Here is a 144,179-nt window from a genome sequence, read left to right on the forward strand (position 1 = left end):
GAAAACCAGGATAAGAATTTTGAAATCAAGATATTGCTTTAACTGGGAGCTGTAGGTCAGTGAGCACAGGGGATGATAGGGAAATGGGAGTTGGTGTACGTTAAGACAGGAAAATGAAGGCTAGCTGCTGGGTGGCCATGCAGCAGCAAAGCTTTCTTTTATTCATTCACGGGATGTGGGTGTCGCTGGCTAGGCCAGCATTTATTGCCCATCCCTAATTGCCCTTGAGAAGGTGGTGGTGAGCTGCCTCCTTGAATCACTGCAGTCCATGTGGTGTAGGTACACCCACAGTGCTGTTAGGGAGGGAGTTCCAGGATTTTGACCCAGCAACAGTGAAGGAACTGCGATATATTTCCAAGTCAGGGTGGTGAGTGACTTGGAGGGGAACTTCCAGGTGGTGGTGTTCCCATCTATCTGCTGCCCTTGTCCTTTTAGATGGTAGTGGTGGTGGGTTTGGAAGGTGCTGTCGAACGAGCCTTGGAGAGATTTATGGTTGGCTGAATACAAATCGGTGAAACCGCCCACCCCTTTAATTAATCCCTTTAATCGCACTTGGCAGTGAGAATGATGCTGATTGGTGTAAAAGGGGTTGCGTCACTAACCTGGCAACCGGAGCGTCAAGGCAACGGGCGGATCAGGGCTCGGGACAGACAGACAGACACAGAGAACGAAAGACGCCCAGAGACCGGGGCCGGAATGTCGTTGCGGACGCTGCCGCTCCTCTTTATAAACCTGGGCGGGGAGATGCTCTACATCCTGGATCAGCGACTCCGGGCCCAGAACATCCCGAGCGATAAGGCCAAGAAAGGTACTGAGAGAGGGGACAGGGGAAGCTGGGGGCCTGAGGCATTGAGTGCACTCAAATGGAGCGAGTCCAACCCTCTCCCCTCCCCTTTCCCCTCGCTCCACCCCCTCCCCCCCTCCCCCGTACTCCCCTTGCTCCTCAGTTATACCTTCCTCAATTATCTCCATATCCCTTTCTTCCCTTAGTGTCAAAAAATCTGTCAGTCCCTGGCTTATATGTAATCGATGACTGAGCATCTGCAGTGCTTTGTGGTGGAGAATTCCAAAGGTTAAAAACAAAAAAACTGCGGTTTTTCCAGGTAATTCCAAAGGATCACAACTTTTTGAATGAAGAATTGTTTCCTCATCTCAGTCCTAAATGGCCAACTCCTTATTCCTATACTGTGACTCCTTAGTTCTATACTCTCCCAGCCAGGGAAGCATCCTCCAACCATCTGCTCTGTCAAATGCCTTAATGATTTTATGTTTCAATGAGATCACGTCTTATCCTTTTGAACTCGAGGAAAATAGACCTGGTCTACTCAGCCACAAAATCAAAAATACCTGGAAAAACTCAGCAGGTATGGCAGCATCTGCAGAGAGGAACACAGTTAACATTTCAAGTCCGTATGACTCTTCATCGGCACTAAGAAATATAGAAATGAGGTGGAATTTAAGCTGGTTGAAGGGGGTGGGACAGGTAGAGCTGGATTGGGCCATTGATAGATGGAGGCAAAGAAGAGATTACCAAAGATGTCATAGACAAAAGGACAAAGGGGTGTTGACGGTGGTGATATTAGCTGAGGAATGTGCTAATGGTGACATTAAGGGTAGAAAGCAGGACGAGCAAGTGACAGATAGCCCTAGTGGGGGTGGGCGGAAGGGATGGAAATAAGCTAAAAGGTAGAGATAAAACAATGGATGGAAATACATTTAAAAATAATGGAAATAGGTGGGAAAATAAAAATATATATTAAAAAAATATTAAAAATTATAAATTATTGGGAAAAAGGGGATCGGAAAGGGGGCGGGGATGGAGGAGAGAGTTCATGATCTAAAGTTGTTGAACTCAATATTAAATCTGGAAGGCTGTAAAGTGCCTAGTTGGAAGATGAGGTGCTATTCCTCCAGTTTGCATTGAGCTTCACTGGAACATTGCAGCAGGCCAAGGATGGACATGTGGGTATGAGAGCAGGGTGGTGTGTTGAAATGGCAAGTGACAGGGAGGTCTGGGTCATGTGGACAGACTGAAGGTGTTCTGCAAAGCGGTCACCCAGTCTGCGTTTGTTCTCTCCAATGTAGAGGAGACCGCATTGGGAGCAGCGAATGCAGTAGACTAAATTGAGGGAAATACAAGTGAAATGCTACTTCACTTGAAAGGAGTGTTTGGGCCTTTGGACGGTGAGAAGGGGGTAAGTAACGGGGCAGGTGTTGCACTTTCTGCAGTTGTATGGGAAGGTGCTGTAGGAGGGGGTTGAGGTGTAAGAAGTGATGGAGGAGTGGACCAGGGTGTCCCAGAGGGAACGATCCCTACTCAATGTCTGGTTGGCAATCCCCACATCCCAGCTATTCACAAAAGTGAACTTTTGTTGCACTTCTTCTAAGGTAAGTCTATCCTTCTTTAGATAAGGAGACCAAACCTGTACCCAGTACTCCAGGTGTGTTTCACCAAGGCGCTATACAGTTATAAGACTTTTCTTTTGTTATATTCTATTCCCTTTGTAGTAAGAGCTAACATGACATTTGCTTTCCTAATTGTTTGCTGTACCTGCATGTTAGCTTTCTGTATACATGGACACCCAGATCACTCTGAAACCAAACGTTATCCAGTCTCTCACCATTTAAAAAAAATCCAGCTTTTTTTATTTATCTTACCAAAATTGATAACTTTACATTTCTCCACATTACATTCCATCTGTCACATTCTTGTCCACTCACTTAACTGCCGATTATTGTGCCATCAGAATAGTTCAATGTGGCAAAGTTGTGAAATGGGCCAGCTGATTTCATGTCTAAAGCAGACCCTGAAACTGTTGGGCAGTTGTATTTATTTAGTTGGAATGTCCTCTGTCGGTTTTCTCCTCTTGCCCTTCTAAGCTTTTAACTTGTGGGAATAATTGTGCTAGTCATCAAGTCATCACATGTGGTTCATGAGGACATCACAGCTCTGTTTGCTTTCTGATCCGACTGGAAGTGTTATGGGTGTGAGGATGTTAAGGACAGGATGAGGCTGAGATGTGCCCTCCACTGTCTCCTGGTCAAATACCTGGCCACATCATGAAAGCTACTTAAGTGGGGCACAAATGAGCCACTGACTTGAGCGTATGAACTCCTGTCTTCAGGACAACAGGAGTAAACTACAGAAACAAGAGATAAATAAAAGCTTGACCCGGTACACTCTAAACCTCTCCACTTCTCCACCTTTCTCATTTCCATGTATCTGCTCCTTTAAGATGTTCGCTGCAGCTTCTCTTTGACCAAGCACCTGTTTTTTAACATCATCTTATGTGGCTCAGTGTCAAATTTATCAGCTGATGCATATAAGAATCCCCTGGGCTTCTTTACAATATCAAAGATGTTTTATAAATGCAAGTTATTCTTCTTCTTTACAGGGAATTAAATGGGATGAACAGCACAGGAATAGGCCATTTGGTCCAAATTGTTTGTGCTGGTGTTTATACTTACAAACATAGGTGCAAACATATGAATTACAAGTAGAAGTAGGTCATTCGGTCCCTTGAGTTTGCTCCGTCATTCAATATGATCCTGGCTGATCTGATTGTGACATCAACTACACATTTCTGCCTGCCCAGATAACTTTTGACTGCCTTGATAGTCAAGAATCTATCTATCCCTGCCTTAAAACTATTCATTGGCCCTTGCTCCACTGCTTTCTGGGGAAGAGAGTTCTAAAGACTCACGACACTGAAAGAAAAGACTTCTCCTCATCTATGTCTTAAATGAGAGGCCCTTTATTTTAAACTGGATCCCTTAGTTCTAGACTCTCCCACAAGGAGAAACATCCTTTCAGCATCCACCCTGTCAAGTTTCCTCAGGATCTCATATGTTCCAATAAGGTCACTCCTCATTCTTTTAAGTTCCATTGGATACAGGCCCAGCCTTTCCAACCCCTCCTCTTAAGATAACCTTCCCCCCCCACCATCCCAGGTATCAATCAAGTAAACCTTCCCTGAGCTGCTTCTAAGGCATTTATATCCTTTAAGTAAGGAGACTAAAACTGTACACAGATGTGGTGTCTCCAATACTCTGTACAATTGTAGCAAACCTTCCCTACTTATATATTCCATTCACCTTGCAAGAAACAAGAACAATCCATTTGCCTTCCTAATCACTTGCTGTACCTCCAAACTAACTTTTTGTCTTTCATGTATCAGGACATCCAGATCCCTCTGTAGCTCAGAGCTCTGCAATCTTTCTCCATTTAAATAATATGCTATTTTTCTATTTTTCCTGCCAAAATGTACAAGTTCACATTTTCCCACACTATACTCCATTTGCCAGTTTATCGCCCACTCACCTAACCTATCTATATCCCTTTGTAGACTCCTTATGTTCTCTTTACAACTACATATTTTTGTGTCATCAGCAGAAAGCATTTGATAAAGTATCACATCAAAGGTTATCATGGAAAATAAAACTCATGGTAAAAGGAATAACGTATTGGCATGGATAGAAGATTGGCTGGCTAACAGGAAGCAGAGTAGGTATAAATTGGTCTTTTTCAGGTTGGCAAGATGTAATGAGTAACGTGCACAGGGATCAATGCTGGGACCTCAACTGTTTACAATTTATATAAATGACTTTGATGATGGGATGGTTGACAAATTTGCTGATGACACAAAGATAGGTAGGAAAGTAGCTGTGAAGAGGACATAAGGAGGCAACAAAAAGATGTAGATAGCTTAAGTGAGCGGGGAAAGATCTGACAAGGTTAAGTGAGTGGGCAAAGATCTGATAAATGGAGTATAATGTGGGAAATGTGAAATTGTCCATTTTGGCAGGAAGAATAAAAGGGAAGCATATTATCTAAATGGTGAGAGATTGCAGAGCTCTGAGATGCAGAGGGATCTGGGTGTCTTAGTGCATGAATCACAAAAGGCTAGTATGCAGGTACAGCAAGTAATTAGGAAAGCTAATGGAATGTTATCATTTATTGCAAGGGGAATTGAATAAAAAAATAGGGAGGTTATGCTTCAGTTATACAGAGCACTAGTGAGACCACATCTGGAGTACTGTGTACAGTCTTGGTCCCCTTATTTAAGGAAGGGTGTAAATGCGTTGAAAGCAGTTCAGAGAAGGTTTACCAGACTAATACCTGGAATGGGCGGCTTGTCTTATGAGGAAAGGTTGGACAGGCTAGGCTTGTATCTGCTGGAGTTTAGAAGTGTAAGAGGTGACTTGATTGAAATATATACGATCCTGAGGAGTCTTGACAGGGTGGATGTGGAGAGGGTGTTTCCTCTTGTGGGAGAATCTAGAACTAGGGGTGGATGTTTAAAAATAAGGGGTCACCCATTTAAACTGAGATGAGATGAAATTTTTTCTGAGGGTCGTGAGTCTTTGGAACTCTCTTCCTGAAAAGGTGCAGAGTCTTTGAATATTTTTAAGGCAGAGATGGATAGATTCTTGATTAACAAGAGAGTGATAGGTTATCGGGGGTAGATTTGAGGTTACTATCAGATCAGCCATGATCTTATTAAATGATGGGGCAGGCTCAAGGGGCTGAATGGCCTACTCCTGCTCCAGCTCTTTGTTCATATGTAAATTTAGCAACCATATATTCGGTCTCTTCATCCATCTCATTGATACAAATTGTAAATAGTTGAGACTCCAGCACTGATCCATGTAGTACTCCACTCATCACATCTTGCCAAACCGAAAATGACCCATTTATGCCTACTCTGTCTCCTGTTAGCTAACCAATCTTCTATCCATGCTAATACATTAACCCCATACACCATGAGCTCTTATTTTGTGCAGTAACCTTTGATGTGGCACTTTATCGTATTCCTTCTGGAAATTTAAGTACAGTACATTCACAGATTCCCCTTTATCCACGCTGCTTGTTACTTCCTCAAAGAACTCCAATAAATTAGTCAAACATGATTCCCTTTCAAGCAGAGTCAACATAGTTTTGTGATTGCATTGAGATTTTTTAACATTTCCAGCATTTCCCTGTGGCAGAGGTTAAGCTAACAGGCCTATAGTTTTTTGCTTTCTGACTCCCTCGTTTCTTGAATAGAGCAGTTGCATTCACTATTTTCCAACTTGATGGAACCTTTCCAGGATGTAGCGAATTTTGGAAAATAAAAACTGATAAATACTATCTCAGCAGCCACTTCTTTTAAGATTCAAGGGTGAAGTCAAGCAGGACCTGGGGACTTGTCAGCTTTTAGTTCTAATAATCTTCTCAGTTTGTTGCCTTGATGATGGTAATTGTTTTAAGTTCCTCCCTCCCTTTCACCTCCTGATTTGCAATTATTTCTGGGATGTTATTTATATCCTCTACAGTGAAGGCAGATGTAAAATACTGTTCAATTTATCAGGCATTTCCTTATTTTCCATTGTCAATTCCCCAGACTCACTTTGGAGGACCAACGTTCACTTTACTTACTCTTTTTCTTTTTAAATACCTGCAGAAACTCTTAATTAATCTGTTTTTATATTTCTAGCTAGCTCTCGTACTCTACTTTCTCCTTGCGTATCAATCTCTTTATAGTCTGTCCAAACTCCTGATCTGCCTCTGACCTTTGTAGAATTGTACACTTTTTCTTTCAATTTGATACTATCTTTAACTTCCTTAGTTAGTCACTTCATGCAAGTCTCGTTCCATTCCACCTTCCTCATCTCAACCTTTCTGCATATCTTTCTACTCCTTTTTCTTTAGTTGTCCACCTTCTTGTTGAAAGCATCTAACCTATTGGCTTCAATCACTTTCTCTGATAGTGAATTGTGCTTTTGAACCACTCTCTGAATAAAGAAACATATCCTTGCTTCACTATTGGATTTATTAATAACTATCTTATATTAATGGCCCCTAGTTTTGGATTCTCCCCTGACCCATGATTCTATTTTTAATGGTTTGTTCACCTGTATTCTTCGATCCCTTTGCCCTTCTGCCCCATTCAATTTCTTATTTTCTAACGCGTAGATAATGTTTCTGTTTGTCCTACTAAAGTGCATCACTTCACAGTTTGCCTATTATTCTTGCTATCCATGTTAAATCAGTTGTGCACAGCTAAATCTAACATCAACCATTTGGTGTATTTTATTCCTTAAAGCACATTCACTTGACTCTAACACACTTTTTAAACATTGATTACCCAGAAACTACAAAACTGCTTTTGTTTTTCAAGTAATGGTTTCACTGAATGTAACTATACCACTATCTATGGAGTAAGATAGCGATAGTACAGTTTAATGTTGTGATAGTCTTTAACTCGTCACCTTAAATTGCTCCCAGTATTATACCACCATTACAGCACCTCTAACCAGTGCCACCAACAACTTGCATTTATTTAGTAGCTTTAAGAAATGAACATACCTAAGAAATTTGTACAGCATAAAGAAGTGCAGGGTGTTAGAAAAGGATCTAGGGGACATGGTTGAAGGCAAAGTTGAAGAGAAAGCCTTGGAAGGAAGCTTTGGAAAGTGGCAGCCAATAAAGTGAGAGTTTAGGGCCAAGATAGCTTTAGGCTCAACTACTGATTGTAGAATTGAGCATTGTCTAGAGAAGGTCAGAATTGGAAGATAGGAAGCAATATCAGACATGCAGTTGGAGGAGATTAAGTGGGGTGAAGACAGGGAAGGATTTGTAAACCAGGATGAAGATTTTTGAATTCAATGCAATGAGGATGGAAGTTTGGGGGTGCTGGGTAGTTGGTGATGATTAGAGTATTGGACAATTAGGATGTAGTGTGAGAGAGGATTTGAACACCAGTTCTTCACCATAATATTACACAGCTCAAATGGCTCTCTCTAGACTTTTCTTCTAACCTGAAAGGACAAAATCTTTAATTGTGTTGCTGGTATTTTTCACAGTTCAATTGATGTAAGTACTAATGTGTTATGAAAATGTTTCTTTGTACATAACTTCCTGCGTTAGTAATCTGTGAAATGTAAACCACCAGGCTACTGCATGTTGTAAATAATCATAATTACTTTTAGTAAAAAATCATTGTCACTTTTTTCTTATGCACCTTGTAGCTCTTTCGAGTACAAACCCGTTTCCATCTGTTTCAGATGAAGTTACATTGTTTCATAGTTTGCCATTGTGAGATTTGAACTCTTGATCTTGGGGTTACAAACCCAGTACCATAACCACTTGGCTGTTTAGGCCAAGCATGCACCTTGTAGATGATTGGCCAGAGGCAGACCGACAACGAGGTATTGTACTTTGTTCCATTTAGCTGCATAGTTGCATACTGTGCTGCTCCACCTCACCTCTCCTTCTAAATAGGCACATAGCATTGCATAAAAAGCATCACTCCCTCAGCCCTGGACTTTACCCTTTTTTTTCCCCCAGAGGAAGGGAACAGGGCTGATAGTCATGAGAAAACAAATCCTGTTTTCTGTTCGGCTTTGAAAGTAGAATAGAACTAATGCACTAATCATGCCAGCGAGCTACTGCACAAGGAAGTCCATGGCCATCTGCCTGTCCCTCAACAGTCATGCGATGGGTGTATTTATGCTTTGGTGAGGTCTCACTTGTCCTTGAGAGGCAATGCTGGGATCCACAGTGATTTCATGTCACAACACCACAGCTTTATCTAGAAATGGACTTGTGAAACAAAAGATCAGCTCCACCAATTAGAAGCAAAGCAGGCTTCCTGATGTATGAACATAGTGAAAACCAAAACGTGTTAAGTTATCCCAATGTATAATGTGTATTAGATTCTTTGGAGTTATTGATAAGGAGCAAGGCTTGAATGTGCAGGCCTGTATACTGAAACAATCGTTCTTAAAATAGTGAGAATGGATTATAAAGTGTTGGGACTTCTGATCCATCTAGTCTTGCTAGAGAATTGAAACAAAATATTACTTTTGATTTGAAACCTTTTCAAGCTTCTATACCTGCACCTATGCTTCAAGCCTAAATATACAGAGTGGAGTTTGCAGTTCTGAAATGCTACAGCTGGCTGCTCCTCATATGCTTAGTTACAAAGTATGTTTTGGAAGCTTGGGGTAATTTTGGTGCTTTCAGGTCATGCTCCTCTTTATTCTGTTCCCATATGATCCTGGTAGCCTCCTTCAAGGGGGATAGCAGATTATGGAATGGAAACTTTCATAATGGTTGTCTTTGTTCCAGGGGGACAGGAAGGAATCTTCCTTCCTTCTGCCTCGCCAAAAGTGTATTGTACAAATAATCTAAAACTGACAGGTATGTATAAATAGACAAGTAAATTTTCCCTCCTGCAGGTACGCATTGCAACCTTATGAAAATGTTGATAATTACGGACAGCCTATAAGACTCGGACTTTATGCAAGGAATTAGTAAGCTAATGAAATAGTTAATCTTAATCATGGCTTAATCATATTATAACAAATTCAGTGCTGTTCAAATGTTATGAGTTCACATCAAGATCATTTCATTTTCAGATATCATCATAACATTGCTGGGCCACAGTCCACATCCCTTCAAGAAATTCTGACCAGTTTGCAGAAAGTGGGGATTTGCTACCATGAACCATTGGCTAATATAAATGCTGTCAAAATGTAACTTGTTTCTCCATTAATTCTACTTGCATAACTTAAAATAAGAAATAGGAATAGGCCATATGGTCTCTTCCAGCCTGTTGTGCCATTCAGTAAGATCATGGCTGATTCACAATCTCAACTCCTCTGTCTGATCTCCATGTCCTGTGATTGCCTTAGAGTCCAAAAATCTCTCAACCATAATCTTGTATATACTCAATGAGCAACCACAGACCCCTAAGGTAGAGAATTCCAAAGATGCAAATTCCTCTGAGTGAAAAGAATTTCTCCTCAACTCGACCTGAAATGGCCAACCCCTTGTCCTGGAATTGTGATTCTAGTTCTCAACTTTCAACTCTCCAGCCAGGGGAAAGATCCTTTCAGCATCTGCATTGTTAATCTCTCTCATAATCTCATATGTTTCAATGAAATATACTTCTAAACTCCAGGGATGATATATCCTTTACATGCATATAAGGCAAACAGCGGTGTATTGATTTGACAGAAGATAGGAATTCCTTTTTGATGTGCCTCTATTTGTAAAAGAATAACAGCTGTTACAGTTTTCAGTGTCATCCATGGTTCAATTGTTGGTACACTCATTTCTGAGCCAGAAGAACACAAGAAATAGGAGTAGCAGTAGGCAGGAGTAGACCACATGGAGTAGGCTCATTGGACTGCCATTCAATATGATCATGTCTGATCTTAGGCCTCAACTCTATTTTTTCCCCACTCCCAATATCCCTCAATTCCCTGCAAGACCAAAATCTGTCTATCCCAACCTTTAATGGTAAGTTCTGGGTTCAAGTCAGTCCAGGATGTAAACACAAAGTGTCAAAGTTGATGCTTAGTGAACTGAGGGAACACTGCATTGTCAGGAATGCAATCTTTCAGATGAGATGTTAAAATGAGGTTCTGTCTGCCCTCTTGGTTGGATGTAAAAGCTTCCATAGCATTATTTCAAAGAAGTACAGGGGAGGTGTCCCTGGTGTCCTCACCAATATTTATTCCTCAACCAAAATCATTTAAAAGAAAACAGATTATCTGGTCTCACATTGCCATTTGTGGGAGCTTGCTGTGTGCAAATTGGCCATTGGGATTCCTATATTACAACAGTGAGTACACGTCAAAAGTACTTAATTGGCTGTAAAGTGCCTTGAGATGTCTGGTGGTTGTGAAATGTAATATTTATTTCTTAACTAGGAGCAAACTCCTTTTGGAAAGGAAGAACAATGGCATTTTCGCACTCTGTTAAAAGTATGTTATTCAAAATACGATTACAATCTTGTCACAATGGAGTTTCCTGCATTAGTGAAGTTGGTGCGCATAACTCCTTGTCTGTATTTGTGTTGAGTTAGTTGATCTTAGCCAAGATGTTTTGAGTGCTTTAGTTGACCTTAATATAATTGATATTGGAGGGGAACTATCAGGTTGAGTGCCTGACCCTGACTGCTCTATAGACCATGTGGAAGTGCATCCGTGTGTTGTCAGGAAAATATAATAATTTTCATTGTTATTGAAATTTATTATAAGGTCAGTATAGTGTGTGTCTGTGTGTGCGGAGTAGTTTAATTGAATTAAAGACAGCTGGTCTGAAGGCTTTGGTGTGTCAGAAGAGAAGCTAGGTTTGAAATGTTAAATAGATAAACATGGCTGAAGTTTTAGAATGTGAGGTGTAAAGGGAAAATTTGCATTTTTAGATAAACCAGAGTAATATGAATTTCAAAAGAGGTGGTGAAATGTTACACTTAGCTAGAAGAAGCCAAACAGTGTGTTTATTTTTCCCACAGCTTACTGATAAAGATGGGTACCATGAAAGAATTTTGTTATTAGAATAGTAGAGTTGAAAAGACATATTGGGACAATAGGATTTAGATTAAAAAGGGAGAAACCTATATAAAGGAGATGATTTTATGTGTAAGAGGAAAGCATTCAAAGATCCAACTAGTGTGAAAATCCTCTAAGCCTTAAGTTGCTGTCTATGCGAACTGAAGTGAAGAAAACTCGCTTTGAATTCGACTGTTCAAGGCATTGTGTTACTTTACCTGGGTCTTTTAAAATATCTGCGTTTTACTGCTGCCTTAACGGAGGTGTAACTAGGAGTTAGATTAATTAGGGGAACTAGGAGTTATCATAGTAGTAATTTGTAAACATATGTATGTGTTTAAAATATTTTTTTATTAATAAAGGTTTAATTTAGTTTTGTAAGAAACCTATAAGACTCAGTGATCCTATTACTGCTGAATTCAAGGCATGCATCTCTAAATAAACACAGATTTTAAAACAGTTGTGGCAGTTATTTCAAGTTTCCCTCTGGGATTTGAGCAGCTCCGCATTTACCATCCGCTGTGCCAGAACAAAATTGGGGGCTCTTTGCGAGATATATTTGAAATTCCTGGATTGGTTTGGAGTTGGTGAATCTTAAGGTTATGAGTACAAGAAGCACTTTGAATTCAGGAGTACATGTGAGGTTTTTTTAAGTAGTGAGACTGCAATATGGCTTTGGCAGTTGCTGAGACTTGCCTGGGAGTTGAAGTTATAACTTCAGTTGGCTTATAAAAGGCAGATAAAGCTAAATTAATGGAATTGACAGATAAATTACAATATGGATAAAAACAAAAAACTGCGGATGCTGGAAATCCAAAACCAAAACAAAATTAGCTGGAAAAACTCAGCAGGTCTGGCCAGGTCTGGCAGCATTGGCGGAGAAGAAAAGAGTTACAATGTAGGTTACCTGTAAGTATAAGGAAATCAGACATAATTGAAAGTATAGTGCAGCATTTGAAATTGGAAAGAATACCTGAGAGACTGAGTTCTTCAAGGGGTGGTTCATTGGAATGGGCTCAAATTCAGTTACAAATGAAAAAAACTTGAGCTAGAGGCAGCAGAAAAAGAAAAGGAAAGAGAAAGGGTATTTCAAAGGGACCAGGCAGAAAGGGAGGAAAGAGAAAAAGAGAGAGAGAGACATAGAATTCCAGCTTAAAATGTTGGCAGTTAAGAAAGAGACACCAAGAGGTGAGGAGGGACTTATTTCCAGAATAGAACCCAGCAGGGAGATGTTTAAACTTGTACAAAGTTCTTCCAATGTTTGAGGAAAGAGATGTTGAAGCATACTTTATTTAATTTGAGAAAATAGCTAAATAGATGAAATGGCTGCAAGAAACCTGGACATTGTTGTTACAATCCAAGCTGGTGGGTAGAACACATGAGATTTATGCTTCATTGTCAGAAGAAATGTCGGTGAACCATGATGTGGTAAAAAATGCTATTTTGAGTGCATACGAGTTGGTTCCTGAAGAATGCAGGCAGAAATTTTGGAATATGAGAAAACAGCCTGGGCAAACTTATATTGAGTTTGAAAGAGTAAAACGAAGTAATTTTGACTGGTGGATACGAGCATTAAAGATAGAGATGACATATACAACTCTTAGAGAAGTAATTCTTTTGGAAGAATTTAAAGATTCAATTCCTTTGGGAGTGAGAACTCACGTGGAGGAACAGAGGGTTGAAACAGTAAGACAAGCAGCAGAGATAGCTGATGACTATGAGTTAGTTCATAGAACTAAACCTTTTTTCCATCACCCTTTTAAATCAGAGAAGGATAGAAAGTGGGAAAGTGAAAGGAAGGTGGAAAGGGAAGGAGTAGTTGGAAATTTACAGGAAGTTTTTTTTCAGAATAAGAAGGAAGGTGCTGAGGGTTGAAGTGACATTCAAAGATTGAGGTGTTTTCATTGTAATAAAGTTGGACACACAATGTCTGTGTTGAAAATTACAGGGGAAATCTGTTGAGATTATTGGGGTGCAGAAAAGATTTGGAAGTAAAATTACTGTGGTTTCTGAGGTTCAGGCACAGGAAAAAAACTGACTTGTGTACTGGTAAAACAGGAAGAATCAGTGATAGGTAAAGAAGTGGGAGTGTGTTCACAATATACCCAAGAGAATTCTGAGGAGCAGGTGGTTGAAATATTTAAATATTTTGTATGTGAAGAGGAAGTCTTTCCATGTGTACAGGGTAGAGTAGGTAAAGATCTTAACATTTTAAGAGACACGGGCTAGTCAATTCTTTGATATTTTGGAATAGTGACATTTGTTGTTTAGAGGGAGTATTGCAGAACCGGGTGAAAGTAAGTGGGGTTCATGGAGATGCTAAACTTATTCCATTGTGGAAGGTAAATTTAAGAAGTAAGTGGAAAACAGGCAAAGTGGTTGTTGGAGTAGTGGAAAATTGCCCATTGCAGGGGTTCAGTTTATTCTGGGTAATGATATAGCTGGGTCACAGATGTGGGTGATGCCTATGGTAGTTGAGCAGCCTGTAGAGGTGTTTTCAACGGAAGTGTTGCAGGGAGAGCATCCTGGCTTGTTTCCAGATTGTGTGATAACAGGACTGCAGGCTCACAGGTTGAAACAAGAAGAACGGGAAGTTTAAAGGCAGGGAGAAGTGTGGAAGTCCAATTAGCTGAGAGGTTTAACTCCACTAACTGCCTTGAGTGACAGAAAAAGGATTCGTAAATAAAGCAGTTATATCGACAGCTTTCTCAGAAACAGAGACAGAATGTATTCCAGAATCTTATTACCTTAAGGGTAATGTTTTAATGAGAAAATGGAGGCCTCATCATGCTTCAGCAAATGGAAGTTGGGGGGAGATGCATCAGATTGTACTAACATTTGGATATAGAAATGAGATTCTGAGAATAACTCATGAAGCTCCAATGGGGGGACATTTAGGAATTAGAAAGATATAGGCAAAAGTACAAAAACATTTTTTTTGGCCTGGATTGCATAGGGATGTAGCCACATGCATGTCAGGTGATGGGGAAACCACAAGTAGTGATTAAGCCGGCACCTATAATTCCAATTCCAGCATTTGAAGAACCTTTTACTAGGGTCATGATTAATTGTATAGGACCCCTCCCTAAGACCAAAAATGGAAATCAGTACTTACTGACAATAATGGATGTATCTACAAGGTTTCCTAAAGCGATACCTTTGAGAAGTATTACAACAAAGAAAATTGTGGAAGAGTTAACTAAATTTTTTATAAGATATGGTTTACCAAAAGAAATACAATCAGATCAGGGTTCAAATTTCATGTCATAGCTGTTTAAGGAAGTAATGAACAGATTGGGGATAAAACAATTTAAGTCAACAGCTAATTATCACACCCTTGAGTCACAATGGGCTTTGGAAAGAAGGCATCAAACTCTCAAAACTATGATGAGGGTGTATAGGATTGTGATAGAGGAATTCCATTCTTGTTGTTTAGTATTAGGGTGCTCCTAATGCGTCGACTGTTTCAGTCCTTTTGAACTAGTTTATGGTCATGAGGTAAGGGGATCATGAGAAATTGGTGGGTCAAAATTCAGAAAATACTCCCCTGGATTATGTATCAAACTTCAGAGAGAGATTGGACAGAACATGTGAGTTGGCTAGGGAACATTTAAAGATATCACAGCAAGTGATGAAAGTGGGCCAGACAGGAAAGCTACAGCTCGCAGTTTTGTTGCTGGGGAGAAAGTGCTAGTTCTGTTACCAGTACTGGGTGACTCGTTAAAGGCAAGGTTTAGTGGGCCTTATAGGATTGAAAAAAAACTGAGCGAAGTAAATTATTTAATAAATATTCCAGAGAGAAGAAAGAAGCAGAGGGAGTGTTGTGTAAATATGCTTTAAAAGTACTTTGAAAGGGAAGAGGACCAAAAGAAGGTATTAGTGGTGGTAGATAATGAGAAAGAGGTAAAAATGTAGGATTCTGAAATTGATTTTCCTCTGATCAAATTGGATAATGAGGGATACATGAAAATTTAAATGTAATATTGAGTTACCTTCCAGATAAGCGTCAAAGTGATTTGGGGACGTTATTGCAGCCACACAAAGCTATTTGTGGGAATAAGCTGGGGAGGACAAATTTAGCTACACATGATGTATGTGTAGGAGTTTCATCTTCAATAAGGCAATATCCTTATAGATTAAATCGGCAAAGTTATCACAAGTACAGAAAGAAATTGAATTCATGCTTCAAAACGATATCATTGAGTCTAGTTGCAGTAACTGGAGTTTGGCTATTGTGATGGTACCGAAATCTGATGGATGACAAAGACTGTGTAGGCTATTGAAAGATGAATGCAGTGACAAAAGTAGATTCATATCCTATACCACGGTTGGAAGATTGCATTGAAAAAGTGGGACAATCAAAATTTATCACAAAGATTGACTTGCTAAGAGGATATTGGCAAGTACGTTATTGGAGAGAGCAAAGGAGGTATCGGCTTTCATCAGCCAGATGAACTATATCAGTTTAAAGTCATGCCATTTGGTACGAAAAATGCACCTGCAACATTTCAAAGATTGACAAACAAAATAAGGTCTGAGCAATTTGTGCTGTTTATATTGATGACTTGATAGTTTTCAGTCGGACATGGGAGGAGCATTTACAGCATCTGGAAGAATTGTTTTGTCGATCACAAGAAGCTAATTTGTTGATTAGCTTGGCCAAAGGTGAATTAGCAAAAGTGAAAGTTAACTATCTAGGCCATGCTATTGGACATGGTAAGGTGGCTCGAGAGATGTGGAAGTCAAGGCTATCATGGATTTCCTTGTGCCTACAGCAAAAGAGAAGTTTTGAGATTTCTGGGCATGAGTGGGTTTTACCAGAAATTTGTACCAAATTTTAACAATGTAGTTGCTCCATTGACTGAACTATTAGAAAAGAACAAGAAGTTTCAATGGACACAGGAGTGTCAGAAGGCATTTGACAGTTTGAAGACTGTATTAACTTGCCCAATTATGCCGAGCAATTTAAGTTGGTGATGATGAAAATGGAATTGAAAAACCGGTAGGGTGTTTTTCACGAAAGTTGAATGTACAGCAGAAGGTATTCAACAATCAAAAAGGAAACTTTGGGTCTGGTGTTAGCATTGAAACTGTCAGAGATTAATCACACCGAGGCATCATTAATACATAGAAACCCCATTCATTACTTGTGCACAAGGGAGAACAATACAACGAGAGCTATTGTGCTGTCTCCAAGCAGAATACACAAACACTTGCTTAAAAGCATTTTACAACCAATCAGTAAATTTTGCACATCTCAATCCACTTATTTGCATACGTTAACTGACCAATCCATGTTTTAGTTAATTTCCATTCCTACACAACAGATGCAGTACCTACACACTTGGTTATCACAACTTTGATTACATTCGGCCCGAGAGAGAGAAACATGGGATGTCTCAAGGCTCATCCTACAGTAGTCAGACAAGATGGTATTGTTCTTCAAGGTTGCAGTATTTTTCTCTTAGGCCTAAGCATTTAATTCAATTTCTCCATTAACCCTTTCAGTACTAAGTAGGTTCCCTATTGGTCTAGGCCACCACACTTCCCATGCCTTTTGTCCTAAAAGGACAATCCACCACCCTTAGCCAAGTTCTATGTATCCTAGTCGCCGAGCTTCTTCCTCAGTGGAATCCTGATTACAGAGGATAGGGAGGGAATAGATATCTGGCTTGAATCGGCAAGGTAGGCACAGGAACCCAATGGCAACTCACCCACCCGAGTACTACCCTTGGTATAATTTCTCCTGATGCATAGCCAGGCCTCCCCCTTAACAGCCACGACGGTGGGCTCCTGTCTCCAAGTGGGTGTTTGCTGAATGAGGGCCCCTGTATTACCTAGGGACCATGTGGAATCTGAGCGGAAAGCCAGAAAATGCACCTCTGAGGAGGAGGGGTTAACAGAAAAATGAGTACAAATCCATCATTTAGTCCGATTAACTTGCGAGGCTACGGCCTGCACATGTTGAACTGCAGAATTGGTATTCCATGCCCCCACAAGGACCACGCAGGACAGGATCCAAATCAGAGTTAGCACTCAGACGGTTCAGTTAAAGTTCTTGCACAAGCACTTCTGTCCGAGGTCAGTGTCCACTTGATGTGTGGATCCACAAGGGTCGTCCTTCAACCTTTATGGCCGTATGGGTGGTGAGCAGGACATGGAAAGGTCCTTCCCATTCGAGGTTCCAAACAGTTCTTTTCTCCTGAAGGTCTTTACCAAGACTAGGTCCCCAGGCTGGTATTGATGGCAATCTTCAATGGTGGGCTTTTTCTGAGCTTCTAATACCTGTATATGCAAGCTCTTGAGAGAATTAGTAAGCGCTATACAGTATGTACTCATTCCCTCATCCATAGCGTGGATGGCCATTTCCCTAGCAGACAAAGGTGGGGCTGCTGGGAGGCGCATAGGATGTCCCATTACAACTTCATAAGGAGAGACTGAGATGGTACAGTTAGAGTGAGAGCGCATAGTCATGAGTGCCAAGGGTAGAGCTTCAGGCCATTTGAAACCAGTTTCTTCACATAATATAGCTAGTTTGTTTTTCAGAATACCATTTTGTCTTTCCACCGCCCCAGTAGACTGGGGGTGGTATGGGCAGGAAAGGTGATGGTTGCATTGTAAGGCCTTCAAAGTTCCTTTATCACTTTAGGGGTAAAATGAGGCCCATTACCACTCGATAAAAACTCTGGTATCCCAAATCTGGGTATGTATTCACGCAACAACAATTTTACAACAACAACAGCATCATTTCGTTGGGTGGGATATGCCTCCACCCATCACGAGAACAAACATACGATAACTAAAACATAATTATATCCCAAACATTTAGGCATTTGTCTAAAGTCCATTTGTAGGTGTACAAACAGGCCCCATGGCTGGGGTCCCATACCAGCAGTTACTGTGAGCATCTTGCCTGGTTTATGTCATTGACATAGGTATGACAGGTATTACTAATACAATGCCTATTAGCATATTACTATTCACTACACATTCAACATTCATTCTATATATATGTGTGTGTATATATATATATATATACATATATGTGTTAAACCTCTGAGCTGGCAACCAGTGAAGTCATGATTCTTGTCCATAGGTGCTGCATACATAATTTCTGCTTGTTTCGTCTGAAATATTTTTTCCCTATTTCAATTAATTTAATGATAGTCCCCGTATGACTTTCGAGCACGGTAACCAAACTTTGGATTAACCAATGATGTCCCTAAATTGAATATTGTAGCAGCATCATTTACCAGGCTGCGCTTAACGCGGTTCCCTCCCAAGCCTGATCGCATCTCGCCATTGAACTGAACTGCTTCAGTCATCAATTGGCGCGTCAGAGCCGTATAGAGTGCTTGGGTATGGGTTGAGCACCACTGGGGCAGGACGATTCTGGATACATTTAAGACTACGGGTACCAGCTCATGGTGTACGTTATCATACAAAACATCTGATTAACCAGTACCAAACCATTTGCCTGTCCTGGATGCATAGTCAGACAAGATGGGTCAGTCGGTGTGGTTTGAGGATCTTCAATTATCTGTACTCGGACTGTGAAAGTAGAGCTGGGAGGTGGCTGGGTAGCGGTGGACCTCCCATGCCCGATCTGAAGCAAACCTTACTACAATTTGAAAGCACTTGTTCTCCTACTGTTACATTTATCATTCCCCATTGCATGTCACATTCAGCACTGTCTGTGCTGTACCAAAGTTCCTCCTGTGGTGCGGGATGAGCAGTGATGATCCCCGACCTTGTTGCCAGTACTGATACACCCTCAACCAGGATCTGTGTAGATCTGTGGAGACATTAACATCGACTCTCATTCTCAAATCTACAAGTGCGCGTGTATCACCTGTCATAATTACCTCGTATGGTCCATGCCTGTTCGCTTCAAGCTCACCCTGACCATCACCTTATTCCCCACTTTGGGGGGTCCATTGCTGCTCTTTGGATTTGCCTGTTTCTTAATCCTTAATCATCTGTCAGTCTCTAACTTCTTCTCTCAACTCATGTAATCGCCTACTTAGTTCCCTTACATTGTCCTGTATTTTTCCTTTCATACTATAATGCCTTCAGGTAATTGCATGGCCCTTCCTGTTATCATTTCAATGTGGTGAACCTGGTAGTCCTATTTGGTGTAGCCCTAAGGCGCATCAGAATGCTGGGCAATACTGTGGCCCAGTTGTTGCCTGTCTCCTGAATTGCTTAGGCTATAGATGTTTTTAAAGTTCAGTTCATCCTTTCCACCATCCCTGGACTCTGGGGGTGGTAAGGAATATGGAATTTCTGTTTAATCTCCATAAGATTACACACTTAATGACTCTCCCTGTTCTGAATCCATCTGGGTAGGCACTCCCACTCCTTCCAGTTTACTCTCTCCTGCTGCTGTCTCATGTCAGACCTCAATTCCTTAAACAACTCCACAATGCACTTTCTTACCCTATCTTTCAATGATTCAGTATCTTCACTTCCAGTGATGGTTCTCTCTGGGAACCGCTTAACTCTGCCTGTCATCAAGGTGTTAATCCTGTGGTTTTACTTTTTGTAGCTCACAGGCACAGTAATATAATCAGTAATACATCTATTTAGCCTTTTTCCAGCTTTCCCTTTACCTGTATCCATCTTGTGGTAAGTTGTTATTAAGTATTGTTTCTCCTTACATTTCAATTCCTGAACTACAGATTCCACATAGTTTTATCTCTAAGTTTTTTCCCTGACCATGATCATCTTGATTCTCTTGAACAAAAACAGAATTACCTGGAAAAACTCAGCAGGTCTGGCAGCATCGGCGGAGAAGAAAAGAGTTGACGTTTCGAGTCCTCATGACCCTTCGACAGTTCTGTCGAAGGGTCATGAGGACTCGAAACGTCAACTCTTTTCTTCTCCGCCGATGCTGCCAGACCTGCTGAGTTTTTCCAGGTAATTCTGTTTTTGTTTTGGATTTCCAGCATCCGCAGTTTTTTTGTTTTTATCTCTTTTGATTCTCTTGAAGTCAGTTTCTCTATTGTCTTGATTGTTTAAAATGTTTCCTTACTCTTTAGGCCATATTAACTATTCTGAACTATTCCCTAACTCATTCTCCTACTTGCCTCATACCATTTTACACATGCCACAGATACCATCTTATCTTGTTCAGGTTGCCTGGAGAGACTTTAAAATAACGAAAATATTCTCACAACAATTTTAAAACAGAAATCAAGCATTGACATGTTTTGCTTCCTTATCTTCTTCTCAAACAACATCTTATTGTCCCACTAAATTATGTCTGACCTTTTTTTGCATTATCCCAGATTCATTAACTCGGCCAAAAAATGGATTTCTGCCAAACTTTGTCAAGGTCTTGAGCTTAACTTCACGTTTTGGGAACAGACTTACAAGTACAAAAGCTTGCAGCATTTGAATTAGTGCCAATTGTTGTCAAACCTTTTAAAATGAAAATTCCCTTTTGAGAACTTTATCAAGAACCAAACCTCAAATTTTTAAACTTTGTAAGAACTGTAATTTGCACCAACAAAATTAAAACAACCTCTTTTTCATGTGTAACGATTTGTATCCAAGTTATAATTTCCGTATGTTTATCGACACATTCTCTATCTTTAGATAACATCCTCGTTATTCAAAGTAACCTGTTAAATTACACTGAACTTTACATCTCAAGATTGTCCCAAATTCAAATTCCAGTGCTTTTGGAAAGCAGATTTCCTTTAATATTTAATTCATCTCTTCATAAGAAACCCCTTTTTACCCATTGGAACCACCTAGACCTTATGTTTATGTCTGTTGGTTTTCCTAGAATCTTTCTGAAATTCAAGTAATTTTTTTTCCTCAGAATTTTAGAATACGAACTCGTGCGTATGATGAGGCTGATGATGACGGTTATTCCCTACTAGTCTGCAAGGGGGTGGTACAAGGGTTGGTTCATCTCAAACAAAGGCAAGCCCTGTTTTATTTTTACACTACTTTCAAATTGCGATTTTTGCCAGAAATCTCAATTCAAACTTTATACTCAAAACTTAGGAATATTTGAATAAACTTTTCCTTTAATCTAATATGGGGATTTCGACTCTAAAGTGCTCAACTACACACACACAAGACAATTCAGGGAAGAAAATACATTAAAGCTCACATACAAATGCTTCATTGCACACAAACAAACATATAGATAAAGGTATGTATTGATACTCCTATAATATTGAACTTAACTCTAAACAAAGCTTTAAGTAGCAGTGGGGGAATAAAGGGATCTTGAAGGCTCCACCTATAGGGACCTTCAAACTGACGAAAGCTCACATTTTCTCTGCTGCTGCTGCTTGTCAATTGCTCATTAACCTCAAAGGGGTACTCTCTCTCTCTCTCTTTCTTCAGCACTAACTGCTCTTATAACTTAGATCAATTCATTTTTTTTTAAGTTACAGAAAATTCAGTAGCGGACTATCTACCTCCCTTAAAACATATTATAAGCGCTCAATTCTGTCCCGATTAAAAGTTCCGGCTGGTGGGAAGCGCTCTCCTTTACTTTGAGTCCATTTAACCCAATCAGAAACATATTGGACAATTTCAGGACCGTAATGGACATACATATAAGCATAAAAACAAAAAACTGCGGATGCTGGAAATCCAAAACAAAAACAGAATTACCTGGAAAAACTCAGCAGGTCTGGCAGCGTTGGCGGAGAAGAAAAGAGTTGACGTTTCGAGTCCTCATGACCCTTCAACAGAACAGTTTTGTTGAAGGGTCATGAGGACTCGAAACATCAACTACATATAAGCATTTGGGGTTCCCTTCAAAGGGGGAACCTGGGGTTTCTTTAATGGCATATTTCCCATTTTTACTTAATAATATACACAAAGGAAAACACAGAAATTACTTACTTTTCATCTCCAGTGGACTCAAACCCCTAGGTATACTACTACTACTACTTTTTCACCTCCAGGGGACTCGAACCCCTGGGTATACTACTACTACTACTTTTTCACCTCCAAGGAACTCGAACCCCTGGGAATACTACTACTACTACTTTTTCACCTCCAGGGGACTCGAACACCTGGGTGTACTACCACTAACTTACACTAAACTACTGGCCAAATTAATCTCCCAAATATTTAAATAGATGACTTACCCTGAGAGTCAGCCACAGGCAGGCGAAGGCAGATCACAGGTCCATGAATCCCAGAAGCCCAAATGGGGCTGCCGCGGACTGAGGAGTCTTTGAACCGCGAGGTCCTAACGCTGGCACTCCGTGACTCAACCCCAGGAGTTAGTCATCTCGGTGGAACCTCCAGAAACTATCGGAGATTAATCACACCGAGGCACCATTAATACATTGAAAGCCCATTTATTACTTGTGCACAAGGGAGAACAATACAACGAGAGCTATTGTGCCGTCTCCAAGCAGAATACACAAACACTTGCTTAAAAGCATTTTACAACCCAATCAGTAAATTTTGCACATTTCAATCCACTTATTTGCATACGTTAACTGATCAATCCATGTTTTAGTTAATTTCCATTCCTAGACAACAGGTGCAGTGCCTACACACTTACTTATCACAACTTTGATTACATTCGGCCCGAGAGAGAGACACATGGGATGTCTCAAGGCTCATCCTACAGTAGTCAGACAAGATGGTATTGTTCTTCAAGGTTGCAGTATTTTTCTCTTAGGCCTAAGCATTTAATTCAATTTCTCCATTAACCCTTTCAGTACTAAGTGGGTTCCCTATTTGTCTAGGCCACCACAGCAGCATCTTGAAGTTTATGTTGTAATCAATTTGTCAGAAACAATTGTTTATGCAGACCACACTCCTTTAAAGTTCCTGGACAAATTTTGAGACAGAAGTTCAAGGCTATTCAGATGGAGTTTATTACTGCAACCATTTAATCTACAGATTATACATATGGCTGGATGAGAAAATCTGATGCCAGATGCATTGTCAAAAGTTTGAAGCTTGAAGGGAAAATTGGACATTTAAAACCTGGACACTGGACTGGAATGATTTTTTTTGATACCAAGGACTTGTATATATGTTGTTATGTTAATGCATGCACCTGGTATGTAATAGTGTAATCAGTAAAGGAGGTAATGTAAAATGGGTTAAGAAAATGAAGCTGTCTTTTTAAATCATGATGGTTCATTTTTAGTAATGATGGGGTGTCAGGAAAATATAATAATTCGCATTGTGCTATTGGAATGTATTCTAAGGTAGGAATAGTGTGTGCCTCTGTGTGTCTGTGACTTAACTGAATTAAAGACAGCTGGTCTGAAGGCTCTGATGTGTCAGAAGAGAAGCTGGGTTTGAATTGTTAAATAGATAAACATGGCTGAAGCTTTAAAAATTGTATTTTTAGATAAACCAGAGTAATTTGAGTTTCAAAAGAGGTGTTGAAATGTTACACATAGCCAGAAGAAGCCAAACAGTGTGTTTATTTTTCCCAAAGCTTAGTGATGGGTACTATGAAAGATTTTTATTATTAGAAAAGTAGAGTTGAAAAGACCTATTGGGACAATAGGATTTGCTTTAAAAAGGGAGACACCTGTATAAAGGAGGTGAGCTTATGTACAAGAAGAAAGCATTCTAAGACCCAACAAATGTGAAAAGCTTCCAGCCTCTAAGCCTCAAGTTGCTGTCTAAACGAACTGAAGTGAAGAAAACTCACTTTGAATTCAGCTGTTCAGGGTATAGTGTTATTTTGCCTGGGTCTTTTAAAATCCATGAGGAGAATTTTTCATCCCATCAGCAGGCATGCGCCCCACCCGAACAGGAATGAAATAATGTGCGATGACCTCGGGCGAGCGTCCTGATGTCATCGCACACGCTTGTAATATTTCATTTGGTGGATGCGCGAAAGAGGCGGCATCATGCCTGCTGACAATTAAAAGGCCTATTAAAGACCTTAATCAATTAATTAAATTGAATTTTTCGCTGCCCGTCTAACCATTTGGTTGGCGGGTGGACAAATAAGCCAGGCGGCTTTTGCCTTTTTAACGTAACCTCATCCACGGGTGGGTGAGGTTTCAGACAGTTAATTTTTAAAAATGGCCTGTAACTTCCATGCCCTCCAGCGTCGGATTTGGGGGGGGATACCCCAAAGATGTGCTGGGGAATCCCTCTGGCTTGTTCCCAGGCAAGAATTTGCACAGCAATTGTCCAGAAGTGCAAACTTCCTCAGGACAATTGTGCTGTGCTGGGAACCACCTGAAAATGCGATTTAAGTTGCAACAGGATTATACCAATAGTTACCCAAAAAATGTTAGAAGAATTAAAACCTCTTCTAACTTCTGGGTAACTATTGTAAGTACCCAGATCGACGCCATGGGGCACCTTGATTTCCCCCGAGCTCCGACAACAACCTACACCAACCTCTCCCTCCCCTTTGACATCGGACCCCCTCCCCCCAGCCCCTTCTCTTAAGAAGGGTCAATACAGACTCAAAACATTAACTCTGTTTCTCTCTCCACAAATGCTGCTAGACCTGCTGAGTTTTTTCCAGCATTTTCTGTTTTTGTTTCATGGGGTTGGACTGTTTGAGCACATTGACATGGTGGTGTCAGGAGTGGGTCAAATGGGAGGAGAGACTGTTTTGGTGCTTCAGGCAATGGAGAGATGATTCAGGAGAATGCCTCTTCAATAACTTCCTGCATTATAGCCCTCACAACTCCTTGTAGCACTGCTGAGTCATGCTCTTCATCTGCATCCTCCCATTCCTGATCCCCTTTTTCATCTTCCTGCTCTACATCTTCCTCTTCAGGCAGCTCGAAGATAACTTCCCTTTGAGTGTAGAGCATGCTGTAAGCGATTATGAATCTTGACATTCAGTCTGGGAGGAATTCTTCAATACAACCTAATATGTCCTCTAAGCAGAATCATTGTTTCAGGATATCAATGCAGTGCTCAGTCAGAATCCTAGATGCTGCATGGCATTTGTTCTATTGGCATACTCCCTTGTCCTTACTATATTAACCTTGTCGATTCTGTAAACAATCCAATTCAAAAGGTACAATCTATTTTTAAGCAATAACCAACAAGTTAACTTTTTTGTTTGGAACTCTGTACTTCTTTCATATTTAATGTAGAATAATATGATATTACTGATGATTTCCTTTCCAATACTTGCACAATGCTGTCAACTGTGAAGAAATTTAGAAAATAAATTCTTTTTCGTAGTACATGTTTCTGACACTAGGTGACTAAGATAAAAAGTTTAAAGGAGAAGAAAAGTCCTCACGAGTCATGAGGACTCGAAACGTCAACTCGTTTCTTCTCCGCCGATGCTGCCAGACCTCCTGAGTTTTTCCAGGTAATTCTGTTTTTGTTTTGGATTTCCAGCATCTGCAGTTTTTTGTTTTTATAAAAAGTTTAAAACCTGGCATAATGCCCCTCAACTTGATAAGCACGGAAAAATAAAATATAAGAAAACAAAAAAAAAGTAACTATACATGGAGATAATTATAAGAATAATAGCTCACATTTTGCCTCAATTGAAAGGACTAATACAATAATGCCTCACAGATATACTGTAAAGAGAAAATCTAACCATCTCCCCATGACATTAAATTACATTACTATCATTGAATCTCCCACCATTAACATCTCCTGAAGTCAGTGTTGTGAGTGTGAAGAAAATTCACCCTTGCCCGCTTGCGCAATCACAAAAAAAGTTGTTGGTCAGCAAAGTGTATAGAACTGGAACCCTGGTGCTTCACATTTTTAAAAAATCTTCTTTCTTTTATCTATTACTTACTCCTGTGTCACACACATTTCCTGAGCAAATAACCTACTCTCCACTCTCTGTTTGGCTTGCTTCAAAAGCTAGCTGTAAGACCCATGGATGTAGCACTTTACTGTTATTTTTATGTCTGCCTCACTCCCTGAATAGCCTGCAAGGATAGCTGCTCGGTACATTGACAGGTGAGGAATGATCGACATGAATCTGGGTTCTAGCTCACAGAGCTCCAAGACACATTGCCACTGTGCTGCACCTCTTCACCTTCTTCTTTTGGGTTCTTGTTCATCCAATTTATCCCTTTCCTTTGTTAAAGGTGATGACTCTCACGCAGATACATAGTTCCCCTCCGGTGACCATTCTTTACATTGAGACTTTGAGTCTTAGCAGGGCTTTTCATTATGTGCATATCATAGCTGCATTTGACCCTATCACATGCACACTTTCCATCAGGTCAAATACAGTAATCAGGCTAATTATAATTGATGCACCCTCAGCTGACACCCCAGCCTAGCTTAATTAACTTAGGTCTATGTGGTTGACGTCTAATAGCCAAGTGGTTATGGTACTGGGTTTGTAACCCCAAGATCGAGTTCAAATCTCACAATGGCAAACTATGAAACAATGTAACTTCATCTGAAACAGATGGAAACGGGTTTGTACTCGAAAGAGTTACCCTGGGCAGTGCCTGTATCTGCTAGGGATACTTCTGGATTATTTATTAAATTATATATAATTCTTTCTTCCTTTTTTTCAGTTATGAATGACATTATAAGTACTATGTTCAATAAGAAGTTCATGGAGGAATTATTCAAATCTCAGGAACTGTATTCCAAGAAAGCCCTGAGAACCGTGTTTGATCGACTGGCTCATGCCTCCATTATGAGACTTAATCAGGCTAGCATGGACAAGGTGAATGGATCACTCTAGTGTAATTGCCGTGTTTAATCCTCTCAGCAATATGGAAGTCTTTTGGGTATCTACAGGGTGTAGATTTATTCAAAAAAATACAAATACAAAAATGGCTTGCAGTCACCCCTAACAACCCTGACCTGAGTCAAGCTGTTGGAAGCAGGCATTCTTCACAGCTATGCTCTTTTGGATGCCTGAGTATTAAACAGTATGATGGAAAAAAAATTGCAGTGACTTGCAAAACTCTCAACTGTCCAATCAATGAAAATTCACACCCCTAGCTCAAGCACTGGCTTCACATAGTAAAACATGTGGGAGAAACCATTGCTAGCCAAAGCCAAAGGTCACAACTCAGGAGGGGTGGGAAGAGGAAGAAAGAATTCTAGGGTGATTTTTGGTTGCAGAAAAGAATGTTTGTTTATTTTAACTCCATATATATTTGGTATCTATGCATTGTTTCCCTATAATATCCAGCTCTATGACCTGATGACAATGGCATTCAAGTATCAAGTGCTGCTCTGTCCACGGCCTAAAGACATCTTATTGGTCACGTTCAATCATATGGATGCAGTTAAAGAATTTATACGTGACTCTCCAAGCATTCTCAACCAGGTAGATGAGACATTCCGACAGCTGATCGAGGTGAGTGTTTTTTCACTTGATATAAGTCAATGTAACTAAGGCAAATGTTGGACCAGGCATGTGAATAAGAATGTCTTGTAACGGTCTGCAGGCATCATTATGTGCACTATCTAGCAGATGTGATTGAGATTGATAACAAAAACAGAATTACCTGGAAAAACTCAGCAGGTCTGGCAGCATCGGTGGAGAAGAGAAGAGTTGACGTTTTGAGTCCTCATGACCCTTCAGCAGAACTGGTTGAATCCAAGGAGAGGGGTGAAATATAAGCTGTTTTAAGGTGGTGGTGGGGGGGGTTGTGTTGGGTGGGGGGAGAGAAGTGGAGGGGGTGGTGTGGTTGTAGGGACAAGCAAGCAGTGATAGGAGCAGATAATCAAAAGATGTCACAGACAAAAGAACAAAAGAACACAGAGGTGTTGAAGTTGGTGATATTATCTAAACGAATATGCTAATTAAGAATGGATGGTAGGGCACTCAAGGTATAGCTCTAGTGGGGGTTGGGGGGACATAAAAGATTTAAAAATAATGGAAATAGGTTGGAAAAGAAAAATCTATATAAATTATTGGAAAAAACAAAAGGAATGGGGAAGAAACAGAAAAGGGGTGGGGATGGAGGAGGGAGGTCAAGATCTAAAGTTGTTGAATTCAATATTCAGTCTGGAAGGCTGTAAAGTGCCTAGTCGGAAGATGAGATGCTGTTCCTCCAGTTTGCGCTGGGCTTCACTGGAACAATGCAGCAAGCCAAGGACAGACATGTGGGCAATAGAGCAGGGTGGAGTGTTAAAATGGCAAGCGACAGGGAGGTTTGGGTCATTCTTGCAGACAGACCGCAGGTGTTCTGCAAAGCGGTCGCCCAGTTTACGTTTGGTCTCTCCAATGTAGAGGAGACCGCATTGGGAGCAATGAATGCAGTAGACTAAGTTGGGGGAAATGCAAGTGAAATGATGCTTCACTTGAAAGGAGTGTTTGGGCCCTTGGACGGTGAGGAGACAGGAAGTGAAGGGGCAGGTGTTTCATCTTTTGCGTGGGCATTGGGAGGTGCCATAGGTGGGGGTTGAGGAGTAGGGGGTGATGGAGGAGTGGACCAGGGTGTCCTGGAGGGAACAATCCCTACGGAATGCCACCAGGGGGGGATGAAGGGAAGATGTGTTTGGTGGTGGCATCATGCTGGAGTAGGCGGAAATGGCGGAGGATGATCCTTTGAATGCGGAGGCTGGTGGGGTGATAAGTGAGGACAAGGGGGACCCTATCATATTTCTGGGAGGGAGGAGAAGGCGTGAGGGCGGATGCGCGGGAGATGGGCTGGACACGGTTGAGGGCCCTGTCAACGACCGTGGGTGGAAAACCTCAGTTAAGGAAGAAGGAAGACATGTCAGAGGAATTGCTTTTGAAGGTAGCATCATCAGAACAGATGCGACGGAGGCGAAGGAACTGAGAGAATGGGATGGAGCCCTTAAAGGAAGCGGGGTGTGAGGAGCTGTAGTCGAGGTAGCTGTGGGAGTCGGTAGGCTTGTAATGGATATTGGTGGACAGTCTATCAACGGAGACTGAGACATCCTCCGCCATTTCTGCCAACTCCAGCATGATGCCACCACCAAACACATCTTCCCTTCACCCCACGTGGCGGCATTCCGTAGGGATCGTTCCCTCCGGGACACCCTGGTCCACTCCTCCATCACCCCCTACTCCTCAACCCCCTCCTTGGCACCACCCCATGCCCATGCAAAAGATGCAACACCTGCCCCTTCACTTCCTGTCTCCTCACCGTCCAAGGGCCCAAACACTCCTTTCAAGTGAAGCAGCATTTCACTTGCATTTCCCCCAACTTAGTCTACTGCATTCGTTGCTCCCAATGCGGTCTCCTCTACATTGGAGAGACCAAACGTAAACTGGGTGACCGCTTTGCAGAACACCTGCGGTCTGTCCGCAAGAATGATCCAAACCTCCCTGTCGCTTGCCATTTTAACACTCCACCCTGCTCTCTTGCCCACATGTCTGTCCTTGGCTTGCTGCATTGTTCCAGTGAAGCCCAACGCAAACTGGAGGAACAGCACCTCATCTAACGACTAGGCACTTTACAGCCTTCCAGACTGAATATTGAATTCAACAACTTTAGATCTTGACCTCCCTCCTCCATCCCCACCCCCTTTCTGTTTCTTCCCCATTCCTTTTGTTTTTTCCAATAATTTATATAGATTTTTCTTTTCCCACCTATTTCCATTATTTTTAAATCTTTTATGCCCCCCCCACCCCCACTAGAGCTATACCTTGAGTGCCCTACCATCCATTCTTAATTAGCATATTTGTTTAGATAATATCACCAACTTCAACACCTCTATGTTCTTTTGTTCTTTTGTCTGTGACATCTTTTGATTATCTGCTCCTATCACTGCTTGCTTGTCCCTACAACCACACCACCCCCCTCCACTTCTCTCCCCCCCCCGCCCCCCGTACCTTAAACCAGCTTATATTTCAATCCTCTCCTTACAACCAGTTCTGCTGAAGGATCATGAGGACTCAAAACGTCAACTCTTCTCTTCTCCGCCGATGCTGCCAGACCTGCTGAGTTTTTCCAGGTAATTCTGTTTTTGTTTTGGATTTCCAGCATCCGCAGTTTTTTGTTTTTATCTAATTGAGATTGATGGTGGGAAAGACTGTTTTTGGGACAGGTTCCTTTGACAACATGAGAGAGCTTGGGAAGAGTGGTCAAGGATAGGAATTTTGAGGAGGTGGGGTTATGATGGCACAAAATAAAGGGGATAGTACCTGAGACAGGGGAATGGTTTACATTATCAGCTAGAAGGGGACCCGGAAGGCAAGTTGGGTGATCAACAGTTTGGTGGGAATAGGTTCAAGATGAGATCATGACACCATACAGAACATTTGGAGAGAAATTAGAGAAAGATGCAAGTTTGCAATTAGAGCAAGAAGGGAACCTTAGGGGAAGTTTGGCTTGGTAGGCACGGCAAAGAGAGGTGTGTGATGGAGTGGTGAGAGAACCAACAAGAAGAAAAAGCCTACTTGATCGCACTCTGACTAATCTACCAGCCGCAGATGCATTTGTCCATGACAGTATCGGTTGAAGACAAAGTCCTGTCTTCACATTGAGGACATCCAACATCTTGTGTGGCACTACCACCGTGCAATATGTATAGGTTTCAAACAGATATAGCAGCTCAAAACCGGTGCTGTGATCTGTCAGCAGCAGCAGAATTGTACTTGACTACAATCTGTACCTCATGGCCTGGCATGTCCCTCACTCTACTTTACCATCAAGACAGAGGATTAACCCTGGTTCGCTGAAGGGTGTGCAACACCTTGGCTTAACTAAAAATCTGATGCCAAATGAGTGAATCTACAGCACATGATTACATGTGTGCTTAACAGCAGAAGCAGCATGCTATAGAACTAAGTGATCCCACAACATCGGATCAAATCAAAGTTCTGCAGTGTGCAGAAGAGGCCCTTTTGGCCCATCGAGTCTGCACCGACACGTGAGAACACCTGACCTACCTAACCCCATTTACCAGCACTTGGCCTTGAATGTTATGACGTGCCAAGTGCTTATCCAGGTACTTTTTAAAGGATGCAAGGCAACCCACCTCCGCCATCCTGCCAGGCAGTGCATTCCAGACCGTCACCACCCTCTGCGTACAAAGATTTTCCTCACATCCCGCCCCAAACCTCCTGCTCCTCACCTTGAACTTGTGTCCCCTCGTGACTGACCCTTCAACTAAGGGGAACAGATGCTCCCTATCCACCCTGTCCATGCCCCTCATAATCTTGTACACCGTGATCAGGTCACCCCTCAGTCTTCTCTGATCCAAGGAAAACAACCCAAGTCTATCCAATCTCTCTTCATAACTTAAATGTTTCATCCCAGGCAACATCCTGGCGAATCTCCTCTGCACCCACTCCAGCGCAATCACATCCTTCCTATAATGTGGTGACCAGAACTGCACACAGTACTCCAGCTGTGGCCTCATCAAGGTTCTATACAACTCCAACATGACCTCCCTACTTTTGTAATCTATGCCTCAATTGATAAAGGCAATTGTCCCATATGCCTTTTTCACCACCCTACTAACATGTCCCTCTGCCTTCAGAGATCTATGGACACACACACGCCAAGGTCCCTTTGTTCCTCAGAACTTCCTAGTGTCATGCCATTCATTGAATACTTCCTTGTCAAATTACCTCTTCCAAAGTGTATCACCTCATACTTTTCAGGGTTAAATTCCATCTGCCACTTATCTGCCCATTTGACCATCCCGTCTATATCTTCTTGTAGCCCAAGACACTCAACCTCACTGTTAACCACCCGGCCAATCTTTGTGTCATCCGCAAACTTACTAATCCTACCCCGACATAGTCATCTCTGTCGTTTATATAAATGACAAATAATAGGGGACCGAGCACAGATCCCTATGGTACGCCACTGGACACTGGCTTCCAGTCACTAAAGCATCCTTCTGTCAATACCCTCTGTCTCGTACAACTAAGCCAATTTTGAATCCACCTTATCAAATTACCCTGTATCCCATGTGCATTTGCCTTCTTTATAAGTCTCCCATGCGGGACCTTGTCAAAAGCTTTGCTGAAATCCATATAAACTATAACAACTGCACTACCCTCATCTACACACCAGGTCACCTCCTCAAAAAATTCAGTCAAATTTGTTAGGCATGACCTCCCTCTGACAAAGCCATGCTGACTCCCTGATCAAACTTTGCCTCTCCAAGTGGAGATAGATTCTGTCCTTCAGAATTTTCTCCAATAGTTTCCCTACCACTGACGTGAGACTCACTGGCCTGTAGTTCTCTGGCTTATCTCTACAACACTTCTTACATAGCGGAACCACATTAGCTGTTCTCCAGTCCTCTGGCACCTCCCCTGTGGCCAGAGAGGAATTAAAAATTTGGGTCAGAGCCCCTGTGATCTCCTCCCTTGCCTCCTGCAGCAATCTGGGACACAAATCATCTGGACCTGGAGATTTGTCCACTTATATCAATTTGTTCAAGAACCTCGCAGTCTCTCTCCCCGAGTTCGATACCTTCATCCTCATTCTCTTGGGTGAAGACAGATGTGAAGTATTCATTCAACACTCCAGCGATGTCCTCTGGCTCCACCCATAGATTGCCCCCTTGGTCCCTTATGGGCCCTGCTCTTTCCCTGGTGATCCTCTTCCCATTGATATACTTATAGAATATCTTGAGATTTTCCCTACTTTTACCAGCCAGAGCTTTCTCATATCCCTTTTGCTCTCCTAATTGCTTTCTTAAACTCTACCCTGCACTTTCTGTACTCCACTAATGCCTCTGCTGATTTGCTTCCCTTGTACCTGCTAAAAGCCTCTCTTTTCCTTCTCATCATAACCTGAATACATATGGTCATCCATGGTTCTCTGGTTTGTTACTCCTTCCTATCACTTTAGGGGGAACATGTTGAGCCTGTACCCTCCCCATTTCCTTTTTGAATGCCCCCCCACTGCTTCTCTGCAGATTTCCCCAGAAGCAGCTGTTCCCAGTCTACCTTGGCCAGATACTGCTTTATTTTACTAAAATCCATTCTCTCCCAATCCAAAACGTTTTTTTGCAACTTGTCTATTTCTTTGTCCATAATAACTTAAACTGTACCATGTTGTGGCCATAATCCCTAAAATGCTCTCCCACCACCACCTCAGCCACCTGTCTGGCTTCATTCCCCAGAATTAGGTCCTACACTGCGCCGTCCCTTGTTGGATCCTCTCATATTGACCTAAAAAGTTCTCCTGTACACATTTCAAGAAATCCACTCCATCCAAGCCCTTAACACTATGTCTATCCCAATTAACGTTGGGAAAGTTGAAATCTTGAAATCACCTAATACAATTATCCTATTCTTATTGCTCTTACACACCCCTACAAATTATGCACATATTTGCTCCTCAATTTCCCGCTGACTATCTGGGGGTCTATAATAAACACCTAACAATGTGGCTGCTCCTTTTTTATTCCTAAGCTCTATCCACAAAGCTTCATTCGATGCCCCATCCAAGATATCATCTCTCCTTACTGCAGTAACTGACTCCTTAACTAATAAAGCAATGCCTCCTCCTCTTTTACCCCCTCCCCGTCTCACCTGAATATTCTACATCCCGGTATATTGAGCTGCCAATTCTGCCCCCCCCCCCCCACCCCGGACTCAACCACGTCTCAGTGATGGCTGCTATATCACAAATCCACGTGTCAATCCTCACCCTTAACTCATCTGTTTTACCTATAATACTCCTGGCATTAAAGCAGAGGCCATCCAGCCTTGCCTTACTCCCTAATTGCCGAATTAGTTTAAACTCCTCCCAACAGCACTAGCAAACCAGCCGGCAAAGATGTCAGTCCCGCTGTGGTTCAGATGTAGACCATCCCCACTTGTACAGGTCCTACCTTCCCCAGAAACGGTCCCAGGAATCTAAAACCTTCCCTCCTGCACCAACTCTTAAGCCACGTATTCATCTGCGCTATTTTCCTATTCCTAAGCTCCTGCCACATCAAGTTGTGAATGGTGGTGAACAATTAAATAACCAACTGGAGGAGGAGGTTCCACAATTGTTCCCATCCTCAATGATGGGGGAACCCAGCACGTCAGTGCAAAAGACCAGGTTGAAGCATTTGTAATCATCTTCAGCCAGAACTACCACATATGTGACACTTGGCCTCTTCCTGGGGTCTGCAGCATCACAAATGCCAGTCTTGCACCTTGGTCTAGCTGGGACATATAGTCAACTGTGTTTAGTACTGCGAAACAGATTACATGTTTCTGATTTGCTAGTTTGGAATATAATGCATGACTTTTTGCCTTTTTCTGATTGACAGACGTACAGCTGCCTACCAGCAGGAGAGTTTCAGCTCATCAGACAAACCCTGCTGGTTTTCTTTCAGGACCTTCATATCCGAGTAAGTGCACTGAGTCCCTGCTTGGTCTGTGATCCACCACGTACGCAACTGGGTGGAACTTACTGAGTCTGCAACTTCACAGATGTATTGCAGAAGCGTTTATTGTCTAGTCAAGGAGTAGATGAGAACTTTATGCCTGTTTCTTTGGGCCCTCACACCTATGGAAGCATAGTGTCCATATAGAGAAATGGGGGTAATTTTAACCTTGGCCATTGTAAAATGGGCAATATTGGATGGACCGCCCTTTATACACGTGGCCTGATTTTTCCTTTTGATTGATGTTGAAAAGATTCATGAAAGGATGCAGGAAAGATTAAGGAGAATGGTTCCAGGGAAGAGGAAATTCAGATATGAAGATAGATTGGAGAAATTGGGACTCTTTTTTCCTTGGAGCAGAGAAGGCTAAGAGGAGATTTGATAGAGGTATTCAAAATCTTGAGGGGTCTAGACAGAGCAGATAGGGAGAAACTGTTCCCACTAGTGAAAGGATTGAGAATGAGAGGGCACAGATTTAAACTAATTGACAAAAGAAGAAAAAGTGACATGAGGGAAAACTTTTTCACACAACGCGTGGTTAAAGAATGTACTGCCTGAGAGTCTGGTGGAGGCAGGTTCAGCTGAAGCATTCGAAAGGGAATTTGACTGCTATCTGAAAAGGAAATATGTACAGGGTTGTGGGGAGAAGATGGGAGAATGGCACGAAGGGAATTGCTCATTTGGAGAACTGACCATGATGAGCCAAATGGCGGCCTCCTGCGCTGTGACAATTCTATGATGCTGTGAAATTTGGCAGAGGCAAAAATACAGTAAATTATCAAAAATATAAACAGGAAGTGCCAGAAGAGTTCTGAAGAAGAGTCATGTTCAACTCAAAACTCTATTTCTCTCTCCACAGATGTTGCCAGACCTGCTGAGTAATTTCCAATGCTTTGTTTTTATTTCAGATTTCAAACACCACAGTATTTTGCTTTTATTTCAAGAAAATATTCTAACCAGCTTTAGGAAGCTCTGGGAAATTCCTCTCCCACTCTCCTCCTGCCCACCCCACCCAAGCCAATCAAGCAAACTCCAAGCAATTCTGGTAACTGATAATACCAAGCTCTGCTAGCTGCCCTGCCCCCCCACCATCGACAACTTAATACATCCCTTAAAACATCCTCATATCTCATTCAGCTCCATTCTGAAGTACTGCAGTGAACCAAGTAAGAACATGTTTTGGTGATCTATTCCAGAGATTGAGACCGTGCGAGGAAATAATCCTTGCCATCTAACATAACTTTTTCTGGATGCTTCGGTAGTTGAATATCCTTCTGACACTCACTTCCTTACTTCAGAATGAGTGAGAGCAGAATAGTTGAGGACAGTGATTACTGTGCAACAGCAAGAATCAGAAACCAAAGGATAGGAGGAATGAAGGAAAAAATAATAATGACGATGGTACCAGAAATGCATGGGTACACATGTCAGGAAAGGATGAACAGCCTTGGTCTCTTTTTTCCTCTTCAAAAAAGGCGGCTGAGAGATGACCTAATACAGAACTTCAAAATTTCAGAAAAGTTTTGATAGAGTGGATGTATTATGACCCATGCAGTTGATAAAGCAAAGCTATTTAAAAATCCCAGAGGGAAACTTTAAACAACTGTCATAATCTATAATTTTAAGTGCTTTGTTTGAGATGTGACTCTAAATTCAGGAATCAGACCACCAGTTCTCAAGCCTTTACGTTAACGAATTGAAAAATTTTATTAATTTACACAGCTTAAAATATATGTACACGTGGCTACAAATTACTACTATCATAACTTTGAACAAATTCCCAAAATAATCTCCATTAAGGCAACAGCAACCGACAGACTTAACCAAAACACCAGGCAAAGCATTTTCACTTTACAAATTCAAAATGAGTTATTTCGTTTTGGTTGCTGTGGAGCCAATTGGAGGCTTGCAGCTGTCTTTTGTTCTTACATTGCCTCTGCCTGCACACCCGAAAACTACTGAAGTTATACCTACCAGTCCCATTGAATGTTAATTCTCATTATATCAACAACCTCTTTTAACTTTACCTTTTAACAATGAAACTCCATTCATTGTACCAATTTTATTAGTAATATAAACATATTGCTTGGTAGCTGTTAGAAAGGCATCAAGTTTTCACCCCATTTCTTGGATGCTCTATTCAAAAAATGCATATGCACGCTATCCCTCTTAAATATAAAAACTAGTACATATCAAAGCACCCAAATGAGCTGGCTTTAATCCAATTAAGACATACCCGCAGATCAAGCCTCTATTTTAAAAGAAAAATATTTTCCAGAATATTATATACATTAATAACGCTTCATGACAACCCCTCCTTATCGAAAAATGAACCATCATAATTCTAAAAGCTTCATTTTAATAACTCATCTCACACCCATCTCCTATACTCATTACACTATTACATTACCAGATGCATGCATTAACATGTCCTTGGTATCAAATGAAATCACTCCAGTTCAGTGTCCAGGTTTTTTTTAAAATGTCCCAATTTCCTTTAAGTTTCAAACTCCTGATAATGGATCTGTGAACAGATTTTCTCTTCCAGCAATATGTATAATACGTAGAGTAAATGTTTGTAATAATAGACTCCATCTGAAAAGCCTTGCACTTTTGTCACAAAATTTGTCCAAAAACCTCAAAAGATTGTTTCTGATGAATTGTTTACAACATAAATTTCAAAATGCTGCAACGCTAACATCAAACTCAAGGTCTCTTTTTTGATTGTTGAATATCTTCTCTGTTGTAATTCAGTTTCTGTGAAAAATACCTTGCTTTTCAATTCCAGTATCATCTTATAACAGTACACCTCCAATGCCTATATCGCTTGTGTCAACGGCCAACTTGAATTGCTTGGCATAATTGGGTACTGCCAACACTGGTGTCGTATTTAATATAGTTTTCAAACTATCGAATGACTTCTGACACTCAAGTGTCCATTGAAACTTCTTGTCCTTTTTTAATGGTTCAGTCAGTGGAGCAATCACTTGGCTAAAGTTTGGTACAAATTTCCGGTAAAACCCACTCATGCCCAGAAATCTCAAAACTTCTCATTTTGTTGTAAGCACTGGGAAATGCAGGATAGCCTTGACTTTCGCATCTCTCAGAGCCACCTTACCATGTCCAATGGTATGGCCTAGTTATGTAACTTGTGCTTTTGCAAATTCACTTTTAGCCAAGTTCATCACCAAATTAGCTTCTTGTAGTCAAGTAAATAATTCTTCCAGATGTTGTAAATGTTCCTCCCACATCTGACGAGAAACAATTAGATCATCAATATAAACCGCATCATGTGGAGCGAAATGTGTCTTTCCCAACTTATTTCACAAATAGGTTTGTGCGACTGCAATAGCTTTTCCAAATCACTTTGACACTTGCTTGGAAGGTAACTTAATATTGCATTTAAATTTTCAAGCACCCCCTCGTTATCCAATTTGATTAGAGGAAAATCAATTTCAGAGTCCTGCACTTCTACTCCTTTCTCATCATTCACCATCACTAATACCTCATTGTTCCACTTCCCTGTCAAAGTACTTTTTAAAGCATATTTACATGACACACTCTCTGCTTCTTTCTTCTATCTGGAGTATTTATTAAATAATTTGCTTCACTCAATTTCTTTTCAATCCTGTAAGGTCCGGTAAATCGTGCACTTAATGAATCCCCAGGTACTAGTAATAAAACTAATACTTTCTCTCCAGAAACTAAACTGTGAATATTAGCCTTATCTGCTTTCAGTTCCATCACTTGCTGTGAGATGAAATTTGACCCCGATCTGATTTACAGAAAGAAGTACAATCATATCTTGTAAAAAAATTTAATTAACTCCTCCACAATCTTCTTAATTGTAATATTTCTTAAAGGTATCGCTTCAGGAAACCTAGTAGACACATCCATTATTGTCAAAAATACTGATTTCCACTTTTAGTCTTAGGGATGGGTCCTACACAATCAATCATGACCCTAGTAAAAGGTTCTTCAAATGCTGGTATTGGAATTAAAGGCGCAGGCTTAATCACTGCTTGTGCCTTTCCTGTTACTTGATATATATGACAGGTTTTACAGAATTTGACTACATCCCTATGCAATCCTGGTTTAAAAAAAAACCTCTGTATCTTTTCCTGTGTTTATCTAATTCCTAAATGTCTCCCCATTGGAATTCCATGAGCCACCCTCAAACTCTCATTTCTATAACATAATGGGATAACAACCTGTTGCATTTCCTTCCAGTTTTCATTTGCTGAGATGTCATCCGATCGCCATTTTCTCATTAATATGTTCCCTTGAAGATAATAAAACACTGGGATACGTTTTGCTTCGATCTCTGAATAAGCTTTCCGATATAACTGTTTTAATTGCAAGTCACTTTTCTGTAACTCCACTAACCTCTTTGAGTTAAACGCTTTAGCTGAACTGCTCTGCATTCCTTCCTCCTGAACAATGTTATCAAATACAGTGCCAGCTAATTGGATTTTGACACTTTCTTCTTGCCTTTGAACTGCCTGCTTATCTTGTTTATTTTGTTCTTCCCGATGGGCCTTTTATCTTGTTATAACACAATCAGGAAACAATCCAGGATAAAAGCAAAAAACTGCGGATGCTGGAAATCCAAAACAAAAATAAAAATACCTGGAAAAACTCAGTAGGTCTGGCAGCATCGGCGGAGAGGAACACAGTTAACGTTTCGAGTCCGAATGACTCTTCAACAGAACTAAGGAAAAATAGAAAAGAGGTGAAATATAAGCTGGTTTAAGGGGGGCTGGGACAATAGAGCTGGATAGAGGGCCAGTGATAAGTGGAGGTAGCCAAAAGATGTCATGGACAAAAGGACAAAGAGGTGTTGAAGGTGATGATATCTAAGGAATGTGCTAATTAAGGGTAGAAAGCAGGACAAGCAAGGTACAGATAGATAAAAACAAAAAAACTGCGGATGCTGGAAATCCAAAACAAAAACAGAATTACCTGGAAAAACTCAGCAGGTCTGGCAGCATCGGCAGAGAAGATAGGAGTTGACGTTTCGAGTCCTCATGACCCTTCGACAGAATTTGAGTTCGAGTCCAAGAAAGAGTTGAAATATAAGCTGGTTTAAGGTGTGTGGGGGGGGGGGGGGGGGGGGGGGGGGGGGGGGGGGGTGGAGAGAGAGAGAGAGAAGTGGAGGGGGGGGCGGTGGTTGTAGGGACAAACAAGCAGTGATAGAAGCAGATCATCAAAAGATGTCAACAACAATAGAACAAAAGAACACATAGGTGTTAAGGTTGGTGATATTATCTAAACGAATGTGCTAATTAAGAATGGATGGTAGGGCACTCAAGGTATAGCTCTAGTGGGGGTGGGGAGAGCATAAAAGATTTTAAAATATTTAAAAATAATGGAAATAGGTGGGAAAAGAAAAATCTATATAATTTATTGGAAAAAAAAAAGGAAGGGGGAAACAGAAAGGGGGTGGGGATGGGGGACGGAGCTCACGACCTAAAGTTGTTGAATTCAGTATTCAGTCCGGAAGGCTGTAAAGTGCCTAGTCGGAAGATGAGGTGTTGTTCCTCCAGTTTGCGTTGGGCTTCACTGGAACAATGCAGCAAGCCAAGGACAGACATGTGGGCAAGAGAGCAGGGTGAAGTGTTAAAATGGCAAGCGACAGGGAGGTTTGGGTTATTCTTGCGGACACACCGCAGGTGTTCTGCAAAGCGGTCGCCCAGTTTACGTTTGGTCTCTCCAATGTAGAGGAGACCACATTGGGAGCAACGAATGCAGTAGACTAAGTTGGGGGAAATGCAAGTGAAATGCTGCTTCACTTGGAAGGAGTGTTTGGGCCCTTGGACGGTGAGGAGAGAGGAAGTGAAGGGGCAGGTGTTGCATCTTTTGCGTGGGCATGGGGTGGTGCCATAGGAGGGGGTTGAGGAGTAAGGGGTGATGGAGGAGTGGACCAGGGTGTCCCGGAGGGAGCGATCCCTACGGAATGCCGACAGTGGGGGTGAAGGGAAGATGTGTTTGGTGGTGGCATCATACTGGAGTTGGCGGAAATGGCGGAGGATGATCCTTTGAATGCGGAGGCTGGTGGGGTGATAAGTGAGGACAAGGGGGACCCTATCATGTTTCTGGGAGGGAGGAGAAGGTGTGAGGGCGGATGCGCGGGAGATGAGCCGGACACGGTTGAGGGCCCTGTCAACGACCGTGGGTGGAAAACCTCGGTTAAGGAAGAAGGAGGACATGTCAGAGGAACTGTTTTTGAAGGTAGCATCATCGGAACAGATGCGACAGAGGCGAAGGAACTGAGAGAATGGGATGCAGTCATTACAGGAAGCGGGGTGTGAGGAGCTGTAGTCGAGGTCGCTGTGGGAGTCAGTGGGTTTGTAATGGATATTGGTGGACAGTCTATCACCAGAGATTGAGACAGAGAGGTCAAGGAAGGGAAGGGAAGTGTCAGAGATGGATCACGTGAAAATGATGGAGGGGTGGAGATTGGAAGTAAAATTAATAAATTTTTCCAAGTCCCGACAAGAGCATGAAGCGTTACATTGGAGAGACCAAACGTAAACTGGGCGACCGCTTTGCAGAACACCTGCGGTCTGTCCGCAAGAATGACCCAAACCTCCCTGTCGCTTGCCATTTTAACACTTCACCCTGCTCTCTTGCCCACATGTCTGTCCTTGGCTTGCTGCATTGTTCCAGTGAAGCCCAACGCAAACTGGAGGAAAAACACCTCATCTTCCGACTAGGCACTTTACAGCCTTCCAGACTGAATATTGAATTCAACAACTTTAGGTCGTGAGCTCCCTTCCCCATCCCCACCCCCTTTCTGTTTCCCCCTTCCTTTTTTTTCCAATAAATTATATAGATTTTTCTTTTCCTACCTATTTCCATTATTTTTAAATATTTTAAAATCTTTTATGCTCTCCCCATCCCCACTAGAGCTATACCTTGAGTGCCCTACCATCCATTCTTAATTAGCACATTCGTTTAGATAATATCACCAACCTTAACACCTATGTGTTCTTTTGTTCTATTGTTGTTGACATCTTTTGATGATCTGCTTCTATCACTGCTTGTTTGTCCCTACAACCACACCCCCCCCCCTCCACTTCTCTCTCTCTCTCTCTCCCCCCACCCCCACACACCTTAAACCAGCTTATATTTCAACTCTTTCTTGGACTCGAACTCAAATTCTGTCGAAGGGTCATGAGGACTCGAAACGTCAACTCTTTTCTTCTCCAAGGTACAGATAGCCCTAGTGGGGGTGGGGTGAAGGGAAGGGATCGAAATAGGCTAAAATATAGAGATAAAACAATGGATGGAAATACATTTAAAAATAATGGAAAAAGGTGGGAAAAGAAAAATCTATATAAATTATTGGAAAAGAAAGGGGGGATCGGAAAGGGGGTGGGGATGGAGGAGAGAGTTCATGATCTAAAATTGTTGAACTCAGTATTCAGTCAGGAAGGCTATAAAGTGCCTAGTCGGAAGATGAGGTGCTGTCCCTCCAGTTTGCGTTGAGCTTCACTGGAACAATCCAGGATGTTCCTTCTGCAGCACTTCTGTTGAAAACACTTCTATAGGCTGCTCAACTACCACAGGCATCACCCACATTTGTGATCCAGCTATATTATTACCCAGAATAAATTGAACTCCTGCAACGGGCAATTTTTCCACCACTCCGACTATAACTTCACCATTCTTCCAATTGCTCTTTAAATTTACGTTCCACAACTGAATAGCTTTAGCATCACCATGAACCCCACTTAATATTACCTCCTCCTGCAACACTTCCTCTGAACAATAAATATCACTATCCCACAACATTAAGGATTGACTCACCCCTGTGTCTCTTAATATTTTAATATCTTTACCTACTCCACCCTGTACACCTGGAAAGACTTTCCCTTCACACACAGTCTTTAAACATTCCTGCAATCTGCTCCTCAGGATTCTCTTGAATACACTGTGAACACATTCCCACTTCTTTACCTTTCACTGATTCTCCCTGTTTTTCCTGGCCACAAACCACTGGTTTCTCCTTTGCCTGAACCTCAGAACCCACAGTGCTTTTACTTCCAGAGTTTTTCTGTACCCCAATAATTCCTACAGACTTGTCCTGCAACGTCCAACACACTGACTTCGTGCGCCCCACTTTATTACAATGAAAACACCTCAATTTTTGAATGTCGCTTCTACCTTCAGCACCTTCCTTTTTGTTCTGAGCAAAAACTTCCTGGGAACTTCCAGCTACTCCGCTCTTTCCTAACTCCTTGCCTTCCTTTCACCTTCCCACTTTTTAATCCTTTTCCCATTTGAAAGGGTGACGGAATAAAGCTTTAGCTCTATGAACTAACTGATAATTATCAGCTATCTCTGCTGCTTGTCTTACAGAATCAACTCTATGTTCTTCCACATGAGTTCTCACTACCAAAGGGATTGAATCTTAAAATCCATCCAAAAAAAGGATTTCCCTAAGAGCTGCAAATGTTGTCTCTATACTTTTAACGCATGTTTCCACCGGTCAAAATTACTTTGTTTTACTCTTTCAAATTCCATATAAGTTTGCCCAGTCTGTTTTCACATATTCCTAAATTTCTGCCTGTTTGCTTCAGGAACCAACTCAAATGCACTCAAAATAGCTTTTTTCACCACATCATAATTCACCGACATTTCTTCTGGAAGTGAAGCATGTACTTCAAGCCCCCTACCTAATAACTTAGACTGTAATTAAAATGTCCAGTTTTCCTGTGGCCATTTCATCTGTTTTGCTGGATTTTCAAATTAAATAAAGAATACTTCAATATCTGTTTCCTCAAACTTTGGAAGAGCTTGTACAAATTTAAACAGTTCTATTGAAGGGTCATGAGGACTCGAAACGTCAACTCTTTCCTTCTCCGCATATGCTGCCAGACCTGCTGAGTTTTTCCAGGTAATTCTGTTTTTGTTTTGGATTTCTAGCATCCGCAGTTTTTTGTTTTTATATCCCTACTGGGTTCTACTCTAGAGATAAATCCTTCCTCACCTACTGACATCTCTTTTTTTAACTGCCAACATTTTCAATTAGAATTCTCTTTCTCTGTCTTTCTCTTTCTCCCCCCCCTCCATCTCAACAATTTCTAATTCCCTTTTAAAAGCCATTTCTCTGCCTTTTGCTTCTAATTCAAGCTTTTTCATTTGCAATTGAAGTCTCACTACCTCCAGCTGTGACTCATTAGTGTCACTTTTCACTTCCAACTGTAGATACTATGCTATACTTTTAACTATATCAGCTTTCCTAGCTCCTGTAGGTAACCCCAATTGTAATTTACTGCCAATTCTGTTAACTTTTGGTTATTTTCTCCAACCCATTGAGAGTTATCTCCTCTACTCCCAGACAAGCCTTAGCAATTGCCAAAGCCATCTTGCAGTCTCACCACCTCTAAAATACCTCACCAACTCCTGAATTCAAAGTGCACCTCATACTCGTAAGCTTTACGATCCACCAATTCCGAACCAATCGAGGAATTAGAAATATAATTTATCCCAGACGGGCCCCAATTGTTATGACCCATGCAGTTGGTAAAGCAGAGTTATTTTAAAAATCCCTGAGGGGAAACTTTAAACCAATCATTTTAAGTGTTGTGTTTGAGATGCAACTCTAAACTCAGGAATCAGATCACCAGTTCTCGAGCCTTTACATTAACTAATTGAAGCATTTTATTAATTTATACAGGTTAAAATATATGTACACATGGCTACAAATTACTACTGTCATAACTTTTAACAGATTCCCAAGCTAATCTCCATTAAGGCAACAGTAACCCATAGACTTAACCAAAACACCAGGCAAAGCATTTTCACCTTACAAATTCAAACCGAGGTTCTTTCCATTGTGAAGCCAGTTGGAGGCTTGCAGCTGCCTTTTGATCATTCATTGCCTCTGCTTGCACACCCAAAAACTACTGAAGTTATACCTACCAGCTCCATTAAATGTTAATTCTCATTGTATCAACAACATCTTTGAATGGGATTTCATTGTTAAAAGGTAAAGTTCATTGTACCAATTTTATTAGTAATATAAACATATTGCTTGGTAGCTGCTAGAAAGGCGTCAAGTTTTCACCCCACTTCTTGAATGCTCTATTCAAAAAAATGCTAATGCACGCTATCTTTCTTATATAGCAAAACTAGTACATATCAAAGCACCCAGTCTAGCTGGCTTTAACCTAATTAAGACATCCCCGCAGACCAAACCTCTGTTTTAAAAGAAAAATATTTTCCAAAATATTATATACATTAATTCTGATTCACGACAGATGAGAAAATGTATTTCCTTGTGGGGAAGTGCATAACTGGTGGGCACCCGTATAAGATAGCCAATAGGGAGTTCAAAAGAAACTTCTTTACCCAAATAGTGCTGAGAGTGGTTGAAGTGAATAGTATAGATCAGCGGTTCCCAAATTATGGGTTGCCACCACAATTGACGTTGCAGAAACAGAAATAAAATCGAGTTAATTTCCCACCCCCTCATGTTATTCCAGCAGTGGCAAGTAACCACAAACAAACATATGAATTAGGAGCAGGAGTAGGCCACTTGGCCCCACATGCCAGCTCTGCCATTCAGTAAGATCATGGCTGATCCGAATGTAACCTCAACCCACATTCCTGCCTACTCCTAATAACCTTTCACCCCTGTTAATCAAGAATCTATCTAATTCTGCCTTAAAAATATCCAAAGACTCTGCTTCCACTGCCATTTGAGGAAGAGAGTTCCAAAGACTTTCAACACTCTGAAATAAAAATTCCTTCTCATCTCTGTTTTAAATGGGCAACCCCTTATTTTTAAACAGTGACCCCCTAGTCCTATATTCTCCCACAAGAGGAAACATCCTCTCCACATCCACCCTGTCAAGACCCCTCAGAATCTTAAAGGTTTCAATTAAGTCGCCTCTTACTCTTCTAAATTCAAGTGGATACAAGCCTAGCCTGCCCAGCCTTTCCTCATAAAACAATCTGCCCATTCCTGGTATTCTCTGAACTGCTTCTAACGTATTTAAATAAGGAGACCAGTACTGTACACACTACTCCAGATGTGGTCTCACCAATGCCCTGTAGAACTGAAGCATAACCTCCCGGCTTTTGTAATCAATTCCCCTCACAATAAATTATAACATCCTATTAGCTTTCCTAATTACCTGCTGTACCTGCATAGTAACCTTTTGTGATTCATGCACTAGGACACCCAGATCGCTCTGAATCTCAGAGCTCTGCAATCTCTCACCGTTTAGGTAATAACCTTCTTTTATTCTTCCTGCCAAAATGAATGATTTCACATTTGCCCACATTATACTTCATTTGCCAAATCTTTGCCCACTCACTTAATCTATCTTTGTCACTTTGTAGCCTCCTTATTTCCTCTTCACAATTTACTTTCTTACCTATCTTTGTATCGTCAGCAAATTTAGCAACCATTCCTTCGGTTCCTTCATCCAAGTCATTTATATAAATTGTAAAATGTTGAGGCCCCAGCACTGATCCCTGTGGCACACCACTCGTCACATCCTGACAAGCAGAAAAAGACCCACTTATGCCAGCTTTCTGCTTCCTGTTAGCTAGTTAATCTTCTATCCAAACCAATATGTTACCTCCTATACCATGAGCTTTTAGTTTCTGCAATAACCTTTGATGTTGCACTTTATCAAATGCCTTCTGGAAATCTAAGTGCAATATATCCGCTGGTTCCCCTTAATCCACAGCACGTGTGACTCCTTCAAAGAACTCCAATAAATTAAATTAAATGGTTAAACATGATTTCCCGTTTGAAAAACCATGTTGACTTGATTTTTTCTAAGTGCCCTGTTATAACACCTTTCATAATAGTTTCTAACATTTTCCCTGTGACAGATGTTAGGCTAACTGGCCTTTAGTTTCCGGCTTTCTCCCTCCTTCCTTTTTTAAATAAAGGAGTTATATTTGCTATTGTCCAATCTAATGGAACCTTCCCCGAATCTAGGGAATTTTAGAAAATTAAAACCAGTGCATCAACTACCTCACTAGCCACTCCTTTCAAGACCTTAGGTGAAGTCCATCTGGACCTGGGGATTTGTTAGCTCTCAGCCCCAACAATTTGCTCAACACCACTTCCCTGGTGATTGTAATTTTCCCAAGTTCCTCCCTCTCTTCCGTTTCCTGATTTACAGCTCTTTCCGGGATGTTACTTGTGTCCTCTACAGTGAAAACCAAAGCAAAATACCTGTTCAATTCATCTGCTACCTCCCTACTTTTCATTATCAATTCCCCAGACACACACTCAGTAGGACCAATGCTCACTTTGTTAACTCTTATTTAAATATCTATAGAAACTTATACTATCTATCCTTATATTATCAGCTAGCTTTCTCTCATACTCTAATTTTTCCCTCCTTATTAATCTTTTTGTCATTCTTTGCTGTTCTTTATATTCTCTCAAATCTTCTGACCTGCCACCCGTCTTTGTGTAATCATATGCTTTTTCTTTAAATTAGATACTGTCTTTAACTTTTTTAGTTAACCACAGATGATGGGCCCTAACCTTGGAGTTTTTCTTTCTTATTGAAATGTATATATTCTGTGTATTCTGAAATATCCCTTTAAATGTCTGCCTCTGAACTTCTATTGACATATCCCTTAACCTCTTTTGCCAGTTCACTCTGCTTTCATGTCCTAATAATTGCCCTTATTTAAGTTTAAAATACGAGTCTTGGAAGCACTCGTTTTTTCCTCAAAATGGATGTAAAATTCAATCATATTATGATTGCCATTATCTCGGGGTACCTTCACTAGAAGATTATCAATTAATCCCATCTCGTTGCTCAATACCAGGTCTAGTTGGCTCCAGAACGTGCTGTTCTAAGAAACTACCCCAAAAACATTCCATGACCTCCCCTTCTATGCTACCTTTGCCCATCTGATTTTTCCAATCTTTTTGTAGATTAAAATTCCCCCATGATTATTGCTTACCTTTCTGGCAAGCTCACATTATCTCTTCTTTTATACTCTGTCCTACTGTGTAGTTACAATTAGGGGGCCTGTACACCATTCCCAAAAGTGACTTCTTGCCTTTAACATTCCTCATATCAACCCAAACCACTTCTACATCCTAGTTTCCTGAACTTAGGTCATCCCTCTCTTATGTGCTAATACCATCTTTAATTAATAGTGCCATCCCTCCACCTTTTCCTAACTTCCTTTCCTTCCTAAATGTCACATACCCTTCAATATTCAGGTCCCAGTTTATATCATCCTGTAGCCATGTCTCTGTAATGGCTATCCGATCGTACTTATTTATTTCTATTTGCTCTATTCAGTTCACATTCTGTTCAGTTCATCTGTTTTGCTGTGAATGCCACGTTCATTTAGAACCAGAGCCTTTAGTTTTGTCCTTTTATAATTTTTGTAGCATCTAGCCTTTTCTGCTGATTTACTCTTAGATTTGTACTCTGATCCTGTCACAATCTTTATCATTTCCGTTATTTGTTTTACCACATCTTCCCAAATTTGATCCGTTGCCCCCACTATTCAGTTTAAAACCCCCTCTACTTCCCTAGTTATGTGGCTCGCGAGAACATAACCCCAGCATGGAACAGGTGTAGACTGTCCCAACGTTACAGATCCCACTTTCTCCATTACTGGTGCCAGTGCCCCGCGAACCAGAATGGACTTCTGCCACACCAGTCTTTGAGCCATGCATTCATTTCTCTAATCTTATTTGACCTATGCCAATTTGCACGTGTCTCAGGTAATAATCCAGTAATTATTACCTTTGTGGTTCTGCTTCTTAATTTGGTGCCTAGCTCGTCATACTGACTATTGTAGAACCTCCTTCCTCATCCAGCCTATGTCGTTGCTACCTACATGGACCACGGCCACTAGATCCTCCCCCCACTCCCGCTGCAAGTTCCTTTCCAGCCCTGAGCAGATGTCCCAAGCCCTGGCACTGGGCAGGCAACAAAGCAGTCAGGACTCTCGCTCTTTGCTACAGAGAACAGTGTCAATCCCCCTATACTGTCCCCTACTGCCATTACATTCCTTTTTGCTCCCCCGACTTGGATGGCTTCATGTACCACGGTGCCATGGTCACTTTGCTCATCCACACTCCAGTCTGCAGTCTGATCCAAACAAGCTGAGAGAACCTCAAACCTGTTGGACAATTGCAGAAGCTCGCACTCCTGCACTCCTGCCCTCTGAGTCCCCTTACCTGCCTCACTCGCAGTCACACCCTCCTGTCCCTGGCCACTGACCAAATCAGAAGACCCTATCCTAAGTAGTATGACGGCCTCCTGGTATAAAGCATCCAGGTAACTTTCCCCCTCCCAGATGTGTCACAGAGTCTGCAGCTCAGCCTCCAACTCAATGACTCTGAGCCAAAGTACCTCAAGCTGCGAACACTTATTGCAGACATGTTTGCCCTGGATCACAATGTTATCCAGGAGTTCCCACATGCTGCAGCCTCGATGCATCACATGTTCTACCATCCTTAATGTGTTTTAAATAATTACTCAATTATATTAATCACTTATTTATGTTGCTTTCCTATATATTTTATTAACTTTATTAACACCATATGTGTACCATTTTAAACCTTAGGGATAGAATAGAACTTACCCACTTGCCAGACACTCACCAAACAGCTAGCTCCTTTCCCCGTAGCAGAGCAAGGACCAACTTCTATCAGGTGAGAATGATAGGAAAAGGAAACAAACAACTCCTTCTCCCCTTTCACAGAACTCTCCTTTCACCAAACTCCGAACCTTCACTCTGTTAGTCAGCTACACTGTGAACCAATCGTAAGACAAACCCACAGAGTTAGACACTTTTTATTAATTGAGGCTACTTTGATCAGGCATGCTTTAACATAACTATGCATCTATATCTATGTGTCGGAGATTCCCCAGAAAGGCAGTATGGAGGCAGACGCTGATTTAGCGACCGGCAATCTCATTTTTTTGTTCATGTGATGTTATATGTTGATCTATAATACATGAACTTTAATAATAATTTACTGAGTGTTACTATTCTGCTGTATTGCCGAGTTACCTCTGGCACCTGGGATCATATTACATTTCAAGTGTTACAATGAGTTGTATTGGAACATAGTTTGGGAAGCACTGGTACAGATACATTTAAGAGGAAGCTAGACAAGCAAATGAAGGTGAAAGGAATAGAGGATTACAGTGATAGATTTGGATGAGCAAAGGTGGGAGGAGTCTCAAGTGCAACTTAAACATGACATGAACTGGTAGGGCCGAATGTGCCATTTATCTTACGTTATCCTATGCAGTGTATGCTTGTAGATGTGATTTCATCGCTATTTAACATTTATCAATCATCATTACTTACCAGGCCATAATTTATCTCCACAGGTGTCCATCTTTCTGAAGGATAAAGTTCAGAATTCTAATGGACGATTTGTGCTGCCAATTTCTGGGCCTGTTCCTTGGGGAACAGAGATCCCTGGACTGATTAAGTAAGTTAGATAGTCTCAATCCCACAGCTGTCTGCTCACTATAACTTTTTGCATTCACGATTCCCTATACACACTCCCACCAGTTTGGCTTTGATCTTTATTGTGGAAGAAGGAAAACTGCTTCAATTGTTTATGATCTCTTATTCCTTGCTTCTCTCCAAATTCCACACATCTTTCCATGGCCATAGGTGGTGAGTAAGTGACCTGTTTAGTTTTATGGCAATTTTTCATGATAGGTGTTTGTTGAATGTTGCTTAGTCATCTTTCTATAGAGCAGACAGAACATCACAAGACAGATATAGATGAGAAACCATCTGGTCCATCCTTAGCTCACCCATCTATGAAAAGTAACTTGTATTTTCCCATTACATCATTGGAGTTGTCCTTTTAAATGAATCCAAGATTTTTGTCTTCACTACCCTACCCCAAAGACCATTCCAAATAGTTATCACTCTCTGTATGAAGAAATTCTTCTAACATCTGCATAAAATAATGCACTAAATTACCAAGAGCAAACTCAAGGGTTACCTGTACGATGATAGCTTGGAAACCGCAGCCAGCTTCAATTCAGAATGGGGAAGATCCTGCCTGACTAATTGCTTGGTCTTCCTTGGGAGGTAACATGCAAATAGGACTATTGCACATCCTATGATGTAGTTGTATCTAGACTTCCAGAAAACCTGTGACAAAAAGCCCCACTAGGGTTGCTAGAAAAGCAATGGGGCCTCAGATAAGAACTTAGCTGCAACCTGGAAAGCAGTGAATGGTAGTCAGCGGACTTAAGTCGGGGTGAAGAGAGGTGGTAATGAGACTGCTACAGGGATCATTGGTGATGCCCTTACTGGTTTTAGTTTGCATTAATGACTTGCTTTCAGAAGCTCAGTCCTAATTGGAAAAGGTTAAAAACAGAAAATACTGGAAATATTCTGTCAGTCGGACAGCATTTGTGGAGAAACAGACTTAATTTTTCAGACCAATGACCATTCGCCAGAACTGGGAAATGTTAGAAGTGTAATAGGTTTCAAGCAAGTGAAGGGGAGGAAGGTGGGAAGAAGAACAAAAGGGAAGGTCTGTGATAGCTTGGAGTGATTAAAGGATTGATGGTACAAGACCAAAAGTGAGTGGGACAACGAAAGAAACAAAATCATGTGTCAAGAGGAGTTGTGAATGGCAGAATCTTGAATCATTTGCTTTCTGCCTTTTGCTTTGGCTTTTGTCATTTAATCTCTAATGCTTTCCAACCTTTCAGACTTTCAGCATCCACAATATTTTACTTCTGTCTTATTGAATTTTTTTAATCCTTCCATCGGATGTTGGTATTGCTTGTAAGGCCAGAATTTGTTGCCCATCACTAATTGTCCTTGAGAAGGTGGTGGTGGTGAGCCGCCGTCTTGAACTGCTGCAGTCCATGTAGCATAGGTACACCCATAATGCTGTTAGGGAGGGATTTCCAGGATTTTGATCCAGCAACAGTGAAGGTGATCTAGTTCCAAGTCAGGATGGTGTGTGGCTTGGAGGGGAACTTGCAGGTGATGGTTATTTGCATGCAGTTAGTTTTTCTTCTGGTTGTTTCTATTATTGTACCAGGTAATCAAGTTAGACTGATGTCAGACTTCTGTAGTAACTGAGATTTGCTCAGTATATTGTAATGGGCTTGTTCATATGGGTTACAGAATCTCAGAATGGTTACCATATAGAAGGAGGACATTCAGCCTGTATCTGTGCTGGCTCTCTGAAGGAGCAATTCAGCTAGTGCCATTTCCCCACCTTCTCCCCATAACCCTGCACATTCTTCCTTTTCAGATAATAATCCACTTCCCTCTTGAATACCTCAATTGAACCTGCCTCCACCACACATTCAGGCGGTGCATCTCAGATCTCAACTACTCGCTGCACAAAAAGTTTGCCCTCATGTTGCCATTGCTTCTTTTTCCAACTACCCTGAATCTGTGGCCTCTGGTTCTTGGGGGTCTGGACAGAGTGGATAAGGAAAAGCATTGGTGGAAGGATCGAGAACAGTTGGGCACAGGTGTTTAAAGAGGGAATTGGAATGTTATCTGAAAAGGAAAAATATGGAGGACTACAGGGAAAGGTGGGGGATTGGCACTAGGTAAATTGCTCCTAAGGAGAGATAGCATAGATACAATATGTCAAATGGTCTCCTCCTGTGCTGTAACAATTGTGAGATTCTGGGAAATTAAGGTTCGCCCAAAATCAGAATGGGCAAACAGGTGTTCTTGATGCCATACGATTGTCGTTCCACTAATATCCTGATCTTGGATGCAAATAAAGCAATAGAAACACCAGTCTCCCTCTGTGTAACCAGATGAGAAAGCTTTCCGTTCTAGAGCTAGGAATGGAAAACTTCCCCAACTATCGTCTAACATTTCCAAATGTTAGGATAGGTTCTGGTATTTTTAAATAACTTAATTTGCAAGGTTATGTAAGATAGATCTTTAACAAATGATGTGGGTCAACCAGCTTCATGGCCAATTTCACAGAACTTTGTGTGTCTAAGTCCATCACTTCACAGATAATAAAAGTGAAGAACCAACTTGTACCGCATGCCTCATGTTTCAGTACCAGCGCCAGATCTGTAAGTGTATTGGCTTAAAGGGAGTTATTTTCCCATGTTGGCACACTGCTAATGTAACTCTTTAACACATACATTCTAATTCTGCACATAGAAGAACAGGCCCTGAGAGATGTTCATTTCATACATTAGCAGCAATGGCTGACTGAATTGTCTAAATTTAACAGTAGAGAAATTACTGGAACTATATAGCAGGGAGGTTAGCATCTGATAAAATACCTTCCATACTGAGGTGCCATAAGACATAGGAGCAGAAGTAGGCCGTTCGGCCCATCGAGTCTGCTCTGCCATTCATCTGATAATCCTCAATTCTAATTTCCTGCCTTTTCCCATAATCCTTGATTCCCTTACTGATTAAAAATCTGTCTATCTCAATATATACTCAACAACCCAGCCTCTACAGACCTTTGCAGTAAAGAATTCCACATATTCACTACCCTCAGAGAAGAAATACCCCTTCAACTCTGTCATAAATGGGCTCCCCCTTACTCTTAGCTTATGCCCTCTGGTGCTAGACTGTCCCACAAGGGGAAACAACCTCTCAGCATCTATCCTGTCAAACCCCCTAAGAATCTTATATGTTATAATAAGGCCGCCTCTCATTCTTATAAACCCCAATGAGTACAGGCCCAACGTACTCAACCTTTCCTCATAAGGAAATCCCTCCATACCCAGGATCAACCTAGTGAACCATCTCTGGACTGCCCCTAATGCCAGGATATCTTTGCTTAGATAAGAGGACCAAAACTGTTCACAGTATTCTATGTGTCTTTGTGGGAATCGCCTTAATTGTTACTGGTTTGTTGATTATGTTGTTACGGATACACAGATAATGGGCATTGTTTGATTAAGAACTGGGATCATAAATAGAGAGTCAGCTGGGACACTGAGGTGGTAGTTAGGAGGCAGCAAGCTGTAAGGCTGCAACCTGTGAATGAACCTACTACCATGAAAAAGAATTGGCTTGTTTCGTACTTCACCATCTGACTTGGATTAATTTAAAATTAATGAAGACTGTTCACCCAAAATATTACCTTTTATTAGATGCTGGCTTTCCTGTGCTTCCAGCATTTGCAGCTTTTTTCTTTCTATCTCCACAGTGCTTAAAAAACACTTGTCCCCTAGACAAATCTGTCCCCTAGGTAGATTTATTGTTGCAATGAATGTATGGATATGCATGAGCTGTACATGTTATGATGTTTAAAGCCAGCTTTTACAGAACATCAGACTTTACAGGAATCCTCTCCTGCATAATCCAAAAAAGATATAAGCATCCATCAGAGCACAGTAATAAAAATGAATAGGAATTTAATATTTGGAATTAATGCAATGTTTAATTGCAACTTTTTACACAAAGAAACCGCTGTTGCCTGCCAACAAGTTAGCAGCTGATGCACATCTGCGCATGCGCACTGGTCTGTGCATGTGCTGAAAACAAATAACGCTAAGCCTCAGTATACGCCTCAGTTTATTTAACCACAGCCTGCCACCTTAATTGTAGAGCTGATTCTGTCCTGTGGTCCTGAACAAAAACTTTTTTTTTTGCTCTGTGTAATTGGTATTGCCGCCTTTAGTTTCAAGTTGGAAGAGATTTGGATTCTTTTCTGTTCACCTGTGACCTCTTTGGAATTGCCTTTAATTGTGTGCAGATAATTCAAAGTGGCTGGCTTCCCTGCTAGTCTTGCACATTGTTCCCAATATTGATGCTTATCCAGCCAGCTGCTGGATGCCCCTTAATTCAGATACCAATGGAAGGATTGCTCTGGTAATGTTTTGCTAAAACACTGCACCCACCCACCCCACGACATCCTGTACACCTCTGGTTCTAGCTGAAAATAAGTTAATAGGCACTGAACACACAAATTGTTTTGAAAAGATGAATGTTCATGTTAGGTGGCAGCAGCAACACTGAATGTGTGTCTTTTTTTAAAAAGGAGTTCAGTCTGCAATCAAATCTGAAGCAAAATCACTAAAGATCAAATTAAGATCCCAGTTGCCGCGAGTAAACTTTAATGACGCTATCAGCTTTTGTTGGTGAAATGTCTGTTGCATTTTAAAAAGCTGTAAGATGGAGCAATATGCAGTCTACAATATGCAGTTCATTTACCACCTATTATTTGACGAAGCACCCAGTTAAATGTATTGAGTTAATCTGACCATTGTGATTAAGTTCACTGTGGCGTTGCAATGACATCAGAATAAAGCTGTTTAACTATGGTTAAACTATGGTTCTAACTGTGCATGCACGGCATTGGCAGCAAACACAGCCCAAGGAAAATATCAACTTCTGGTCTTTCTCCACTCGTTACAGAATGTTTAACTATGATGGAGAAGAGGTGAAGCGAGCAACTTTTGCAGCCAGCGGCAGTTACACCAGTGTGCTGACAGAAGGATCCTTTGACCTCTTTGGCGACAGAATCATTAAACTTGGCACTAATATGTAAGTATCCCATATCCACTCTCTAAGGATCTCATGGTGCTAGTCCCAGAAGGTGTAGGCTCAATCAACTCTCCATCTGCCTTACAATAGACCACTCTGGAATGAACTAAGCACCAAGAAGTGTTATTTGAAAATTATTAATTTGGCATTCTCGATTGCTTGGTCAGTAAAGTCCTAACTTTAACCAAATGCTGTTCACCCATCATCCCTGTGCTATCTGACCTACATTGACTCCCAATTAAATAATGCTTCAATGTTAAAATTCTCATCCTTGTTTTTAAATCCCTTCATGGCCAGGCCCTCCTGATCTCTGTAGTCTCTTCCAGCCCCATAAATCTCCAAAATATTGGCATTCCTCTAATTCCTGCCTCTTGAGCATCCCTGATTTAAGTTCCTCCACCACTGGTGGCCATGCTTTAGTTGTTTGGACCCTGGAATTCCATCCCTAAACCTCCCCACTTCGCCACCTCACTTTCCTCCTTTAAGACATCCTTTAAGTTTTGTTTTTTGACCAAGCTTTTGGTCATCCTCATACCATCTTATGTGGCTTGATGTCATATTTAATTTTATAATGCCTGTGAAACACTCGGAATGATTTTTTTACATTAAAGGCACTATATAAATGCAAGTTGTTGCTCTTATAGCACTCAGCAATGCAGATCAAAAGGTCATAAATTTGATTCACTATGATATCCTCCAATTGTGAATATCCTGCCAACGCCCACTGTTTAATTTATACATAAAGAGAAGACTCTTCATTGAGCCATAAGCAGTGGTGTTAATGTCAAGCAGGTGGGGGGGCGGTGGGGGGGGAAGAGAGTCGGCAGATTATCTGTTGTTGGAGATGGTCTTTGCCCGGCACTTGTGTGGTGCAAAATTTACTTGCCACTAATCAGCCCAAGGCTGAATGTTGTTGCTGCTTGTGGGCACAGACTAGTGCAGTATCCGAGGAGTTGTGAATGGAATTGAATACTGCACAATCATCTGCCAAAATCCCCACTTCTGACCTTGAGTTTTAGGGAAGGTTATTGATGAAACAGCTGAAAATGGTTGGGCTTATGGCATTGCCCTAAGGAACTCTTGCAGTGGTGTCCTGAGGCTGAGATGATTGATGTCCAACAAACACAACCATCTTCCTTTGTGCATGGTATGTCTGCAGCAAGTAGAGAGGTTTACTTCTGATTTCCATTGACTTCAATTTGCCAGGGTTCCTTGATGCCACATTCGTTCCAGTGCTGTCTTGATGTCAAGGACAGTCGCTGTCACCTCACCTCTGCAATTAAGCTCTTTGTCCATGTTTGAACTAAAGTGATATGTTTAAGTTTTGCATGAGGTAGGTGATTAATGTCATATGATTCCTTGAAGTGATGAAATAAGAAGCAACTGAATGAATAATTTGAAAGCACTGTGACTGAGCTGCATTGGTCATCATTCGCCCCAAGGAACTTCAACGGCTGTTACTTCAACTAAATCACTTCAGCATTGATGCACTATTAATCTCACTGCCTACTGTGGCATGGTGCCTGTGCTTCAGGTACCACTGCTAGTTTGTTTGTCAGCCTTGAAGGCATGACAGCCACTATTGCACCTTTTCGAAGGCAGTTAGGGATGCTCAATAAATGCTGGCCTAGCCAACAATGCCCACATCTCATGAATAAATGAAAAATCCTCCTACCCAATCTTCAGGTAATAGAGCCACAGTGTGGGGTCCAGATAGGGCATTGTCTGATGTATAATTGAGCCATACAAACCAGACCCTGACTCCATCTGTATGTATGCTGAGTCAGTTTATATCTAAATTGGAATTTTATAATTGACCACAATCAGAGAGGGGAGAACCCAGCCAGGGTTTTCACTCCTGATAATGCCTCTTCAGGAAAGTGTATTGGTTGACTTAGCTGTGATGCCCCTCATGACCTGCCAACTCTTGCTGCTGCCCAGACTCACACATGAAGTGACCACTTAACTGGTTTCTGTAGGACATCCAGACTTTTGTGGAAGAGTAGTACCATAGCCGAAAGCATGAATTCAGAAAAAAGGGGAAAACACACAAGGTAGCTTGTTTAACAAGGCCACTATTGTTTGGCCTTTAGATTCTGAAAGCAGTGATGGTGAGAGAAATGCCATGTATAAAGTTCTATTGTCATTACAGTTCTGTTTACTAACATGAATCAGTTCATGATTTTGTGAGTGTTCATTCTTCAAACCAACACATGCAAAAATGACACCTCTAAAAATGTCATGCATGTACTAAGAGAATAAATGGGATGAAATTGATGGCAGGCTCCCACACCTATTGCTATTAATGTAGTTAATAATAGGACCCGTTTGTGCTACTAATAGAACAATTATTTCATATCATGTGTTACTGATTCCTACATATTCAAGAAAACAACAAAGACAGAATAAGCAATGCTTTACCTGCACTTTAGTCAGTGGCTGCGGAGGATTGTGCTTTTGTGATCATTGTTTCAGGGAACTGCCAGTGGTGCCCACTCACTAAATAAGTTTTGCTTCTGAAGATTTGCCCCAAAGACACCAGACTGTTTTTTTATTATTATTATTGATGTTGTGTTTTGTGCCTTTTTACTAAAACTTATGCATTTTCTCAACGGTCACAGGTACAGTGTTTCACGGCCTGTGGAAACACACATGTCAGGGACATTAAAGAGCTCGGCTGCACACACAAAGGTCAGTGCTCTTTCCAGCACACAGTGGTCATTGCTGTTTCTAGTTTCCTCTAACTTTTATTGGCTATTCCCATTTTCTTTTCATTTCTTTCTCACAAACCCAAACTAAATTATATTGTTATGTCAGTATAACATGGGTAAGTGTGAACTTGTCCATTTTGGCAGAAAGAATAGAAAAGCAGTGTTCAACTTAAATGGGGAAAGATTGCAGAACATAGTTCAGAGGGTTCTGGGTGTCCTGGTACATGAATCACACGAAGTTAGTATGCAGATATAGTGAGTGATTAGGAAGACAAATGGAATGTTGTGTTTATTGCAAGGGGAATGGAATGTAAAAGTGGGGAAGTTTTACTGCAGCTGTACAGGGCTTCAGTGAGACCACATCTGGAATACTGTGTACAATTTTGGTCTCTTTCTTTGAAAAGTATATAATTGCTTTAGAAGCAGTTCAGAGAAGATTCACTTAACTCATTCCTGGGATGAAGAGCATCTTTTATGAAGAAAGGTTGAGCATAATGGGCCTATATCCATTGGAGTTTAGAAAAATGAGAGGTGATCTATTGAAACATATAAGATCTTGATGGAATAAAAGCAAAATACTGTGGATGCTGGAAATCTGAAACAAAAACAAAATGCTGGAAAAACCAAGCAGGTCTGACAGCATCTGTGGAGAGAAAGACAGAGTTAACGTTTCAAATCCATATGATTCTTCTTCAGAACTAAAGAGAAGTAGAACTGTGGTGAAATATATACTGTTTAAGGGGGTTGGAACAGGTGAAGCTGGATAGAAGGCCAGTGATAGGTGGAGGCAAAGGAGAGATTGCAAAAGATGTCATAAACAAAAGGTCGAAGCAGTGTTGATGGTGGTGATACTGGTTAAAGGATGTGCTAGTGATGACATTAAGAGTAGAAAGCAGGATGAGCAAGTGACAGATGGCCCTAGTGGGGGTGGAGTGGGGGAGGGGATCGAAATAGGCTAAAAGGTGGGGATAAAACAATGAATGGAAATAAATTTTTATAATAATAATAATAGAAATAGGTGGGAAAAAATTCTGTGGAGAGAAAAACAGAGTTGATGTTTCGAGTATGACTCAATATGTGCTCTGAAGAAGATTTATACTTCGAAGAATGGTCATATGGACTCAAAACGTCAACTTTGTTTTTCTCTCCACAGATGATGTCAGACCTGCTAAGATCTTAAGGGGGCTGGATAGGGTGGATACTGGGAGGTGCAATATGAGTGGCTGTCATGCCTTCAAGGCTGACAAACAAACTAGCAGTGGTACCTGAAGCACAGGCACCATGGCACAGTAGGCAGTGAGATTAATAATGCATCAATGTTGAAGTGATTTCTCTTCCTATCTCTATTACTTACCCTCTTTCTCTTTTCACCAAATCATACCTTGGTCTGTCCCCCTACTCCTCTGGTACCTTCTCCTCCTTTAAGGATCTCATCATGTTCTACCTTTCTCAGTGATTTGGTGTCAAATATTGTCTGTTAACCCTCCTGTGAAGCATCTTGAGACATTTTACTATGTTAAAGGTATTCTATAAATTCCTCTTGTGGGGGAAACTAGAATTCAGGGCATAGTTTAAGAATAAGTTTAAGACAGAGATGAGGAGAATTTTTTTTCTCTGAGGGTGATTAGAGTGTGGAGTTCTCTTCCCCAGAAGGTAGTGGAGGTTGAGCCATTAAATTTATTCAAGACTGAGTTAGATTTTTGTTAGACAAGGGAGTCGAGGGTTATGAGGGCAGAGAGGAAAGTGGAGCTGAGACCACAACCAAGTCAGCCATGATCTTATTGAATAATGGAACAGGCTCAAAAGGTCCATGTCACATGACTCCCACCTCTCCCCTTTGTCTTTGACAAGGGTTGCATATCCCTGGTCTGGGTTCCTGAGATTATTAAATGTCCCAACTACTAAGAATTGAAAGGAAGGTTACGGGGCGCACTGTCCAAGCAGATGAGTAGACTCCAGTTGACCAACCTGGATTATGAAATGCAGGTGGCCTTTGTATAGCTCTCTTTGAATTTGGTCTTTGGAGCCCATGGGGGTGGGGGGGTTGTGGGTGGGGGGGGGAGGTGGCGCATTGTTTTTGTGTCTTCAGAGATAACAAGGTACAAGTTTCTTTGATATTGCCGTAGTAGTTTTGTTTGAGTGTCACAGACAGACATAGCTTCAGCCATTTTAAAAGATCTTTGTCCAGTTTTTAAAATTTTAGATATAGCCATGAGGATATCTTTATATATTTTATATTAAAAAAATACACGGTGAGGCCCTAGTCCCCTCAGAGGTTAAACAACAACAATGACAACTTGAATTTATAGAATACCTTTAACATAGTAAAATGTCTCAAGATGCTTCACAGGAGGGTTAACAGACAATATTTGACACCAAATCACTGAGAAAGGTAGAACATGATGAGATCCTTAAAGGAGGAGAAGGTACCAGAGGAGTAGGGGCACAGACCAAGGTATGATTTGGTGAAAAGAGAAAGAGGGTAAGTAATAGAGACAATAGAGAACAACGAATGGGAAGTTGCTTTCAGAAAGAAAGGGAAAAGTTTAGACAGTAAATCTTTATGAAAAGAAACTTGTATTTATAAAGATTGCAGAAGAATCAGCCTGCGTCACCTTGGATAACAACAAAAGTAAATCAATCAATACTGGCTTCAATTTAACATCTCGTCTAAAAGACGCATCCAACAAAACAGCACTCCCTCTGTATTGAATTGAGGTGTTAGTCTAGGATTTTTCACTCCATGAAGGAGAGGACCTTGATGAAAAGTATTCCTCCCAGATTTTCGGATCTGTTTATCAAGGAAGTATATTTTACTCAATGGAGAGATCACAAAGGGGGGCGTGGCTGCGCTGGAATTACGCTCAACAATTTGCCTGTCAAGTGTTCATCCCTGCATCCATGCTGGAGCTGACACCAGAACGTGCAAAAAGTTCCAGCGTAAATGGTAAGTGGGCTGATTAAATCGCAGTCAGTGTCGGACTCTATGATACTGACTGGAAGACCTGGGCCATTGTGAAATCAGCTGCATCTGAATAGCTATCAGGAAGAATAGTACGTGAAGCATAGTTTCATGTTCTTTGGATTATCTAAGTACACAAATTCAAGTATGTATTTCTCCAGATTTAATTTTTTTAAATTATTTTAATTTTTAAAGAATATTTTATTTGCCCTTAAATCATTCTCTACTTTAGTGTGTTTCATCACAGTACTTAATGCCAATACATCAAAACTAGCATATGGTCTAGTCTGAGTTAACCAATTCAACCTGACCAATCAAGCTTTGCAATTATTCTGTTTGTTCCTTTAGATATGGCATGATCTTTCGTGATTCCACGATTATCAGGGATGGCAGTAATGCTCTCGAAATAGGATTTTTGATTTATTGTTATTCCAGACTTACTCTGCTCAATATCTAAATCTAAACCAACATACTTAAAAGCTTCCCAAGCCCTGATTCCCAATTTTAAATTTTACTATAATCTTATTTAATAATACATTTCTAACTCCACTGGACCACCCCACAACATGCATCATTGAAGATGCCTGAACCTTTTCTCTTTAGATACCAATGAAACATTGTGTGATCTGCTTTTAGTTGAACATAATCAGATATGTTCTGAAAATAGGATGAATGATATCACACCCTAGAAACAGCGGTTCAGGCCATTGACACATTTATTTGGTTTCCTTAGTTTTACTTCTACATCTGCTGCCTTTTTGGGCATTTTCAGAGACACCTTTCTCTCTTACCCTGCCGAAACATAGCTTTTAATGTACACTCCCATGAATATGTGGCCAAAAGTGTTACTTTTCTCTAACATCTATGTCACTGCTCAGAACCCCAACCACTAGTCTCACTTCAGCCTTATTAATCCCTTATAAGGACTTTTCCAGTAAAAATGCATCTATGGCAAATCGGGTTGCCCCTTATCTGATACCTCAGAATAAACTCCAAACTCTCTCCAACTATGTGACTCCATTTCTTTTGCCTCTCATTAGTTAATCCTCAAGTTTATTGGCAGCCACCAAAACTTCACAGTCATGAGAACTTCTGTTTCCAGTTTTGTTACGAGTCTGTTCAATGGCCTTTATTTAATTGTGTAATCTATTCAAACTACAGCCTCTACTTTTATGCCTAGTAGGGCGACTATTGTAAGATCAGCCTCTTGCATGACCAGAGGATCTTTCTCCGGTCTGTGATCATTTTTTGATGCTGGAATCACTTCTGGTCTCTATCAATACATGCACTGTGCTTTCTTACTCTTCACTCTTTTATCCTATTCTGCCAGTCCATGGACCTCGCTTCCTGGCCATCATCCTGAACATTCAACCATTATTTAAACCTATCAGTAGCTTTTCTGCATATCCCATAATTGTTGCATCCCTCCATTTATGGAATATATGTCACCCAAGTACCCACTCAGGATAATTGGCCTTTGGATGGGATAGTTCTGTCCTGTGTGTCATGATCACTCTTTTGACCACTATCCATCCCCTTAACCCACTGTATTCTGCTCCTCAGGAACTTTATCACAAAACATATGAACACTCGAGATACAAGGTGCCTTATTTACTATCAGCTGCTCAGAGTCTGACAACTAATTTTAATTAATTAATCATGAGGAATGAACCTTAATGGTTTGATAAATACTGTCTTACCATCATGGTCTGTTACCTTACCAAGGTCTTTCCATTCCGTGGCCTTCCCTTTTTTAATTCACCGAATCTCCTGAATTAAATTCTGTCCCAAAAGGCCTCATATGATGCCTCAGAGCTCTTTGAATTTTCTGAGACCTCAGTCTCCCTGCATGTAAAGCATTCAAATGTGCAAAAAAATTGAACTAATTGTAGTACCTTCCAGAGCAGGAGAACTATCACATAGCAGAGAAGGCAATTTGGAATTTTGACAGTAGAATAATTGAAAGGGACAAGACAAGATTTTCCCTCGATCCATGTCTCATTGTTATTCTTTACCACTCACTCATTCTTTCTCTCACCCATGAGTGGGGTGATCGGCACATAACTTGTTTACCATAGTTTTATAGAGTTTAGTTTCCTCTTTCCACTCCAAATCACTTTGGGTGGTGAGAAATGTGGAATTTGTGTTAAATACTTGTTATCGGTTATAGTTTGGTAAAAATCTAGCAACTAAAATGTGATCCCTAATCACTATCAACTTGGGCTAATACTCCACACCTGTAGATCACCTCATGCAATAATATTCCATATTCATTTGCGGGAGTGCTGCTAATTCTAAATTATTGGCATGTTGTAGAATCATAGAATGGTTACAGCACAAGGGGGCCATTCAGCCCATTGGGCCCATGTCAGCTCTCTGCAAGAACAATGCAACTAGTGCCACTGCCCTGCATTTTTCCCTGCAAATATTTTCTCTTTGGATAATGACCCAATTCTTTTTTGAAAGCCACTATTGAATCTGTCACAACTACACTCTCAGGACTGCATTCCAGATAGTAACCACATGCTCCGTGGAAAAGTTTTTTCTCATGTTACCATTGCTTGTTTTGCCAATCACCTTACATCAGTGTCCTCTGGTTCTCAATGCTCCCATCAATGGGAGGTTTCTTCTTATCTATTCTATCCAGAGCCCTCATGATTTTGAATACCTCTATTAAATACGCTTTCAACCTTCTCCAAGGAAAACAGCTACAGGTTCGAACTTCCAATTACTAGCTAAAAGAATAGCATCAAGTTTTGTGTTGTTACAAATGATTAAAAGCACTACTGACTAAGCACTTTTTTCTTATTGTAAGCAACTTATACTTTAAACTACACAGAGGAACATTCCCCTTTTATACTTACCGCACATTGTACTCTCCACAGAATTACAATCCTTATAGCAAACAGTCCACAATTGCTCCCAGCTTCTGACGGGTTGCTTCCTTTTTACATTGCCAGCCATATAACTTCTAATCCTAGAACTGACTTTTGCTATGAGAGTTGGACTGGAGACTGCTTTCCTCTAACCCAAGCTAGGCGAATCTTCCAGCCTCCTGTAAGTCCCCACAAACTCGGCGCCTTCAATCTGACTGTGAGCTCCCACACACATTGACTGATGAACAATAGATTCAGCCTCTTCTCTGCTTCAAATGCAGGACTGGCTGCCTCTATCTCTCAGATGGCTGCAGTCTACCCCAAAACAAACTGCTGTCTGTTTATGATATTTGATTTGGAGGGAGGCCTGTAATCTGATCTCAAAAATGGCTTTCCCTCCCCTCTACCTTGTGGCAATATGAAGCACATTAACCTTGCATCCAGGTAGAATTGCTCATTAGCTATCATTGATTCCAATTCACCAAGGTTCCTTATTCAGCACCTTCCAAACCCACGACCACTACCATCTAGAAGGACAAGAGCAGTAGACATATGGGAACACCAATACCTGGAAGTTCCAAGTCATTCGCCATCCTGACTTGAAAATATATTGCTGTTCCCTCACTATCGCTGGGTCAAAATCCTGGAACAGCACTGTGGGTGTACCTACACCACATGGACTGCAGCGGTTCAAGAAGGCAGCTCACCATCACCTTCTCAGGGGCAATTAGGGATATGCAATAAATTAGGGATAGCAATAAATGTTGGCCCTGCCAACGAAGCCCACATCCTGTGAATGAATAAAAAAAGCTAGCAACTTAGAAATAAATGGATATGTAATAGAACCACTATTTACAACCCGATTCCAACAATACCTTTCTGGGACTTCCAGAGATCCAGGGTCAACTCATTATAAACTCAGAAACTGCTGCCATTGTCTCCAAGTGTAAGTACCTTGCACCTTCTTCTCAGTAAAACAACCTAAGCCTTCCTTTGATCTCCAACAGTTTAACCACCCAGGCTTACTGTCAGGCAGACTCCAGAACAGGTTACAAGATCCCCTTCCATTTACTCTAAATTCAAAGACAACAGTTCCAAACATCATAATCCTGTCAACCTCATAATTGTAACAGGTCTCCCAAAGTCTCTTTACCTTTTTTTTCAGAGCTAGACACAGATTGATTATTGACAAATCTTATTGCCCTATAAGAATTTACTTTATTGCACCTTCCCAGGGACATTCCATTTTTGACTGCCAAACTAATTCTCAGGAACTTCATTTATTCATATCTGCCCCATCACCATTTATATATGCCCAATGATCTTCATAAGGCCTGTTAACAAGCTGTTCTTATTTCTTATCAGACTGTTGAACTATAGTGTTGTTCATTAAAGTAACTCATATTCTAAAACAAAAACAGAATTACCTGGAAAAACTCAGCAGGTCTGGCAGCATCGGCGGAGAAGAAAAGAGTTGACGTTTCGAGTCCTCATGACCCTTCGACAGAACTTGCGTTCGAGTCCAAGAAAGAGTTGAAATATAAGCTGGTTTAAGGTGTGTGTGTGGGGGGGGCGGAGAGATAGAGAGACAAAGAGGTGGGGGGGGGGTGTGGTTGTAGGGACAAACAAGCAGTGATAGAAGCAGATCATCAAAAGATGTCAACGACAATAGTACAATAGATCACATAGGTGTTAAAATTAAATTTGGTGATATCTAAACGAATGTGCTAATTAAGAATGGATGGTAGGGCACTCAAGGTATAGCTCTAGTGGGTTTTTTTTTTTATTTATTTATATAATGGAAATAGGTGGGAAAAGAAAAATCTTTATAATTTATTGGAAAAAAAAGGGAAGGGGGAAACAGAAAGGGGGTGGGGATGGGGGAGGGAGCTTATTCTACTTCTACACACTAATTAACTTACGCATTTCACAAACATCTGAACTAAGTAAGGTTAAGTGAAGAGCCGAACACTTGTAACACTTTTGTAATATGGTTATTTGTTTTAATTATCTACCCAGTTGTCCTTCCACGATTGCAGAAACCTCATCTGACCATCACCTCTTCTTGGGCTAGCTACAGCTGTTATCACCTTTTTAAAAATTTTCTCACAGGGTGTGGGTGTCACTGGCTAGGCCAGCATTTATTGCCCAACCTAGTTGCCCTTGAGAGAGTGGTGGTGAGCTGCCTTTTTGACTGCTGTAGTCCATGTAGGTAACCCTCAGTGATGTTAGGAAAGGAGTTCCAGGATTTTGACCCAACGGCAGTGAAGGAACGGCAACATAGTTCCACGTCCGGATGGTGTGTGGCTTGGAGGGGAATTTTCGGGCGATGGTGTTCCCGTGCATCTGTTGTCTTTGTCCTCTTAGGTGGTAAAGGTCATGGGTTTAGAAGGTGCTCCAAAGGAGCCTTGATGAGTTGCTGCAGTACACTGTGCATCAGTAGTGGAGGGAGTGAACGTTTAAGGTGGTGGATGAGGTGCCAGTCAAGCGGGCTGCTTGGACGGTGTTGATCTTCTTGAGTGTTGTCGGAGCTGCACTCATCCAGGCAAATGGAGAGTATTCCATCACACTCCTGACTTGAGCCTTGTAGATGGTGGACAGGCTTTGGAGAGTCAGGAGATGAGTTACTCACTGCAGAATTTCCAATCTCTGACCTGCTCTTGTAGCCACAGTATTTATATGGCTGGTCCGGTTCATTTTCTGGTCAATGGTAACCCCCAGGATGTTGATTCCATCATCCCATCAGTTTTGTTTCTAGAAAAACAAACCCTTTACCAGAAAAGAAAAACTTATAGCATTAACCTATTCTTTACTTGTTTTAAGTTGACAGAAATATGCTTAAAGTAAACATATATTTAAAGTTATAACAAATGTTCACTACATTTTGAAAGTACTTACTTGGCTTTGGGAGCCGTGAGGTCATAAAAGGCACTAAAAACTTTGTTCTTTTTTCTCTCTTTGCCAATGTTTGGATTTATTCCACTACATCCCCGTTTAGAATCCTGTTACTAATGAGTACCAGATGATCCCTCTGCTGTGAATCCAAAATCAGTCCAAATCAGTCCATTTAACATTGGCACTTTGGCTTGACAGTTAGATACTGATGCTGTCATGACAGTTTACTCTGTGTCAGATTTTTACCTATAATCAGTCATAGAGTCATGGAGTTATACAGCAAAGAAACAGGCCTTTTGGCCCATCATGGTCACGCCAGCCATTAATCCCATTTTCCAGCACTTGGCCTGTAGCCCTGTATGCTCTGGCATTTCAAGTGCTCAACTAAATACTTCCTAAGTGTTGTGAGGGCTCCTGCCTCTACCAGCCCCTCAGGCAGTGTGTTTCAGATTCCAACCACCCTCTGAACGAAAAATGTTTTCCTTAAATTGCCTCTAAATCTCCTACCCCTTACCTTAAATTTATGCCCCCTGGTTATTGACACCTCTGCTAAGGGGAAAGGTTTCTTCCTACCCTATTTGTGCCCCTCATAATTTTCTATACCTCTATTATTTCCCCCCCTTCAGCCTTCTCTGCTCTGAGGAAAACGACCCTAGCTTATCCAGTCTCTCCATAGCTGAAACGCTCCAGCCCAGGCAACATCCTGGTGAATCTCCTCCGCATCCTCTCCGATGCAATCACATCCTTCCTATGGAGTGGTGACAAGAACTGCACAAAGTACTCCAGCTGTGGCTGAACTAGCGTTTTATACAGCTCCAACATAACCTCCTTGCTCTTATATCCTATGCCTCAGCTAATAAAGGCAAGTATCCCATATGCCTTCTTAAGCACCTTATCTACCTGTGCTGCTGCCTTCAAGGATCTAAACATCCTGTAGACATGTACACTAAGGTCCCTCTATTCCTCTGTACTTCCTAGGGTCCTACCATTCATTGTGTATTCCCTTGCTGTGTTAGTCCTCCCAAAATGCACCACCTCACACTTCTCAGGTTTAACTTCCATTTGCCACTTCTCTGCTCATCTCACCAGCCCATCTGTTTCGTCCTGTAATCTAAGGCTTTCCTCCTCATTATTTACGACACCACCAATTTTCGTGTCATCTGCGAACTTACTGATCATACCTCCTATATTCATGTCTAAATCATCAAAGTACACTACAAACAGCAAGGATCCCAGCACCAATCATCATAGGCTTCCAATCGCAAAAACAATCTTCGACCATCACCCTCTGTCTCCTGCCACTAAGCCAATTTTGGATTCAATTTGCCAAATTGCCCTGGATCCCATGGGCTCTTACCTTCTTGACATTCTCCCATGTAGAACCTTGTCAAAAGCCTTACCGAAGTCCATGCAGACTACATCAACTGCACTACCCTCATCTACACAACTAGTCACCACCTCGAAAAATTAAATCAAATTTGTTAGATATGGTATCCCTCTGACAAAGCCATGCTGACTATCACCTTAAACCAGCTTATATTTCAACTCTTTCTTGGACTCGAACGCAAGTTCTGTCGAAGGGTCATGAGGACTCGAAACGTCAACTCTTTTCTTCTCCGCCGATGCTGCCAGACCTGCTGAGTTTTTCCAGGTAATTCTGTTTTTGTTTCGGATTTCCAGCATCCGCAGTTTTTTTGTTTTTATCCCTGATTATTCCCTGCCTCTCCAAGTGGAGATTAACCCTGTCCCTCAGAATTTGTTCCAATAGTTTCCCTACCACTGATGTTAAACTCACTGGCCTATTGTTACCTGGTTTATTCCTACTACCTTCTTGAATAATGGTACCACATTCGCTGTCCACCAGATCTCTGGCACCTTTCCTGTGGCCAGAGAGGATTTGAAAATGAGTGTCAGAGCCCCTGAAATCTCCTCCCTTGCCTCATTCACATAGCAGCTTGGGATACATCTTATGTGGGCCTGGGGATTTATCCACTTTTAAGCCCGCTAAAACCGTTAATACCTCCTCCATTCCAATGCAACTTTCTAGTATATCACAGTCCCCCTCCCTGATTTCTGCACCTACATCATCCTTCTCCACAGTGAATACAGATGAAAAGTAATCATTCGAAACCTCACCAATGTCCTCCGGCTCCACGCACAGATTGCTCTTTGATCCCTAATGGGCCCTACTCTTTTCTTGTTTATCCTTTTGCCCTTAATATATTTATAAAATGCCTTGGGATAATCTATCACTCTCTTGCTTGTTTTGCTTTATTTTTTGACATTTCATTACCTCCTGTCCTTCATTCCAGGAGAATGCGGCCCCCAACCCACTGGCTAAGGAGGAGCTGAACCTGCTGGCACTGTTGATGGGCGGTCTAGAGATCAAGAAGCCTACGGGCACTGACCCAGGATTTCGGCTGAATCTGTTTTGCACAGATGAGGAGGAAGAGTAAGTTGACTGCTGTTTGTCTAGTTGTGTGTCTTTTGCAGGAACAAGGTTTATAACTGCACGCATGCACACATATTCATTCACATGTCCCTTCCCCCAGACACCCTTGTACGTTCAGATGCACCCTCCCACACATACCCATGAACATGTACTCACACTCACACTCTCCTTCATGCACACATCCATATTCATATACTTTCTCTCACATATACCCAAATGCACACACCCCACTGTGCACATACTCACAGGCATGAATTGTAGAAATGACTCCTGTAAATTTCGATGAAAATAATTTTTTTCACATCTCACCATGCCTCTGATATATCCCTACAGCAAGAATTTTACAACTGAGAGTCAGCTTGAACTGGTGCCTTGCACCTTCTACTGGCACCCTTAAGTGTTGCAGAGGCCCAGAAGCAGTGTTACTGTTCATATTCTCAACTGGGAAATGATGCATAGTATGGGTTAACCCAAAATTAGGGCAGGAAATAATAAAACTTGGAAAGTATTAATCCTCCACACACAAAGGAATTGTTGTGTTGGTGTTACACTATGCAGGGAGATCACAGTGTCTCTTTGAGAGGGAAATCCGAGATGATTGCCATGATGCTACATCAAGGCCTCAATTTAAAACAGGCTTTCAGATCTTTGTCCAGTGGAGGCAGCAGTAACACAGTATGACCATAAAACATTGGCAATAAGATACTGAAACATACTGTAACACAACAACATTAACCAAGTACAGCAGGAACAGAAGCTCAGCTTCTTACTATGTTATGTGAACAGAGAAGAGTTGTTTGTTGAAGTTTGATCTATTCTATAGAATGAGGCAGTGTTTTAGCCACAGCAAGTTATATTTTGACCTATCTTTGTCTTATAGCCATGCAGCGGCCATAAGGCCTCCAGACCTTTTGGATGAAGTGATCAACATACAGGTCTCTAAGGTGAGCAGAATGTCATTGGATCGCTATTTGCAGCAGCTACACCTTACTTTTTAATGAATGTATGCATCTGCGATTCTCCCCACTTCTTCCTGCCAGCTTTCTCACTGAATCAACAAAGATTTTAATACCTGTGGGCACCAGCAACCCTTTGCTAATTCAGCTAAATGGGCACATGATTCTATTCAACCATATGCCTGGTGAAAGGGTGTTGGTCGTTACATACAAGCCCAATCCTGTCTTGTGCCCATGCACACTCACCAGAGAGTGTCCAGAGGCACTAGAGGGACCCCAGCTGGTTTATGACCTATATCAACAGTGAAGTCAGTTGTCTTGTACTCTGCTGAGAAGGGCCCAGCAACAGACTCAGGGTCCAGCCTTCGGGCCCAGTGTCCATTCTCCTGCCTTTTTTCCAGTAATCCTGCACATTGTTTCTAATTAAATAATCACCTATTATCCTCTTGAATGTCTCAATTGAACTTCCAGGCAGTGCATTCCAGACCCAAACCACTCGCTTTGCGAAGGCCGATGATATTCAGGTCCTGATGAATTAAGAGACTGTGTGTCAGATCTTGACATGATGTTTGGTATGACTTTTTCACCTGGAACTCCTCCCCTTGTAACCCCCTGTAAACCAAATAATACCATGCCACACACACAGGTATTTACCCAATCAATCAATTGATTTATTAATAACAAACAGAAGACAGTTGGTTAGATGATATGTGTTGTCTCTCTCTGCAGGACCAGCAACAGCATGAAGAGTTAGCTCGAATAATGGGAGAGTTCCATGTCCAAGAGCAGCCCAGGCACAGCTGCAGTAAAGGGGATGACCTCCTGGCCATGATGGACAATCTGTGATATCCTCCCTGTCAACAGTGAGGTCATCGCCTTTACCCCATGACCTTCCTTGGCACAACATGTGTGGCTGGGTCACTAGCTTTCAACCCTCTGAACAAGTTATTTCTGTAATTGACTCACTTAATTCCTGTACGAAGAGCTGAACTCCCATTCTGCACAATTTTGTGCATCTAGGCACAGTTTCATCCAGTTAAATTCGATGTACATAGTAAATATTAAACCAGCCAGACTGATCATATTCACCAACGTTTGTGACTCTCAAAACCTGGATGGAGGTTTGGAAAGCAATGGGGCAGGGAAGACAGAAGTGGAAGAGACAGAGGTTTTGGCTCAGTTGTGAACTTTTGGCAGATCTGTGAACTGGAGACAGATTTGTACGGGATGCAAATGTTTTCTTAGTGCATTTTTGAATGTGCATCTGTGAAAGTCAAATCACACCAGGTAAAACTGAGACTCTGGCTTATTAGTAGCCATGGGGCGGGGTTGGGGGGGGGTGGGGTGCATGCAGACAAAGGTAAAAATAATATGGATGGTTGCCATTGAAAATAGTAGTGTAGTTTATAGTTGGGCCATATTGTGTGGTTGGTGTCACAGTGGGTCATGCTATGAAACTTTGAGAGAGTGTGTGTGTGTGTGTGTGTGTGTGTGTGTGTGTGTGTGTGTGTGTGTGTATGTGTGTGTGTCTGTGTTTGACACTGAGTTGAGAGGCGGTGGGGTCACTGGGTGACCTTACGGAATCTTGCCAGCAGTTGTATGAAAATCTGCCGATCTTCTTGGACAGTTCAGATTTCTACATTTAACCAAACAGACACAAGGCTTGGTTCTACTTTTAACGTTAAAGGGCAGAGCTGGCCTCAAGATTTGGACCTCTGCACCCAGAATTTCTAAAAGATCAATTATTAATTGCCACCATTAAATGTTCTTAAATAACCTTAAACACTGACAACTTCATTAAAATATTACAACCAAATTGAGTATGAGCATTAATTTGTAGTTAGCATATTTGATTCCTGTTTATTTTCAATTTGTTTGTTTTTATTACTTAAATTCTCTGAGGTACAATATTTTCATTCCATGCAGTTCTTATTTCCTATCTTGGATGTTGGACTGGCTCTGATTAATCTTGTATTTACTTCACTTGCTGAAATGATTTATTTTAATGTCTTAATCTTTTCAATATTTTCTTGAACATTCGCTCTCCAATTGCACTTCTTCCTTCATCCCTTCGACTAGTGTCCTGAAGAATGGTATAACTGGGGCCATAAAGGGGACTTTAAATAATGGAGGGAGGGACCATGTGAGGGTAGATTTGGTAAGTTGAAGAGAAAGAAGAAGAGCAGGTAGTGATTTAGAAAGTGATAACAGGATAGTGACTTGGGAAATGATAACCAGTGTAACAGGAAGGGACAGTGTGAACATAGTGAAGGGTGCAGCAGATAGCGTAAAAGTGTGGAAGAACAGTAAAAAGACAGAATTAAAGATTCTGTATCTGAATGCACACAGAATTAATAATGATGATAGATGAATTGATAACACAAATAAAATTAAATAAGTATGATCTGAGAGCAATTAGAGAGATGTGGTTGCAAGGTGACCAAGGTTGGGATCTAAATATTCAAGGGTATTTGACATTTCTGAGGGACAGGAAGAAAGGAAAATGTGGTGGGGTAGCTCTGTAATTAAACAATGAGCTTAGTACAGCAGTCAGAAATGATCTTGGTTTAGAAGAGCAAGATGGTAGAATTGGATGGAGATATGAAATAGCAAAGGAAAGAAGTCACTTGTTGGAGTAGTTTATAGGGCCCTTAACAGTAGCTATACCATATACATGAAGAAAGAAGTATCCATTGAGAAAGCAGGACTATGCAAAGGATGCACCACCTGTGGCTTAGGAAGTTAAGAATGGTATCAAATTGAAAGAAAAGATGTACAAAACTGCAAAGATTAGTGGTAGGTCAGAAAATTGGTCAAATTTTAGAAACCAGAAAAGAAAGACTAAAAAAAAACAAAGGAGGGCGAAATTAAAGTATGGAAAAAAAGCTAGTGAGAAATTTAAAAACAGTAGGGCCAAGATTTTACGGCGGGATATTATGGTCCCGCTGAACAGAATGGAGATTTAAATGGCCCATCGCATCCGCCTGGGGGAGACACGCCGCAGTGGGGTGGTGAAATCCTGGTCTAGGAGCTTCTACAGGTATATAAAAAGGAAAAAAATAATTAAAGTGAGTGTTGGTCATTAGAGGGTGAGACTGGAGAATTAAATGGCAGAAGTGCTAAGTAGGTATTTTCTATCAGTCTTCACTGTAGAAGACACAAAAATAATCCCAAGATGAGTTGAAAGTCGAGGGAGAGAAAAGGCAGGGAGGAATTTAAAGCTATCACTAGAGAAAAAGTCACAGGAAGACTAATGGGATTAAAGGCTGACCAGTTCCCTGCATCCTAGGATCTCAAAAGAGGTAGTCGCAGAGATAGTGGGTGCATTGACTGTAATCTTCCAAAATTCCCTAGATTCTGGAAGGGTCTTAGTGGATTGGAAAATCACAAATGTGACACCTCTGCTCAAGAAAGGAAGAAGACAGAAAGCAGGAAACTATTGGCCAGTTAGCCTAACATCTGTCATAGGGAAATCCATTATTAAGAGGTAATAGCTAGACATTTAGAAAATCGTAATACAATCGGGCAGAGTCAACATAGTTTTGTGAAAGGGAAATTGTGTTTGACTAATTTATTAGAGCTCTTTGAGGAAGTAACAAGCAGTGTGGATAATTGGGAATCAGTAGATTTGGATTTCCAACAGGCATTTGATAAAGTGCCACATAAAAGGTTACTACACAAGATAAGAGCTTGTGGTGTTAGGGGAAACATATCAGCATGGATAGAGGATTGGTTAGCTAACTGGAAGAATAAATGGATCCTCTTTAGGTTGGCAAACTGCAACCAGTGGGGGGGAATCAGTGCAGACACCTCAACTATATTAATGACTTGGATGATGGTAGCTAAATATGCTGATGGCACAGATAGGTAGGGTAGCAAGTTGTGAGTAGCACACAGTTTACAGAAGGATTTAAAAGGGTTAAGTGAACGGGCAAAAATTTGGCTGATGGATTATAATGTGGGGAAATGTGAGATTCCCCACTTCGGCAGGAAGAATAGAAAAGCGGGATATAATTTAAGTAGAGAGAGAATCACCCTTTTCTCCTGTAGTACAAATTGTTGTGATTGTTTGAAATTTGGTATTCTTGCATTTGTCCTAATGAGTACAAGTTGAAAAAGCTTCGACAACATGTCTTTCTTTTCAGCAATAATTAGAAGATACATTCACAATTTTTACATAAGTTTTTAAAATGCGTAGTTAAGCCAAATACAGTAAATGCTGAAGATATCACCTAATATATTTTATTGGAAGTAAAGTATTCTGACTCTGACAATTGGAGGGAGTTAAATTAAAATGTAGAATGATTTTGAATCATTCCATGGTTACGTCTACTTACGTCAATTCAAGCACCCTGAACCTGACCGTTCCCTTAAGCTTAATAGCCCTTTACCAGCCAGTACTCCTGATGGCTTCCTATTTGACCAAATTGTACAGAATATGTATCTACCAAAGATCGATGGTGAGATACCGTCCATCTAAAACTGGGAAAACCAAAGCCATTGTCTTCCCTTGTTGCAATCTCCGTTCCCTAGCTACCAAACCCATCCATCTCCCTGGCAACTGTCAGAGGCTGAACCAGGTGGTTTGCAACCTTGCTGTCATATTTTACCCTGAGATGAGCTTCTGCCAGCATATTTGTGTCATCAATAAGGCTGTCTATATATGCTGCCATTAAATCGTCCAATTCTGCCCCTGCCTCAACTTGGTTGCGGCTGAAACCCTCACCCATGCCTTTATTACCACTAGTCTCGACCATTCCACGGCAGGGCTGACGAGCCTCTGATGTTCTATCCTCTGTAAACATGAGGTCATGGAAAACTCTGCTGTTTGTGTCTTAAATTGCACAAGCCCTGCAATATAGGACTTAGGAGCAGGAGCAGAATGTTCAGTCTTTTGAGCCTGCTTTGCCATTCAATAAGATCATGGCTGATCTGGTTGTGATCTCAACCCCACTTTCCTGAATGCCCCCCCCATAACCCTTGACTCCATTGTCGATCAAAATTCTGTCTGTCTCTGCTTTGAATAAATTCAATGACCCAGCCTCCATTCCTTTCTGGGGTAGAGGATTCCACAGACTAATCCTCTGTGAGAAAAATATTCTCCTCGTCTCAGCCTTAAATGGGAGACCTCTTATTCTTAAACTGTGTCTATTGGTTCTAGTCTCCACCACGAGTCAAATCCCCCTCTGGATCTTACATGCCACATCCAGTTCGCCCATTATCACTGTGCTTGCTTACCTATATTGGCCCCTGGTTAAGAATGGCCTCAATTTTAAAATTCCCACCCTTGTTTTCAAGTGCCTCCATAGCCTCAGCCCTCCCTATCTCTGTAACCTTCTGTAGATATAACCCTCTGAGATAGAGGCGATGGCATAGTGGTATTGTCACTAGACTAGTAATCCAGAGACCCAGGGTAATGTTCGGGGAAAGACGCTAAAAACGAGCCAATGAGGAATGAAACTGGACAGACCAGCAGGCATCGACCTAGGCACCGTAAATGAGAATGGCGAACTCAGCACTGTTGACCCTGCAAAGTTCTCCTTATCAACATCTGGGGGCTTGTGGCAAAATTGGGGGAGCTAGTAAAGCAACAGCCTAACAGTCATACTCACAGAACCAGACACCACCTTCCCCATACCTGGGTGTGTCCTGTCCCACCTGCAGGATAGACTCAGCAGAGGTGGTGGCACAGAGATATACACGCGGGAGGGACTTGTCCCGAGAGTCCTCAGCATCGACTCCGCACCCCATGAGGTCACATGGCACCAGGTCAAACGTAGGTTCCCCCATCAGCTGATGCATCAGTGCTGCTCCATGTTGGACACAACTGAGGCTGTGGGGGATTTTAATGTGCGGAAATCTGTGTGGGGGACTCCAATGTCCACCACCAATAGTGGCTCAGTAGCCCACTACAGACCGAGCTGGCCGAATCCTAAAGGCATAGCTATTAGGCTGTGTCTGCAGCAGGTGGTGAGGCAATAAGAGGCAAAAACATACTTGACCTCATCCTTACCAACCTGCTTGTCACAGATGCATCTGTCCATGACAGTATCGGGAGGAGTGACCACAGCACAGTGCTTGTGGATACAAAGTTTTCACATTGAGGATACCCTCCATCATATGTGGCACTACCACCATGCTAAATGGGATAGATTTCGAACAGATCTAGCAATTCAAGAATTGGCAACCATGAGGTGCTGTGGACCATCAACAGCAGCAGAATTGTACTCAACCACAATCTGTAACCTCATGGCCTTAGTTTTAGGCCAAGGGGTGGTAGATTTAAATCAGAGATGAGGAGGAATTACTTTTCTCAAAGGGTCATGAATCTGTGGAATTCACTACCTCAGAGTGCAGTGGATGGCGGGACGCTGAATAAATTTAAGGAGGAGATGGACAGATTTTTAATTAGTAACGGGTTGAAAGGTTATGGGGAGAGGATGGGAAATTGGAGTTGAGACCGAAATGAAATCAGCCACGATCTTATTGAATGGGCAGGCTCGAGGGGCTGAATTGCCAACTCCTGCTCCTAGTTCTTATGTTCTTAGCCTGGCATATCTCCCACTCCACCATTACCACCAAGCCAGTTAATCAACCTTGGTTCAATGAAGAGGGCATGCCAGGAGGGCATGCCAGGAGCAGAATAAGGCATACCTAAAAATGAGGTGTCAACCTTTTGAAGCTACAACACAGGGCTATTTGCGTGCCAAACAGCATAAGCAGCAACTGCTAGACAAAGCTAAGCAATTGCACAGCCAACGGATCAGATCTAAGCTCTGTAGTCCTGCCACATCCAGTCGTGAATGGGAGTGGACAATTTTTTTTATTCGTTCATGGGATGCGGGCATCACTGCCTAGGCCAGCATTTATTGCCCATCCCTAATTGCCCTTGTTTAGAGGGCATAAACAACTCATTGGTGGAGGAGGCTCCACAAATATCCCCATCTTCAATGATGGGGGAGCCCAGCACATCAGTGCAAGAGATAAGCCTGAAGCATTTGCAACAATGTTCAGCCAGAAACGCCAAGTGGATGATCCATCTCAGCTTTTTCTGGAGGTTATCAGCATCACAGGTGCCAGTCTTCAGCTAATTAGATTCATTCCACGTGATATCAAGGAATGGCTGAGGGTGCTGGATACTGCAAAGGATATGGGCCCTGACAATATTCTGGCAATAGTTCTTGTGCTCCAGAACTTGCCATGCCCCTAGCCAAACTGCTCCGGTACAGCTACAACACTGGCATCTACCCAGCAATGTGGAAAATTGCCCAGATATGTCTTGTACACAAATAGCAGGACAAATGCAGCTCGGCCAATTACCGCCCCATCAGTCTACTCTCGACCATCAGTAAAGTAATGGAAGGACTCATCAACAATGCTATAAAGTGGCACTTGTTTAGCAATAACCTGCTCACTGATGCTGGGTTTGGGATCCACCAGGATCACTCAGCTTCTGACCTCATTGCAGCCTTGGTTCAAACATGGACAAAAGATCTGAACTCCAGAGGTGAGATGAGAGTGACTGCCCTTGACATCAAGGCAGCGTTTGACCAAGTGTGGCATCAAGCAGTCCTAGCAAAACTGAAGTAAACGGGAATCAGAGGGAAAACTCTCTGCTGGTTGGAGTCCTACCTAGCACAAAGGAAGATAGAAACATTGAAACTAGGAGCAGGAGTAGGCCATTTGGCCCTTCGAGCCTGCTCCGGCATTCATTATGATCATGGCTGATCATCCAACTCAATAGCCTGCTCCTGCTTTCTCCCTATATCCTTTGATCTCTTTCACTCCAAGAGCTATATCTAACTCCCTCTTGAAAACATACAATGTTTTGGCCTCAACTACTTTCTGTGGTAACGAATTCCACAGGCTCATCACTCTCTGGGTGAAGAAATTTCTCCTCATCTCAGTCCTAAGTGGTCTACCCCATATCCTCGGACTGTGACCCCTGGTTCTGGACTGCCCCACCGTCGGGAACATCCTTCCTGAATCTACCTTGTCTAGTCTTGTTAAAACTTTATAGGTTTCTATGAGATCCCCCCTCATTCTTCTGAACTCCAGCGAATATAATCCTAACCGACTCAATCTCTCCTCATATGTCAGTCCCGCCATCCCAGGAATCATTCCCTCTATAGCATTATCCTCAGATAAGGAGACCAAAACTGCACACGATATTCCAGGTGTGGTCTCACCAAAGCCCTGTACAATTGCAGCAAGACATCCCTATTCCTGTACTGAAACCTTCTGGCTATGAAGGCCAACATACCATTTGCCTTCTTTACCGCCTGCTGCACCTGCATGCTTACCTTCAGCGACTGGTGTACAAGGACACCCACATCTCATTGCACATTCCCCTCTCTCCATTTATAGCCATTCAGATAATAATCTGCTTTCCTGCTTTTGCTACCTAAGTGGATAACCTCACATTTATCCACATTATACTGCATCTACCATACATTTGCCCACTCACTCAGCTTGTCTAAATCACACTGAAGCATCTCTGCATCCTCTTCCCAGCTCACCCTCCCACCCAGCTTTGTGTCATCTGCAAATTTGGAGATATTATATTTAGTTCCCTCATCTAAATCATTAATATATATTGTGAATAATTCAGGTCCCAGCACCGATCCCTGCGGTACCCCACTAGTCACTGCCTGCCATTTGGAAAAAGACCCGTTTATTCCTACACTTTGTTTCCTGTCTGCCAACCAGTTTCCTATCCATCTCAATACACTACCCCCAATCCTATGTGCTTTAATTTTACACGCCAATCTCTTATGTAGGACTTGGTCAAGTCTTCTGAAAGTCCAAATAAACCACATCCACTGGCTCCCCCTCTCAACTCTACTAGTTACATCCTCAAAAAATTCCAATGGATTTGTCAAGCATGATTTCCCTTTCATAAATCCATGCTGACTCTGTCCAGTTCTGCCATTGTTTTCCATGTGCTCAGCTATTAAATCTTTTATAATGTTTTTTCTCTACCTCCCTTTTTAAATAGTGGGGTTACATTAGCTATCCTCCAATCTGTAGGAACTGTTCCAGAGTCTATAGAATCTCGGAAGATGACCACCAATGCATCCACTATTTCTAGGGCCACTTCCTTAAGTACTCTGGGATGTAGATTATCAGGCCTTGGGGATTTATCGGCCTTCAATCTCATCAATTTCCTCAACACCATTTCCCTACTAGTACTGATTTCTTTCAGTTCCTCCCTCTCACTAAACCCTGTGTTCCCCAACATTTCTGGTATGTTATTTGTGTCCTCCTTTGTGAAGACAGAACCAAAGTATGTACTTAGTTGGTCAGCCATTTCTTTGTTCCCCATTATAAATTCCCCTGTTTCTGACTGTAAGGGACCTACATTTGTCTTCATCAATCTTTTTCTCTTCACATACCTATAGAAACTTTTACAGTCAGTTTTGATGTTCCCCGTAAGCTTATTCTCATACTCTATTTTCCCCTTCTTAATCAATCCCTTGGTCCTGCTTTGCTGAATTCTAAAGTGTTCCCAATCCTCAGGCTTGTTGCTTTTTCTGGCCAATTTGTATGCCTCTTCTTGCATCTAATACTATCTCTAATTTCCCTTGTAAGCCATGGTTTGGCCACCTTTTCAGTTTTACTTTTGCACCAGACAGGAATAAACTACTGTTGCAGTTCACCCAATGCGCTCTTTGAATGTTTGCCATTGCCTATCCACCGTCATTCCTTTAAATAATGTTTCCTAATCCATCATAGCCAACTCCCGCCTCATACCATCGTAGTTTCCTTTATTAAGATTCAGGAACCTAGTCTCAGAATCAACTACGTCACTCTCCATCTTGATGAAGAATTCTATCATATTGTTGCTCATCCCCAAGGGGCCTCGCACAACTAGATTGCCAATAATTCCTTTCTTGTTACACAATATCCAGTCTAGGATAGCCTGTTCTCTCATTGGTTCCTCAACGTATTGGTCCAGAAAAGATGTTGTGGTTGTTGGAGGTCAATCATCTCAGTTCCAGGACATCACTGCAGTAGTTCCTCAGGCTTGGGCTGACAAGTGGCAAGTAACATTCGCACCACAAAAGTGCCAAGCAATGACCATCTCCAACACGAGAGAATATAGCCAATCCTCCTTTGACAACACCTTCCAAACCTACGACCACTACCGTCTAGAAGGGCAAGGGCAGCAGATACATGGAACACCATCACCTGGAATTTCCCCTCCAAGGCACTCGCCATGCTGACTTGGAAATATATAGCCATTCCTTCACTGTCACTGGATAAAAATCCTGGATCTCTCTCTAACAGCACTGTGGGTGTACCTACATCACATGGACTGCAGCAGTTCAAGAAGGCAGCTCACCCCAACCTTCTCAAGGGTAATTAGGGATGGAAATAAATGTTGGCCTAGCCAGTGATGCCCATATCTCATGAATGAATTTTTAAGAAATGATACCTGTACTCGCCTACTTCTGACTTCTTGAGCATTCTCAGTTTTAATCACTCTGCTTTCAGCTAAGGCACCAAGCTCTGGAGTTCCCTGCCCATACCTCTCTTTCTTCCTTTAATACCATAATACCTATCTGTTTAACCAAGCTCTCGGTCATTCACCTTATGTGACTTGGTATCAAATTTTGTTTGATAGGGCAGGTTTTTCTGGTCAGTGAGCAGGGGTGGGGCCTGCTCGCTGACGTGTATAATGACATGGGGATACATTGGGTGTGAGTCATGACATCACCCCATGTCATTTAGATTTTCAGTTCAATGGCCTATTAAGGCCATTAAAAACTAATCAACCTGATTGACAGACCTGCCCATCCAACCTTAAAGTTGGCGGACAGGCCGGGAGCCCAGGAGGGCCTCAGAGAAAGCATGAAACCTCATCCAGGGGCGGGATGAGATTTCATGAGGGTTTTTAAATTTTTATCAAATATTTAAATAAAAGTAATGGACATGTCTCAACTCACATAACAGTGTCATATGAGGGGACATAGCAGGGAAATTTTTTTATTACCTTCAAGTCAGCTTTTGAATTGGAGCTGATTTCCCTGAGGCAGCATTTAGCCTTAGGGAGATCTGTGCGCTCTTTCATGCGCATGCATGAAAGAGTGCACTCCCAGCTGAGGGAATCCACCCCCCCCCCAGCCCTCACAGGGAGCACATAGCGCTTCCTGGTGGACATCATGCTGGGCAGGCCTTAATTGGCCTGCCCACATAAAATGGGGGCGTGGCCCCGATCAGGGATACCAATCGGAGGCGCGCCCGCCTGCCAGCACCTGCTCCTGCACATCACCACCCCCCCCCCCCACCTCCCCCCCGGACAGGGGGAAAATGTTACCCATAATGTTCCTGTGAAATACTTTGGGATGTTTTACTATGTTAAAGGTGCTATATAAATGGAGGTTCTTTGTTGTGGTTGTTAGTAACAGACTATTGTTTCCAAATAAAGACATAAAATGCCGTAAAAGCTCAGCAGGACATTTTGAGTCCGTATAATTCTTCTTCAGCGCTCTGAAGAAATTATACTGATTCAAGAAACGTTAACTTTGTTTCTCTCTCCATAGATATTGCTAGACCTGCTGAGTTTTTCCAGCATTTTCTATTTCTAAGATTTCCAGCATCTGGAGTATTTAGATTTTATCTTATTGTTTCCAAATGTTTGTCTCTGCAGAAAGTTATGCTGCTGCCGAGTGTGATTTACAAATGATTCCTACGCATGTATAGTGAGCTTCCGGGATTTAAATGGGAGAAACATTTTTGAATGAAAATTTTAAGTTTGGGGCTCTGGGAGCCAATGAAGGTCAACAAGGATTTGTGTCATGTGTGAGCAGAACCTGGTATATGGGCAGCATGGTCATGCTAAGGCTAAGGATTACATATCGAAAAGATTGGAATAATCACATCTTGAGAAAATAGAAGTACAGAGATTGATTTCAGCAGTGGATGAGCTAAGGCAGGGATGGAGAGTAATTGTAGGAAGAGTCTGTGATGGAGAGGGTTTTGGGATATGAGATATGAGACTGTGAGGATATGAGACTGTGATGGAGAGGGTATTGGGATATGAGATATGAGACTGTGAGGATATGAGACTGTGATGGAGAGGGTATTGGGATATGAGATATGAGACTGTGAGGATATGAGACTGTGATGGAGAGGGTATTGGGATATGAGATATGAGACTGTGAGGATATGAGACTGTGATGGAGAGGGTATGGGATTTTAAGGTTATTGTCACTAATTTCACAATAATTTTCAATGTTAAGTGCCAAGAAACAGAGCACTCAGAAAATATCTGCATTCACTAGATTTCTCTACAGATATTAACATATGTAATATGGCAATGGTTTTTAAGTCTATTGTGCTCTTGTGCCTCATTTGAATTGAATGCAGACTATTTTCTCTGCAGTCGGATGGTTTTGGTAATAGAGTGTGCACAGTCTGAATCCAGTTACTGCTGGATGTGGGCCAATGATCCAAAAAATCCCCTATTTTAGCATTAATTAGTGCTACATGTGGCATTCAAGAAAAGAACTGTCACAATGAATGAGTAAGGAGTGTCCCAGAGGCAGAAGAGAGCACATGAAGTTTCTTCATCAATTATAAAACTGACCTAGGTGTTCTTGCCTTCTTCCTATGGGTTATATTGAATTAACTATTGTGGTGATAGTAAGTAAAACGTTTCCTACTGTTTTAGGGATCATGTGATTGTACTGATGAATCAGCCCTAAGCGCAGGTAATCTTAGGGATAGAGCTTTCTGGTCATGGACCTGGTTCAAGCATGTAGCTTCTTCAAGAGCTCTGTAATAAAGTTAACTGTTTCAAGTGAAAAAAACCTATCCAGTACACCAATTTTGTTACAATTGGCGAAGAGCATAAATAGTTCTGATGCTGCACCTCACCTCCTGAATGTGAGTACATTAATTCTTAAGGAAAGAAAGAAAAGTATACTCACCAGTCGGGCCACTCTTCAGCAGAATCGACCCTTATGACTCATCCATGGAAGACTGGAGCCAGACCCTAGGTTTTTATTTTGTGGGGAATGAAATAACAGCAGAGGAGAAGCAGAAAGCAATTCTTTTAAGTGAGTGCAGGAGCAAGACATAGAACCTCATCCGTAGTCTGACAGCCCCAATCACCCAATTCCAACTCTTTTAATGAGTTGGTAGACCCCATGAAGACACATTTTCGAAGCCTTGGTGATTATGCAAAGATTTAAGTTCAACTCCAGAGTAAGGGCCCGGGTGAGTCAATTGCAACGTATATTGCGAAGTTAAAACAGTTGACTGAGCACTGCAACTTCTCTCAATGAAATGTTGCGAGATCATTTGGTTTGCAGCGTACACATAGATGCCATTCAGTGCCATTTACTAGCAGAAGTTAAAATTGATTCGAAGCGCACCATGGAAATAGCGCTAGCAACGGAGAGTGCTGAGAGGGACTCACAGGCTGTGCAGAGTGTGCAACATGGTGCCATTCTTCAGTTGGGTGGGAACCTACCACTGGGCGTGACACGAAAACCAGAGAGACAGCCGCGAAGTGGGAAACAGCCTCCACTGCTCAAAAAATGAAAAGGCACACTGGAAGCAATTCACCAGCACTTCAAAAATTAAATTGTTACCGATGTGGGAGTAACCATATACCAGAAACCTGCAGATTTAAAAAGGCAGAATGCCACTATTGTCACAAAGAGAGGGCACGTTCTAAAGCAATGCAGGATGGACTCAAGACAGTCAACCAGACAGCAGACCAAGGCGATTGAAGTTCACAACCTAACTGAACCAGAAGCTGCTGATACTGATATCTATTCCCTATACAATGTCAAACCAGTGAAAACTGAACCAATCACCATCACCCTTCAAGTAAATGGGAAGCATGTAGTCATGGAGGTTAACAGAAGAATTGACCACAATGGTAGGAGAACACACATTTAAATATCTAAATGAAGATACCAGCCACTGCATCTGGAGCAAACCACGGCTCAACTGAAGACATGCATTGGAGAGTCAAGGCAGGTAAAAGGCATCGTCACAGTACCTGTACCCTACAGACAACAGAAAGCCCAGCTTCCAGTGATCATTGTAACAGGTGAAGGACCTAGTCTTCTGGGCTGAGATTGGCTGAAAGACATTAAGCTCAACTGGTCAGAAATTTTTCAAGTTAGAACAGAAAGAAATCCTGAATTGATAGGGGAATATGACAGTGTATTTTGGAATGAGATAGGAGAACTGAAGGTCCTTCACAGGATGCAAGCATCCTTCAGGGAAAATCCACGGGAAAATCTTGAAAAGAAGCAAAATGAATACAGTGCCACTCTGAACAAACTGAAGAAACAGTTGGCAGAAAAAACTCAACAATGCTCAGTGTTCCAGGAGGAAGCCAAAAGATACAAGGAGACAGAAGAGCTGAAGAATCAGCTGATTGAAATTCAAGAGGCATTAGGAGGAAAAGTCGTGGAACTATCTAAGGTATGAGTGGGTAACGAAGCCATGGGTAACTCAGCCACAAACTGAACGAAGTTAAGGTTTCATCAGAGAGAAATCTGGCTGACTGTGAAGTCAAAATGAAGGACAAGACAAAACTCTGCAGCAAACAGAAAAATAAAAGACAGAAATCAAACCCGAAAGGCCAATAGGATATGTCTCCAGAACCTTCTCTGCAGCTGAGGAGGGTTGCTCACAACTTGAAAAGGAAGGTTTTTCCATAATGTTTGCAGTAAAGAAATTCCATCAATATCTGAATGATTGACATTTCACCATAGTGTCAGGTCATAAGCCACTAATGGGTTTATTCAGTGAAGATAAAGCCATTCCACTAGTAGCCTCTGCCAGAATTTTACAAAGGGCCTTGATCTTATCGACATATCAGTATAGCTTTTTGCACTGTCCAGGTGACAGTATAGTAAATGTAGATGCCCTCAGTCATCTTCCCTTGCCAGATAGCATTGTACATGCTCCACAAGAAGTTGTATTTGTGTTGAATTTGCTGGACTCCTCGCTGGTCCGTGCAAAGCAAATAAAGAATTGGACAAACCGGGATCTAATTTTATCAAAAGTCTGAGACCAGGTATTGCAAAGATGGTTGAATGCACCAGAGATAAAACCATTCTAATCCCGTAAAACTGAGTCAAGTTGTCAAGCTGGAATCTTGTTGTGCACATTCCCTTTGGAAGGAAGAGAACCACTCTTGGTAGAGCTTCACAGTCCACATCCACACATTTAGAAGATGAAGATGCTTGCGCAAAGCAATGTCTGGTGGCCAGGTATAGAGAGTGATATAGAAAAAATGGTTAAACACTGCCTCCAGTGTCAGCAACAAAAGAAGTTTCCTATTTCAGCTTCACTGCATCTGTGGGAGTGGTCTAGTCAACCCTGGCTTTGACCACATATAGACTATGTAGTTCCAGTTTTAGGTACCATGTTTTTATTGATTGTCGATGCACGTTCTAAGTGGATAGATGTGCATGAAGTTAGATCACTGACATCATGTGCAACTATTGAAAAGCTGTGCCAATGTTTTAGTATACATAACCGACCAGAAGTCATTGTTTTGGATAACGATACTGCTTTCACTAGTCTGGAATTCCAATGGTTCATGATTTTAAATGGGATTAAACATATTAAAATAACACCAAATCATCCCTCATCCAATGGGTTAGCAGAAAGAGCAGCGCAAATCTTCAAAACAGGAATGAAGAGGCTACCCGAAGGAATGTTAAAAACGTGAATTTCACGATTTCTTCTCAACTATCGCATGACTCCTCATGTAGCTCTGGGTTCAACACCATCTGAATTACTGATGAAACACTGCCTTCGTACAAGGTTGAGTCTGGTGTTTACAAACTTAGAGGGGAAGGTAGAGAAGAACCAGGGTAGTCAGAAAGTGAATCAAGATATTCACAGCAAAGCTCGAAAATTTATCGTGGGAGAGACAGTTTTCCAGTGAAATTTTGGAACTGGACCTAGATGGGTTCCTGGTATAATTGTTTCTAAAACTGGACCTTTGTTATACCAAGTGCAAGTGGAAGACCAGATTGTTTGAAAACATGTGGATCATCTAAGGGGTAGAGAGACATTCCAACAATTGGTTTCTCGAACTGTAATTGAAGTTGAACCTTGATCCCTAAGGTGCCAGATCAACATAGAATAGATAAACCTGATGTCTCTGTTGAATTACCTAATTCTGAACTGCCATTATCTAAGGATGTCCCTGAAGTTTCAGTTCCTGATCATGTCAATCCAGTGGGAGAATCTCAAGTCGTAGAGCTACATCGCTCTAACCGAATTAGAAAACCACCTCAAAGACTTAATCTATAATTGCATGACCTGCATATGTGTGTTTATGTTATGGTTTAAGATATTATTGTAAATAAGAAATGTAAAACACTTAAAAGAGAAGGAATGTAGTGACCGGGAGTAAAACCTTTCCTACTGCCTTTAGGAGCCATGTAATTGTACTGATGAATCAGCCATAAGCACGGGTAATCTTAGGGGGGCAGTTTTCAAGAGCTCTGTAATAAAGTTAACTGTTTCAAGAACCCTGTCTGGTACACCCGGTTTATCACAACTATGTCCTCCGTGTGTCCACGCCAATATAGTAAACTGAGACCAGGAATAGAATTAAACCCTGAGCTTGGCAACTGTATGAATGAAGAGCAGAAGCTGAGCCACATGCCCCCACTCACTTCCGGGTTAGAGCCTTCTTACGTTAATCAGAGGGGCGGGGCTCTCGGGCTATACGTAATTTCCCGGAGAGGCGGAAGTTGCCGTTACCTGGGAGACGGGGCCTTCTAAAGGAGGATGTCTGAGGTGGGCGCTGTTTAAATCGGCGGTAAATAACTCCGGGGCTAATTGGTGACCAGTTAGGAGCTGCTGCTTGTTTATTGGGGTGAGGATCAAATCCAGCTCGGGGAGGAGTCACTGTCCACCCGGGGGAGACAGTGTCTGCTCACTGTCCACCTGGGGGAGACACAGTGTCCGCTCACTGTCCATCTGGAGGGAGGTTGGGGGAGATGCTGTGTCTGCTCACCGTCCACCCTGGGGGGGGGGGGGACATACTGTGTCCACACATTGTCCACCCGGGGGACGCACTGACCAGTGTCTGCTCATTATCCACTGTTTAATGAGGCGAGTGACCATAATATAGCAGGCACAGGTGATAATCTTCATTGGAAATCAGCAAATGGCTGACTTCCTAAATAAAACTTTGTACTGGTCTTCACTGTAAGGGGGGAGGGGGAGTGGGGGGGATAACGGAGCAGAGATGATGGAAAACTAAAAATTCAAATTAATAACCAAATGAATGTGACTAAAAATGAGCTGATGGACGCCATCTGAGTCTGAAAGGGAGTAGACAGGACAGTTATTATTAGACTAATTATAATCTTTCAAGACTTGGGGAATTATTTCTTTGAATGGGAAAATTTAAACCAGGGAACTATAGAAACAAAATACTGTGGAAGCTAAACATCAGAAAGAAATACAGAATATGCTGGAAATATTCCGATGTGGCAGCACCTGTGGGGCGAGAAAGAAAGTTAATGTTTCAGCTCGATGCCTTTTCATCAGCACTGATGAAAGTTCAGGGTCCAAATGCAGAAATGGCTAAATCTTAGTGGACAAATCTGCCCATCAACAAAGCTCAGATTTGGCTCTGCCAGGGCCACTCGGCTCCTGTCCTCATTACAAGCCTCTGCCCAAACATGGATGAAAGGGCTAAACTCCAGAGGTGAGGTGAGAGTGAATGCACTTGACATTCAGGCAGAATTTCGCCAAGTGTGGCATCAAGGAGCCCTAGCAAAATAGAGGTCAGTGGGGATCGGGAGGGGAAAGTTCTCCACGTGATTTATTTCTTTTTTTCCATTCAGATGCAGTTCTATCAGTGGACCTGTTTGAGTTGGGCTTGATCTTTCTCTTCCTTTCAGCCAATGATACAGAGTTGTGAGTGAGCACCATGTCGTTGAGCCACTCCATTAAAGAACGCACAATTGCAGAGAACAGCCTCATTATCCTCCTTCAGGGAGTGCATGGCCACATCACCACCGTGGACCTCAGGGACGAGAGCTCTGTGAGGGGGTGCTTTGTTAACGTTGATGCGTTCATGAATATCCGACTATCTGAGGTGACGTACACTGACAGGTGGGGTAGAATGTCGCACCTGGACAACTTTTTTGTGACTGGCAGAAACGTACGTTATGTTCACATCCCAGACGAGATCGATATCATCGAAACCATCCAGAGTCAGTTGCAGAAAATCCATCGAGTACGCAACTTTGGGGGGAAAGATCGAGGGAGAAGAGAATTCCCATCAAGAAAATAACAATGTGTTGATCCCAGAGATATAGCATCAGAACCATGTGCTGGATGTGGGGAATAAGGGAGAATATCAGCATTGGATTATGTATGTGAATATAAAGGAGGTATCAAGACTGAGTGGCATTGCATGGTACAGGGGTGCTATTGGGACTGGGTGACATTGGGGTGGCTATTGGCATTGGGGGGGCCAGCTATTGGCACTGGATGGTGTTGAGGTGACTATCGGCACTGGGTAGCGTTGGGGGCTACATCTATTGGCACAAGGTGGCATTGGGGTGTGTCTTTTGGCACTGGATGACATGGGGGTGACTATCAGCACTGGATGGCGTTGAGGTGGGCGGGGGGCACTATTAGGGCTTAGTGGCATTGTGGGTACCACTGGACTGGTCAGTGTACATGGAATGAGGTCTGCCTCACCACCACTGCATGACTACTGATCGGGACAAGCTGCACCGCCAAATTGACTCACTAGATATAATCCTCATCTTCGAGTTGGAAGGCTGTAGCTTGTAGCTCCACTGATAATATGCGGGCCTGCATTCCAGAGTAGTACTGAGAGAGAGCTGAGTTGTTGAAGATGCTCTTCTTTGTAACTTTAAATCACAGTACCATCTGCTTGTTTTTGTGCTTCATGTGGACAGGACAGTTCCCTTGGCAGTACGGGAAGAACACTAAGTACTGATTCCAGTACAGAGTCTTAACCAGCAGCATCAACACCTTTCCAGCTTGGGATCTTGCTGTGTGGAGAGCAGCTGCTGCAGCCACTACAGAAGCATTTTGTAATATATCTGTAATGTGTGACAAGATGAAATATAAATGCAGGTTCTCTCTCACACTGCCACTGTGTTTATCTGTGCTGCTTCCTAATAGGTGATTGGAGTAATTATGAGTTAGATTTCCTGAAGCATCTAAAAGTTGGTCAATGCTGTCATTCACATCATTTCTGTCTGCCTGTTGTGTGGATCAGCAGGACCCTGTGTGTATGTGAATCAAGTACTAACAATAGCAGCTAGTAATGGATAGTACAGTCTCCAGATGCTGTCTTTTCTGTCAACTCTCCAATCAGGGCTTGGTAAATAGAATGAATGGCAGAAGAGAGCTCCCACAACTTGGCACTTGTCCAGGTGTGAGCACTGAAAACATTACATTGCAGGAGGATCACACTCATACTAACATACTTCAATGGAATAACGTGATCTGCTTCTTGTATGAACCTCTTCTTCATTTAAAATTGATCACCACAAGTGATCACTTCTCCACCACCTGCACTTCTTGAGTTACATGGTATAGTGTCCAATCCAAAGCCCAAGTTTGGAAGGACTGAATCTCGTATGTCTGTCACATGTGTGAAAATTTCATCCAGCCAACGTTACGCATTGCTATCTCAGTGATTATGCTGGGTAACCATGAGAATTCTGCAGTCATTGTATATACTTGCAGCTCAACACTAACTTGCATCAATCCTTTTCACATCTCTCCCTGTTCTGAAAAGGGTGACTCCCCTTGGGAGATGGTTCAATGATGACTCAGGCTGTGGGCAAAGTGGTGGGGGAGCTGCTCCCACTCATTGGAGGGACAGTTATCCCCTTCCCGCTGACCTGTGGCTCAGTGCCCCACCTCCCCCCCCGCCCCAGGATTGTGACTCAGTGTAAATTGAAGTATTTAAAAATGATGGGGCCTACCGGGAATGAGAGGCATGAAAGGGATTAACAAATCCACCTTCTTGAACCACTGCAGTCCATGTGGTGTAGACCCAGCCACAGTGCTGTTAGGAAGGGAGTTCCAGGATTTTGACCCAATGACAGTGAAGGAACAGCAATATATTTTCAAATCAGAATGGTTTGTAGCTTGGAGGGGAACCTGCAGGTGGTGGTGTTCCCATGCATCTGCTGCACTTGTCCTAGGTGGTAGAGGTTGTGGGTTTGGAAGGCGGTGTTGAAGGAACCCTGGTAAGTTGCTGTGGTGCTGCTTGTAGATGCTGCCACTGTGTATTGGCGTAGGGAGTGAATGTTTAAGGTGGTGGATGGGTGCTAATCAAGCAGGCTGCTTTGTCCTGGGAGGTGTCCAGCTTCTTGTGTTGTTGGAGTTGCACTCATCCTGGCAAGTGGAGAGTATTCCATCACACTCCTGTCTTGAACCTTATAGATGGTGGACAAGCTCTGGGGAGTCAGGAGGTGAGTTAGTTGCAGCAGTGATCTCAGTCTCTGACCTGCTCATGCAGCCACAGTATTTATACGGCTGGTCTGGCAAGGTGACACACAATACCCTGAACCAGTTGAATTCAAAATAAGTTTTCTTAACTTCAGTTCTGTGAAGACAGCAGCTTGAGGCATAGATACTGAAGGCTTTTCACACTTGTTAGATCTTAAAAGTGCCTATCCTTACACACAGCCTTCACTCCTTTATACAAATTTTCCCCTTTGAATGCCAATTCCCATTGTTTCGCTATGTCTTTGGATTTTATCTTTCTGATAATAAAAATCTCTCATAGCATTAAGCTTTATCAGTAACCTAAAATAAACACACTTGTTACTAAGTTTCAGCTGGCTATTTCACTCCTCCTTTGAAAACAATCTAGCTTTTTACACCGTGTGGTAAAGCTGCGCGTGCCCCCAGTTTCATTTTATTCTTCGTCTCATCCGACGCCTCAACAAGAAACTTTTTCTCTTTCTCTCAAGTGCTAAGGAACGCAAGCTCCAACAACTCATCGACACCAACACCCATCTAGGACCCTCCCACCTGCCTGTCCCTCCGTCCCCACCCCATCTTCCAATCCCAGCCCCAGCCGTGTATTCACTATAGCCCCTGACCTTCCCCTCTCCGATGCTGAACGTTCAGTGCTCAGCAAAGGACTTAGTTTCATACCCTTACGCCCTCACCTCAATGAATTTCGGGCTCGGCACGATGCTGAACTCTTCTTCAGCCGTCTTCGTCACCGGGCTCAATTCTTTGGGCAGGAGTCCTCTCCCTGTTCAACAGATCCTTTCACCCACCTCCAATATCCTCCCTCTGGATTCTTCTCTTGATCTTTTCATTGAGAACTGTCGGTGCGACATTAGTCGTCTCAATTTCTCTGCTCCTCTCACCCATTCTACTCTCTCTGAAATTACTGCACTCCATTCTCTCAGGTCCAACCCTGACATTGTCATCAAACCCGCTGACAAGGGTGGTGCTGTTGTATGGCGCACTGACCTCTACCTCGCAGAGGCTGAGCGTCAACTCGCAGACACTTCCTCCTACCTCTTCCTGGACCATAACCCCACCACTGAACATCAAGCCATTGTTTCCAGGACTGTCACTGACCTCATCTCCTCTGGGGATCTTCCTCCCACAGCTTCCAACCTGATAGTCGCCCAACGTCGGACGGCCCGCTTCTACCTCCTACCCAAAATCCACAAACAGAACTGTCCCTGTAGACCGATCGTGTCAGCTTGCTCCTGCCCCACAGAACTCATTTCTCGTTATCTTGACTCCCTTCTCTCTCCCCTTGTCCAGTCCCTTCCCACCTACATCCTTGATTCCTCTGACACCTTACGTCACATCAACAATTTCCAGTTCCCTGGCCCCAACCGCTTCCTCTTCACCATGGACGTCCAATCCCTCTACACCCCCATCCCCCACCAGGATGGTCTGAGGGCCCTTAGCTTCTTCCTCAACAGAGGCCCAAACAATCCCCATCCACCACTACTCTCCTCCGTCTGGCTGAACTTGTTCTCACGCTGAACAATTTCTCCTTCAACTCCTCTCACTTCCTCCAAATAAAAGGTGTGGCTATGGGTACCCGCATGGGCCCCAGCTATGCCTGTCTCTTTATGGGGTATGTGGAACATTCCTTGTTCCAGTCCTACTCCGGCCCTCTTCCACAACTCTTTCTCCGGTGCATCGATGATTACTTCGGTGCTGCTTCATGCTCTCGTCAGGACTTGGAAAAATTTATTAATTTTGCTTCCAATCTCCACTCCTCCATCATTTTCACATGGTCCATCTCTGACACTTCCCTTCCATTCCTTGACCTCTCTGTCTCAATCTCTGGTGATAGACTGTCCACCAATATCCATTACAAACCTACCGACTCCCACAGCTACCTGGACTACAGCTCCTCACACTCCGCTTCCTGTAAGGACTCCATCCCATTCTCTCAGTTCCTTCACCTCCGTCGCATCTGTTCCGATGATGCTACCTTCAAAAACAGTTCCTCTGACATGTCCTCCTTCTTCCTTAACCGAGGTTTTCCACCCACGGTCGTTGACAGGGCCCTCAACCGTGTCCGGCCCATCTCCCGCGCATCCGCCCTCACGCCTTCTCCTCCCTCCCAGAAGCATGATAGGGTCCCCCTTGTCCTCACTTATCACCCCACCAGCCTCCGCATTCAAAGGATCATCCTCCGCCATTTCTGCCAACTCCAGCATGATGCCACCACCAAACGCATCTTCCCTTCCCCCCTGTCAGCATTCCATAGGGATCGTTCCCTCCGGGACATCCTGATCCACTCCTCCATCACCCCCTACTCCTCAAACCCTCTCCTATGGCACCACCCCATGCCCACGCAAAAGATGTAACACCTGCCCCTTCACTTCCTCTCTCCTCACCGTCCAAGGGCCCAAACACTCCTTTCAAGTGAAGCAGCATTTCACTTGCATTTCCCCCAATTTAGTCTACTGCACTCGTTGCTCCCAATGTGGTCTCCTCTACATTGGAGAGACCAAACGTAAACTGGACGACCGCTTTGCAGAACACCTGCGGTCTGTCCGCAAGAATGACCCAAACCTCCCTGCTGCTTGCCATTTTAACACCCCATCCTGTTCTCTTGCCCACATGTCTGTCCTTGGCTTGCTGCATTGTTCCAGTGAAGCCCAACGCAAACTGGAGGAACAACACCTCATCTTCCGACTAGGCACTTTACAGCCTTCCGGACTGAATATTGAATTCAACAACTTTAAGTCTTGAGCTCCCTCCTCCATCCCCAACCCCTTTCTGTTTCTTCCCCCTTCCTTTTGTTTTTACCAATAAATTATATAGATTTTTCTTTTCTTTTCCCACCTATTTCCATTATTTTTAAATATTTTTAAATCTTTTATGCTCCCCCCACCCCCACTAGAGCTATACCTTGAGTGACCTACCATCCATTCTTAATTAGCACATTTGTTTAGATAATATCACCAACTTCAACACCTATGTGTTCTTTTGTTCTGTTGTCTGTGACATCTTTTGATGATCTGCTTCTATCACTGCTTGTTTGTCCCTACAACCACACCGCCCCTCTCCACTTCTCTCCCCCCACCCAAACCCCCCACCCCACACACACCTTAAACCAGCTTATATTTCACCCCTTCCTTGGATTCACCTAGTTCTGTTGAAGGGTCATGAGGACTCGAAACATCAACTCTTTTCTTCTCCGCCGAGGCTGCCAGACCTGCTGAGTTTTTCCAGGTAATTCTGTTTTTGTTTAGCCTTTTACACCTATGTTTACCTGCTTAACATTTCAAACCTAGCTCATCTCCTAAAACGTCAAAGCCTTCAGACCAGCTGCCATTAATCCAATTAAGTGTCTCACACACACACACATACCACTATTTTGCAATGCATTCCAATAACATTGAGAATTATTATATCTTCTTGACAATGGCAATTGCATGGCGTCACACATCAGCATTAGTTCCTTCGAAGTGTCCAAATGTACAAGTACGTTTGAAGACTGCAGCAATTGCTTCACCTTTTTGAAAGCCGTTTCCTGAGGAATTCCCCAAAACTAGCGGCGGTGTTTCTTTAGGGTGAATAAGGTAGCCAGCACAGTTGACAGATTTGGCAAAAACCGCCCATAATAATTGACTATTCTAGAAACGATTGAAGTTCAGACACTTTCGTCGGAGAAGGCGTTTCTTTTATGGCCCTGACTTTCTCCACGACAGGGTGTAGCACTTGAGCCTAGAAGTTATCATTGTAGTGATTTGTAGATCCACGTTTGTGCTTTAAAATCATTTCTCTTACTAATAAATGTTTAATCTAGTTTTGTAAAACCCTATAAGATTTGGTGGTCTTATTGCTAATGAATTCAAGGCAGGCATCTCAATTTATATAAATTGCAAAACAAGTTGTGACAGTTGTTTCAAGTTTCCCTTTGGGATTTGAACAACTCAGCATTTAGCATTGGTTGTGCCATAATACCATCTCCAACAAGAGAGAGTGTAAACCACCCCCCCCCCACAACATTCAATTATCATTACTGAATACCCCACCATCAATACCCCGGGGGTTACCATCCTGTGTCTCAGGTAAGTCACCTCACCAGCTTGAAAAATGCACTTTCTTTCTTGAGGCAAACTCCAGCCTCCTGCCAGATGTTCGTCCTCTGTGGCCCCTGTGATGAGTATATTATCGAGGTATACCACAACCTGTGGCAACCCCTGTAGTAGGCTCTCCATTGTGCATTGGAATATTGCACATGCCGTCGAAGCACGAAAAGGCAGGTGCGTGTACTGAAAATGCCCTTTGTGGGTGTTTATCATGACATATCCTCAGGAACTGTCATCCAACTCAAGCTGTTGATAAGCCTGACTCATGTCCATCTTGGCATATGACAGCCAATTTTGCATAAAGATCTTTGATTCGTGGTTGAGGATACTTGTCCAGTTTTGTGGTTTGATTGACGGTTTGTTTGTAATTACCGCAAATGTGGATAGTATTGTCGGGCTTCAAAACGGGGACCATGGGTGGAGCCTATTCTGAAAACTCAGCCGGCTGGATAATACCTAGTTCTTCTAACCTCTTTAGTTCAGCCTCCACTTCCTCACGCAGGGCATATGGTATGGGTCTTGCTCTGAAAAATTTAGGGATGGCTTCTGGATTCACATAGATTTTGGCATGTTAGCCCTGAATTTTACCTTACTCATCCCGGAAGACACTGCCATATTTTCTTAACCATTCTGATAATCCCCGGTCCTAATCTGGAAAATGTCAGCCCAATTTAACTTTACTCTCTTGAACCAGTCATGGACCAGAAGGCTTGGTCCTTCACCCAATACTACTATGATAGGTAGCTGGGCAGACTGCTGTTCATAGCTTACAGGTACAATGGTGGTACCCCTCACCTTCACTTCTTCTCCGGTGTATGTTTTTAGCTTGGCTGAAGTGGTCTTTAAATCTAAAGGCTGGGCACCAATCTCAAATACTGGAATGTGTGCTCACCCATCACAGTGACTTATGCACCTATACCTAGTTCCATATTTAGAGGCTTCCCATTTACTCAGTGTTACAATAATTTGGTCTGGCTTAACATGCTTGAGGTTGGAAAGAGTATAAATATCAGACTTACTGGTACCAGGGTCTTCCACGCTGTGTACTTGAAACATCTTGTTGATTGGTTATTCGACTGCCTGGACCTAGCCCAGCATTGTCTCCTCAGGTGTCTTTCCTTCCTTTCCACAGTAATGGCACTCGGCCTCCTTAAATTGCCAAGGTTCAGGAGTGTGGTTACTCCTACGTCTATAACATTGGACCTTAGGAATCACTGCCTGACTGCCATCTTTTAGTTCTATAGCTTACTGGAGCTGCTTCCCTTTTTCCAGTGGCCTTGGCCGATTTGGCGCCACAGCTGGCTGCCAGTTCTTGCCCTAACTGTGCATGGCACCAATTTGCACACCCTACAGTTCCAGTGCATCTGCCTCAGCGCTTTCCATAACAAGCACAATCTCTATTACTGATTGTGCAGTTTGAAATCAATATCAACTTCCACTAACAACCAACATTGTATGGCGTCATTACAGGCTAATCAATCACACAGCATATCATTTAGGGTCATACCAAAATTGCAGTGCTCTGATAACTGAGTTTCACAATGTATGTCGCGATCGGCTCCCCCGGGGCTCTCAAACGTGAGTTAAACTTAAAGCATTGCATTATGACTGAAGGCTTTGGTTGGAAATGTCAATAACCTAAAAGCAATTGGTTCAGGTGGTGTTAATTGCTGTAGTAGGAAGCTAAACTAGCGAATGACTCATCAGAGGATCTACAAAAGAAACATGCTTTTCAAACTGCACAATCAGTAAGGGGTGTGCAAGGAGACGGGCAACTGCACCGGAGTGAGAGGGAGACTGAGTGAGTAGCAAACTATGCTCAAGTGGGAATTTGACACATTGGGGAAAGAGGTGTGGTATACATAGGAATTATTCTAAGTTAGTTAAGTGAGTAATTAAGTTAACTAAATAACATAGGTAACAATGGCAGGACAGGTGTCATGTTGCAGCTGTGGAATGTGGGACCTTTTGGATGCCAAGACGATGCATGTCATTCACGTTTGCAGAAAGTGTAAGTCGCTAGAGGAATTCCGGATCAGAATTATTGACCTGGAAGCTGAACTGCAGACACGGTGCAACATAAGGGGGGGGGGGAGAAATACCTGGAAAATGTGTTCCAGAATTTAGTCAAACCCCTTCAAATAGGGTCATTTGTTTTGGTCAGCAGTGAGGGACAGGAGGATGTGACCATGTGTGAGGCAGGGAATGGGACCAAGCAGACAGTAGTGGAGGAGCCTCAGACTTTGCAATTGTCAAACAGGTTTGAAGAGCTCTCAGGTTGTGTGGATGAAAGCGAGGTCTGCAAGATGGATAAGCAGGCTGGCTATGGCACCATGATATAGGAAACCATTCAAGTGGGGCAGGGAGGAGCAAACGGGAATGTAGTAGTAGTAGAGGACAGTTAATGAGGGGGATTGACACTGTTCTCTGCAGTAAAGAGCACGAGTCCAGATAGCTGTGCTGCCTGCCCAGTGCCAGTGTTCAGGACATCTGCTCAGGGCTGGAGAGGAACTTGCAGTGGGTTGGGGGTGGATCCAGTTGCCATGGTCCATGTCAGTACCAACAACATAGACAGGACAAGGAAGGAGGTTCTGCGTAGTCAGTATGGGAAGTGAGATACCAAATTAAGAAGCAGAATCTCAAAGGTTCTCAAAGTGGAGGCTGTATTGTTGGGATGGTCTACACCTGAACCGTGCTGGGATGAGTGTTCTTCCGAATCACATGACCAGGGAAGTGGCAAGGGTTTTAAACTAAGCAAAGTGGAGGTGGGGGGTTGGGGGGGTGGTGGGGGGGGTGGTGGAGGGGGCTGAGAGATTAAGCTTGGGTAGATGTGGCAAATCAAGTGGTAGATTCAAGGCAGGAGACCATAATAGTAATATGGGAAATGAGGATCATAGAATTGCAGAAAGGGGCAGAGAGATAAAACCTAAGAATACCAGTAGTTGAGACTAGATGTTACGAGGATAACAAAAAGACAAAACTAAAAGCTTTGTATCTGAATGCGCATAGTATTTACAACAAAATAAATTAATTGATAGCGCAGGTTGAAGTAAATAAATGTGATCTGATAGCCATTACAGAGACGTGGCTGCAGCATAACCAGGATTGTGTCCTGAATATTGAGGGGTATATGACATTCAAGAAGAATAGGAAGCTAGGTAAAGGTAGAGGGATAGCACTGCTGATCAAGGATGACATTGATGCAATTGTTAAAGATGACCTTGGTTCAGGAGATCAGGATGTGGAATTGGTTTGGGTGGAGATGAGGAGTAGTAGGGGAAAGAAGTCACTAGTGGGAGTGGTCTACAGGCCCCCTAACAGTAACCACACTGTAGGACAAAGTATATAAGAAGAAATATTGGGTGCTTGTGATAAAGGGATGGCAATAATCATAGATGATCCTAATCTACATATAAACTGGAAAAATCAGATCGGCAGTCATAGCCTAGATGGGGAGTTCTTAGAATGCTTTTGAGATAGTTTCTTAGAGCAGCATGTTCTGGAACCAACCAGAGAGCAGGTTATATTAGACGTGGCATTGTGTAATGTGACAGGATTAATTAATGATCTCCGAGTAAAGGCACCCCTAGGTAGCAGTGACCACAATATGATTAAATTTTACATCCAGTTTAAAAGGAAGAAAAGTAGGCCTGAGACTAGCATTTTAAACTCAAATAAGGACAACTATGTGGGCATGAAAGCTGAGCTAGCTGAAGTGAACTGGGATACTAGGCTAAGGGATAGATCAATAGAGAAGCAGAGGCAGACGTTTATGGGGATATTTCAGAATACCCAGAATAAGTACACTCCTACTATAATGAAAAATTCTAAGGGGAGGACCCACTACCCATGGTTAACTGAAGAAGTTAAGGATAGTATCAAACTTAAGGTAAAAGCAAGATAAAAGCAAAATACTGCGGATGCTGGAAATCTGAAACAAAAACAAAAATAGCTGGAAAAACTCAGCAGGTCTGACAGCATTTGTGGAGAGGAAGACAGAGTTAACGTTTCAAGTCCGTATGACTCTTGTTCTGATGAACAATCACAAGGGAAGTGGTACTGAGCAAACTGATGGAGCTTCAGGCTGACAAGTCTCTAGGTCCTGATGGACTTCATGCCAGGGTCTTAAAAGAGGTGACTAATGAGGTAGATGGTGTTAATTTTCCAAAATTTGCTAGGTTCTGGAAAGGTTCCATCAGACTGGAAAGTAGCAAATATAACCCCCCTATTCAAGAAGGGAGGGAGGCGGAAAACAGGAAACTATAGGCCAGTTGGCCTGCTGTCTGTCATGAGAAGGTGTTAGAATTGATCATTAAGGAGATTATAGCTTGGAGGTTAGAGAAACTCAAGGTAATCAGGAAGAGTCAGCAAGGTTTTGTGAAACGGAAATCATGTGTAACCAATTTATTAGAGTTCTTTGAAGGAGTAACAGCGCTGTGGGTAAAGAGGACCCTGTAAACATGCTGTATTTGGATATTCAGAAGGTATTTGATAAAATGCCACATCAAAAGTTATTGCGGAAAATATAAGCTCATGGTGTAAGGGAATCGTGTTAGCATGGATAGGAGATTGGCTGGCTGGCAAAAAGCAAAGTATGCATAAATGGGGTCTTTTTCTGATTGGCAGGACTGACAAGTGGAGTCCGACAGGGGTCTGTGCTGGGGCCTCAACATTTTACAATTTATATCAATGACTTAGATGAGGAGAGTGAAGGCATGATAGCTAAATTTTCAGATGACACAAAGATAAGTCAGAATGTATGTTGTGAAGAGGACATAAGTTTGCAAATGGATATAGATAGGTTGAGTGAGTGGGCAAAAATCTGGCAGATGGACTATAATGTGGGAAAATGTGAAGTTGTCCACTTTGGCAGGAATACTACAAGAGCAGAGTATTTCTTAGACGGAGAACGGCTGCATAATTCTGAGGTGCAGAGGGATCTAGGTGTTCTCGCGCACGAGTCACAAATGTTAGTGTGCAGGTACAGCAAGTAATAAAGCTAATGGAATGCTATCCTTTATTATGAGGAATTGAACATAAAAGTAAGGATGTTATGCTTCAGTTATCCAGGGCATTGGTGAGACCGCACCTCGAATACTGTGAGCAGTTTTGGTCTCCTTATTTAAGGAAGGATATAAATGCATTGGAAACAGTTCAAAGGAGGTTTATTAGATTGATACCTGGAATGAACAGGTTGTCTTATGAGGAAGGATTGGACAGGTTGGGCTTGTTTCCACTGGAGTTTAGAAGAGTGAGGGGTGATTTGATTGAAGTATTTAAGATCCTAAATGGTCTTGACAAGGTGGTCGTGGAAAGGATGTTTCCTCTTGTAGGTGAGTCCAGAGCTAGGGGCCACTGTCTCAAAATTAGGGGTCACCCTTTTAGGACAGAGACGAGGAGAGATTTTTCCTCTGAGTTGTGCTTTGGAACTTTCTGCCTCAGAAGGTGGTGGAGGCGGGGTCATTGAATATTTTTAAGGTGGAAGTAGATAGATTCTTGTTAGGCAAGGGAATCAAAGGTTGTCGGGGATAGATAGGAATGTGGAATTTGAAACACAAACAGATCAGCCATGATAACGAATGGCGGAGCAGGCTTGAGAGGCTGAATGGCCTACTTCTCCTATTTTGTATGTTCATATGTTGATGCTAATCCCACTAAATATCATGGGGGAGTGGTTAGATTCTCTGGTTGGCAAGGAAATTTCCTGGCACTTGTGTAGCACGAATGTTACTTGCCATCTCTCAGCCCAAGTCTGAATGTTGTCCAGGTCTTGCTTACACGCAGGCAAGAACTGATTAATTATCTGAGGAGCCGCAAATGGCACTGAATACTGTGCAACCATCAGTGAACATCCCACTTCTGACCTTATAATGGAGGGAAGGTCATTGATGAAACAGTTGAAGGTGATTAAGGCTAGGACAATACCCTGAAGAAGTCCTGTGGCGATGTCCCGGAGCTGAGACAATTGTCCTCCAACAACGACAATCATCCTCCATTGTGCTCGGTATGACTCCAACCAAAGGGGAGTTTTCCCATTGCCGTCAATTTTGCTGGGACTCTTGGTGCCACACACGCTCAAATGCTTTCTTGAGGTCAAGGAGCAGTCACTTTACTTCTCCTCTGGAATTCAGCTTTTTTGTCTATGTTTGGACTGAGACCATAATGAAGTCGGAAGCCAAGTAGTTCTGACAGAATCCAACATTGTGAACAGGTTATTGCTGTGTAAGTGGCCTTTATAACATTGTCAACGACTCTTTCCATCAAGTTGCTGATGATTGAAAGTAAACTAAGAGGGTAGTAATTGGTTGATTAGCTAAATCCTGCTTTTTGTGGGCAGGTCATACCCGGACAGCTCTGCATTTTATTTGGTAGAATATTGTGTTGTAGCTGTACTGGAACAGTTTAGCTAGAGGCATGGCTAGTTCTGGAGCACAAGTCTTCAAGTGTTGTCAGGGCACAAGTTATATCCACTGCCTTCTGCCGTTTCTTGATATTACATGGGGGTGGGTTAAATTGGCTGAAGACTGGCTTTAATGATGGTTGGGGCATCAGCAGGAGGCCAAGATGGACCACCCACTCAAGATTTCGATGTCTTTCAGATCATACTTCACTGGTTAAATAAAATAAATGAACAATGAGTGAGAGAAATGCATTGTGTGATAAAGTTGATCTCCAGATTATACACAGCTACAATGAACTGGAGTTTACCTGTACCAAACTGAAAGGGACAGAGCGGATTGACAGTGAGCCATCACAACTTTATTCCAGACCTCCTGATCAATGCCAAAGAAAATCCAATCATTTTAGAAATCTCTGAACAGGCTGCTTAATGAACCTCCAAAAATCTATGGGTGAAGCAGTTGTCCAGCATGCCTTCATGTTTTAATTCATCAACAGCCTGTTCAAGATATTTTTATGGAATTTAGTTTGACTCTTTTCAGCCATTTGCCACATGGTGGCACCATTTCCTGTTGATTCCCTAACATTTTGCAGTTAAGAGTGCTCCCTGTAAGGTGGCAGTTTATTGTCTTTTTTGGAACGAGGCACACTTCCCATTGGTACAGACACACTCTAGAAAAGTGCTGTGGTTTTTGGAATTCTGGAACGTTAGTAGAAAATGCTGGGAATATTCAGCAGGTCTGGCAGCATCTATGGAGAGAGAAACAGTTTGCCTTTCAGATCTGTTTTTCTCTCTCTGCACAGATGCTGTTTAGAAAAGATGCACTTCAATCTAACTTAATCGCTGTTGAGCCTCTAAATCCAACCCCTATTAGGAGCTGTGATAGACCTGTGACCACCAGTACTTCACCCTGGTGTTCTTCAGCTCTCTGCTGGTTCCATGGAGCTGCTTGGTGATACACTGTTTAGCTGCCAAACTGCTCTCTAGCTGGCATGAGATGTCAGGTTTTCATAGAGGTACAGCAGTATATTGGAAAAAGAGGAGTTATTCGGCCAGGTTGGGAAGCTTTTAAATAACTTTGGTACCACAATGAAATTTGAAGATGAAGTACTTTATATTGAAAATACTCCTGCTCCCTTACCAAAATAACATTCCCTTTAAATATATTTGAGCTTTCTGTTCCTACTCTTGTTTTTCCCATTTGCACCTCCTCTTGACCCTTTTTTTTCTTTATTTAACCCATTACTACTCATTTTTTTTACCTTGCATCATCTCTTTTGGCATTTAATCACTCCTGCCTTCCACGCACACCCCCCCAGCCTTTCACCCTACCATTTTTCCAACTCTGCACTTGCTTAAAAGCTGTTCCTCTCCAACTCCTCCCAGTTTTGAAGAAAGGTCACAGACCTGAAACATTAAAAACAAAAACAGAATTACCTGGAAAAACTCAGCAGGTCTGGCAGCATCGGCGGAGAAGAAAAGAGTTGACGTTTCAAGTCCTCATGACCCTTCGACAGAACTTGAGTTCGAGTCCAAGAAAGAGTTGAAATATAAGCCTGAAACATTAACTCAGTTTCTCTCTCCACAGCTGTTACCTCACTATTCTACTATTTCCTGTATTTATTACCTTGTTTTACTTTGCAGTCTGCCTGAGTAAGTGGGAAATCAGCAGCGAGTCGTGTTTGTACACAGTGTTGTTGGTGTATGTTCATCTAACAGCTAGTTGTTAAACAGGGCCCGATAGCTGCAGAGAAATTGCTGATGCAGAATACCTGTAGTCAGAATTCAGATGGGGAATCTGTGCATATTTATGATGCCAGCTGTTTAACCACAGGTGCAGAGCGAGTTATTTACAAACCACTCTGCACCTTAATGTGTTTCCTTCTTGACTGACTGCCATTTAATATGCTGCATGTCACATCGCCTGCTGTGCAGCCTTGTCACACTTTGATCCTTGTGTACAGACGCAAACACACTCACTTGTCACACACTGAACAGACACACAAGCACCCACTCACAGTTAATAGAGTTGCCAATCTTCCTGAATTGCCCAGGAGTTAAAGATTAATTTCATGGACACTGCTGTGAGCAACACAGGAGAAAAATCACTGGCCTTAAAAATTGTTATTTTCATTTTCTTTGAAAACATTGTCTATTAGTTATCAAAACTATTAGTGATGGGAATAAGGCTCTTAACTGATAGGCAACATTCGCTTTTTTGGCATGGGAGTATATCACTCAGTGAGAGTGGGTAGAACAGGCACCCACTAGCAGGACTGTGGGGGTAGGGCAGTTGGAGGGTTAGGGATTCACGTGACAACTCCTGGAATGCTAGCAGCCAAAGTTGGCAGGTCATATTCATGATATCACACAACAGCTCAGCTATTAATAGAACATAGTGATATGGAACAGCCTGATCTGTCAATCTCAATACTCCCAGTAGGTCCAGGTGAAATATCAACCTTCCTCACTACTGCACCGTGGGCCCTGCTGTAAAGTGCATGTGTGGATATCAAGTAAAAATAAGCTGTGCCGAGTTATGTTCTGTAACCCTCTCCTATGACGCTGTATTTCCCTGCAAATAACGTGGAACGGTGCCTTGGCAAAACTCATTGCCTCTGAGAGAAAGCCCCAGAGGGCTTTGGAGGCTCAGTCATTGAGTGTGTCTGAAGCAGACGTCAATAGATTTCTAGATGCCAATGACAATAAAGAATACGGAGCGGAGTGCGGAGCGATGGCATTGAGGTAAACGATCAGCCACGATCTAATCGAATGGCGGAGCAGGCTCGAGGGGCTGAATGGCCTACTCCTGTTCCTATGAAACAAAAAAAATCATGTCAAGTCACTCTTCAAGAATGCAGAGGTTCCAGAACCCCCTGATCCCCTGGAAACAATCTGCTGCTCTATTCTTTGATCATTTTAAATTTACCCTGTCATCTGAGATGGTCTAACAAAAAGACCCAGTCTGTCAAGTCTGTCTTCATATTGTGTGCACCTTGCTTCAGGGAGGTAGTGAGTGCATTCTTCACACGATTCACTGACATGCTGTTAATATTACACTTCCTTTATGATCTCCAGAGAAAAATTTTGGATATCAAATAAGTTTGTTTCAAGTAGGAACTTAGAATTCCCTCTCTAATCCTCTCCACCTCTTAATCCTCCTTTAAGATGCACCTTAAAGTGTACCCTCTTGACCAAGATTTGGTCACCTGTGTTAATATCTCCTTATGTGACTCGGTGTCAAATTCTGTCCTGATCATGCTCCTGTGAACTGCCTTTGGATATTTTACTCTGTTAAAGGTACTATATAAATGCACCAAACAAGGATTCAGGCATTATTGGAAATGCTCCAAAGGAATTTGGATCAATGGGTGGAAGGTTTGCTGCGTTAAACTCTTTCAATGTAGTCGACAAAATTAATGCTAGGATTTTCCATTTGAACACTCACTAGCCTTCAATGCTGGCTTGTGACCTGTGCCAGGGATTGACTCCAGGGATTAAATTTTCCCAGGACTCATACCCAGCAAGTGCCCTGTGTGACATACTCTGAAAACCTGGGCTCCTAAACAAAATGCCAACTCCTGCTTGATACTGGCTTGGAGATGAGCAGCTAGTCAGCACCACATTTCACATGTCCCTTCTAGTAGGTGCACCTGGAAGTAGGTGAACTTCCTTGCTTTTCTTCAAATATTACAATGGAACCATCCAGGACAAAGCAGCCCACTTGATTGGCACCCCTTCCATAAACATTCACTCCCCCCACTGCTGACTCACAGTAGCAGCAGTGTGTACCATATTTACAAGCTGCACTGCAGGAATTCACCAAGGCTCCTTCGACAGCAACTTCCATACCCGTGACTTCTAACACCTCAAAGAACAAAGGGAAGATTACATGTGGGAACACCTGCAAGTTCCCCTCTAAAGCACTCATCATCCTGACCTGGAACTATGTCTCTACGTCAAAGTGCTGGAACTCCCTCCCTATCAGCACTGTGGGTTTATCTACATTACATTGACTGCAGCTCTTCAGGAGCGAATAAAAAACTCCCAAATCAAATGTGATTTTTATTGATATTTCTCCAAATTTATTCAAGCTTTGGAATCCAATTTTTTCCTGATTTTTGATACAAAAAATAAAACTTGAAAAATCACCCAGTTTTTAGATCATCAATTAAAAACTGACTTTTTGTTATTCTAATTGTCATGTCGTTGGAGTTCCTTGATTTGTGTTGGACCTCCATTTTCGCATATTTGTGAACCTATTCTATGTGTTGCTTCTTGCATGTCAACCACAAGGTGGCACCAAAGTAGCACATTTGAATTGACACGTTCCTACCATACCAGCAACTGGAGAGGAATTCCAAAATTGAAATGGCATAAAGGGAACACTGAGTGATAGTGATTGAAACACTATCAAATTTGAAATAACTTGAGATTCAATCTCATTGGCAGATATGGCTCAATGGTAGTGCTTGCCTTTGAATTGTCGGGCAGTGGATTCAAGCCCCACTCCTAAGATGTGAGCCCTATAGACTGACCCTTCAGTTTAGTACTGAAAGAGTGCTGCAATGCCAGAGGTGCTGTCTGTTAGATGAGATTAAGTCAAGATCCTGTCTGCCCCCTCTTCACTTTGCTGTGTAGGTACATCTGCAGGGCTGTTAAGGAGGCAGTTCCAGGTTTTTAACCCAGCGACATACTTCCAAGTCGGGCTGGTGGGTGGCTTGGAGGGGAACTTCCAGGTGGTGGTGTTCCCATGAGTCTGTTGCCCTTGTCCTTCTAGGTGATAGAGGTTGCAGGTTTGGAAGGTGTTGTCAAAGGAGACTTGGTGAGTTGCTGCAGTGCCTTTTATAGATGGTACACACTGCTGTCACTGTGCATTGGTGTTGGAGGGAATAAGATCATGGCTTTTTGTGTTTCAAATTCCACCTTCCTATCTATGCCCAATAACCTTTGATTCCTTTGCCCAATAAGAATCTATCTACTTCCACCTTAAAAATATTCAATGACCCTGCCTCCAACGCCTTCTGAGGCAGAGAGTTCCAAAGTTGCACAATCCTCTGAGAGAAAAAAATTCTCCTCATCTCTGTCCTAAAAGAGTGACCCCTAATTTTAAAACAGTGCCCCCTAGTTCTGGGCTCACCCATAAGAGGAGACATCCTTTCCACGTCCACCTTATCAAGACTGTACAGGATCTTATATACCCCAATCAATTCACCCCTCACTCTTCTAAACTCCAGTGGAAACAAGCCTTTCCTCATAAGACAACCCACTCATTCCAGGTAACAATCTAGTAAACCTCCCCTGAACTGCCTCCAATACATTTACATCCTTCCTTAAATAAGGAGACCAAATTGCACACAATATTGGAGATGTGGTCTCACCAATGCCCTGTGTAACTGAAGCATAACATCCTTTTATGTTCAATTCCTCTCATAATAAGGGATAGCATTCTATTAGCCTTCTTAATTACTTGCTGAACCTGCATGACAACTTTTTGTGACTCATGCACTAGAACACCTGGATCCCTCTGCAGCTGTCCTCCATTTAAGTAATACTCTGCTTTTTTAATCTTCCTGCCAAAGTGTATAACTTCATATTTTCCCACATAATACTCCATCTGCCTGATTTTTGCCCAGTTACTCAACCTATCTATATCCATCTGCAACCTCCTTATATGCTCTTCACAGCATACTTTCCTACCTATCTTTGTTTCATCTGTAAATTTAGCCACCATGTCTTCACTCCCCTCATCTAAGTCATTGATATAAATTGTAAAAAGTTGAGGCCCCAGTACAGACCCCTGTGGGACTCCACTCGTCACATCCTGCCAATCAGAAAAAAACCCATTTATGCATACTCTCTGTTTTGTGCCAGCTAGCCAATCTTCTATCCATGCTAATATGTTACCCCCTACACCATGAGCTTTTATTTTCCGTAATAACCTTTGATGTGGCACTTTATCAAATGTCTTCTGGAAATCCAAGTACAGCACGTCTACAGGCTCCCCTTTATCCACAGTGCATGTTACTCCTTCAAAGAACTCCAATGAATGTAATAAACCTGATTTTCCTCTCATAAAGCCATGCTGACTCTTCCTGGTTACCTTGAGTTTCTCTAACTGCCCAGCTATAACCTCCTTAATGATGGATTCTAATGCCTTCTCCATGCCTCCCTCCCTCCTTACTAATTTCCAGTCTGATGGAACCTTTCCAGAATCTAGCAAATTTTGAAAAATTAACACTAATGCTACTACCTCATTAGCCACCTCTTTTAAGACCCTGGCATGACGTTCATCAGGACCTGAAGGCTTGTCAGCCTGAAGCTCCATCATTTTGCTCAGCACCGCTTCCCTGGTGATTGTAATTTCACCAAGTTCCTCTCTTCCCTCCACTTCCTGATTTACAGCTATTACTGGAATGTTTTTTGTAACCTCTAGAGTGAAGGCAGAAGCAAAATATTTGTCATTTCATCCGCCATTTCCTTATTATCTACAATTAACTTCCTATTGTCACGCTCTAGAGGACCAATGCTCACTTTACTAAAAACTTCTTTTCTGCTCTTCCTACCAAACTTCCTACATTATACTCCCATCTTCTTGTCATCTTCTTGCTCAGTCACTTAACTGTCCTATCCCCTTTGACAGCCTTTTTATATCCCCCTCACAGCTAACTTTCCCACCATGTTTTGTATTGCCAGCAAATTTGGATACATTGCACTCACTCCCCTCATCTATCTCATTGATACAGCTTGGAAACAGTTAAGACCTAAACACTGATCCTTGCGGCACTCTACGAGTGACATTCTGCCAACCTGAAAGTTATCCATTTATTTTATATTATCTTCAATCCCATGAGTCCTAAACCTGTGTAATCTTCAATTCACTTACCAGAAGTATTTACTAAATGCGCTGAATTTATTTTCTGGCTCCGGAACTATACAAATGTTTCCCCCTGTGTAAGTTCACAAACATTTAATGCTAATATTATGCTGTGCGAAAGCAATGGACCTTTTAATATAATTCTCTTAACCAATTGCAGATTGTACTGGCTTTTCTGTATTATCCTTGTCTTAAAACATGGAGTAAAGAGCTGAACCCCAGAGGTGAGGTGAGAGTGATTGCCTTTGACATCAAGGCCGCATTTGACCGAGTGTGGCATCAAGGAGCTCTAACAAAACTGGAGTCAATGGGAATCAGGGGGAAAACTCTTCACTGGTTGGAGTCATACCTAGCACAAAGGAAGATGGTTGTGTTGTTGGAAGTCAGTCATCTCAGTTCCAGGACATCACTGCAGGAGTTCCTCAGGGTAGTGTCCTCAGCCCAACCATTTTCAGCTGCTTCATCAATAACCTTCCTTCCATCATAAGGTCAGAAATGAGGATGTTCGTTGATGATTGCACAATGTTCAGCACCATTCATGACTCCTCAGATACTGAAGCAGTCTGTGTCCAAATGCAGAAAGGCCTGGACAATATCCAGGCTTGGGCTGACAAGTGACAAGTAACATTTGCGCCACACAACTGCCAGGCAATGGCCATCTCCAACAAGAAAGAATCTAACAATCACCCCTTGATGTTTAATGGCATTACCATCATTGAATCCCCCACTATCGACATCCTGGGGGTTACCATTAACCAGAAACTGAACTGGACCAGCCATATAAATATTGTGGCTACAAGAGCAGGTCAGAGGCTAGGAATCCTGTGGTGAGTAATTCACCTCCTGACTCCCCAAAACCTGTCCACAAGGCACAAGTCAGGAGTGTGATGGAATACTCCCCACTTGCCTGGAGGATTGCAGCTCCAACAGCACTCAAGAAGCTTGACACAATCCAGGACAAAGTAGCCCGCTTGATTTGCACCCTATCCACAAACATTCACTCTCTCCACCACCAACACACAGTGGCAGCAGTGTGTATCACCTACAAGATGCACTGCAGGTACTCACCAAAGATTCTTCAACAGCACCTTCCAAACCTTGACTGCTCCTATTTAGAAGGACAAGGGAAGCAGATAAATGGGAACACCACCACCTGGAAGTTCCCCTCCAAGTCACTAAGCATCCTGACTTGGAAATATATCGCCATTCCTTCACTGTCACTGGGTCAAAATCCTGGAACTCCTTCCCTAACAGCACTGTGGGTGTACCTACATTACATGGACTGCAGCGGTTCAAGAAAGCATCTCACCACCACCTTCTCAAGGGCAACTAGGGATGGGCAATCAATGCTGGCCCAGCCAGTGATGCCCACATCCCATGAAAGGATAAATGATGTTCCCGAGTTCTAGTTTACTGCACAAGAGGAAACGTCCTCTCGATATCCATCCTATCCAGCACCCCTTAGGATTCTATATGTTTCAATAAGATCACCTCTCATTCTTCTAAACTCCAATGGGTATTGGCCCAACCTGCTCAACCTTTCTTAATAAGATAAGCCCTTCATCCCAGGAATGAGTCGAGTGAACATTCTCTGAACTGCTTCTCACCACCAAATTTCCATTCTTCCACCATACGGAGATTTAGAAAGTGCCTGTTATAACATTAATCTGCACACTCGTTGAATGTCCTAGTTACATCTTTGGCTGGTACTGCGAGTACAATTTCTCCCCCTCAGCAAGTAATCAGCATAAGGTCAGACTGACAATATGAAGAGGCACACATTGACCACAACAACATCTCTGCATTGGAGAAACTTTGAAGCATTCTCTCACTCAGGTATCAAGAATTACAAAATTGATTGCAAAACCTGTTTCCCCCATACCATCAAACTATCAATCCTCAATGTTTGACAAGTCATCAGTGAAACAATGACACGTTGTGACAAATATGAAACTTATATAAAACAGTTTCACTACACCAAAAATAAAGATGTTTTGTGACAAGAAAGATTTGTTTTTTTTGAAAACTATGGTACTAAGTACTCAAAGATCCTTTGATCAATTGTGCAGAATTGATATGTCTGCTGGCTGGTAGGAATTCCTCTATCTTTTAGCGGGTGAGTTAATCCTCTGATTGGCGGGCGGAGACATTTGATCTGCCTCACAGGATGTTTGACTTCAGATTGCTTTATGCAAAGGAACACTGCAAAGAAAACAACTTTTGAGAGGCTTCAAACATCTTCAGCTGTCAATCAAATAGATGAAATCTCAACAATACAGCACAACAGGAAATATTAAAAAGCTTTCTGATTCGGCAAGGATCCATGAAACTAATATAATCAATTACATGAAACAAATTTGATTGTTTTTTTTAACCAGTACAGCTTCTTTTATATTGTTGCAACTTTCTCTCTTTTCCTGAGACCATGTAATTTTTTTGGGATTTGGTTCCATGGTTGGTGACCTTCATTGACAACTTGACCCAGGGCACCATTGATGGCAACTGAACGTTGGTAGACAAAATAACTGTCAAAGTCATCAAAGGCAAGTCACCCAACAATCATTTATAGAGGCTGAGGAATTATTAGATAGCAAAAAGACCCAGGTGTTTCTAGTTTTTTTAATTAATTCACAGGATGTGGGCTTTGCTGGCTGGGCCAGCACTTATTGCCCATCCCTAGTTGCCATTGAGAAGGTGGTGGTGAGCTGCCTTCTTGAACTGCTGCAGTCCATGTGGTGTAGGTACACCCACAGTGCTGTTAGGGAGGGAGATCCAGGATCTTGACCCAGCGACAGTGAAGGAACAGCGATATATTTCCAAGTCAGGATGGTGAGTGACTTGGAGGGGAACTTCCAGGTGGTGGTGTTCCCATCTATTTGCTGCCCTTGACCTTCTAGATGGTAGTGGTCATGGGTTTGGAAGGCGCTGCCTAAGGAGCCTTAGTGAATTCCAGCAATGCATCTTGTAGATGGTGCACACTGCTTCCACTGTGCGTTGGTGGTGGAGGGTGAGAATTTTTTTTTTTTATTCATTCACAGGATGTAGGTTTTACTGGTTGGGCCAGCTATTATTGCCCATCCCTAGTTTCCCTTGAGAAGTTGGTGATGAGCTGTCTTCTTGAACTGCTGAGCTCATGTGGTATAGGTACACCTACAGTGCTGTTAGGAAAGGAGTTCCAGGATTTTGACCCAGCGACAGTAAAGGAACAGTGATATGTTTGTGGATGTGGTGCCAATCAAGCTGTCTGCTTTGTCCTGGATGGTGTTAAGCTTCTTGAGTGTTGTGGGAGCTGCACTCATCCAGGCAGGTGAGAAGTATTCCATCACTCTACTGACTTGTGCCTTGTAGATGGTGGACAGGCTTTGGGGAGTCAGGAGGTGAGTTACTCATCACGGGATTCCTAGCCTCTGACCTGCCCTTGTAGCCACAGTATTTATATGGCTGGTCCAGTTCAATTTCTAGTCAATGATAACCCCTCAGGATGTTGATAGTGGGGGATTTAGTAATGGTAATGCCATTAAACATCAAGGGGCAATGGTTAGATTCTCTCTTGTTGGAGATGGTCATTGCCTGGCAATTGTGTGGCACAAATGTTACTTGTCACTTGTCAGCCCATGTATGGATGTTGTCCAGGTCTTGCTGCATTTGGACACAGACTGCTTCAGTATCTGAGGAGTCGCGAATGGTGCTGAACATTGTGCAATCATCAGTGAACATCCCCACTTCTGACCTTATAATGGAAGGAAGGTCATTAATGAAGCAGCTGAAGATGGTTGGGCAGAGGACACTACCCTGAGGAACTCTTGCAGTGATGTCCTGCAGCTGAGATGACTGACCTCCAACAACCATAACCATCTTCCTTTGTGCTAGGTATGGCTCCAACCAGTGGAGCATTTTCCCCTGATTCCCAATGACTCCAGTTTTGCTAGGGCAAAATGCCACACTTGATCAAATGCTGCCTTGATGTCAAGTGCAGTTATTCTCACCTCACCTCGGGAGTTCAGCTGTTTTGTCCATGTTTGAACCAAGGCTGTAATGAGGTCAGGAGCTGAGTTGCTCTGACGGAATCCAAACGTCAGTGAGCAGGTTATTGCTAAGCAAAGTGCTGCTTGATAGCACTGTTGATGACCCTTCCATTACTTTACTGATAATCGAGAGTAGACTGATGGGGTGGTAATTGGCTGGGTTGGATTTGTCCTGCTTTTTGTGTACAGGACATACCTGGGCAATTTTCCACATAGCCGGGTAGATGCCAGTGTTGTAGCTGTACTGGAACAGCTTGGTGAGGGGCGTGGCAAGTTCTGGAACACAAGTCTTCAGTACTATTGCCGGAATGTTGTCAGGGCCCATAGCATTTGCAGTATCCAATGCCTTCAGCCGTTTCTTGATATCACATGGAGTGAGTCGAATTGGCTGAAGACTTGCATCAGTTTACCTTCGATCATCCTGGTAGTCACAGATAACAAAGGTTATCAAAGAGCTGTTGACTATTCACTATCAGTTCCTATTGATTAGTGGGCTCAGATGAGGTGATGAAAACCTCTGTGATGGAGAGATTTTAAAATGACAAGTCCCCGTCACCTATTCCACATATGTACACAATTGGGATGGATTTTATGGAGCACACCAGAGCGGGAAACGTGGCATGTGGGGTGACTAAATTAGACGGCATGCAAAATTTCAATTTCCCAATGGCGGGTTGAGATGCAAAGATTAAGCCAGCGGCGCTTTTGTGGTGTGTTAGGACTCACACGGTTCTGTGGTGGGTTCATACTTGCAATACATTTGTATGGCATGAATACTCATTGGCATAAAACTTTTCCTTAACAAAGTCTTGCCTTTAAGATAAAGTCAACGGTGCATGAGAACCTTGTTGCAGCTGGTTCACATTTGTTTAAATTTGGTGTGCACCAGTTGGCTTTGTGTAGTTCTGTCTGAGATCAGCAGTTTTCCTTATTGAATTCTGTGGCACAAGTGGAGAATGACATTGTGTGTGGAGGCTTAGGAGTAGTAAGGTAAGTCAGTGGTGCGGACGCAGCATTTAGTAGGGTTGGGGGCTTGGTGGAGTGAAATGGGAAGGGCCTGGTGTCCTGGGTGTGGTGGAGGGGTGGGAACAGTCAGTCAAGTTATGAAAATGAGGGACCTAAAGGGCGGGTCAGTGCTGCCCAAATGTGTGTCCATCTCAGGGTGTTAGCTGGCACAGCCTGGGCTTTGAGTTAATCTACATGTCAATTATCCCCATTGAGAGTGATCTCAGACAATGTCCTTTACAATGCAGATAAAGGAGGCCCAGCTGAGCCTTCAAGTTCAGCCGTGTCCCACAGAGAGGTGAGTAAAATATTGGACACTAACAAGAACATTCAATAAAGAGTGAACAAAAAAAACACAACATTGTTTCTTCCACAATAAGGGAAATGACCCTAACTCCTCTGTAATCATCAAAGTGTGCCATCCATGAGGTGCACCAGTATATTTAGCTCTCTGAATAAGTTAGTCTCAACAAATAACAAAGATGCGCACATGAATAAAGTGAAACCAATGTAATGTGAAATATTTACATGAAATTTGAAAGAAAACACCCATGCCACCTTTGTGCTCTCAATAAGTCTTATGTTAATGGAAATGGGAGTTGGGCAGGAAAGTTTTGGCCGTGAGGCAGGACCTTCCTGTTTGTCCAGGAGGATCTTTTATAGCCTGCCCATTGCTGTTGCATTGTTAGCTGATGCCATGTTTCAGCAATGAAAATCTTACCCCACCCCAAGATCGCACAAGTCTCCCAGCATGCCACTGGTACATTAAATTTGAATTTAATCACATGGGAAACAAGAAAAACAGGAGAGTGGAAGTGGTGCATGCTTCCTGTTCCATCGTCAGGAAAAGCACACCATTGATAAAATTCCACCCAATGTTACAGGCACTTGTTTCACTGTGATGCAGGTGTCCTAATGCGAGTTCAGGACAGACAGAAACCTCCCATTGAGCAGAAGAGCATCAGGCTGACACATCCAGGTCCTATTGGAAGGGCGATAATGAGATGGATGGGACCTGAAAATACTGCGCTGGCTGTTTTGTGTCAGTTTTGAGATGCCATTCTCAGCTCTAGCCATGTTCATGTTCATGAGGCAGGACAGCAATCTCACCTGATCCCCAATTGAGGCCAATTAAAGTTGTTAAGGAGCACATTACAACAAAGAGATGACAATGCATACGTGGAGTGCAGAGGGCTCATCAGGATACCATGAATGTCAGGGATCCTATGATTTAGGAGTGTTTGCCTCTGAGTGAGGTTGAGGGAATTGACATGGGAGTGATTCTGAGATACCCGTGTGAACACATCAATGGAAGGTGTAGCCTAGCACATCTAATAACTTACTGCCAATGAAGGATTGGCATCTGCTTTGCCCTCACCACAGAGGATCCCATTATCTCTTTCACTGCCTCATACCACTTTTCCTGTCATGACAGCAGTAAAAGGAAACTCAGATGAGTGGTTTAAAGTGTCATCATTATATAGCGCAAAGAAAGAATAACAATAGGCAGAAAGAGTTAGAAGACACCCCAGTGACCCCCTCAGTTCTCCCTTGTGGCCTCGGAGAAGGTGGAGGCAGCCTGTTTGCTCATCTCAGCTTGCAGTTGAAATGGATGTGGCATCGTCCTCTTCAAAGAGTTGCCAGTGGGGGAGTTTCCAGAGGTTGCTGCAACTGCATCATTTCAGTGGCAGCCTCCATCACTTGCCCTGCTGCACATAAGGTCACTCAGGTGACCCAAGAAGACTGAGGATGATGAGAGCACCCTGTGAGAGATAGCAGTTTCATTCTCCTCCATGACATCCTCAGCCCTTGCCAGGGGTGCAACTGGTTTCAGTGCATAGTTCCTGCATACACTCCAAGTACTTCCACAAATGACTTGCTGTAGGTTAGTAACTCTTTCTATGGAGGAGTTCATGCACTCATAGCACTGAGCAATGTGGTGCACCGATTGGATGGATTCCTTCATCCTCTGCCTATGACCCCACATTGCCTCAGGAAACTTTGACATGTGGGAGCACATCTCTGCTGTTGTTCTAGGTAAAGCCTCCTTTCCTGTGACTCCTGAGGCCCTGCATCTGTGCCTAGCTGAGTAGGGCTGTGTCTGTTCTCTCTCCTCCGAGAGGAAATGTCCACAGCTGCCTCTGCCTCTGACCCTCCTCCTGCCCACTAGTGCTGTGCTCATCACTTAGTGCCACCCTATCCATGTGCAATGACTCACTGAGGTGAGTGTTTCTGTGCTGGTGGACAGTGCGATCAATACATGTGATGGTGCTTTTCCATCAGCTTCTTGCTCCTCTGGGCCTGCAGAAGGAGAGGGAGAGGGTGCTGTTGGTTGGATGTCTGCACCTGTGGAGACAAGGAAAGAGTAGGAGAGTAGAAGCCTCTGCATTGCTAAGACTAGCCAATGTAACTCAGTACGCAACACAATATCAGACAGGGTGGAGTGCATTACATCTCTTCATGACCACATTGCCCTGTTTGATCACCAGGTCCACCTTGAACTCCCAACTTGCCAGAGCGGACTTCTTCCTTTTCCATTATCCTGGCTATGTAACCAGGTGAGAAGGAGTGAACCGGCTCCCCTCTATTCAACCTCCTCAGTTGGTCACAACAAAGGTTTAAGTTTCTTTTTCATGAGGATATGCCTTTTCTGAATCCAAAAGTATTTAACTATTTAATCTGTGAGCAATAAGGAGCCAATCAAACAAAGTTTTCTTGAGTCAAAGAAACAGCAAATTTATTAAACATTAAACCCGAGCAAATAAAAACGTGACGTCACACACAGAAATAAGGGATGTTGGAGGCCAATAGACAAAAAGTTAGTTAAGTGCCCTTTGATTGTCTTTGAGGTGTAGATTTTTAAACTTTGCAGCCGATTTAAATTAGCTGGCTTCTTGGGTGCAGTCTGTTGTAGAAGGTGTTGCTATTATTAAAGGATCTTGGTTCACTGGTAGATTTCTAGTAAAGTTAGCTTTCGAACCTGGTAACACACTTATTCCAAAAGAGAGAGAGGGAGAGAGTCTAGCTTTCAGCCTGTTTCCTTTGCTGAAAACTTTCTTGCAATCTCTCTGCAGTGGCTATAGCCTGGTATACTTCACCCATTGTGTATTTCCAAGGGTTTTGGGTGGGGTTGTCTGGAGCAACCATTTTTTCAATATCCAGCACTTTGCATGTTAATGTCTCTTCCTTAGACAGTGACAAGTTTTGATGGGTCTCTGAATTATAGGAACTGTCCCTTTCTTTGCACTTCCCTGATCGTGACTTCTTTGTTTCTTACATTCACCTTGCCCTCTTGAATGCCTCTTTACATCCTCCTCACAACTTGCCTTGCATTTTTAAGTAGCTTGTTCTGTCTCATTTCAAATTGCAAAATTTCCAGTCAGTTGAAACTTTGAAATTTTTTTCAAAATTAAAGGATCATAATCTCATGGCAACCTCTTCTCCACTGGGACCCCTGGTGGAAAAATGGCACCCCTCCTGCCATCTGGAGCCTCTCTCTCAGACATTATGTGCACATTTCTCCTGCAAAATATAGGAGAATATGATAAGACACTGCTATCTTCTGTGGCTAATGTCATGTGTTCCTATTCATTAGAAGCTGCATGTCTCAGTAGGGACAGTTTCTAAGCAGCATAATGGCTCTGAGCCATTGTGAAGAGTGAGTAAGTGCCCTGGGTACACACCCACCTGTGTTCAGGAGCAGCATGCGTCCTGAGGCTCCTCAGGTGGCGTATCTGCTGGAGGGTAAATATCCAGAGGCCTGTCTTGAGGGTTGGGGATTGCACTTACTTTCTCATAGCCTATCAGATCATTGAACTTTTTCTGACACTGCAACCCTGTCCTTCTCACCCATGAAGTTTCCACCTCCAACCAGGCCTCCATAGCCTGGATAGGTGGCCTCCTCTATCCACTTTCTGGGAAGGGGGCCTCCCTCACCTCTGTCTTGGCCTCGAGCTTGAGATCAAGGTCCACATTCGGTAACCTAGGGGCAGCCCTGCCCTGGGTGCAAGGCCTCTGACTTTCTTAAGGCGTCTGGCTCAACTCCAGTTCTGTCCGAGGCCCTACTATATGTGTAGCTTTCTTCCTTCTATCAAACAGCAGCCTCATTAATGGCTTCCATGGTGAGTTTAAATTGGGTTGCACTTCCTTTGACCTGCCTCCATTCCTGCCCTTGTCACCTCTAATTGGACAGCAAACCTGTTCCCTTATCAACTAACAGGTCACCCCCAAGAAAGTCGTGACACAAATCAGTTTCACCTCGGGGTGGATTCGGCACCTGGAAACAATCCCAAATTCTGTTTCCCTCCCCCTACCCGAAAGTTCAGCCCAATGCTGGCATAACGTCATCTATCTGAATCATCTCCACCTTCCAGATAATAACCTGCACAGAGGTGTACCCAGCCTCCATCTCACACCTATACTGTGTGAATAAGAGTAGATGGATGAAAAACTCAGCAGGTCTGGCAACATCTGTGGAGAGAGAAAAACAGAGTTAATGTTTCGAGTCCAATATGACTCATCTTTGGAATTGGGACCGCTACAGTGCAGTGTAGAGGAGGATAATCTCGATCAATAGTAGCAGTGAAAATATAATTGAGGGAGGGAGCATGCACTTTGGGAGCATACACTGGCTGTGACTGCTTCTAACCAATGTGCAATGTCCTGCCTTGATATCACACGGTGCTGACCACTCTTACTCTGCTGCCTCACTGGAAGGTAGGGTCCTGTACCGTGCCTGTTTCAGGAGCTCTGAAACCTCATAAGCCCATTGTGACGAGTAAGGAGGTTTCATGGGCAGAAAATAAATCTTGTTCTGGGCACAGAGCAACAGTAAAAATCACTAATGGGACCAGTTGCTGTGAAATAAAAAGGGTATTAACAAACTTAGTTATGGGTGTCTTCTTAGCTGTGCTTGGGCAAAAAGCCTGAATTGAAGAATAGTGGAGTAAAAATTGGACCTGCCAGAGCGAAGCAGACTGACTGCTGCATTTTCTGCAACTATCTGAATTTAAATAATCCTCATGGGCTCCCAACATTACTGTTGTGTCTGATGGGGGATTGCCACTCGAAAGAGGAACAGAAGAATGTGAACTATTGCAGAATTTCAATGCCTGCTGCATTGAAGCATACAAAATTGATGGACAGGAAAAGACCAACTGCTCCATCAAGCCTGCCCCAGACCATGATGGCTGGAGCACCATGGGTTTCAATCAGGTCACCTCTTAGTCTGCTCCAGCATAAAATAATAAACCCAGCTTCTTAAGCTTATCTGAACAAAGTTCTTCAAGCTGGAATCAGTCTTGTAGCTCTTGTCTGAACATTTTCCAAATTATCCACCATACGAGGGAACCTAAATTGTGTGCTGTACTACAGATGTTGTCTAACCAATGGTGTCAAATTGCTATTCTTTGAATTACATTGAGTGGTTCTATTAGTACACAGTTAGTGTTAGCTTGTTTATCTATGTTGGCCATGAACCTTCAGTAATCTGTGCACAATAAAACATGATCTTTTTCTCTCTCAACCTCTTTCAGTATTCTTCCCTGCAGGTCAGAGAGGTATACAGGAGGATTAAGCTTACTCCCCTCCCCCCCAACTCACCCAGTTCAACAGGAAGCAAAAAGTTCACCCACACGGTTTGAATCAAGGCAGATGCAAGGCAGCAGTGGTAGGAAGTGGCCAGGACAGCGAGCGTGTGAATCATACCTTACCACATATAACTGCTCAATGCTGTAAAATGTTCAATAACCTTATTAGCAGAGAAAGCAAGAGAAGTAAGCAGAACTTTACACGATTGCATTGTACAAAGTCTGTCAGTTACTTATTGTTTGTTGAAGTGAGGGAATTGCTTATGATCCAGAAACAGAATTATGCCATTTATATGACTTATTTGGAAACATTCCTTCCTTACAAATGCACATTTATGCTCTACTAAAATACTAACATGGAACTGAATTGTATGTGCTCCCAGCAGGCATGTTTCCTATGGGGGGACATGTAAAATGGGAAAAGGACACATAAAATGGGATGGGCACCTATCCTGCCACCTTCCCGTCCACCCCCAAGCTCAATCCCATAATACAGGATTGGGAAGAGTGGGCGGGCAAAGAACTTGGCAGTCTGCCATATTTAAATGAATAATTAAGGGTCAATTTGTCTTGTTATCATGCCAGTTGACTCTGATAAAACGCTGTCCATGCCATAAAATGTGGGCAGTTGTGGGGGAGCAGGAAGTCCGAGTTTTTACCTGAAGTGCTTAAAGGGCGGGAAGCAAGGGGTGGGGGCTGTTGGGGGTTGCTCTTTGTGGGCTGCCCTTTGCCAGTCATGGGGCGCCCATTAGGTTGAACCCCACCCTCTTCCTTCCTACCTGCTCCCTCCCTTAAACTCACCCCTTCTCCCCTGCCGTCCCTCTCCCTAACCTACCAAATCCTCCCAGCCCAAGACTCCAGAATTAACTGTTCCAAGGATCCAGTCTCTTTCTTCTCGGCAGTGGCCACTGACATCTTCCTGGCACTGCCAGGACTGATGGAGCTGCTGCAGCTTTAGAGGGTGGGACTTCCTCCCCTATGAGAGGCTGATGACCCACTCTGCCCTCATTGGTCCACCCTACAGCGCTTTATGGCTGCGGGACGGGTCAGCTTGCAGTGTGTCGGCTCCATGTCAGCATGGTTTCTGGGGGGAGCATACGATCTGCCACCATCCCCCTATTATTCAGCCTATGGTCTCTAAGCATATGGTCATCAACAACAACCTGCATTTATATAATATAATAAAACATCCGAGGCGTTTCACAGGAACATTATCAAACAAAATTTGGCATCAAGCCGCATAGAGATATTATGCTAGATGACCTAAAGCTTACTCAAGGTCATAGATTCTATATCAGTATTAAATGAGGAAAGAGAGATAGAGTGGAGGAGACATTTATTGTTCATTATTTATTATGGACCGCTTGCTAACAATTGGGTTTTCAGTCTTTCAGGGTATTCAAAGGTAATTCTAACCTTTAACGTTTTTTTAAACACCGCCCATAATAGGGGAAGAAAATCATAAGTGGTGGATGCCCATTTTCTCCCTCACAAGAAGAAGTCATTGCTATACTGGGAAGTGAGATCATGGAGAGAATCAAGAGAGTGGAGACCAGCTGCCAATTTATCCATCTCGTCCTCCTACATTATCAGTCAGCAAACCAGATCATGTACCCACTTGTAACTCTTTTTGATTGTGGTGCAAACTCATAATAACTTCTCTTTCTCTCTCCATCCTCTAGGTGTACTTGAAGAACAGGGTGAATTGGGGGAGGACAAGAAGCAGGGTTATCTGCACACAGCCCTCCCAGCACACAATGCCACTCAGATTTCCCATCTGTACCAGCAGAAGGCCAGAGACATCCACTGGGAAACGATATAGAAAATGAGATAGTGTGGGGCGATGCAGGATGAAATGCAAAGCAGCAAACAGGACAGATTAATCAATACATTACTTGATCATGCAAAGCTCTTTTACCCATATCCTATCCCCTTCTACCATCAGCCTTCTCCTTGATGACCTTGATGTCGGTCCAGCCTCTATTTTAAAACTCTTATTCTTGTTTTTAAATCCCTACATAGCATTGCCCTTCCCTACCTCTGTAACCCCTCCATCTTTAAACCTCTGAGATTCTGTACACCTCCAATCCTAACATCTTGCATATTTGGATTTTCAATACTACACATGGCCAGCTGTGCCTTCAGCTGCTGTTATGGCGGATGGTAAATGCCGAGCTGCTCAAATCCTAGAGGGAAACTTGAAACAACTGCCACAACTATTTTACAATTTATATTTATTTTGAGATGCATATCTTGAATTCAGTAGTAATCAGGCCACTGAGTCTTACAGGTTTCTTACAAAATTAAATTAGACCTTTATTAAATTAAAAAAAAAGATTTTAAGTACATACATAGTTTTATAAATTACTACTATGATAACTCCTAGCTCCCCTAGTTGATCTAACTTCCAGTTATACCTCTGTTAAAGCAACAGTAAAACACATAGATTTAAACAGACCCAGGCAAAGGACACACCCTAGACAGTCAAATTTAAAGTGAGTTTTGTTCAGCTTCGGTTCCTCGTATACAGCAGCTTGAAGCTTAGATGCTGGAGGCTTTTCACACTTGTGTTAGATTTCAAAATGCCTGCCTTTACACATAGCCCTCTCTCCTTTATACATATTTTCCACTTTGAATTCAAATTACCATTGTTTCTCTCCATCTTTGGACTTTATGTCTCTAATAATAAAAATCTATCAGAATACTAAGGTTACCAGTAATCTTTGGGAAAAATAAACACACTGTTTCTTAACCTGTTCTGCCTAGGTGTAACATTTCACCCCCTCTTTTGAAATCATGCTACTCTGGTTTATTTTAAAATGCAAATGTTCCCTTTACAGTTCACATTCTAAAACTTCACCCATGTTTACCTATTTAGCATATCAAACCTAGCTTCTCTTCTTGCATCAAAGCTTCAGACCAGCTGTCTTTAATTCAATTAAGTCCCACACACACACCCATAGACACAGACCTTAGTATAACTCTACAATAAGTTCCAATAACATTATGAAAATTATTATATCTTCCTGACATCCCTCTCCTTATTAAAAAATGAACCGTAATTAATTTAAAAAGATGGCTTCATTTTCTGATAAAAGCAAAATGCTGTGGATGCTGGCAATCTGAAGCAAAAACAAAAAATGCTGAAAAAGATCAGCAGGTCTGACAGCATCTGTGGAGAAAAAGACTGAGTTAACGTTTCGAGTCCATATGACTCTTCTTCAGAGTTAAAGAGAAGCACAAATGTGGTGAAATATGTACTGTTTAAGAGGGTAGAACAGATGAAGCTGGATAGAAGATCAGGTGGAGGCAAAGGAGAGATTGTGAAAGATGTCATAAACAAAAGGTCAAAGGGATTTTAATGGTGGTGGTACTGGCTAAAGGAGGTGCTAATGGTGACATTAAGAGTAGAGAGCAGAATGAGCAAGTCACAGATGGCCCTCATGGGGGTTGGGTGGGAGGAGGGAACGGTGGTAGGAAAAATGATCAAAAATAGGCTAAAAGGTGGGGATAAAATGATGAATGGAAATGCATTTTTTTATTTGAAAATAAGTGGGAAAATAAATAAATAAATAAAAATTGAAAATTCAATGTTGAAAAAAGGGGATTAAAAAGGTGTGAGGATGGAGGAGAGAGTTTATGGTCTGAAGTTCTTGAACTCAATGTTAAGCCCAGAAGGTGAGGTGTTGTTCCTCCAGATTGCGTTGAGAGGGCATGAGAGATGGTGTGTTGAAATGGCAAGCAACAGGAAGGTCTGGATCATTCTTGTGGACAGACCAAAAGTGTTCCACAAAGCGGTCACCCAGTTTGCCTTTGGTCTCTCCAATGTAGAGGAGACTGCATTGGGAGCAGCAAATGCAGTAGACTAAACTGAGGGAAGTGCAAGTGAAGTGCTTCTTCACTTGATAGGAGTGTTTGGGCCCTTGGATGGTGGGGAGGGGGGAGGAAAAGGGGCAGGTGTTGCACCTTCTGCAATTGCATAGGAAGGTGCTGTGGGAAGGGGTTGAGGTATTGGGGCTGATGGAGGAGTGGACCAGGGTGTCCTGGATGGAATGATCCCTACGGAATGCTGATGGGGGGGGTGAAGGAAAGATGTGTTTGGCAGTGGCATCATGCTGGAGTAGGCAGAAATGGTGGAGAATGATCATTTGAATGCGGAGGCTGGTAGGGTGAAAAGTGAGGACAAGAGGGACTCTCTCATGGCTCTGGGAGGGAGAGGGATGTGTGAGGACAGATGCGCGGGAGATGGGCCGGACATGGTTGAGGGCCCTGTCAACCACCATGGGTGGGAAACCTCAGTTAAGGAAGAAGGAAGACATGTCAGAAGAACGGTTTTGGAAAGTGGCATCATCGGAACAGATGTGATGGAGGTGAAGGAACTGGGAGAATGGGATGGAGTCCTTACAGGAAGGAGGGTGTGAGGATCTGTAGTCAAGTTAGCTGTGGAAGTCATTGGGTTTGTAATGAATATTGGTGGACAGTCTATCACCAGAAATTGAGACACAGAGGTCAAGGAAGGGAAGGGTAATGTCAGAAATGGACCATGTGAAAGTGATGGAGGGGTGGAAATTGGAAGCAAAATTGATAAATTTTTCCAGGCCCAGACGAGAGCATGAAGTGGCACAGTCATTGATGTACCAAAAAAGAGTTGTGGGAGGCTGCCTGAGTAGGACTGGAACAAGGAATGTTCCACATACCCCATGAAGAGACAGGCATAACTGGGGCCCATGTGGGTACCCATGGCCAAATGTTTTATCTGGAGGAATTGAGACATGTTTAAGGAGAAATTGTTCAGACCTCTGTTCAAGGAAAAGTGGAGAGCCCTCAGACCATCTTGGTGGGCGATGGAGGCGTAGAGGGATTGGACGTCCATAAGGAAGATGAGGCAGTTGGGGCCGGGGAACTGCAAATTGTTGATATGATGTAGAGCATCAGAGGAATCGCAGATGTAGGTGGGAAGAGACTGGACAAGGGAAGAGAGAACGGAGTCAAGATAGGAAGAAATGAGTTCCGTGGGGCAGGAACAGTGTGGGAAGAGTGTCCTCTGCATTCACCGTCGCCATGAAGCAGTCTGGGAAGAGTGTCCTCTGCAGTCACTGTCGCTGTGAAGCAGTCTGGGAAAAGTGTCCTCTGCAGTCACTGTCGCTGGGAAGCGGTCTGGGAAGAGGGTCCTCTGCAGTCACTGTCACCGTGAAGCAGTTCAGGAAGAGGGTCCTCTGCCGTCACTGTTGCCGGGAAACAGTCCAGGAAGAGTGTCCTCTGCAGTCACCGTCACCGTGAAGCAGTCTGGGAAGAGTGTCCTCTGCAGTCACTGTCGCCGGGAAGCAGTTTGGGAAGAGTGTCCTCTGCAGTCACTATTGCCAAGTGAAAAAAAACAGAGTGACATCACAGGAAAACCGTAATCTCATTGGTTGGTAAGTAACTGCTTGTTTGAACTACCTTTTCTAAGTTGATTTCAGATTAAAGGTGACTACTGGGGCCCAGGATCAGAGGCCTAACACTTCAGCTTCAACTCAGGAGAGAGAGCGAGTTCCAGTTGATTTTAAAAAGTATTTTGAATCTCTATTCTAACTTGCTTTCAGATTAAAGGTAAATAGAAGAAATGTTTTACAGATTGATAAACTAAAGACCAGTAGGAAATTTAAAAACAAATTGAAAAACCAATTAAATAGAATAGAGATGCAGGGCCAGGCAATGTGTTGTAGCTGCATGATGTGGGAGCTGGTGGACCCCATTGTGGGTCCTAGTGACCAGATCTGTAGTATATGTTGGTTGCTCGAGGAACTCCGGTTCAGAGTTGATGAGCTGGAGTCTAAGCTTCGAACACTGCGATACATCAGGGTGGGGGAGAGTTACCTGGACGCTGTGGTTCAGGAGACAGTCACACCCCTTAGATTACCTACCTTAAATTCGGCCAGTGGTCAGGGACAGGAGGGTGTGACTATGAGTGAGGCAGGTAGAGGGATCCAGGAAGTAGCAGTGCAGGAGCCTCAGCCCTTGCCCTTATCCAACAGGATTGAGATTCTTGCTGTGTGTGTGGACGAGAGCGGGGACTGTAGGGAGGATGAGCAAACTGACCATAGCACCGTGGTACAGGGAGCCATTCAAGAGGAGGTAGAAACGAGAAATGTAGTTATAATCGGAGATAGTATAGTGAGGGGAATAGATACTGTTCTCTGTAGCCAGGATCGAGAGTCCAGAAGGCTGTGCTGCCTATCTGGTGCCAGGGTTAAGGATATCTCATCTGGGCTGCATAGGAACTTGGAGTGGGAGGGGAAAGATCCAGTTGTCGTGGTCCACGTACGTACCAATGATATAGGTAGAACGAGGAAAGAGGTTCTGCTAAGGGAATATGAACAGCTAGGGGCTAAGTTAAAAAGCAGAACCAAAAAGGTAATAATCTCTGGATTACTACCTGAGCCACGAGCACAGGGTCAAAAAGATGAAAGAGGTAAATACGTGGCTCAAAGATTGGTGTGGGAGAAATGGGTTTGAGTTCATGGGATATTGGCACCAGTACTGGGGAAAGAGGGAGCTATTCCATTCGGACGGGCTCCACTTGAATCATGCTGGGACACAGTGTCCTGGTGAATCATAGAACTAGGGTTGTAGATAAGGCTTTAAACTAAATAGTTGGGGGGAGGGTTCCGTTACATGGAAATATAAAAAATCAAAGTTTAAGGAGAGGGTAAGAGTGCAGGTTAGTGATGAGGCTGATTGTTACCAAAAAGTGAAAGGAGGGGACAGAGTGTGTGAACGCCATATTGTACCAAAGAATCATATTGGGCAGAATTTTCTGCTTGACATGTGGGGGATGGGGGACGGGGGGTTGGGGGACGGGGGGAGTGGGGAGGTGCGCGGTGGGTGGGCACCGCTCGTCAGTGCGTAAAATGAATATGGTGACGTTGGGTGAGTGTCCCGACATCACCGCACACCATTGCAATGTTTCGCTGGGCGGGTGTGCGATAAAGTTCGACGCGTGCCCGCCATTAATTAATGGGCTAGTTAAGGTCCTTAACTCGGCAATCGATGTCGATTTTCAGGTACCCATGCGATCTTTAGGTCAGCGCACGGGCGCAACGGCCAGGCAGGTAAGAGACATTTTAATATAACTTATCCACGGGAGGGATAAGAGGGCTCAGTGGGGTTGTCAATCTGATCTGTGAGTATTTATTGCAGAAAGTTTTTTTAACCTTGCTTGTGTGATCTGTAGCAGCTCAGAATGAGTTCCAGCAGCTTCCTGTGTACTTTGAATCTTCAGCTCAGCACTCTGCAGTATATAAGGCCATGGTGATAGTGGTCCGAAATGGGATAAGGCGACTTTGGAAGATGCTTGACATGTGCATCTTCGAAGGGCCAAGGGACTTTTGTCTACGACCCACACTCCTGATTCTATCAGTCTGTGAATGAGCAATATTGCAACAAAAACAAATCAATCATCAGTGCTATGGATGGTGGGAAGACAGAGCGGATGTCACTGTGGACCTCAAATACCTGGCCATTTCACCCCAGCCTCACTGATACCAGTGGACCTGGGCGCATGGTGCCTCTCAAGCTGCAGGGCCTCCTGCTTGAATCGGTTCAAAATCATCAGCTGGGCCTGGCTGCCTCCAGTGTGCAAACACTCAACATACATTGTGAGCATTCTTCTCCTGAAAAACAGAGAAGACCATTAATTGCGGCTAATTGCACATGGACTCTGCACGCCGCACATCGTACCCCAACCACAGTGGCCCATCTCAAGCCTCCAGTGCCTCCTCTCCCCGCTAATGCTGATCAGTCACACAAAGATAGCATGCCTGCTCTCAACCCCCACCTCCAACGGCCACCTTGGACACATTCTGCGTCCATCACTTTAGGAAACACATGGTCTTTGCTCCCATGGCAAGGAGGCGCAACTAGGTGCGGTGCCGAGGGCAGCAGATGGTTCTTGGCCATGAGACCTTGAAGCTCCCCTTCCACCATCTCATCACCGTGAATAGGACATGTTTTGGAGTTCTGAGTATGCACCTAGCTACATCTCCTGCAGGTTGCCCCCCAGACTAGTCATGTGCGACTAAGAGCAACACATGGTGCGGGGGAGAACCCATCGTCTCATGAACCACTCAGGCTGATCTAAGCATGGGCACTCTCTGCTTGCCCACCCAGCATACTAGAAATGCCCAACATGATTCAATGCAGTCACGACAGTAAGACTTGGGGGTGGGTGAGGGGGTGGGTGGGGGGGGGGGGTGCGGGGGGGGTGCAGGGGTGTGTGTGTGTGTGTGTGTGTGGGGGTGGGGGGTGGGGTGGTGGAGGGTCCCTCAAAGGCTAAGGCTACCTGCTGGTTAAATGCCCAGTGCCAACATGGTACTCCCTTTCCAGAGCACAACAAATCATTGAAGCACTTGCGACACTGGATCCAGGTGTGCCGCACCATGTTGTGGGAGCTCACCACCTCCACCACCTCCTCCCAGGCACGTTTGGTCATGTGGGGGGCCTCCTCCTCCCATTCTGGGGGATGAACACCTCCCACTGTGCTGCCACCTCCTCCAGGAGGGCAGCAAGGCAATCATCAGAAAAACGAGGGGGACATTGGCCCCCCACTGGCCTACACTGCAGCCTGCCCTGCTCCTCTGCCCTTCCCTTCAGAGTGCCCTGCTGAGCAGACCCCCTGCAGTTGGATCTCGATGTGGCTATTGTGAGCAGCCTACAGGAGGCTGTCAGGCCTTCCTTTAAACAGACTGCCGGGTCACCATTGGACCCAGCGGTCTGTGCACACCTGCCACAGCCCGCACACTCCCGCGATTCAGGACAGTTGGAAGTATGCTGGGCGGGCCTTAAATGGCCCGCCCGCGTAAAATGGCAGCGCGACCCTGATCATGGGCGTCAATCAGGTGCGCGCCCATCCGTGTCCACTTCTGCTCCACCCGCCCACCAAACAGAAAATTTGGCCATAAGGGCAGGGAAAATTGACAACAGGGCAAACTTAAAGGCTTTGCATCTGAATGCCCGCAGCATTCAGAATAAAATTAATGAGCTAACAGCGCAAATAGAGATAAATAGGTATGATTTGGTGGCAATTACTGAGACGTGGTTACAGGGAGAACAGGTTTGGGAGTTGAATATCCAAGGGTACACAGTGTTTCAGAAGAATAGGGAGGAAGGAAAAGGAGGTGGTGTAGCTTTGTTAGTAAAGGAAAAGATCAGTGCTACAGTGAGGAATAATATAGGCACTGGAGAGCAAGACGGAGAGTCAGTCTGGGTAGAAATAAGAAATAGCAAGGGAAAGGGGTCCATTCGGAAGTAATCTATAGGTCCCCAAACAGTAGTTCAGCTGTAAGGCACAGTATAAGCCAGAAAATACTGACAGCATGTAAGAAAGGCACAGCAATAATCATGGGTAATTTTAATATACATATAGACTGGACTAATCAAATTGGCAAGGGTAGCTTCGAGGGAGAGTTCATAGAGTGTATTAGAGATTGTTTCTTGGAGCAAAATGTTGTGGAAATAACCAGGGAGCAGGCTATTCTGGATTTGGTTTTGTGTAATGAAATGGGATTAATTAATGATCTTATAGTAAAGGATCCTCTAGGGAAGCGTGATCATAGATTTTCAAGTTCAGTTTGAGAGCGAGAAACTTGAGTTCCACATGAGTGTTCTGGAGTTAAACAAAGGTAACTACATAGGCATGAGGGCAGATTTGGCCCTAGTGGACTGGGCAGGAAGACTACAAAGTAGGACATTTGATGAACAGTGGCAGATATTTAAGGATATATTCAATTCCTCCCAAGTAAAATATATTCCAAAGAGAAAGAAAGATGGTAAGAGGGGGATAAAGCATCCATGGCTAAGGAAAGAAGTTAAAGATAACATAAAGGCAAAAACTAAGGCATACCAAATTGCAAAGGTCAGTGGCAGGCTGGAAGATTGGGAAACTTTTAAAGATCCACAAAGGGTTACTAAAAAAAACAAAAGAGCAAAGGTAAATTATGAAAGAAAACTAGCATAAAATGTAAAAACTAATAGCAAAAGCTTCTACAAGTGAATAAAAGGAAAGAGAATAGCTAAAGTGAATGTTGGTCCCTTGGAGGATGAGACTGGGGAGTTAATAGTGGGGAACGCAGAAATGGCAGAGTTTAATCAATATTTAGCCTCAGTTTTCACAGTGGAGGACACAAGTACCAACCCAACTGCACAGGTAGTGCAGAGGCTTTAGAGGAGGAACTTAGAACGATCACCATCTCTAGAGAAAAAGTACTGAGCCAACTATTGGGATTAAAGGGTGACAAGTCCCCAGGACCTGATGGCCTACATCCCAGGGTCTTAAAGGAAGTGACAGCGGAGATAGTGGATGCATTGACTATAATATTCCAAAATTCCCTGGATGCTGGAAAGATTCCAGTGGATTGGAAAAATGCTAATATAACGCCCTTATTCAAAAAGGTGGGGGGAGGCAGAAAGTAGGAATCTATAGACCAGTTAGTTTAACATCTGTCATTGGGAAATTGTTGGAATCCATCATTAAGGAAGTAGTAATGGGGCATTTGGAAAGTCAAAATGCAATCCATCAGAGTCAGCATGGTTTTATGAAGAGTAAATCGTGTTTGACTAATTTGCTAGAGTTCTTTGAAGACATGACAAGCAAAGTGGATAATGGGGATCCTGTAGATGTAGTACATCTGGACTTCCAGAAGGCCTTTGATAAGGTGCCACACAAATGATTAATACACAAGATAAGATCACATGGAATTAAGGGTAATAGATTAGCTTGGATAGAGGATTGGCTAACCAACAGAAAGCAGAGAGTTGGGATAAATGGGTCTTTTTCTGGATGGCAAGCTGTAACTAGCAGGTGCCACAGGTTTCGGTCCTTGGGCCCCAACTATTTACAATCTATATTAATGACTTGGATTCAGGGATAGAAGGTACTTTAGCTAAATTTGCAGATGACACCAAAATAGATGGGAAAGTAAGTTGCAATGAAGAAATAGGAAATTTACAAATGGATATGGTCAGGTTAGGTGAATGGACCAAAATTTGGCAGATGGAGTTTAACGTGGATAAGTGTGAGGTTATCCGTTTTGGTTGGAAGAATAAAAAGGTGATTTATTATTTAAATGAAGAGAAACTTCAGAATGCTTCAGTGCAGAGGGATCTGGGTGTCCTCGTGAATGAATCGCTGAAAACTAGTATGCAGCTATAGCAGGTAATAAGGAAGGCAAATGGAATTTTGGCATTTATTGCTAAAGGAACAGAGTATAAAAATAGAGAAGTATTGTTGCAACTGTACAAGACATTGATGAGACCATACCTGGAGTACTGTGCTCAGTTTTGATCCCCTTACTTGAGGAAGGATGTAGTTGCATTGGAGGCGGTTCAGAGGAGGTTCACTAGATTGATTCCAGAGATGCGGGGCTTGTCTTATGAGAACAGATTGAGCAGTTTAGGCCTGTACGCGTTAGAGTTTAGAAGGATGAGAGGAGATCTAATTGAGGTATATAAGATGCTAAAGGGGATAGACAATGTAGACGTGGAGTGGATGTTTCTCCTTGTGGGGTATTCTAGAACAAAAGGCCATAGTTTTAGGCTAAGGGGTGGTAGATTTAAATCAGAGATGAGGAGGAATTACTTTTTTCAAAGTGTCATGAATTTGTGGAATTCACCTTGGAGTGCAGTGGATGCCGGGACGCTGAATAAATTTAAGGAGATTTTTAATTAGTAATGGGTTGAAAGGTTATGGGGAGAGGGCAGGAAATTGGAGTTGAGGCCGAAATGAGATCAGCCATGATCGTATTGAATGGTGGGGCAGGCTCGAAGGGCTGAATTGCCTACTCCTGCTCCTAGTTCTTATGTTCTTATGTTCTTAAGTAACAGGCTGACACGATCAGTCTACAGTCTACCGGAACAGTCCTGTTTGTGGATTTTGGGGAGGAGGTAGAAGCGGGCTGTCCGAGGTTGGGAGACTCTGAGGTTGGAAGCTGTGGAGGGAAGATCTCCAGAGGAGATAAGGTGAGTAACAGTCCTGAAAACAATGGCTTGATGTTTGCTGGTGGGGTCATGGTCCAGGGAGAGGTAGGAGGAAGTGTCTGAGAGTTGGCACTCAGCCTCTGCGAGGTGGAGGTCAGTACGCCAGACAACAACAGCACCACGCTTGTTGGCAGTTTTGATAACAATGTCAAGGTTGGACCTGAGAGAATGGAGTGCAGCAAGTTCAGAAGGAGACAGGTTAGGGTGGATGAGAGGAGCAGAGAAATTGAGGCGGCCGATGTCATGCCGACAGTTCTCAAGGAAAAGATCAAGAGCAGGTAAGAGGCCAGAGGGAGGGGTCCAGGTGAAGGGAGAACACTGGAGGAGGGAGAAAGGATCCATTGAACGGGGGAGGACTCCTGCCCAAAGAAGTGAGCATGGAGACAAAGGCAGCGGAAGAAGAGTTCAGCATCGTGCCGAGCCCGGAATTCATTGAGATGAGGGTGTAGGGTATGAAGCTGAGTCCTTTGCTGAGTACTGACCAACAACATCAGAGAGAGGAAGGTCAGGGGTATGGTGGATACATGGCAAGGGCTGGGATTAGAAGATGGGACGGGAAGGGGTGGAGGGTCCTGGATGGGCATTGGTGTTAATAAGTTATTGGATCTTGCGTTCCTTAGCAGCTGAAAGAAAGAGATAAAGTTTCTTGTTAAGGTGTCAGATGAGACGAAGAATAAAATGAAACTGGGGGCAAGGACAGCTTTGAAATAGGCAGAATCAGTGCTTCTGGAGGGAGCGGTCGAGTGTGTTCATATCATGGCGCATGGCACCGAGTATAGATCTCGGGATGCAGTGAGAACAGCAGTCTGAGGAGTGTTGTATGTCCCAGAGAAACCTGTAATGCTGGGTGGATTTGAAACATGAGGAATGGAACTTCAGTTGGAATCTATGTGGGGTAAGTCGAAGATGGAGACAGTCACTGAGGAAGGAAATATGGCTGTGAAAGCAAGTTTTAGTAAATACCTTGTCAAACACCAGGAGGGAAATGGAAAGCAATGAAGGTGAACAGGCCAAAAGAGACAAGCAGAAATCCTATCTGAGAGAAGAGCAGTACTTCTTCAAGGTAGCATTCCTGGAAGAGAAGCGGCAGTGAATTAAACATTAAGATATAAGCAAAATACTGCAGATGCTGGAAATCTGAAACAAAAACAAAAAATGCTGGGAAAACTCAGCAGGACTGACAGCATCTGTGGAGAGAAAGACAGAGTTCATGCTTCGAGTTTGTATGATTCTTCTTCAGAGCTAAAGAGAAGTACAAATGTGGTGAAATATGTACTGTGAAATATGTACTGTTTAAAGGGGGTGGAACAGATGAAGCTGGATAGAAGGCCAGCAATAGGTGGAGGCAAAGGAGAGATTGCGAAATATGTTATAAACAAAAGTTCAAAGGGATGTTAATGGCGGTACTGGCTAAAGGAGGTGCTAATGGTGACATCAGGAGTAGAAAGCAGAATAAGCAAGTGACAGATGGCCATAGTGGGGGTGGGGTGGGGGGAGGGGGCGGTGGTAGGAAAAAAGTTTAAAATAGGCTAAAAGTTCTGGATAAAACAACGAATGAAAATGGAAATAAATTCATTTTCTGAACCCATCTTACATCACCGCCTATATTCATTACACTATTACATTACCAGATGTATGCATTAACTTAACAATATATATTTACAAATCCTTGGTATCAGCAGAAGTCATTCCAGTCCAGTGTCCAGGTTTTAAATGTCCAATTTTCCCTTTAAGCTTCAAATTCTTGACAATGCATCTGGCATCAGATTTTCTCATACAGCCACATGTATAATCTGTAGCTTAAATGTTTGCAGTAATCGACTCCATCTGAATAGCTTTACACTTTTACCTCAAAATTTGTTCATAAACTTTAAATGATTGTGATCTGTATAAACAATTGTTTCTGATGAATTGTTTGTCACCGAAATTTCAAAATTCTGCAATGCTAACACCAGACCTAAAGTTTACTTTTCGATCATTGAATATCTTCTCTGTTGTTCATTCAACTTTTGTGAAAGGCACTCTATCGGTTTTTCAATTCCATTGCCATCTTCTTGTAACAGCACGGCCGCAATGCTTATATCGCTTTCATCAATGGCCAACTTAAATTGCTTGGCTTAATTGGGTACTGCCAAAACTGGCGATATAGTTAATACAGTCTTCAAGCTGTCAAATGCCTTCTGATACTCCTGTGTCCATTGAAACTTCTTGTACTTTTTCAATAGTTCAGCCAATGGAGCAACCACAGGGCTAAAATTTGGTACAAATTTCGGTAAAACCCACTCATGCCCAGAAATCTCAAAACCTCTCATTTTTGTTGTAGGCATGGGGAAATCCAAGATAGCCTTGGCTTTCACATCTCTTGGAGCCACCTTACCATGTCCAATGGTATGGCCCAGATCCGTAGCTTTTTCCAATTCACTTTTAGCCAAGTTCATCACCAAATTAGCTTTTTGTAATCAGCAAAACAATTCTTCTAGATGCTGTAAATGTTCCTCCCATGTTTGACTGAAAACTATCAAGTCATCTATATAAACAGCACGATTGCTCAGACCTGCAATTATTTTGTTTGTCAATCTTTGAGATGTTGCAGGTGCATTTTTCATACCAAATGGCATGACTTTAAACTGATATAGTCCATTTAGCATCAAAATCTCTTTGGCACTCTCCAATAAGGGTATTTGCCAATATCTTCTTAACAAGTCAACCTTTGTGATAAATTTTGATTGTCCCACTTTCTGAATGCAATCTTCCAACTGTGATATAGGATATGAATCCACTTTTGTCACAGCATTCACCTTTCACTAGTCCATACACAGTCTTTGTGTTCCATCCGGTTTCGGTACTATCACAACAAGCATAAAGCAGTTACTGCAACTAGACTCAATGATATCATTTTGAAAAATGAATTTGATTTCTTTCTGTACTTGTGATGGCTTTGTCAGATTTAATCTACAAGGATGTTGCCTTATTGTAGATGAAACTTCTACACAGATATCATGTATAGCTAAGTTTGTCCTCCCCAGCTTAGTCCCACAAATAACTTTGTGTGACTGCAATAGCTTTCCCAAAGCACTTTGATATTTGTCTGGAAAATAAGTCAATATTATATGTAATTTTCAATTACCACCTCATTATCCAATTTGATTAGAGGAAAATCAATTTCACAATCCTGCATTTCTACCTCTTTCTCATTATCTACCACCACCAACACCTCCTTTTGGTCCTCTTCCCTGTCAAAGTACCTTTTAAGCATATTTATATGACACACCCTCTGCTTCTTTCTTCTATCTGGGGTATTTATTAAATAATTTACTTCACTCAATTTCTTTTCAATCCTGTAAGGCCCACTAAACTAAATGAGTCACTTAGTACTGGTAACAGAACCAGCACTTTTTCCCCAGCAACAAAGCTACAAGCTGTAGTTTTCCTATCTGCCTTCACTTTCATCACTTGCTGTGATATCTTTAAATGTTCCCTAGCCAACTCACATGCTCTATCCAATCTCTCTCTGAAGTTTGATACATAATCCAGGAGAGAAGTTTCTGAATTTTGACCCACCAATTTCTCATGATTCAATTTCAGTGGTCCCCTTACTTCATGACCATAAACTAGTTCTAAAGGAGTAAAACCAGTTGGTGCATAAGGAGTGTCCCTAATAGCAAATAACAAGAATGGAATTCCCCCAATCCTGTGGATAATCCTGAGTATACACCTGCATCATAGTTTTTAAAGTTTAATTCCATCTTTCCAAAGCCTCTTGTGACTCCAGCTGGTAAGCTGTTGACTTAAACTGTTTTATCCCCAAACTGATCATTACTTCCTTAAACAGCTGTGACATGAAATTTGAGCTCCGATCTAATTGTATTTCTTTTGGTAAACCATATCTTGTAAAAATTGTAATCAACTCCTCCACAATTTTCTTTGTTGTAATATTTCTCAAAGGTATTGCTTCAGGAAACCTTGTAGACACATCCAATATTGTCAATAAGTATTGATTTTCACTTTCAGTCTTAGGGAGTGATCCTGCACAATCAATCTTGACCCTAGTAAAAGGTTCTTAAAATGCTGTAATTGGAATTAAAGGTGCTGGCTTAATCACTGCTTGTGGTTTCCCTATCACCTGAGATGTGTGACATGTGCTACAGAATTTGACTACATCTCTATGCATCCAGGCTAATAAAAATGTTTTTGTACTTTTGCCTGTGTCTTTCTAATTCCTAAATGTCCCCCCATTGGAATTTCATGAGCTATCCTCAGAATCTCATTTCGATATCCAAATGCTATCACAATCTGATGCACTTCCCTCCAGCTTTCATTTGCCGAAACACGATAAGGCCTTAATTTTCTCATTAAAACATTATACTTAAGGTAATAACATTCTGGAATTCACTTTGTCTCTGTTTGTGAGTAAGCTGTCTGATATAACGGTCTTATTTGCAAATCCCTTTTCTGTAACTCTACCAACTGCCTTAAGTTAAACACTTCAGCTGCATTGTCTTCTAGTATTCCTTCCTGAAAAACCTTATCAAATACAGTGCCAGATAATTGGATTTCCACACCTTTTGTCTGCATTTTAACTTCCTGTTCTTGTTTCAAACTATGATCATGTTATCAAACAATCTGGAAACAATCCAGGATGCTCTTTCTCTGCAATACTTCTGTTGAAAACACTTCTACAGGTTGCTCAACTATCTTAGGAATCACCCACATCTGGGGCCTATATCATTACCCAGAATACATTACCTGCAGTGGGCATTTTTTTCACTGCTCCAACAATCACCTCACCTGTTTTCCACTTACTCTTTAAATTTACCTTCCACAATGGAATAGGTTTAGCATCTCCATGAACTCCGCTTATTATCACTAGTTCCTGCAATACTCCCTCTGAACAACAAATGTCACTATCCCACAACATTAAGGACTGACTAGCCCCTGTGTCTCTTAAAATTTTAACATCTTTACCTACTTCACCCTGCACATATGAAAAGACTTTCCCCTCACATACAAAATATTTAAACATTTGTGCAACCCATTCTTCAGAATTCCATTGGGTACATTGTGAACACATTCCGACCTCTTTACCTATCACTGCTTCTTCCTGTTTTACCTGCATAAACCTCAGGTTTGTCCTGTGCCTGAACCTCACAACCCATAGTACTTTTACTTCCGAGCTTTCCTGCACCCCAATAATCCCAACAGATATTCCTTGCAATTTCCAACACACTGACTTTGTGTGTCCAACTTTATTACAATGAAGACACCTCAATTTTCGAACATTGCTTCTACCCTCAGCACCTTCCTTTTTATTCTGAGACAAAAATTTCCTGGGAGTTTCCACCTACTCTTGTCATCTCTATCTTTAATGCCTGTACCAACCGGACAAAATTATTTTGTTTTACTGTTTCAAACTCAATATAAGTTTGCCCAGGCTGTTTTCTCATATTCCTAAATTTCTGTCTGTATGCCTCAGGAACCAACTCAAATGCACCCAAAATAGCCTTTTTTACCACATCATAATTCACCGACAGTTCTTCTGACAATGAAGCAGAAACCTCATGTGCTGTATCCACCAACCTGGATTGTAACAACAACGTCCAGTTTTGCTATGGCCATTTCATCTGTTTAGCTATCTACTCAAATGAAATAAAGAATGCTTCCATGTCTCTTTCCTCAAAGTTTTGAAGAGCTTGTACAAATTTAATCATCTCCCCACTGATCTGGAAATAAGTCCTTCCGCCCCTTCTGATGTCTCTTTTTTAACTGCCAGCCACTTAAGCTGGAATTCTCTCTCTCTCTTTTTCCTTCTCCTCCTTTTCTACCTGCACCATTTCTAATTCCCCTTCCTGTTTTCTTTCTCTCTCTTGCCTTTCTACCTGTTCCCTATGGAATTCCCTTCCTCATTCTTTTTCTTTTTCTTTCTCTGCCCTTTCTTTTTCTGCTGCTTCTAGTTCCAATTTTTTTCATTTGCAACCAAATTTGAGCCCAGTCCAACAACCCACCCCTTGGAGAACTCAGTCACTTGGGTATTCCTTCTAATTTCAACTGCTGTGCTAAACCTTCAACTATGTATGATTTTCTCACCCCTGCAGGTAATCCTAATTGTAACTTATCTGCCAATTCCATTAACTTAACTTTATTTACCTTTTGTAAATAAACCAAAATTATAACTTCAACTCCCAGACAAGTCTTAGCAACTGCCAAAGCCACATTGCAGTCTCGCCCCAAAGAAAACCTGACACCAACTCCTGAACTCAAAGTGATTCTCGTACTCGTAACCTTAAGATTCATCAACTCCAAACCAACCCAGGAATTTCAAATATATCCTGCAAAGAGCCCCCAATCTTGTTATGGCACAATGGATGGTAAATTCTGAGTTGCTCAAATCCCAGGGGGAAACTTGAAACAACTGCCACAACTATTGTACAATTTGTATTTATTTTAAGGCCCAGGATTTTCCAGTCGGCGAGTGGGGGGCGGGGCCCACTCATCGACATGTAAAATGACGCATGGAACTCCCGATGTCACCACGCCCCATTTAAATTTTCAGGTGGGTGGGGGATCAGCAACATCAGCTGTGCACCTGCCGACCTGTCAATGGCCAATTGAGCCTTAGTGGTTGAGGAGAAGATGGGTTCTCCCCGCAGCATATGTTGGTGTTTGACGCATTTGAGTAGTCTGGGGGCAACCTGCAGGGGATGCAGCTAAACACATACTCAGAACTGCAATACATGTCTTATTGATGGTGATGAGATGGTGGAAGGGGACCCTCAAGGTGTCGTGGCCATGAGCCATCTGCTGGCCTCGGCACCGCACCTAGTTGCACCTCCTTGCCATGGGAGCTCAGACCTGTGTGTTATTCATAGTGATGGACACCGAATGTGTCCAAGGTAGCCACTGGGGGAGAGGGTTGGGAGCAGCCATACTATCTTCTGGTGACTGATCACCAGTAGTGTTGACAGGAGCCTCTGGAGGCCTCAGATGGGCCCTTGTGGTTGGGGTGCAGCATGCGTGTGCCGAGTACATGAGCGATCAGCCCCAATAAATCCTCTTCTCTGTTCTGCAGGCAAAAACAGAACACAACAGTCAGGAGCTTTTGCGGACTGGTGGTGGGCTCACCATGCTGCAGCGTGTCACCAACTTTGAGGAGCAGGCCATGGAGCTGTGGAGGAGGCAGGCGGCCAGGTCGGCAGGTGTCGGTGAGGCTGGGGTGCAGCAGCCAGGTATTTGAGGCCCACAGTCCCATCGGCCATCCAAAGCACTGATGGTTGCTGCAATCGTTAATGCAGCAACACTGCTCATTCACAGACTGATACAGTCAGACGTGTGGGTCAAACACAAAGGACCCTCGTCCCCTTGAGGATGTGTGGCTCCACCACCTTCCAATGTCGCCTTATCCCATTTGTGACCACTATCCCTATGGCCTAACATGCCATGGCATCGCTGCTGCACATCCAAAGACTTATTACATCTTAGGAGGGTTTGCACCTCCACCACCCTTTCAGCCAGTGTGTCCCACATTACTCTGTCCAAAAGGTCCTCAGCACCTCACCTGTCAACCTCATGGCACTCAATTTAAATAAATGCCACCACGTTAGTCATCCCTGCGCCAAGGGGAAACGTTGCCTTCTGCCCACCCGTTCTATGCCCCTCATAACTGTATGAAGATCAATAATGTAGCCTGTCAATCTCCTGTGCGCCACGCCAAATGTTGCAAGTGTGTGCAATGTTTCCTCAACACCCCAACTCTCCAGGCCAGCATGCATCCAGGTCAGGAATCTCTGCACTCTCCCCACTCCAATGCCATCCCTCCCATAAAGTGCAGGTCACAACTGAACGCAGACGTGTAGCTGTGGCCTCGACAGCGTTTTCTGCACTTGCAACATGACCTCCCTTTTCCTACATTCTATTCCTCGGCTAATAAATGCAAGTCTGGCTTCAACCTTGTTAAACGCCTTATTTTCCTGTTCTGCTACCTTAACGGGTCTGCCCAGCAAGGCCCCTGTAATCGTCCTGATTTTCCACGGTGCTACCATTTCTCGTGTATTCCCGTACCTTGCTTGTCTTGCCCAAGTGCTTAACCGCACATTTATCTACATAACATTCCATGTGGTATTCCTTAGGCCATCTGACCAGCCTGTCTGTATGTGCGTGTAATGTTTGGGCCTCCTCTTGACTATTTACCATCCCACCAGTGTTGGTCTCCTTAGGTTCTTGAAGGCTGAGCGCATTGAGGCTGGGGGGGAAAGGGATGAAAGGTGCTACTGACTGAACGCTAACTGATACACTGTCCTTGTTGTTAATTTCAGCATCACCACCGCATGGCTGCCAGCACGAAGTCCAGAGCCCCCCCATCACACCTGAGGGGCGTGACTTGCAATTTGTATCATATAATTTCAGCGAGCCAGGCACCAGAGCCGCGACTACCACATCGGGATTATAACATTGGCTAGTGTCCTGGGCACAGTGGAGAGGACATTTCACAATTGCTGGAGGAGATGGCATGGACAAAGAGTGCCAATGGTGCCAGCAACCGGAGGACTGCAGGGGACCAGGCACATGCTGTGTCCAGCAGTGATGATGTGCCTCTGGAGATGTCAGCCATGCAGCAGCTGCAGGACAAGCAGCCGGGTGTATGGGAGCATCTGGCAGGGTTGCATGAGGGTGTGCTTCAGTTGGTCTCTGAGGTGGAGGAATCCAGGTAGAGTGTTAATGATGGCATGAACCTCAGGACAGAGCTTCAGGCTTCCTCCATTGAGAGATTGGCGACTCTCATGGAGAAGGGCTTCCAACAGATTGATAACCATCTGATTAAGTTACACTCTGATCTGCAAGCCCTCACAGTGCTAATGGCCACAGGTGTTCATTCGCAATGTGGGAGATATTCTGGGCATCAAGTGTCCCAGCTTGGTGCCCATCCATCCAGGGTTGAGCAGGAAGGTCCGGATGAGGCAGCAGCTCCTCCACCCCTCTGCCAGTGACCATTGCATCAGTTGAAGCTGCGACAACTGGGGAGGTGCTAGTTCTGGAACTGGCCACTCTCTCCCAGGTGGGGCCAGCGCAGGCTCCACGGGCCAGAGGACGGCCTCCAAGGTCATCGAGGCCAACAGGACAGCAGAGTCAGCAGGCTGTCTCACAAGCCACTTCAAGCGATGGGGCGGCAGCTAGACGTAGCACCCACAAACGTAAGCATAAGGCACATTAGGCACTCCATGGGTATGTCACTGGTGACTTTGTGTTGGCCCTAGATTAGGGAATGTTTGATTCTCAACTTCAGAGCGACGTTTGTTCATTTTTTTGGTGACAATAAAATCCACTTTTCTGACCATGGCTGAAGGTGTTTCCTTTGTGCTGCATTTGTCTGTTTCACATACATATCATGAGTGTTTGAGTGGACATTGATGTTTCTGTACTAGAAGCCCTTAGTTGCAGCTGTGGTGGAAGATGTAGCACCTAAGTGCCACGAGCGGAAGTGCCAGGCAATGCTGGTCCTGCAGATCCATATGTGTGGAGCTAGCTGAAGGTTCGTTGGATTAAAATGTCCCGGGTGTCCCTGCCTCCTTGGTGTAATAGCGGGTCAGCGTGCTGCCCCTCATCATCGCCCTGTGCTTCCTCATCCTCTGAGCCACTGCTGGATTCATCATGTGCAGCCTCATCCACTGCGTCAAGGTCTTCTTCGTCAACTGCATCCCCCCTTTCCAGCGCAAGGTTGTGCAGAGCGCAGCATACTACCCCTATCAGAGAGACACGATCTGGGGGGTACTGGAGTGCGCCTCCTGAGCGGTCCAGGCATCGGAAGTGCATCTTGAGAAGACTGATGGCTCTCTCCACCACAGCCCTTGTGGTGCTGTGGCTCCTATTGTAGCATTGCTCAGCTCTGTTCTTGGACGGCGGAGAGGCATCATGAGCTACCTTCTGAGGGAATAGACCTTGTCACCCAGCAGCCATCCATCCAGCCGAGCCGGAGCACTAAGAGCCCCGGCACCTGGGAGTGTCTGAGGATGTTGTCATCGTGGGAGCTGTCTGGGTACCTTGCACAAACTTGCAGAATCAGCATCCTGTTATCACACACTATCTGCACGTTCATGGAGTGGAAGCCCTTCCTGTTGACAAAGGCACTGGGCTCACCTGCTGGCGCCTTGATGGCCACATGTGTGCAGTCTATAGCACCCTGGATGCGGGGAAGCCAGCAATGGCTGCAAAGTCTCTGGCTCGCTCTGCCTGACTTGCCTGGTCGCAGCGGAAGTGGATGAAGGTCAATGCACATCTGAACAGAGCATCTGTAACCTGCTTGACACAAGTGTGGACAGCTGATTGGGAGACACCGCAAAGATTACCCACCGAGCCCTGGAAGGAGCCAGATGCATAAAAGTGGAAGGCAACTGCGAACTTCAGAGCCGCTGGCATGGGGTGTCCACCCACACAGTTAGGGGAGATCTCTGGCCAATCATCTGACAGATATAGTTCACTGTCCCCCTTGATAGTCGGAGCCTCCTTTGGCATGGCACCTCAGTTATGTTTTGCGTTTAGTGCTTTGCCGCCTGTATACCCTAGCAGCCGCCCCTTCCACCTTGGACAACCTCTTGGCCCTGCGCCCCTTGTGCCTGCGCCTGGCCTCCCAAAGGTGGCTCCCCTGAAGGCTGATTGTCCACTCCTGGCCTCCTCCTTATTCTATCCCTCCCTTCCTCCTCAGAGGAGCTGCCTCCAGAGGAGATGTCAGAACCCATACTCCCGGGCTAAATGGAGCCTCCGGAAAGCTGCAGGCCCGATAAAGATTCCTGTCTGCAGACTGGTGAGCTGAAGCTCCAAAGTACAGAGAAAGCTGTTGGAAATCGATCTGAACTGCTAACAATCACACAGGCAAGTTTCAAACACGTTCTGCAATAAATGCTTCACATAAAACATTAACAAACCCACTGAGCCCACATATCCTGCCCGTGGATGAGGTATGTTAAAAAGTCACTTACCCACCTGCCTGTTGTGCCCGTGCGCTGAGCTGAAGATCGCACAGGCGCCTCAAAATTGGCGTCGATTGTGCACCCGCCCAGCAAAATATCGCGATGGCACGCGCTGACGTCAGGACACTCGCTTGACGTCAGCATGCGACATTTTAAGCACTGACATGCAGGGTCCACCACCCGCACGTCATACATAAAATTCTGCCTTATGTCTTTGGACTTTACCTCTCCAATAATAAAAATCTATCATAGTACTAATTTTACCAATCTTAACTTCTTCTGGTTAGGTGTAACATTTCACCCCATCTTTTGAAATCAAGCTACTCTGGTTTATTTTAAAATGCAAATGTTCCCTTTACACCTCATATTCTAAAACTTCACCCATGTTTACCTATTTAGCATTTCAAACCTAGCTTCTCTTCTTCCATCAAAGCCTTCAGACCAGCTGTCTTTAATTCAATTAAGTAACGCACACACATACACCCATAGACACAGACCCCACTATTACTCTACTTTACAATAAGTTCCAATAATATTATGACAATTATTATATCTTCCTGACAGCTGCCAGGACCCTAGGCTCTGGAATTCCTTCCCTAAACCTCTCTACCTCTCCACTTCTCTCTTCCAACCTTTAAGGCATTCCTCAAAACCCATCACTTCGACCAAGTTTTTGGTCACCTGCCTTGATATATCCTCATGTGACTTGGTGTCAAATTTTATTTGATATTGGCTCTTGTGAAGCATCTTGAGAAGTGATGTGACATTAAAGGCATTATATTAATGCAAGTAACTATTGTTACTGTACATTCAGGAGACCCCACACTTTGCTGAAGACTCTAGGGTTCTCCAGAACTCATGGGCCCTGATTTAACAAAAGGGTGTTTGTAGAGCATCAAATACATTTGCAAGCTTTGAGAAAGGTCTCTAACACCTTATAGAAAATTATAGGTCAATTGGGAAAGCCCAGTGTCCGCAGCCATGTTACCCTGACAGATGGTTCTCACTCTGGGGCATGGTCTAGCTCTAAGATGGTGGCCCCAGCATCTTATGGGCAGTCACTGCTTCCTCCATGGATGCTCATACAGTTGCCATAGAGCTATGTTCCCAAAATTTTTTCTGCTGTGACGCCGCTAAAATTTAGTGTGACCCCAGTGAAAATTGGGGGGATCATAGGACTTAGGAGCAGGAGTGGGCTATTCAGCCCTTTGAGCCTGCTCCGCCATTCTATAAGATCATGGCTGATCTAGCTGTTGGGAGAGATAGAGTTGTTTATGGTGGGGTGGGTCGGGAGGGTTTTGGAGGGAAAGAGTTCTTGACCATGAGGAAGCTGGGGGTTGGGGGGAGAGAGTGTTCTTGTCTGGGTGGGGGATGGAATGAGGAAGAGTTCTTGACAGGGTTGTGGGGGGAGGGTGAGAGGGTAGTTGACCGGTGTGGTGGGTGGAGGGGACCATTTCAAACATCAGGGGTACAGGCAATAAAGAAAAATTTTTGCATGCTCTGTTGCTGTCAACAATCGGGTCTCAGAACTCATTTCATTAGGCCACGCCGACCAACAAAAAGGGCCCTCGCAGTCAATCCCAGGACTGTTAAATCTCAGTCTCCACTCCACAGTTGCCATTTCTGCTTGGAACTCGCAGACCCAAATACTCATCCCATGATCCCACTGGGGGTCACAACTGCAGTTTGGGAACACTGCCATAAAACTTCAGGCAATTAATTGGAGAAAACTGTCTCTTTCTGCCCTTTAAGTGATCCGGTCTGGGACAGAGGGAAGTGTCTCACAGGACTACACTGATTTAGCTGGAAACATTAGGTTGGCTTTCTTGCAGTTTAGTAACCTGATTCTATTTTAATGCAGGGATACAGTAATCCTTAAAGCCACTAAGACTAAGCACAGTGGTAAAAAGCACTAGGTACATTCATACAACATGAGTTGCACCTAAAATTATGTTAACACTGAAGTTGTTGGATGGGCAAACATTCTTCCCAAGATTGGGGAAGTGGCTTTGATGAGGTAGCATGAATGGGAGCTGTGTGTATGAGTTGAAGTGCATATCTATGATGGAAAGGGGAAGATGTGGACAATATGATATAATCACATTACATTACTAGCTGTGATAATCAAGAGAAAGTTTTGCAAAATGGATTGGCACAGATGGGTCTTGCAGCTAGTAACAGGTGGTCCTCCAAGTCCTCTTTGGGATACTGATGCTCCTCTGGTTGCTCCCCCTGCTGCTCATAATGAGGACTATCTGTAAGGTAAAGTTGTTGGATATGCAACACAACAGTGCGATCTTTGAGACTGGGCTATATTGCTGACTACCCCGCTCTCTTCCAAGCAAAGTGAGAAGTGTCTTCAAAGTTCTAACTCAGGCTCCATGATGACTTATGGCAATGCTTAGCTGGAATCCTAGAATGTTATCAGTCATGGTTATGGATTTTCTCTTGAAGAAGTCAGAGACTTGGATGTTGTGAGGGTGGAGGGGGGAAGGTGGTCAATAGAAATTTTCAAAACTGAGTATGCTGGGTAAGAATATCAAAGGATGTGGAGCAAAGGTGGGTAAATGCATTTGAGGGGCAGATCAGCCATGAGCTAATAGAATGATGGAACAGGCTCGAGGGGCTCAATGGTCTACACCTGTTCCCAATGTTCCTTCCAACACATCTCAGATCTGGAACTGTTTCAAGAGGATATTGATCTTCCCATCCCATGGTACTGAGCATTTCTGCTCCTGTGTTAATTGTGTTTCCTGACAAAAATTCAGTTTTAGAATTTTCTTGGTTTATTTTCTCATACTGGGCTACCTGCAGGA

General features: G+C 42.9%; 2 protein-coding genes across 6 annotated transcripts; both read left to right on the plus strand.

The window, feature by feature from the left end:
• The first annotated feature begins 615 nt into the window (after positions 1–615).
• oscp1b (organic solute carrier partner 1b) lies at positions 616–71,229 on the plus strand. Of its 3 annotated transcripts, XR_005946041.1 has the most exons (11): positions 616–808; positions 26,808–26,962; positions 27,437–27,604; positions 34,453–34,533; positions 49,923–50,026; positions 54,931–55,059; positions 57,681–57,750; positions 68,816–68,955; positions 69,836–69,899; positions 70,383–70,557; positions 70,641–70,762. XR_005946041.1 is itself a non-coding variant. In XM_041213074.1 (10 exons), exons 1-10 carry the CDS (start codon positions 697–699, stop codon positions 70,755–70,757), a joined length of 1,140 nt encoding a protein of 379 aa, XP_041069008.1. In that variant the 5' UTR covers positions 616–696; the 3' UTR covers positions 70,758–71,229. The 3 variants fall into 3 exon arrangements, 2 of the variants coding, with proteins under 2 accessions (XP_041069008.1, XP_041069009.1); XM_041213074.1 differs by lacking the exon at positions 70,383–70,557 and having other exon boundaries at positions 70,641–71,229; XM_041213075.1 differs by lacking the exons at positions 616–808; positions 70,383–70,557 and adding an exon at positions 25,601–25,624 and having other exon boundaries at positions 70,641–71,229.
• Positions 71,230–86,626: 15,397 nt separating this feature from the next.
• Positions 86,627–89,038, plus strand: LOC121291145 (U7 snRNA-associated Sm-like protein LSm10). Of its 3 annotated transcripts, none has more exons than XM_041212229.1 (2): positions 86,627–86,699; positions 87,758–89,038. In XM_041212229.1, the coding sequence occupies exon 2, from the start codon at positions 87,844–87,846 to the stop codon at positions 88,207–88,209; it is 366 nt and encodes a 121-aa protein (XP_041068163.1). In that variant the 5' UTR covers positions 86,627–86,699; positions 87,758–87,843; the 3' UTR covers positions 88,210–89,038. The 3 variants fall into 3 exon arrangements, with proteins under 3 accessions (XP_041068163.1, XP_041068162.1, XP_041068161.1); XM_041212228.1 differs by having other exon boundaries at positions 86,666–86,721; XM_041212227.1 differs by having other exon boundaries at positions 86,670–86,778.
• Positions 89,039–144,179: the final 55,141 nt, after the last annotated feature.

The sequence above is a fragment of the Carcharodon carcharias genome, chromosome 19 (assembly GCF_017639515.1).
Source record: "Carcharodon carcharias isolate sCarCar2 chromosome 19, sCarCar2.pri, whole genome shotgun sequence".
NCBI lineage: Eukaryota > Metazoa > Chordata > Chondrichthyes > Lamniformes > Lamnidae > Carcharodon > Carcharodon carcharias.

Coding starts and splice junctions, on each gene's coding strand:
- oscp1b (XM_041213074.1), top strand. CDS start 697: ATGTCGTTGCGGACGCTGCCGCTCCTCTTTATAAACCTGGGCGGGGAG. Junction 34,534..49,922: donor TTCAGGACCTTCATATCCGA/GTAAGTGCACTG, acceptor TTATCTCCACAG/GTGTCCATCTTTCTGAAGGA. Junction 55,060..57,680: donor ATTAAACTTGGCACTAATAT/GTAAGTATCCCA, acceptor CAACGGTCACAG/GTACAGTGTTTCACGGCCTG.
- LOC121291145 (XM_041212229.1), top strand. CDS start 87,844: ATGTCGTTGAGCCACTCCATTAAAGAACGCACAATTGCAGAGAACAGC.